Source organism: Oncorhynchus kisutch, unplaced genomic scaffold (assembly GCF_002021735.2).
Source record: "Oncorhynchus kisutch isolate 150728-3 unplaced genomic scaffold, Okis_V2 Okis01b-Okis20b_hom, whole genome shotgun sequence".
Taxonomy (NCBI): domain Eukaryota; kingdom Metazoa; phylum Chordata; class Actinopteri; order Salmoniformes; family Salmonidae; genus Oncorhynchus; species Oncorhynchus kisutch.
Window position 1 is genome coordinate 7,011,178 of NW_022261978.1, and position 132,534 is coordinate 7,143,711.

The 132,534-nt window shown below is 43.3% G+C and overlaps 3 protein-coding genes and 1 long non-coding RNA gene across 8 annotated transcripts in view; all 4 read left to right on the top strand.

Annotated features, from left to right (window-relative positions):
- Nucleotides 1–24,105: 24,105 nt before the first annotated feature.
- LOC116358964 (uncharacterized) lies at nucleotides 24,106–25,947 on the top strand. The gene is made up of 2 exons (XR_004206538.1): nucleotides 24,106–24,328; nucleotides 25,739–25,947. It is a non-coding gene; the product is annotated as an uncharacterized LOC116358964 (long non-coding RNA).
- Nucleotides 25,948–28,078: 2,131 nt separating this feature from the next.
- LOC109878019 (uncharacterized) lies at nucleotides 28,079–67,730 on the top strand. The gene is made up of 12 exons (XM_031811448.1): nucleotides 28,079–28,150; nucleotides 28,602–28,683; nucleotides 60,916–61,170; nucleotides 61,301–61,386; nucleotides 62,320–62,599; nucleotides 64,253–64,504; nucleotides 64,592–64,677; nucleotides 65,676–65,734; nucleotides 66,086–66,300; nucleotides 66,430–66,686; nucleotides 66,820–66,948; nucleotides 67,406–67,730. Exons 1-12 carry the CDS (start codon nucleotides 28,136–28,138, stop codon nucleotides 67,628–67,630), a joined length of 1,941 nt encoding a protein of 646 aa, XP_031667308.1. The 5' UTR covers nucleotides 28,079–28,135; the 3' UTR covers nucleotides 67,631–67,730.
- Nucleotides 67,731–97,050: 29,320 nt separating this feature from the next.
- LOC109878003 (protein GPR108) lies at nucleotides 97,051–119,979 on the top strand. 5 transcript variants are annotated; one of them, XM_031811455.1, is made up of 20 exons: nucleotides 97,260–97,417; nucleotides 97,560–97,663; nucleotides 101,303–101,413; nucleotides 101,503–101,553; nucleotides 103,491–103,576; nucleotides 103,680–103,759; nucleotides 107,078–107,562; nucleotides 107,735–107,797; nucleotides 108,012–108,113; nucleotides 108,198–108,331; nucleotides 111,595–111,670; nucleotides 111,846–111,919; nucleotides 113,114–113,231; nucleotides 116,251–116,403; nucleotides 116,467–116,633; nucleotides 116,831–116,874; nucleotides 117,079–117,128; nucleotides 117,899–117,982; nucleotides 118,117–118,238; nucleotides 118,350–119,979. In XM_031811455.1, exons 2-20 carry the CDS (start codon nucleotides 97,577–97,579, stop codon nucleotides 118,435–118,437), a joined length of 2,175 nt encoding a protein of 724 aa, XP_031667315.1. In that variant the 5' UTR covers nucleotides 97,260–97,417; nucleotides 97,560–97,576; the 3' UTR covers nucleotides 118,438–119,979. The 5 variants fall into 5 exon arrangements, with proteins under 5 accessions (XP_031667319.1, XP_031667315.1, XP_031667318.1 ...); XM_031811457.1 differs by lacking the exon at nucleotides 97,260–97,417 and having other exon boundaries at nucleotides 97,424–97,663; nucleotides 107,078–107,155; nucleotides 107,198–107,562; XM_031811459.1 differs by lacking the exon at nucleotides 116,467–116,633 and having other exon boundaries at nucleotides 97,051–97,417; nucleotides 107,078–107,556; nucleotides 116,251–116,381.
- Nucleotides 119,980–130,958: 10,979 nt separating this feature from the next.
- The window catches only part of LOC109879951 (heme-binding protein 1), a 10,638-nt gene continuing 9,062 nt past the window's right edge, over nucleotides 130,959–132,534 (top strand). The window contains exons 1-2 of the mRNA XM_031811460.1: nucleotides 130,959–131,085; nucleotides 132,234–132,302. Coding sequence (XP_031667320.1) covers nucleotides 131,084–131,085; nucleotides 132,234–132,302 — 71 coding nt within the window. The 5' untranslated portion in view covers nucleotides 130,959–131,083. The remainder of the gene's footprint in view (nucleotides 131,086–132,233; nucleotides 132,303–132,534) is intronic.

Here is a 132,534-nt window from a genome sequence, read left to right on the forward strand (position 1 = left end):
CGGTTCCCCTCGATACGGCCCCCCTAACTCCATAGGTATTGGAGCGGGAGGGCCGGGAGGTGGAGCTAACAGGGCCCGTTCTGGACGCCCGCAAGCAGCTAGCAGGTTGTACAGTCGGATCGACATGTCTATGAGCTCATCGAGGGAGAGGGTGGCGTCCCGACAAGCTAGCTCCCTGCGGACATCCTCCCGGAGGCTACACCGGTAGTGGACCATCAAAGACCTGTCGTTCCATCCCGCTCCAAGGGCCAAGGTTCGAAACTCCAGCGCGAAGTCCTGCTCGCAACTCGTCTCCTGCCTAAGGTGGAACAGCCATTCACCCACCGCTCGGCCCTCTGGAGGGTGGTCGAACACAGCCCGGAACCGGCGGGTGAACTCTGGGTAGTGGTCCCGTGCAGAGTCTGGGCTATTCCAAACCGCGTTGGCCCACTCCAGGGCTCTGCCCGTCAGACAGGAGACGAGGACCCTCATGCTCTCCTCACCAGAGGGAGTCGGGCGAACAGTAGCCAGGTATAGCTCGAGCTGGAGCAAGAATCCCTTGCACCCAGCCACCGCTCCATCGTACTCCCTTGGGGGCGCGAGACGAAGAGCACTGGATGCGGACGCCTCTCCTATCGGTCCATTCTCTCCATCATCTGGTCCATCGCTGACCCGATTCTATGGAGGATGGCCGTGTGATGGAGGACACGCTCCTCCATAGATGGGAGAGGGGTTGCAGCTGCTCCTGCTGACTCCATGTTATGGTGCGGGCTTCTGTTACGTAGCTAGGAGTGGTGGGTGCGGAGTCAGGCGCAGAGAGCAGAGGTTTAGGGAACTTTGTATTTATTCCGGTAAGAAAGGTCATGCCAAAAACAACAGGCGCAATAATGACCGTAAGTCAAAAAATAAAATCCACAATAATATTTATACATTAAAAACAAAAAGTGTGTACACTATTTTAAAAGCCAAACTTGTGTTTACAGCAGACAGCCCCACAACAAGAATCCATGATGTGTTATGGCCTCTGAACGACTTCGGAGGAGCAGATGAAACTGACGCTATTCTGCCGTTCTGTACGAACGGCTTTACCAAACAACTTTACTCCAAACAAACAGCCGCTCTGTAAGTACACACCCCCGGGAAACGCAAGTCAAGGGCATCACAATCCTTCCCGGCTCCACAGAACTGTTGCTCAAGTGCAGAATCATCATGGCCCGAGAAGGGCGCCTGGTCTGAAAATGCTTGGATTCAAGAACAGTCTCTCTATGGATACGGTATGACCCCATTATGCATATGTTATTAGCTATAAAAAAATATATATATATTAGTTATACATTTTGGGGGGATAGAATGTGTTAAAACAATGTCAAGTAATGTTTTTTTCAGACTCCAAAGATATAAACCCTGCAGAATCTACAAAGCCAGCGGGATCCACGATTCTTCAGAACAGCCGGCATAAAAGAACAGAGGTAATTTAACTATATATATATATATATATATAATGTTAATATATTATTATATCTGAAATGTATTTGACATTTTTATATAATATATATTTTATTTTAAATGCCCTATTTTGTGTAAATGTTTTCTTTCAGACCCCTCCCAGGCGTATACAGACACAGAAGGCACAACACGTCGATCGGAAGAGTTCGAGGAGGAAGGGGGCACCCAGGACATACACAGTAAAACATTGAAGTCTGATCATTTCAACGCTTTAAATGACAATTCTGAGGTAGATGATTTGCTGTTGTATGAGGCTGCCAGACAACTTGATATTATTGCCAATTCTGAGATTGAGACTATCTTGATTGAATATTGTTTCTATCAGGACCCAGAACCTGAAATAGATCAGGATAGGTTTCTCACAGCCTTTTACAGGGCTCTTAAAGCCAGAAAGGCTCAGCTACACAAACATATGTTTGTTTTACTAAGACATCAATACAGTCAAGATCTATCCTTCTGACATAGAACAATGCCCCACTTGTTAAACAACAATCTGATTAAAAAACGCAAAAAACAAGCACCAAAAACTGTACCTAACATGGATGAGACGGGGGTAACAACGCCCATAATTCAACACACGGTGATAACAGATCCCAGCCGAACTCATAGCCTTAATTAACCAAATGAATTAGACAAGGGCAACATCTTGAACACACACACACCTCCTTTAACTCCCATGTCCGAAGAGTCTGAGCAACAATACAATGTTTTTGAGGAATTGGAAAATTGTGTAATAAAATCAGAACGGCGATGGTATTGATAGAAGTGTTCGTGTTGTGTACCGAAATTGTCACGTTTCTTCAAAATCGAACCCAGAAGCAGACCAGGACAAGGAGAGTAGGAAGAAGGTGAGTATTTATTTACAAGTGAATGTGAGTGGGTAGATACATCCAGGTGGCGTAGCGGGCAGCGGTGGTGAGTTGATGGGAGTAAATAGGTGGATCCAATGGGGAAGCGGAATCCTCCGATGACCAGGCGGGAATGGGGTAAATGATCCGGGTGAGTAACTGAAGACAGAACAAACGGAGGTAAGTTGAAGGCAAGCAAGACGTACAAAACAACAAAACAAATTCTATCCAACTTGAGGCTGATACTATGGCACAACATACTGTTCATGGCTAACGATCCGGCAGGGAATGGATGTCAGGTCAGAGCTTTTGAAGGGGAGAGGTGATGATCAGGACAGGTGTGCAGATTACTGATGGGATACAGGTGCGGGTGAACATCGATCTCCCAACAAGCTAATCTGCCCGGCAACCAGACAGGGTGCGTTCCAGGACACCGGAAACACACTCCAGGACAGAAACACAGGCAAACACAGACTCAGGAAGCGGGGTTCGTGACAGAAATAAATTCAGCAATACAGAGATTCGACCGTTTTTTTATTTCACATGGATGAATCAGAACCTTGATCATACTGTTTTTTATGTGATGATATTGGATACTCTGAGCAAACTGTTAGAGAGGGCAACAGTTTATGCCGAACCACGTGATGTCTTACAGCTTGAAATTTGTGGAGATAGTATGCAAAAACACTGTATCTCTTGTTTTACCCAATGGCGCAGCAGATCTTGAACAATTTATAGCCCTGCTTGAACGACTTGTTCAATCTAATTTATCCATCATAGCTGATAGGACCCTAGAGCTTGTAGTACAAATCGTATGTCAACCCCGAGGCGGAGGGGGTCAGAGAAGGAAACTTGATAGTCTCATGCAATCAGAAATCATAAACAATAAAAGTGCATATCTCATAAACGTTCACAATCCTGGTAATCAGTTATGCTTTGCAATAGGCCTAGCACATTTACTCAACCCTGGATGTACTGATCTAGAGGCTTTACAAAAGGCTAGGGAGCTCCAAAATGCCGTGAGTCTAGGTATACAGGATGCTGTGACTTTCTCTGACATGGTCAAATTTGCACATTTTCTGAACAACAAGATTGTGGTTTTGTACCACAGTATGGCTAATTCAGCTCTCTTGGAATTCCAGAACAACCCACTACCTCATCTTCAGATTCTGTACTTTTATGTGCAAAACAACCATTATTATACTGTTGCCAACATCACAGAGTTTTTAGGAGCACCATATGTGTGTCTATCATGTCATACTCGACAGCCTTGGTTTCTCAAATGATTGCCTCGCCTGGTTCACCAACTACTTCTCTGATAGAGTTCAGTGTGTCAAATCGGAGGGTCTACGCAGACGACACCATTCTGTATACTTCCGGCCCTTCTTTGGACACTGTGTTAACAACCCTCCAGGCAAGCTTCAATGCCATACAACTCTCCTTCCGTGGCCTCCAATTGCTCTTAAATACAAGTAAAACTAAATGCATGCTCTTCAACCGATCGCTACCTGCACCTACCCGCCTGTCCAACATCACTACTCTGGACGGCTCTGACTTAGAATACGTGGACAACTACAAATACTTAGGTGTCTGGTTAGACTGTAAACTCTCCTTCCAGACCCATATCAAACATCTCCAATCCAAAGTTAAATCTAGAATTGGCTTCCTATTTCGCAACAAAGCATCCTTCACTCATGCTGCCAAACATACCCTTGTAAAACTGACCATCCTACCAATCCTCGACTTTGGCGATGTCATTTACAAAATAGCCTCCAATACCCTACTCAACAAATTGGATGCAGTCTATCACAGTGCAATCCGTTTTATCACCAAAGCCCCATACACTACCCACCATTGCGACCTGTATGCTCTTGTTGGCTGGCCCTCGCTTCATACTCGTCGCCAAACCCACTGGCTCCATGTCATCTACAAGACCCTGCTAGGTAAAGTCCCCCCTTATCTCAGCTCGCTGGTCACCATAGCATCTCCCACCTGTAGCACGCGCTCCAGCAGGTATATCTCTCTAGTCACCCCCAAAACCAATTCTTTCTTTGGCCGCCTCTCCTTCCAGTTCTCTGCTGCCAATGACTGGAACGAACTACAAAAATCTCTGAAACTGGAAACACTTATCTCCCTCACTAGCTTTAAGCACCAACTGTCAGAGCAGCTCACAGATTACTGCACCTGTACATAGCCCACCTATAATTTAGCCCAAACAACTACCTCTTTCCCAACTGTATTTAATTTTTATTTATTTATTTATTTTGCTCCTTTGCACCCCATTATTTTTATTTCTACTTTGCACATTCTTCCACTGCAAATCTACCATTCCAGTATTTTACTTGCTATATTGTATTTACTTTGCCATCATGGCCTTTTTTGCCTTTACCTCCCTTCTCACCTCATTTGCTCACATTGTATATAGACTTGTTTATACTGCATTATTGACTGTATGTTTGTTTTACTCCATGTGTAACTCTGTGTCGTTGTATCTGTCGAACTGCTTTGCTTTATCTTGGCCAGGTCGCAATTGTAAATGAGAACTTGTTCTCAACTTGCCTACCTGGTTAAATAAAGGTAAAATAAATAAAATAAATAAATACAGGCTACACCCGCAAGGGCACTCAAATCAAATCAAATCAAATTTATTTATATAGCCCTTCGTACATCAGCTGATATCTCAAAGTGCTGTACAGAAACCCAGCCTAAAACCCCAAACAGCAAGCAGTGCAGGTGTAGAAGCACTCTCTTATAACTGTTCAGTATGTCTGGATGAAAATTGTCCGATGCAACCCTTAAACCTAACACCCTGTGCGGATTGTCAACGCACATGTCCTTCGGCCTACTGCTACGAAAAACACAAGGCATGTAAATCTGTAAGCAGTTGTGACATTAACAAGAAATGTCCAAAATGCCATTGCAATTACAACCTTAAAATAGGCAGCCCTAAACCTCATGTGTGTGGACTCATTGTCCAATCTGTAAAGGGCCTTTGAAAAGCAGAGATGTTGAAGTGGTTCAAGAAGTGCCACACAAGTGTTATATTCAGCCCTTGGCTGAAGATGAACATTCAGAGAAATATGTGTTTTATGATTTTGAGACTAATCAGCAATTAGGGGTTCATTTGCCTATTTTTGTATCTACCATGACTTTCAAGGGTGAAAAGTGGTCGGCAGAGGGACCCAATTGTGCACTACTCTTTCTAAAACACTTCAGAAAACCCAAGTACAGAAACTTCACATTTATAGCTCACAATTCTAGAGCCTATGATTCCTATCTTCTTTTGAACTCCTTGATACAACGAGGCGTAGCACCCAGTGTCATAGCACAAGGTAGTAAAATCTTGCGTTTTGTAGACCCCGCCTTCAACCAGAGATACGTTGACAGTTTAAGTTTCTTACCCATGAGATTGGCTCAAATGCCAGAGGCCTTGGGTTTTGAAAACTCTGTGAATGGTTGGTTTCCTCATTTCTTCACATCTGAGGAGAATCTACATTATATTGGATCTTATCCCACCTCCGAAATGTACAGGTGTGATCAAATGTCTCCCAAAGAGCGAGAGAGATTCATGACATGGTACGAGACAGTATGTCATAATAACTTTGATTTCCATAAAGAGATAGAGTCATACTGTGACAATGATGTGGTTATACTTCGTGAAGGATGCCTCAGATTCAGAGAAGAGGTAATCAAAGATGCAGGCATTGACCCCTGGAGTTGTACAATTATTGCATCGGCATGCATGAAAACCTATCGTACACACTTTCTGCCTACATCATCTATAGCAATTCCCTCGCCTGACAACTACCGACGACAATTCAAGTCATACTCTAGCGGGTCCATTCAATGGTTGGAGTACTTGGCCCAGGATAAAAACATGTATATTCAACATGCTTTGAATAGTGGGGAGAAGGCGTTTGGGCCGTATCGCGTGGATGGATACACACAGATTGACGGGGTTGAGACAGTGTTTGAGTACAATGGGTGTTTCTTCCACGGTTGTAAATCTTGCTTTGTGCCCAAGCCATGTGTGTCCTAACCCAAAATACTTTTGGGGAAATGTACCAGGAGGTTGAGAGTGAATGTGATGTGGGACCGAACTCAAAAAGAGTAGAGAGGATATTAGAGAGAGCATACTTAAATTCAAACAGGACACCGGATAAGACAGGAGAAATACTCCTGATAAAACAGACTGACCCTAGCCCCCCGACACAAACTATTGCAGCATAAATACCATGTAGTAGTGATGACAAGGGATGTTCTCTTGATAAGTGCGTGATTTGGACCATGTTCTTTTTCTACAAGAAGAGAGGGATGAATGAACTCTGGACATGCTGAGAGATGAGTTCGGATTCGTCTGCCATGTAGCCTGCTTCTGTCTATAACATGAGCTGCTCAGTATTTGTGGGTAATCATTTCTAACACGGCTTTTTTAACGATATCAAAAATAACTGCAGAAAACACTTGTCTCCGGATTACATCTTCAAACTGAGTGCAACTCTGGCATCTGTGACAGAGAGGGAGAAACGTTCATCCATGTTTAAGGGTAAGAGAGTCTAGCTACCTACATTTTCAGATATCATATGTTTCTAATGTTGTCAGAAAGTGGATTTCATTGCAAGTTAATGTGCACTGTTAGATAGCTAACGTTCGCTGGCAGGCTGGCTCTAACTAGCTCTACTACCTATTGTATCTACGGTTGTGACCAAAAACTGCTGCCTCAGTTTGTATGATGGCAATTTGCATATACTCCAGAATGTTATGAAGAGTGATCAGATGAATTGCAATTAATTGCAAAGTCCCTCTTTGTCATGCAAATGAACTGAATCCCCCAAAAACATTTCCACTGCATTTCTGCAGAAGGCTTCAGGGCGCCCAAGTCCAGCAAGCTCCAGGACCGTCTCCTAAAGTTGATTCAGCTGCGAGATCGGGGCACCACCAGTATAGAGCTTGCTCAGGAATGGCAGCAGGCAGGTGTGAGTGCATCTGCACGCACAGTGAGGCGAAGAATTTTGGAGGATGGCCTGGTGTCAAGAAGGGCAGCAAAAAAGCCACTTCTCTCCAGGAAAAACATCAGGGATAGAACGATATTCTGTAAAAGGTACAGGGTACAGTCCTTTTCTCTGACGAATCCCCTTTCTGATTGTTAGGGGCATCTGGAAAAAAGCTTGTCCGGAGAAGACAAGGTGAGCGCAACCATCAGTCCTGTGTCATGCCAACAGTAAAGCATCCTGAGACCATTCATGTGTGGTGTTGCTTCTCAGCTAAGGGAGTGGGCTCAACTCACAATTTTGCCTAAAAACACAGCAATGAATAAAGAATGGTACCAATACATCCTCCGAAAGCAACTTCTCCCAACCATCCAGGAACAGTTTGGTGACGAACAATGCCTTTTCCAGCACGATGGAGCACCTTGCCATAAGGCAAAAGTGATAACTAAGTGGCTCGGGGAACAAAACATTGATATTTTGGGTCCACGGCCAGGAAACTCCCCAGACCTTAATCCCATTGAGAACTTGTGGTCAATCTTCAAAAGGCGGGTGGACAAACAAAATTCCACCAATTCTTACAAACTCCAAGCATTGATTATGCAAGAATGGGCAGCCATCAGTCAGGATGTGGCCCAGAAGTTAATTGACAGCATGCCAGGGCGGATTGAAGAGGTCTTGAAAAAGAAGGGTCAACACTGCAAATATTGACTCACCCCCATGTGAGTGATACAGTACAGTAGCACCCCCATGATGACGTGCCATTTCTAGAGCTGTCTTCCTATGTAGAGCAGGATAGAGGCATTTCATATTAATCAGACGGCTGAATGTGTTTTCATTTTCGTACAGGGTGTTTGTGAATGACAATAGAAGTTTTAAAAATGCATGTTCCCGTGCTGTAATTCTGATCGTTCCCCATTAAACATAGTTCTCTAGTTGCCTGCCACTTCTGTCATAATGAACAGAATTATGTATGGGGTTATAATTAAACCTCGGACGGAAGACAATGGAGAAGGTAGAGTGTGTGTGTGTGTGTGTGTGTGTGTGTGTGTGTGTGTGTGTGTGTAGTGGAGGTGGGGGGGCGGGGTAGATGTGTTTGCGTGTGTGGGTAGGTGTATTTGAGCAGATATGAGTCAATTACAATTTCATGTAATTGTCAATAAAAGCGTTTGACACTTATGAAATGCTTGTAATTATACTTCAGTATTCCCGTAGTAACATCTGACAAAAATATCTAAAGACACTGAAGCGGCAAACTTTGTGGAAATTAATATTTGTGTCATTCTCAAAACATTTGGCCACGACTGTACTCTCTACTCTCTGATTCTATATCTCCTCTTTATCTATAACTAGCTCTACTACCTATTATATCTACTCTCTACTCTCTGATCCTCTAACTCCACTTTATCTCTAACTAGCTCTACTACTTATTTGCCATCTCTTTAATCGAAGTTACAGGAAAGTGTGTGCCCTCAGACCTGGAGGGAAGCAAAAGTCATGAATCTGCCCGAGAATAGCAAAGCACCCGTTGATGGCTCAAACAGCCGACCAATCAGCCTACAACCAACACTCCGTAAACTTTTGGAAAATAATGGTGTTTGACCAGATACAATGATATTTCAGAGTAAACTAATTAACAACTGACTTTCAGTGTGCTAATAGGGAGGGACACTCAACATGTACAGCACTTACACTGATGACTGATGATTGGCTGAAATAAATTGTTATGAAGAAGCCTGTGGGAGTGGTTTTGTTAGACTTCAGGATCGAAAGTAACCCGTCTAACAGAACACAGAGGGTGTTCTTTAATGGAAGCCTCTCCAACATAATCCAGGCAGAGTCGGGCGTTTCCCAGGGCAGTTGTTTAGGCCCATTGTTTTTTTCACTTTACTAATGACCTGCCACTGGCGTTGAGTAAAGCCTGTGTATCTATTTATGGTGATGACTCAACATTATACACGTCAGCTACCATAGGAAGTGAAATCTCTGCAACACTTAACAAAGAGCTGCAGACAGTTTTAGAATGGGTGGCAAGTAATCAGCTAGAACACGTCAGCTAGACTACACCTATTGAATAGAAGAGGCATTTTCATTTCACAGAATTCAATTGTATTTGCTTTAGTTCCAATTCAAACTGAAAATCTGTATGCTGTTTACTACTTTAATTAAAATGTATTTCAAATTAAATTATTTAATAGGATTATTTTTGCCATTTTCAATTCAATTCTAAAATTACTACAACCCTGTTATACACTAATCTAACATATTTCCCTGAGAGTGAAATGAGTCCCTGACAAAAACAATAACAAAGGTGGTGGGGAGGTGGTGCTTCCCCATCTGCTGATTCCAATATGGCCGAAACATCATAGTTACCTTAAAATATTTTTTGTAATCTCAATTGAATTGAATTGAGAGAGAGAGAGGTTAAATTGATTAATGCAATTACAAAACACTATACCAGATATTTATACAATACAAAATATAACATTTCTCTGAGAGTTAAATGAGTCCCAGAGATTCAGCCTGATTAAGGCCAATATGGCAGAAACGTCATACCTTATAATTCATTTTGGGATAAAGGATATATTTTTAATCTCAAGAGCGAGAGTTGCATCTATTGTCAAGTCTACTCTTACTCCTCCCCTCCAGTGTTTGACATCGCCAAAATAGCAACCACCGGTCCTGGGATTCATCATTACGCACACCTGGCAATCATCATTACGCACACCTGGCAATCATCATTACGCACACCTGGCACTCATCATTACGGACACCTGGCACTCATCATTACGCACACCTGGCAATATTCATTATGATTCCCACCTGGACTACATTATCATCCTCATTACCTCCCCTTTGTCCACCCCTCCCTTACTGTAACGGCTTTCTGTGGAAGAAGGTGAGGACCAAAGTGCAGCGTGGTAAGTGTTCATGAATATTCTGAACACTGAATAATAAAAACAACAAAGGAACGAACAAAACCGAAACAGTTCTGTCTGGTGCAGACACAAAACAGAAGACAACATCCCACAACCTAAGGTGGCAAATCAGGCTGCCTAAGTATGATTCCCAATCAGAGACGATAGACAGCTGTCCCTGATTGAGAACCATACCCGGCCAAAACATAGAAACACAAAACCTAGAAATAAAGAACATAGAGAACAATAAAGAACAAATCACACCCTGACCAAACCAAAACTAGAGACATAAAAAGCTCTCTACGGTCAGGGCATGACACTTACGTTCATTCCTCAGTCGGTATTGTTCCTGTGTTCGTGCTATATCGCCACTGTTACTGTTTCTGTTACTGTTACTGTTACTGTTACTGTTACTGTTTCTGTTACTGTTACTGTTACTGTTACTGTTACTGTTTCTGTTACTGTTACTGTTACTGTTTCTGTTACTGTTTCTGTTACTGTTTCTGTTTCTGTTACTGTTTCTGTTACTGTTTCTGTTTCTGTTACTGTTTCTGTTACTGTTACTGTTACTGTTACTGTTACTGTTTCTGTTTCTGTTACTGTTACTGTTACTGTTACTGTTACTGTTACTCTCTCTGCTCGTTTCATGTTTGTTGTTTTATTTAACGTTTCACCTGCTTCTCGACTCACAACATCGTTACACCTATTTATATACATATATATACATCTATTATCTATTATATACATATATATACATCTATTATCTATTATATACATATATATACATCTATTATCTATTATATACATATATATACATCTATTATCTATTATATACATATATATACATCTATTATCTATTATATACATCTATTATCTATTATATACATATATATACATCTATTATCTATTATATACATATATATACATCTATTATCTATTATATACATATATATACATCTATTATCTATTATATACATATATATACATCTATTATCTATTATATACATATATACATATATATACATCTATTATCTATTATATACATATATACATATATATACATCTATTATCTATTATATACATATATACATATATATACATCTATTATCTATTATATACATATATACATATATATACATCTATTATCTATTATATACATATATATACATCTATTATCTATTATATACATATATATACATCTATTATCTATTATATACATCTATTATCTATTATATACATATATATACATCTATTATCTATTATATACATATATATACATCTATTATCTATTATATACATATATACATATATATACATCTATTATCTATTATATACATATATATACATCTATTATCTATTATATACATATATATACATCTATTATCTATTATATACATATATATGCATCTATTATCTATTATATACATCTATTATCTATTATATACATATATATACATCTATTATCTATTATATACATATATATACATCTATTATCTATTATATACATATATATGTTACATCTATATACATCTATTATCTATTATATACATCTATTATCTATTATATACATCTATTATCTATTATATACATCTATTATCTATTATATACATCTATTATCTATTATATACATCTATTATCTATTATATACATATCGACTCATAGCATCATCGTCTGTTTCTCCTTATCAATCACAAAAGGAACAAGTCCCTCTTGATGGAAAATGATGATGCTACATTTTAAAAGATGCTCTTAAAAATACCATTATGTAAACACATACACTACATCTAAACAGAGATATATCTGGATCTGGTGTTCAGTACAAGTCAGTTGTCTGGTAGATGTTAAGTCTCACATGTTGTTGTTTCCTGAGACCTGTCCAAGATGATTCAACATTCACCATGTTCCAGATTGAAATTCAATCATCTTGTAGTCTGTAGCCAGTGTATCAGAGTAACACAGGTAGGTTGTCTGGTAGACAGTAGCCCTGACCTTGTAGTCTGTAGCCAGTGTATCAGAGTAACATAGGTAGGTTGTCTGGTAGACAGTAGCCCTGATCTTGTAGTCTGTAGCCAGGATACCAGAGTAACATAGGTAGGTTGTCTGGTAGACAGTAGCCCTGATCTTGTAGTCTGTAGCCAGTGTATCAGAGTAACATAGGTAGGTTGTCTGGTAGACAGTAGCCCTGATCTTGTAGTCTGTAGCCAGGATACCAGAGTAACACAGGTAGGTTGTCTGGTAGACAGTAGCCCTGATCTTGTAGTCTGTAGCCAGTGTACCAGAGTAACACAAGTAGGTTGTCCCCCTCACACAGAACACCAGTAGCCTACTCCCGCTCAGAGAACACCAGTAGCCTACCCCCACACAGAGAACACCAGTAGCCTACCCCCACACAGAGAACACCATTAGCCTACTTCCGCACACAGAACACCATTAGCCTACTTCCGCACACAGAACACCAGTAGCCTACTCCCGCTCAGAGAACACCAGTAGCCTACCCTCTCACAGAGAACACCAGTAGCCTACCACATACCCACTCACTCAGAACACCAGTAGCCTACCCTCTCACAGAGAACACCAGTAGCCTACTCCTTACCCCCTCACACAGAGAACACCAGTAGCCTACTTCCGCACAGAGAACACCAGTAGCCTACTTCCGCACAGAGAACACCAGTAGCCTACCCCCGCACAGAGAACACCAGTAGCCTACCACATACCCACTCACTCAGAACACCAGTAGCCTACCCTCTCACAGAGAACACCAGTAGCCTACCCCCGCACAGAGAACACCAGTAGGCCACCCCCTACCCCCTCACACAGAGAACACCAGTAGCCTACCACATACCCACTCACTCAGAACACCAGTAGCCTACCCTCTCACAGAGAACACCAGTAGCCTACTCCTTACCCCCTCACCGAGAGGGTTAAGGGGTAGGCTACTTTTATCTGTTTTTTTTTCATCTAATTTTACTGCTTGCATCAGTGACTTGATGTTGACTAGAGTTGCTCTATGTGGTACTGTGGGCCTCCCATAGTCTGTTCTGGACTTGGGGACTGTGAAGAGACCTCTGGTGGCATGTCTTGTGGGGTATGCATGGGTGTCTGAGCTGTGTGCATGTCATTTGAACAGACCGCTTGGTGCTATCAACATGCCAACTCTTCTCACAAATACAAATAGTGATGACGTCAATCGCTCCTCTACTTTGAGCCAGGAGAGATTGACATGAATATTATTAGTGTTAGCTCTCTGTGTACATCCCAGGACCATCCATGCTGCCCTGTTCTGAGCCAATTGTCCCTCTTTGTGGCACCTGACCACACGCCTGAACAGTAGTCCAGGTGCGACAAAACTAGGGCCTGTAGGACCTGCCTTGTTGATAGTGCTGTTAAGAAGGTAGAGCAGCGCATTATTATGGACAGACTTCTTCCCATCTTAGCTACTGCTGTATCATTATGTTTTTACCATGACAGTTTACAATCCAGGGTCACTCCAAGCAGTTTAGTCACCTCAACTTACTCAATTTCCACATGATTTATTATAATATTTAGTTGAGGTTGAGGGTTTAGGGTTCAGTGAACTTATTCCTTGCCACCCACTCTGAAACTAAGTGCAGCTCTTTGTTAAGTGTTGCAGTCATTTCAGTCACTGTAGTAGCTGATGTGTATAGTGTTATCCGCATACATAGACATACTGGCTTTACTCAAAGTCAGTGGCATTTCATTAGTAAATATTGAAAAAAGTAAGGGACCTAGACAGCTGCCCTGGGGAATTCCTGATTCTACCTGGATTATGTTAGAGAGACTTCCCATAAAGAACACCCTCTATGTTCTGTTAGACTCTTTATCCACAATATAACGGGGTCTGTAAAGCCATAACACCTACATTTTTTCAGCAGAAGACTATAATTGATAATGTTAAAAGCCACACTGAAGTCTAAAAAAACAGCCCCCACATTCTTTTTATCATCAATTTGTGTACGTGCTGTCATTTGTCATTTGTGTAGGTGCTGTGCTTGTTGTATGTCCTTCCTTGTAAGCGTGCTGAAATTCTGTTGTCAATTTGTTTACTGTAAAATAGCATTGTATCTGGTCAAACACAATTATTTCCAAAAGTTTACTAAGGGTTGGTAACAGGCTGATTGGTCGGCTGTTTGAGCCAGTAAAGGGGGCTTTACTATTCTTAGTTAGCATAATTACTTTTGCTTCCCTCCAGGCCTGAGGGAACACACTTTCTAGTAGGCTTAAATTGAAAATATGGCAAATAGGAGTGGCAATATCGTCCGCTATTATCCTCAGTCATTTTCCATCCAAGTTGTCAGACCCCGGTGGCTTGTCATTGTTGATAGACAGCAATCAATTTTTCACCTCTTCCACATTCCCTTTACGGAATTCAAAATTACAATGCTTGTCTTTCATAATTTGATCAGATATACTTAGATGTGTAGTGTCAGCGTTTGTTGCTGGAATGTCATGCCTAAGTTGGCTACTCTTGCCAATGAAAAAATCATTAAAGTAGTTGGCAATGTCAGTTGGTTTTGTGATAAATCTGATTCAATGAATGATGGAGCTGTTTGCCTTTTTTCCCAAAATGTCACTTAAGGTGCTCCATAGCTTTTTACTATCATTCTTTATGTAATTTATCTTTGTTTCAGTGTAGTATCTTCTTCTTTTTATTCAGTTTAGTCATGTGATTTCTCCATTTGCAATACGTTTACCAATCGGTTGCACAGCCAGACTTATTTGCCATTCCTTTTGCCTCAACCCTCATCATTTGTGACGCATCCTGCATGTGCCGATGCCTTTCATCTTTAGATACATATCTTATCTTTTACCACATGTCCATTACTATCCAATGGAACGATGATGAACTAGTTTTGCATGTTTCCAACCAGGGAAAGAGAAACCATAGATAACTGCCATGATTAAAACAGTCATGAGATGTTCAGGGGTTATTTCAGGTCAGACTCACTAGATGGTGACTACAGTAGCTGCTGTTATTTGTCCTGTTTCACACTTGTCCAGGTGTTTCTCACATATCCCAACACCCACAGAGAGCTGGGGTCTTTAGACAGGGTCAGACATTATCAACACCCACAGAGAGCTGGGGTCTTTAGACAGGGTCAGACATTATCAACGACATGCCTGGAGCCATTGAATTGAATTTCCTTTGTTCGAGGGCACAATGACAAATGTTTTAAAAAATAAATGCAAGTATGAAGGTAGTTTGGTGCCTACCCAAAAAGGGGTTAATATGTGTAGAAAATATCCATCTATATCTATTTATCTATATATTTCCTCAGTGTTATTATATATCCTACTGTAAATATCGGTCAGACACTTCAAACCCTTGTTTTTTATGATTTATTTATTTATTTATTTTTTGCGATTGATGAATGTGTTATTCAGTGCATTTTTATGGGCTATAGTAGTAAAGGCTAAATTCAATATTTTATCAAATTATTTTTTTATATTTCTTTGGGAAACCTAAAGGAGTCCTAAAATTCTAAATCAAATAGCTAATTGATCCATAGTATGACGTCTTAAAACAATTCCATATGTCAGCTTAGAGAGATGATGAAAGTAGAGATAAGAAGTAAGAAACTAGCAGAAATGTTTCATTTGATCAACCAACTAATAAGACACAGCATTGTAGATAACAACTAGACCATATACAAGTTCAACAGGGTAGAGACACTGTCACAAAGTCAGCTCCTCTCCTTGTTCGGGCGGCTTTCAGCGGTCGACGTCACCGGCTTTCTAGCCATCGCCGCTCAACTTCTCATTGATCCATTTGTTTTGTCTTGTTCCCTGCACACCTGCATTTCATCCCCCAATCACACTGCATGTATTTATTCCTCTGTTCCCCCTCATGTCTTTGTGTGATATTGTTTGTTGTTACGTGTGTGTCGCATGAGGCTGGTTTGCACCGGGTATGTGTTTATTTTTGTTTATTGTACCGGTGGTGAACTGTGGGCTTTATCGCTTTTCCTGTGGGAGAGAATAAAGTGCGCCTGTTACAACCCATCTCTACTCTCCTGCACCTGACTTCTTTTTACCAGTTGCACGCCCTTACAGGCACAGCATTGTAGATAACCACTATACCATATACAAGTTGAACAGGGCAGAGACACAGCTTTGTAGATAACATCTAGACCATATAAAAGTTGAACAGGGCAGAGACACAGCTTTGTAGATAACATCTAGACCATATAAAAGTTGAACAGGGCAGAGACACAGCTTTATCTCTTCCCGGATTTGACTACAGGTGTGACCTGGAGTAGACTAAACACTGTAGCTGGTGTTGATGGAATGACTCCCTCTAGACTCACAGTCCTTCTCCTCAGGAGGTGCATTTCCAGTATGGTTGATCAATGTAGGCTGTGTAGCTGGATTCTATTTACCTGTGTACCAGTCAGGTTAACTTACAAAACATTTGCTTAGCAACCGGACACCAACGTGATCCGTTGAACAAAAAGGTGAAGTTTATGCTAAATGCTTCACTCTCTTGCCTTTAAGAAGGATGTTTGTGTTGTGGGGGTACATGTGGGTTTTTACAAAATGGCAGCCTATTCCCTTTATAGTGCACTAGGGTCCTGGTAGAAAGTAGTGCACTATTAAGGGAATTGGGTGCTATATGTGACGCATCCTACATGTGCCGATGTCTCTTTAGATACGTGTCTTATCTTTTACCACATGACCATTATTATGCAATGGAACGATGATGAACTAGTTCTGTATGTTTCTAAACAGGCAAAGAGAAACTGTACATACAGTGGGGCAAAAAAGTATTTAGTCAGCCACCAATTGTGCAAGTTTTCCCACTTAAAAAGATGAGAGGCCTGTAATTTTCATCATAGGTACACTTCAACTATGACAGACAAAATTAGAAAAAAATCCATAAATTTTTTATGAATTTATTTGCAAATTATGGTGGAAAATAAGTATTTGGTCAATAACAAAAGTTTCTCAATACTTTGTTATATAACCTTTGTTGGCAATGACAGAGGACAAACGTTTTCTGAATTTTTACCCCTTTTTCTCCCCAATTTCGTGGTGTCCAATTGTCTTTAGTAGCTACTATCTTGTCTCATCGCTACAACTCCCGTGCGGCTCGGGAGAGACGAAGGTCGAAAGGTATGCGTCCTCCGATACACAACCCAGCCAGCTGTACTGCTTCTTAACACAGGGCGCATCCAACCCGGAAGCCAGCCGCACCAATGTGTCGGAGGAAACACCGTGCACCTGGCAACCTTGGTTAGCGCGCACTGCACCCGGCCCGCCACAGGAGTCGCTGGTGCACGATGAGACAAGGACATCCCTACCGACCAAGCCCTCCCTAACCCGGATGACGCTAGGCCAATTGTGCGTCGCCCCATGGACCTCCCGGTCGCGGCCGGTTACGACAGAGCCTGGACGCTAACCCAGAGTCTCTGATGGCACAGCTGGCGCTGCAGTACAGCGCCCTTAACCACTGCGCCACCCGGGAGGCCCCGTTTTCTGTAAGTCTTCACAAGGTTTTCACACACTGTTGCTAGTATTTTGGCCCATTTCTCCATGCAGATCTCCTCTAGAGCAGTGATGTTTTGGGGCTGTTGCTGGGCAACACGGACTTTCAACTCCCTCCAAAGATTTTCTATGGGGTTGAGATCTGAAGACTGGCTAGGCCACTCCAGGACCTTGAAATGCTTCTTCCGAAGCCACTCCTTCGTTGCCCGGGTGGTGTGTTTGGGATCATTGTCATGCTGAAAGACCCAGCCATGTTTCATCTTCAATACCCTTGCTGATGAAAGGAGGTTTTCACTCAAAATCTCACGATACATGGCCCCATTCATTCTTTCCTTTACACGGATCAGTCGTCCTGGTCCCTTTGCAGAAAAACAGCCACAAAGCATGATGTTTCCACCCCCATGCTTCACAGTAGGTATGGTGTTCTTTGGATGCAACTCAGCATTCTTTGTCCTCCAAACACGACGAGTTGAGTTTTTACCAAAAAGTTATATTTTGGTTTCATCTGACCGTATGACATTCTCCCAATCTTCTTCTGGATCATCCAAATGCTCTCTAGCAAACTTCAGACGGGTCTGGACATGTACTGGCTTAAGCCAGGCGGCATAGTGTGTTACTGATGGAAGGCTTTGTTACTTTGGTCCCAGCTCTCTGCAGGTCATTCACTAGGTCCCCCCGTGTGGTTCTGGGATTTTTGCTCACCGTTCTTGTGATCATTTTGACCCCACGGGGTGAGATCTTGCGTGGAGCCCCAGATCGAGGGAGATTATCAGTGGTCTTGTATGACTTCTATTTCCTAATAATTGCTCCCACAGTTGATTTCTTCAAACCAAGCTGCTTACCTATTGCAGATTCAGTCTTCCCAGCCTGGTGCAGGCCTACAATTTTGTTTCTGGTGTCCTTTGACAGCTCTTTGGTCTTGACCATAGTGGAGTTTGGAGTGTGACTGTTTGAGGTTGTGGACAGGTGTCTTTTATACTGATAACAAGTTCAAACAGGTGCCATTAATACAGGTAACGAGTGGAGGACAGAGGAGCCTCTTAAAGAAGAAGTTACAGGTCTGTGAGAGCCAGAAATCTTGCTTGTTTGTAGGTGGCCAAATACTTATTTTCCACCATAATTTGCAAATTAATTAATTAAAAATCCTACAATGTGACTTTCTGGATGTTCTTTTCTCATTTTGTCTGTCATAGTTGAAGTGTACCTATGATGAAAATTACAGACCTCTCCCATCTTTTTAAGTGGGAGAACTTGCACAATTGGTGGCTGACTAAATACTTTTTTGCCCCACTGTAACTGCCATGATTAAAAACAGTCATGAGGGTTATTTCAGGTCAGGTTCACTAGCATGGTGACTATAGTAGCTGCTGTAATTTGTCCTATTTCACACTTGTACATGTCTGAGTTGGACAAGTGTTTCTTGCAAATGTTTCACCTTGTCTGCTCCTGGAGTTGAACTAGTGACCTTTCGGTTTCTGGCCCAATGCTCTGACCTCAGGTAGCAGTACAGAACAACACTAAGGTGTGTTATAGTGCACTAGACAGCTGACGATGCCCCCAAGGCAATTTCCCCATTCACAGAGATCTCATTTATAGTAAATACATACGAATGTCTGCTGAAGTTGCATTGTCAGCTGTCTAGTGCACTATACCACGTCTTGTATTGAAACCCAGCCTGTGTGTGTCTGTACAGTATTGGATTGAATCCCAGTCTGTGTGTCTGTACAGTATTGGATTGAATCCCAGTCTGTGTGTCTATACAGTATTGGATTGAATCCCAGCCTGTGTGTGTCTGTACAGTATTGGATTGAATCCCAGCCTATGTGTGTCTGTACAGTATTAGATTGAATCCCAGTCTGTGTGTCTATACAGTATTGGATTGAATCCCAGTCTGTGTGTCTGTACAGTATTGGATTGAATCGCAGCCTGTGTGTGTCTGTACAGTATTGGATTGAATCCCAGTCTGTGTGTCTGTACAGTATTAGATTGAATCCCAGTCTGTGTGTCTATACAGTATTGGATTGAATCCCAGTCTGTGTGTCTGTACAGTATTGGATTGAATCACAGCCTGTGTGTGTCTGTACAGTATTGGATTGAATCACAGCCTGTGTGTGTCTGTACAGTATTGGATTGAATCCCAGCCTATGTGTGTCTATACAGTTGACCATCATTTATCATGTTGATAGTGGAGTCTCTTCTAGTTCTAAAGTACAGTTGCGTTCTAATACAGTATAATGGAACCCTTCTACTTTACAATGGGAGTGTAACAATGGAGCAGAATGTTCTGTTTTCTCTTTTCCAAACTGGTTGAATGACTATTTTACCCTGTAACCCAGCAACAAGTCTGGCTGATACTAACTCACAGTCCTGCTGACTTCAGTCTGGAAAGGATATTTTGATGTTGGCGACATGATGCATTGATAATGAAGAGGGCTGTGTTTTTACTGGTTGTCTCTCCTCCCTGTCTCATTCCTATGTTTAGACACTGCTGACGCCTGACAGATCTTATGACGCCTGGATAGGTATTTTAAGTATCAGCTAACCACATCATATGTTACAGCAATATTCCAGGCGATGACACAGTCGATTACACAGTCGATGACTTGGCACGCAACCTTCGGTTGTTGCCTCACACAGCCTCACACGGCCTCATGCGCCGCCACCTTCCATTACAACTGTTGTATTTTCAAATCCAAACAATAAGAGGTCTCAACCTCAGAGAAAAAAAAACATGAGACAGAATCAATCAATGCATCCACTAAGTATCGGAGAGAATATTGCAAAGGCTTCTTGTCCAGACCAGTGAGTTACCGCTCTTCCTCGTTGTACAGTATACCACGGGGTTCGTGTCAGCCAGGCTACCTGCAATTTACAACAGGGGAGATAAATTGCACAGTAAACAAATGTAATTTGACTCCAACCAAATTTGACTCCATTTGGAAGACCCATTTGCGACCAAGGTTTAACTGATGTGTTGAGATGTTGCTTCAAAATATCCACATAATTTCCCCTCCTCATGGTGCCATCTATTTTGTGAAGTGCACCAGTCCCTCCTGCAGCAAAGCACCCCCACAACATGATGATGCCACCCCGGTTCTTCATGGTTGGGATGGTGTTCTTCGGCTTGCAAGCCTCCCCCTTTTTCCTCCAAACATAACGATGGTCATTATGGCCAAACAGTTCTATTTTTGTTTCATCAGACCAGAGGACATTTCTCCAAAAAGTATGATCTTTGTCCCCACGTGCAGTTGCAAACCGTAGTCTGGCTTTTCTATGGTGGTTTTGGAGCAGTGTCTTCTTCCTTGCTGAGCGGCCTTTCAGTTTATGTCGATTTAGGACTCATTTACTGTGGATATAGATACTTTTGTACCTGTTTCCTCCAGTATCTTTACAAGGTCCTTTGCTGTTTCTGGGATTGATTTGCACTTTTCGCACCAAAGTACATTCATCTGAGCCGTATGATGGCTGCATGGTCCCATGGTGTTTATACTTGTGTACTATTGTTTGTACAGATGAACGTGGTACCTGGTCTTTATTTAACTAGGCAAGTCAGTTAAGAACAAATTCTTATTTTCAATGACAGCCTAGGAACAGTGGGTTGAACTTGCAACCTTCTGGTTACTAGTCCAACGCTCTAACCACTAGGCTACCCTGCCGCTCACTTGTGGAGGTCTACAACTTTTTTCTGAGGTCTTGGCTGATTTCTTTTGATTTTCCCATGATGTCAAGCAAAGAAGCACTGAGTTTGTAGGTAGGCCTTGAAATACATCCACAGGTACACCTCCAATTGACTCAAATTATGTCAATTAGCCTATCAGAAGCTTCTAAAGCCATGACATCATTTTCTGGAATTTTCCAAGCTGTTTAAAGGCACAGTCAACTTAGTGTATGTAAACTTCTGACTCACTGGAATTGTGATACAGTGAATTATAAGTGAAATAATCTGTTTGTAAACAATTGTTGGAAAAATTACTTGTGTCATGGCACAAAGTAGATGTCCTAACCGACTAGTTTGTTAACAAGAAATTTGTGAAGTGGTTGAAAAATGAGTTTTAATGACTCCAACCTAAGTGTATGTAAACTTACAACTTCAACTGTATCTGCACATATGTGATGTATTCCGACACTTTTGGGAACAGCTTTTGGCCCTGGGGCCCACTGTCAGATCTACTGGCTAAAACGTAATCACTTTAACTGTCTTGAATGAGCCTCATGTCTCAGGTGAAGTCACTGCTCAGGGAAAGTTTGGGGACTTTACTTTTTAAAGGTCAAATAAGGGACATATTTTTTACATCTTCGTAGATAGAAACTTACAAGCATTTCCCTGTGTCATTTACACCCGCTGTATCCTGTGCACGTGATGAATAAACATTTGATTTGATTTATAGTAGACTACACTGCATATGTTTAAGCGTTTAACATTTCAACGTCATTGTCCCTACATAAACACATGTATCTGATCCATTCATTCATCAAATCCTTCATTTCATTGAATTAAGAAAAACTGTTATCATGAGATTATTGTGGTCACAGGTCCCAAAGTACAGTCATCATCATCATCCTCATCAACCTCATCATCATATTGTACTGATTTATTTTAGTCTAAACTTGACTGATGCATTGAGAACAAGCATTTCCAACATAGTAATTATTTCTCTAGAAAATACATTCAGTCTTTGGAGAAGACTGTATAAACCTTAGCTACAGTGGCGGTTTTAGCTCATTTTAGTTAATTTAATAAAAAAATGCAATTGTGGGATGCATGCCAGCAAAGCCACTACACAACACAACACTAAACAATACATGAATTGCACTATAACGGTGACAAACGACGCCTACAATCTGTTAGGGCCTCCATAAAGCTGTCCCAACAGCACCACTGCTACACCTGGCTATCAGCGGAGCCTTGTCTGGCAGTGAAACAGTTAATTCAGCCTTATTTACTGCCTTTAAAAAAAACATGGCTGACTTGATATAACAAATGTGTTTTCTAAAGACAAATGAGACGTACAAACTATGGCATAAGGGGACGAGAAGCGGATAAGAGGCCATCCGTAATTCTGATTCAGACATTAATGAGCTATTTGTTCCGCACTTTTGTAATGTACAACGACAGAATTCAGAACATGGGCCATTCTTACAGTGTTCTCCCTGTAAACCAAGTCAGTACCGTAGGATAAATAAAGGGGGCATGTAAGCAGACAATGAAAGCTCTTTTACAATATTCAATTATTACATTTCTCAAAAACAGGTTATAGGCTACATGTGCACCACCAAGTCAGAACACTAGGCGAAATTAAGAGGTAAACATATACCTAATTATTAGGGTGAGGCACATGGGCTACTACAAGCTTACTACACAACATGCATTTAGTATTACCTTCTTACCAACAGAATACACATCTCCCTGGCATATTACATCATTTATGCAGCAGCATACAAGACAATTTTGGATTCACCTTATTGTGCTGTGCCCACTTGAACAGGAAGGTGGCGCGGCGGTCCTTCATGAGCAAATTTTGTCATCAAAGTCTGGTATTCTCTGGATGTATGGTGCTTTCAGGACAACTGGGAACTCTGGAAAAATGTAATCATGATGACGTCAGTGATCTTCAGGTCGTAGCTCTAGGATGAGGTCCGAGTTCCCGATTTACAATTCCGAGTTGGACGAAAGATCAAAACCTATTTGCTCAGCTGTAGCTCTTTTTTCTTGAGATCCCAGTTGTCACGAACTCACTAAAGTCAGATTTTGCAATTCTGAGTTAACATTTGTTTTCAGTTCGGCAAAAATAATGCTTCATTGACAGCATAGCAAATGTTGAATGTTTATAATTTTAAACTAGGAAAAGAGACCCTTAATCTTAGACTTGGGACCCCACAGCCAATCCACTGAATAGCAGGCTAATGATTGCTTTGCAATGCTTGCAGTTATCCACTTATTCCTTCCAAACCACTCATTGTTGAATTTCCAACGTATTGTGTAATGTTTATGTCCAATGGCAGATGAGGACAGATACGTTTTAGCTATAACTTCTCTTCATTATTTATCTTCATATGACATGAATTAAAAAGGATTTGCCAGTAGATTGTCAACTTGATTCATGATGATGACTGCAAGATAAGACTCTGAAAGTAAGATGTTGACATGATCAGTCCAATCAAAGCTACTGTAGATATAACGTGATTTGACTTCAGTTATCTGTGTCCAATGACCTTGACCCAACACCACAGAAAGCACTGAGCTAGGCTGAAACACCTGCATTTTGGAGCTGCCTTGCTCAAGAATACATGTTTTTGCAAAACATGTGGGGCTCAAAACAGGCGGGGCTCAAAACAGGCGGGGCCTCTGCCTAGTGTTTTCTCTTGTCCTACACCCTCCCTCCTCCTGGGAGAACGAACCGTAGCAGAGTGGTCACCAGATCGAGTTCTCTCATCTCACCTGTGACGCAACATATTGGATGCCAACCGCCGTTAAACCACAACGAAGAAGAAGGATGGGCTGGGCGGTTGGAAACGAAAGTAAACTGTAGCGCTCTTCTTCGGCTTGCTCGCTCGTCTGGAGTGTCTGAAAACGGACCCGTCCATGGTAAGAAATTGAGTTGAAGGAAAACTGAGTATGCTGTTATTTCATGGATAAATATATTATATCTGTAATAGGGTTGCCAACTGTCCCGAATTAGCCGGGATGTCCTTTATATTGGGCTAAATAGGTTTGTCCCGTGCGGGACCTCCCTTGTCCCGTATATTCATGCCACCAAACATCCTAGTCAGATGCAAAATTGCGCAATTATGATCTCCTCTGCAAAAACTTGTAAATGAATGACAGATTTCTTGAGTTATCTTAGATTAATTATACTTTCAGTAAGTGTATACTGGCTACATCGTCTCAAAATGGAGTTGATGAGGGAAGTGAGGAATGGGAGAATGTCTCCAGACATCGTCTGGAGACGGGAGGATGGGATATGGTCAAGTGGCCAGGTTCTCGGGCGGCCGGACATCACTAGTCGCAAGATTTCATCTGGAGAGAGAGGGAAGAAAGAGGTCAAGGTGTAGGGTCTGAGTAGGACCAGTGGACTCAGTGGGCTGAGTGAAAGAGGAGCGGATATCATCAACTTTTTTTACAAAGTGATTGACAAAGTCATCCGCAGAGAGGGAGGAGAGAGCAGGAGGAGATGGGGGATTAAGGAGGGAGGAGAAAGTGGGAGAAGAGTTTCCCAGGGTTCGAGGCAGAAGCTTGACATTTATAGTGATAGAATGGCTTTAGCAGTGTATACAGAAGAAGAGAAGGTAGAGAGGAGAGAGGAAGGATAAGATAGGGAGATAGAGGAGAGAGGAAGGATAAGATAGGGAGATAGAGGAGAGATAATAATAATGTTACTTTATCTTGATCTCTTTCTTATTGTTATTATTATAATTATTATTGTTATCATCATTATAATAATAGGTAATGTCATTATCATTAGAAGGCTTAGTATAGCAGTCTTGTATAACCGCCATCGAGCTGTAGGCCTAAGAGCGCATCCTGTTTAGTCTTAATACCACAACTTACCTATATTTCAATACTTATATGTATCAATCAATTCGCTCATGTCATCACACAGCATACAAGTCATTTATGACTTCAATTAATCATTTAAAGTTTTAAAATAAAATAAAGCAAACATCGAATAATTAGGTCAAAAATAAATCAAGTTCATTTTCGGAAATTGCATTCACGAATGAATGCGACTGTCTTTAGTCTTGGCTGCAATAAAAACGTAACAGCAGACTCTCTGGTATCCTGACACTTTATTTAGTGAGGTTTACATTGTTCCAAATGGTCAGCACAATTAAAGATGTGAGATGTGTGAGTTATGGCAGTGAAAACAGGGTGTCGGTGAGAAAGAACCCTGCAGAGGAGTGTAAGAGATAAGAGACTAGGCAGACAGTCCACTATAAATCAACTTGGGGACATTTACTGCTGAGCCTTTAGTACTAATTCTGTCTCTATGTTCAGGCCACCCGCTGTCCAGCTGAGATCCTGAAAATGGCAGAAATATGCAGAGAAGAAGAAGGAAAAGAGGAAGATGAAGAAGAAAACAACAGAGAAGCGGGTATGTAATCAGTCCAAAGGATTGTGATATTGTCTACTGAAGTATCACCAGCTTTATTCATTTTAATATACTCCTCCACGTCATATTTTGCAAATAAATTCATTCAAAATCCTACAATGTGATTTTCTGGATTTCTTTTTCTCATTTTGTCTGTTATAGTTGAAGTGTACCTATGATGAAAATTACAGGCCTCTCTCATCTTTTTAAGTGGGAGAACTTGCACAATTGGTGGCTGACTAAATACTTTTTTTCCCCACTGTATATACTGTGTTTTATATCATCTACTGCACCTTGCCTGTGCCACTCGGCCATTGCTCATCCATATACTTATATGTACATATTCTCAGCCCAGGACCAAGTTTGGGAAATTGTTAGTGGAATTCTAAATTCCTCTGTATTATTTCCCAATCAGAATTATTACTCTGTCAATGCATTCTAAAGGGATTGTAATACCCAATATTTTTATAAGAAATGGACAGAGTCCCGGTCTTAAAAGTCAGGTAACAGCGTTTATTGCAAGAGAGTACTGCCACATACACATTTTTCCACAAGTTATAAACTGAAAATGACGTCAGCGTTTTCTAAATGTTCTCTCTCTTAGAGGCCCTATAGTTTCTCGAGCTTTCGCTCCACGCCTGAAGTCAAGGTCAGTCAGTATAAATCAGCATTCTAGACAGTCTGGAGATAGTCCATTCCTGCCACCTGGAGATTGTACAAATGAATGAACTAAGGAACAGACCTTCATTGTTACTAAACTCCTGACTACATTATATACAATTGGGAATGGGAGCAAGAGAGAAAATTCATATATGTACAGTACATTATAGCATTTGGACTAGTCAGTTCTGATTGGAATGTATACATAATTAGTCACTTCAACCATAATTTCCACCAACAGAAACCCTGGTCTATTATAAGTACTAAGGTTAATAGATTATATGAACATTGTTTCCGGGGAAAAGTTATATATTCTTTGGTAAACTCTCATGTTCTATGACTGAGTGAAATGTCTTTGAATTGCACTGAATTAAATTATACTTCCTGTCACTTAAATTCTTATTCTACATCCTGTGCAGTGTTGCCAATTTAATTATAATTTCAACTCATGAGTTGAATGGGAGTCTATTCTAAAATTCAGATTTGAGCACAACCCTGGTGTATAAAATATCATAGTGTTTTCGATTGCATTATTCTATATTGAACAAAAATATAAACGCAACATGCAACAATTTCAACAAATTTACTGAGTTACAGTTCATATAAGGGAATTGGTCAATTTAAATAAATAAATAAAACTCTAATCTGTGGATTTCACAATTGGGCAGGGATGCAGCCATGGGAGGGCATAGGCCCACCCACTGGGGAGCCAGGCCAAGCCAATCAGAATGAGTTTTTCACCACAAAAGGGCTTTATTACAGACAGAAATACTCCTGAGTTTCATGTGCTGTCCGGGTGGCTGGTCTCAGATGATCCCGCAGGTGAAAAGCCGGATGTGGAAGTCCTGGGCTGGCGTGGTTACATGTGGTCGGCAGTTGTGAGGCCGGTTGGACGTACTGCCAAATTCTCTAAAACGACTTTGGAGGCGGCTTATTGGTAGAGAAGTTAACATTAAATTATCTGGCAACAGCTCTGGTGAACACACCTGCAGTCAGCATGCCAATTGCATGGTCCCTCAAAACTTGGGACATTTGTGGCATTATGTTTTGTGACAACAACACATTTTAGAGTGGCCTTGTATTGTTCCCAGCACAAGGTGCACCTGTGTAATGATCGTGCTGTTTAATCAGCTTCTTGATATGCCACACCTGTCAGGTGGAGGGATTATCTTGGCAAAGGATAAAGTTTCACTAACAGGGATGTTAACAAATTTGTACACAACATTTGAGAGAAATAAGCTTCTTGTGTGTATGGATCATTTCTGGGATCTTTTATTTCAGTTCATGAAACATGGAGGCAACACTTTACATGTTGCATTTATATTTTTGTTCAGTGTATTTTCACGTCAAAATCCATATCCACCCCAGAAACATGGTCATCAACTCACTTCATGCTACAAATGCATCATTCATACTATCATCAATTTCTACAATTGACCTGTCTGATGATAATAATATTAATGACAACAGATATGAATTGACCTGTCTGATGATAACACGACAACAGGTATGAATATATAGAGACCTTTGGTAGGATGTGTCATGGGATGAGCTGGGCTGCTCAAAACGAAAGGAAACTGTAGCGCTCTGCCATCGGGCTTCATTATTTTCCAGTCGGCTGGCTGCGCCTGGAGTTTCTGAAAATGGACTCATCAAAAGTAAGACAATATAGTTCGGAAATTGTTGATTTTACAGCAACATGGAAGTGCGAGATTGACTCGATCAAAGTAACGGAAATAGTGATTTACATGATGCAATAACATGTGATGTAATAGACATTAATGTAGGCCTACTATATATTCTAATCTTGCTATCAATTCATAACGCAGTAATATCATATTAATTCATAGCTAGTACTTGGCACGTCATTCGAACGAGTGAAGAAAGCAGAACTCGTTTATAATTTACTTTGTAACGTTAATTAACTGGTAAACTGTTGCGATTTACAATCAAGTGATGTTGTCAAGAGAACTAGTGTTCTCAACAATGACTATCTCATCCATGAAGTTTTATTACACGCCTAGACCCTAACCTGGTGTGGTCCTCAGTAAAAAATACTTCAGACAAGACAGACTGTGTGTGTGTCTGTGTGTGTGTGTGCGTGTGTAGCTGCCTCTGAGAAGGAACAGAAGCCAGCAGGGAAGGAGAGTGAAGAGACGTCCAGCGAACCGTCCAGCACCTCTTATGGAATGTGAGTGAACATAGAGGATATTAGTCCAGGGTGCGAATTATGGGTTGGCTCAAATAAACCGTCAGGGTTGGGAAGGTTACTTTCTAAATGTGATCCGTTACAGTTACAAGTTATCTGTCGGTAACTTAACTTTTGGATTACCCCCAAACTCAGTAATGTAATTACATTTCATTACTTTTAGATGACTTTCCCCTGAAGAGCCATTAGAAGAAGACAATAATGCATGTTAACATTTGAACAACATCTATTGCAGGATAAATCAATGTTAATGTTTCCATAGCTGGCCATATATGGATGTTACATTTTACTTTGTGGTGGTTATGTAGGCTTCTTCTGACCCATCGCTTTCTACTACATATAATAATACGATTAAATTATATCTTTACATTAAAAACCAAAGTCTATCAGATTTCCAGTCATTCCAATAATGTTGATCCAATAATGTTGATCCCTTGATCTTCAAGAACAGGACTTGGAAATATGGAAGTATAGATTAGCCAAAGTGTTTAACCTGAGCATGACCCCAAAACTACGGACTTAGCCAGCCTTACTCTGTTTATGATTTTGTTCTCATGGAGGACTGATTCGCCTCATTGATTCCAGTTGAAAAATAAATGCTGTTCTCATGGAAAGTTATGCTTTGCCAAGAGTGTGCAATGCTGTCATCAAGGCAAAGGGTCGCTACTTTGAAGAATGTCAAATACAAAATATATTTTAATTTGTTCAACACTTTGTTTGGTTACTACATGATTCCTTATGTGTTATTTCATAGTTTTGATGTCTTCACTATTATTCGACAATGTAGAAAATAGTCCAAATAAAGAAAAACCCTTGAATGAGTAGTACCCAAACTGTTGACTGGTACTGTATTTATAATTTATAAGTCCAAAAATGGAGGTAGCAACTACAGATTGGCCCTTTAAGCCTATCAAAGGTTTTAGGAAAAAAAGCCCCACTTTTATTCCATAGGCTGGGATCCACACTATGCAGCTGTTATTCTATAGGTTGGGATCCACACTATGCAGCTGTTATTCTATAGGCTGGGATCCACACTATGCAGCTGTTATTCTATAGGCTGGGATCCACACTATGCAGCTGTTATTCTATAGGCTGGGATCCGCACTATGTAGCTGTTATTCTATAGGCTGGGATCCACACTATGCAGCTGTTATTCTATAGGCTGGGATCCGCACTATGCAGCTGTTATTCTATAGGCTGGGATCCGCACTATGCAGCTGTTATTCTATAGGCTGGGATCCACACTATGCAGCTGTTATTCTATAGGCTGGGATCCACACTATGCAGCTGTTATTCTATAGGCTGGGATCCACACTATGCAGCTGTTATTCTATAGGCTGGGATCCGCACTATGCAGCTGTTATTCTATAGGCTGGGATCCGCACTATGCAGCTGTTATTCTATAGGCTGGGATCCGCACTATGCAGCTGTTATTCTATAGGCTGGGATCCGCACTATGCAGCTGTTATTCTATAGGCTGGGATCCGCACTATGCAGCTGTTATTCTATAGGCTGGGATCCACACTATGCAGCTGTTATTCTATAGGCTGGGATCCGCACTATGCAGCTGTTATTCTATAGGCTGGGATCCACACTATGCAGCTGTTATTCTATAGGCTGGGATCCGCACTATGCAGCTGTTATTCTATAGGCTGGGATCCGCACTATGCAGCTGTTATTCTATAGGCTGGGATCCGCACTATGCAGCTGTTATTCCACAGGCTGGGATCCACACTATGCAGCTGTTATTCTATAGGCTGGGATCCACACTATGCAGCTGTTATTCTATAGGCTGGGATCCACACTATGCAGCTGTTATTCTATAGGCTGGGATCCACACTATGCAGCTGTTATTCTATAGGCTGGGATCCGCACTATGTAGCTGTTATTCCATAGGCTGGGATCCACACTATGCAGCTGTTATTCTATAGGCTGGGATCGACACTATGCAGCTGTTATTCTATAGGCTGGGATCCACACTATGCAGCTGTTGCAAGAGCGCATTTTTTCAGCTTAAACTTCTTGAATTCAACCATTATTGGGTTCAAATACACATTTAGATTTGTGATCAGCCATCCACAACCACCACAATCCATAAGCTAAATGAGAGAGCAGCAGTGTGTTTCACATCAATGAGCTATGTAGATCAATATTAAGTGATATCCGTATCGCCGTCATCCTTACCTCAAAGCGTTTCTTCAAGTTTGATACCGACTGCAGTCGCACCATTGGAAGACATAGATTGTAGTCTGCCTATTCCTGGTGTTGTTGTTGTTGTAGTAGTGGTAGTAGTAGTAGTAGTAGTAGTAGTAGTAGTAGTAGTAGTAGTAGTAGTAGTAGTAGTAGTAGTAGCAGTAGCAGTAGCAGTAGTAGTAGTAGTAGTAGTAGTAGTAGTAGTAGTAGTAGTAGTAGTAGTAGTAGTAAGTAGTAGTAGTAGTAAGTAGTAGTAGTAGTAAGTAGTAGTCTGCCTATTCCTGCTCTTTCCCCGCCATCCATCAAACACATTTGGTGATGACAAATAAAACAGTCATAAATGTAATGAATGTAAGGAAAGAAAGGGAGTGTTTTATGTCACATGATCTGTAAAGACCCTAAACATTCATGAATTATGGACAACTCATGAACTAGGATGTAAAACATGTTTTGATTCAACTCATGAACTAGGATGTAAAACATGTTTTGATTCAACTCATGAACTAGTATGTAAAACATGTTTTGATTCAACTTATGTATTATATTGAATGTAGGCTTCCTGTTCTGCGTGTGTTCATGTGTGTAAAATTGCCTCGTCTGAGAGTGTAGGCCACCAGCAGTGGTGTAGGTCTAGTGGAGGGTAAACACAAGTAAACGCAATTGACCCACTTTTTTCAGACAAATGCATTGAAGTATTGGGAGCGTTACTTTTTTCACCGCGACTGGCTATCAGAGTTTACCCACCAATATTTTTGACCACTACATCACTGGTTACTGGTTCAGCCTATCAGAGTTTACCCACCAATATTTTGACCACTACGTCACTGGTTACTGGTTCGGCCTATCAGAGTTTACCCACCAATATTTTGACCACTACGTCACTGGCTACTGGTTCGGCCTATCAGATTTTACCCACCAATATTTTGACCACTACGTCACTGGCTACTGGTTCGGCCTATCAGAGTTTACCCACCAATATTTTGACCACTACGTCACTGGCTACTGGTTCAGCCTATCAGAGTTTACCCACCAATATTTTGACCACTACATCACTGGCTACTGGTGTCAGTGTACATATTTTGACCACTACGTCACTGGCTACTGGTTCAGCCTATCAGAGTTTACCCACCAATATTTTGACCACTACGTCACTGGCTACTGGTTCAGCCTATCAGAGTTTACCCACCAATATTTTGACCACTACGTCACTGGCTACTGGTGTCAGTGTACATATTTTGACCACTACGTCACTGGCTACTGGTTCAGCCTATCAGAGTTTACCCACCAATATTTTGACCACTACGTCACTGGTTACTGGTTCGGCCTATCAGAGTTTACCCACCAATATTTTGACCACTACGTCACTGGCTACTGGTTCGGCCTATCAGAGTTTACCCACCAATATTTTGACCACTACGTCACTGGCTACTGGTTCGGCCTATCAGAGTTTACCCACCAATAATTTGACCACTACGTCACTGGCTACTGGTTCGGCCTATCAGAGTTTACCCACCAATAATTTGACCACTACGTCACTGTCTACTGATTCAGCCTATCAGAGTTTACCCACCAATATTTTGACCACTACGTCACTGGCTACTGGTTCAGCCTATCAGAGTTTACCCACCAATATTTTGACCACTACATCACTGGCTACTGGTTCGGCCTATCAGAGTTTACCCACCAATATTTTGACCACTACGTCACTGGCTACTGGTTCGGCCTATCAGAGTTTACCCACCAATAATTTGACCACTACGTCACTGGCTACTGGTTCGGCCTATCAGAGTTTACCCACCAATATTTTGACCACTACATCACTGGCTACTGGTGTCAGTGTACATATTTTGACCACTACGTCACTGGCTACTGGTTCGGCCTATCAGAGTTTACCCACCAATATTTTGACCACTACGTCACTGGCTACTGGTTCGGCCTATCAGAGTTTACCCACCAATATTTTGACCACTACGTCACTGGCTACTGGTTCGGCCTATCAGAGTTTACCCACCAATAATTTGACCACTACGTCACTGGCTACTGGTTCGGCCTATCAGAGTTTACCCACCAATATTTTGACCACTACATCACTGGCTACTGGTTCGGCCTATCAGATTTTACCCACCAATATTTTGACCACTACGTCACTGGCTACTGGTTCGGCCTATCAGATTTTACCCACCAATATTTTGACCACTACGTCACTGGCTACTGGTTCGGCCTATCAGAGTTTACCCACCAATATTTTGACCACTACGTCACTGGCTACTGGTTCAGCCTATCAGAGTTTACCCACCAATATTTTGACCACTACATCACTGGCTACTGGTTCGGCCTATCAGAGTTTACCCACCAATATTTTGACCACTACGTCACTGGCTACTGGTTCGGCCTATCAGAGTTTACCCACCAATAATTTGACCACTACGTCACTGGCTACTGGTTCGGCCTATCAGAGTTTACCCACCAATATTTTGACCACTACATCACTGGCTACTGGTGTCAGTGTACATATTTTGACCACTACGTCACTGGCTACTGGTTCGGCCTATCAGAGTTTACCCACCAATATTTTGACCACTACGTCACTGGCTACTGGTTCGGCCTATCAGAGTTTACCCACCAATATTTTGACCACTACGTCACTGGCTACTGGTTCGGCCTATCAGAGTTTACCCACCAATAATTTGACCACTACGTCACTGGCTACTGGTTCGGCCTATCAGAGTTTACCCACCAATATTTTGACCACTACATCACTGGCTACTGGTTCGGCCTATCAGATTTTACCCACCAATATTTTGACCACTACGTCACTGGCTACTGGTTCGGCCTATCAGATTTTACCCACCAATATTTTGACCACTACGTCACTGGCTACTGGTTCGGCCTATCAGAGTTTACCCACCAATATTTTGACCACTACGTCACTGGCTACTGGTTCAGCCTATCAGAGTTTACCCACCAATATTTTGACCACTACATCACTGGCTACTGGTGTCAGTGTACATATTTTGACCACTACGTCACTGGCTACTGGTTCAGCCTATCAGAGTTTACCCACCAATATTTTGACCACTACGTCACTGGCTACTGGTTCAGCCTATCAGAGTTTACCCACCAATATTTTGACCACTACGTCACTGGCTACTGGTGTCAGTGTACATATTTTGACCACTACGTCACTGGCTACTGGTTCAGCCTATCAGAGTTTACCCACCAATATTTTGACCACTACGTCACTGGTTACTGGTTCGGCCTATCAGAGTTTACCCACCAATATTTTGACCACTACGTCACTGGCTACTGGTTCGGCCTATCAGAGTTTACCCACCAATATTTTGACCACTACGTCACTGGCTACTGGTTCAGCCTATCAGAGTTTACCCACCAATATTTTGACCACTACGTCACTGGCTACTGGTTCGGCCTATCAGAGTTTACCCACCAATAATTTGACCACTACGTCACTGTCTACTGGTTCAGCCTATCAGAGTTTACCCACCAATATTTTGACCACTACATCACTGGCTACTGGTTCGGCCTATCAGAGTTTACCCACCAATATTTTGACCACTACATCACTGGCTACTGGTTCTGCCTATCAGAGTTTACCCACCAATAATTTGACCACTACGTCACTGTCTACTGATTCAGCCTATCAGAGTTTACCCACCAATATTTTGACCACTACGTCACTGGCTACTGGTTCAGCCTATCAGAGTTTACCCACCAATATTTTGACCACTACATCACTGGCTACTGGTTCGGCCTATCAGAGTTTACCCACCAATAATTTGACCACTACGTCACTGGCTACTGGTTCGGCCTATCAGAGTTTACCCACCAATATTTTGACCACTACATCACTGGCTACTGGTGTCAGTGTACATATTTTGACCACTACGTCACTGGCTACTGGTTCGGCCTATCAGAGTTTACCCACCAATATTTTGACCACTACGTCACTGGCTACTGGTTCGGCCTATCAGAGTTTACCCACCAATATTTTGACCACTACGTCACTGGCTACTGGTTCGGCCTATCAGAGTTTACCCACCAATAATTTGACCACTACGTCACTGGCTACTGGTTCGGCCTATCAGAGTTTACCCACCAATATTTTGACCACTACGTCACTGGCTACTGGTTCGGCCTATCAGATTTTACCCACCAATATTTTGACCACTACGTCACTGGCTACTGGTTCGGCCTATCAGATTTTACCCACCAATATTTTGACCACTACGTCACTGGCTACTGGTTCGGCCTATCAGAGTTTACCCACCAATATTTTGACCACTACGTCACTGGCTACTGGTTCAGCCTATCAGAGTTTACCCACCAATATTTTGACCACTACATCACTGGCTACTGGTGTCAGTGTACATATTTTGACCACTACGTCACTGGCTACTGGTTCAGCCTATCAGAGTTTACCCACCAATATTTTGACCACTACGTCACTGGCTACTGGTTCAGCCTATCAGAGTTTACCCACCAATATTTTGACCACTACGTCACTGGCTACTGGTGTCAGTGTACATATTTTGACCACTACGTCACTGGCTACTGGTTCAGCCTATCAGAGTTTACCCACCAATATTTTGACCACTACGTCACTGGTTACTGGTTCGGCCTATCAGAGTTTACCCACCAATATTTTGACCACTACGTCACTGGCTACTGGTTCGGCCTATCAGAGTTTACCCACCAATATTTTGACCACTACGTCACTGGCTACTGGTTCAGCCTATCAGAGTTTACCCACCAATATTTTGACCACTACGTCACTGGCTACTGGTTCGGCCTATCAGAGTTTACCCACCAATAATTTGACCACTACGTCACTGTCTACTGGTTCAGCCTATCAGAGTTTACCCACCAATATTTTGACCACTACATCACTGGCTACTGGTTCTGCCTATCAGAGTTTACCCACCATTAATTTGACCACTACGTCACTGGTTACTGGTTCAGCCTATCAGAGTTTACCCACCAATATTTTGACCACTACGTCACTGGCTACTGGTTCGGCCTATCAGAGTTTACCCACCAATATTTTGACCACTACGTCACTGGCTACTGGTTCGGCCTATCAGAGCTTACCCACCAATATTTTGACCACTACGTCACTGGCTACTGGTTCGGCCTATCAGATTTTACCCACCAATATTTTGACCACTACGTCACTGGCTACTGGTTCGGCCTATCAGAGTTTACCCACCAATATTTTGACCACTACGTCACTGGCTACTGGTTCGCCTATCAGAGTTTACCCACCAATATTTTGACCACTACGTCACTGGCTACTGGTTCAGCCTATCAGAGTTTACCCACCAATATTTTGACCACTACGTCACTGGCTACTGGTTCAGCCTATCAGAAGTTCATGGCAATACACATTGTAGTTTAGTCTAGTAAATTGATCGTGTGTGTTAGGGTGACCATCCAGATGTTCCTGGGACAGTTTCAGTCTCATCTCAGATGTCAATTTGTCATCAAGAAGCATCAACTAATGTAGCTCTAATCAATGGCAGTCGCTGCATGTCATTATTCAGTCTTTATGGTGTTTTGTAACAGATGTCTATTTATATTCATCACATGGTGTCAGTGTACATGCAGTCCACTGTTTAGATGGTGTCAGTATACATGCAGTCCACTGTTTAGATGGTGTCAGTATACATGCAGTCCACTGTTTAGATGGTGTCGGTATACATGTAGTCCACTGTTTAGATGGTGGCAGTGTACATGCTGTCCACTGTTTAGATGGTGTCAGTATACATGCAGTCCACTGTTTAGATGGTGTCAGTATACATGCAGTCCACTGTTTAGATGGTGGCAGTATACATGCAGTCCACTGTTTAGATGGTGGCAGTGTACATGCTGTCCACTGTTTAGATGGTGTCAGTATACATGCAGTCCACTGTTTAGATGGTGTCAGTATACATGCAGTCCACTGTTTAGATGGTGGCAGTATACATGCAGTCCACTGTTTAGATGGTGGCAGTGTACATGCTGTCCACTGTTTAGATGGTGTCAGTATACATGCAGTCCACTGTTTAGATGGTGGCAGTATACATGCAGTCCACTGTTTAGATGGTGTCAGTATACATGCAGTCCACTGTTTCGATGGTGTCAGTGTACATGCAGTCTACTGTTTCGATGGTGTCAGTATACATGCAGTCCACTGTTTAGATGGTGTCAGTATACATGCAGTCCACTGTTTAGATGGTGCCAGTATACATGCAGTCCACTGTTTAGATGGTCTCAGTATACATGCAGTCCACTGTTTAGATGGTGTCAGTATACATGCAGTCCACTGTTTCGATGGTGTCAGTGTACATGCAGTCTACTGTTTCGATGGTGTCAGTATACATGCAGTACACTGTTTAGATGGTGTCAGTATACATGCAATCCACTGTTTAGATGGTGTCAGTATACATGCTGTCCACTGTTTAGATGGTGTCACTATACATGCAGTCCACTGTTTAGATGGTGTCAGTATACATGCAGTCCACTGTTTAGATGGTGTCAGTATACATGCAGTCCACTGTTTAGATGGTGTCAGTGTACATGCAGTCCACTGTTTAGATGGTGCCAGTATACATGCAGTCCACTGTTTAGATGGTGCCAGTATACATGCAGTCCACTTTTTAGATGGGAACAGAACAGTGTAGTGACCACAGTATGTGGTGGTGGTGTAGGGGAACAGAACAGTGTAGTGACCACAGCATGTGATAGTGCTGTAGGGGAACAGAACAGTGTAGTGACCACAGCATGTGGTGGTGGTGTAGGGGAACAGAACAGGGTAGTGACCACAGCATGTAGTGGTGGTGTAGGGAGCAGAACAGTGTAGTGACCACAGCATGTGATGGTGGTGTAGGGAACAGAACAGTGTAGTGACCACAGCATGTGATGGTGTAGGGGAACAGAACAGTGTAGTGACCACAGCATGTGATGGTGGTGTAGGGAACAGAACAGTGTAGTGACCACAGCATGTGATGGTGTAGGGGAACAGAACAGTGTAGTGACCACAGCATGGGGTGGTGTAGTATACATGCTGTCCACTGTTTAGATGGTGTCAGTGTACATGCAGTCCACTGTTTAGATGGTGTCCGTATACATGCAGTCCACTGTTTAGATGGTGTCAGTATACATGCAGTCCACTGTTTAGATGGTGCCAGTATACATGCAGTCCACTGTTTAGATGGTGTCAGTATACATGCAGTCCACTGTTTAGATGGTGTCAGTGTACATGCAGTCCACTGTTTAGATGTTGTCAGTATACATGCAGTCCACTGTTTAGATGGTGTCAGTGTACATGCAGTCCACTGTTTAGATGGTGCCAGTATACATGCAGTCCACTGTTTAGATGGTGTCAGTATACATGCAATCCACTGTTTAGATGGTGTCAGTATACATGCAGTCCCCTGTTAAGATGGTGTCAGTATACATGCAGTCCACTGTTTAGATGGTGTCAGTATACATGCAGTCCACTGTTTAGATGTTGTCAGTATACATACAGTCCACTGTTTAGATGGTGTCAGTATACATGCAGTCCACTGTTTAGATGGTGTCAGTATACATGCAGTCCACTGTTTAGATGGTGTCAGTGTACATGCAGTCCACTGTTTAGATGGTGCCAGTATACATGCAGTCCACTGTTTAGATGGTGCCAGTATACATGCAGTCCACTTTTTAGATGGGAACAGAACAGTGTAGTGACCACAGTATGTGGTGGTGGTGTAGGGGAACAGAACAGTGTAGTGACCACAGCATGTGATAGTGGTGTAGGGGAACAGAACAGTGTAGTGACCACAGCATGTGGTGGTGGTGTAGGGGAACAGAACAGGGTAGTGACCACAGCATGTAGTGGTGGTGTAGGGAACAGAACAGTGTAGTGACCACAGCATGTGATGGTGGTGTAGGGAACAGAACAGTGTAGTGACCACAGCATGTGATGGTGTAGGGGAACAAAACAGTGTAGTGACCACAGCATGTGATGGTGTAGGGGCTCAGAACAGTGTAGTGACCACATCATGGGGTGGTGTAGTATACATGCTGTCCACTGTTTAGATGGTGTCAGTATACATGCTGTCCACTGTTTAGATGGTGTCAGTGTACATGCAGTCCACTGTTTAGATGGTGTCGGTATACATGCAGTCCACTGTTTAGATGGTGTCAGTATACATGCAGTCCACTGTTTAGATGGTGTCAGTATACATGCAGTCCACTGTTTAGATGGTGTCAGTATACATGCAGTCCACTGTTTAGATGGTGTCCGTGTACAAGCAGTCCACTGTTTAGATGGTGTCAGTATACATGCAGTCCACTGTTTAGATGGTTTCAGTGTACATGCAGTCCACTGTTTAGATGGTGCCTGTATACATGCAGTCCACTGTTTAGATGGTGTCAGTATACATGCAATCCACTGTTTAGATGGTGTCCGTATACATGCAGTCCCCTGTTAAGATGGTGTCAGTATACATGCAGTCCACTGTTTAGATGGTGTCAGTATACATGCAGTCCACTGTTTAGATGGTGTCAGTGTACATGCAGTCCACTGTTTAGATGGTGCCAGTATACATGCAGTCCACTGTTTAGATGGTGCCAGTATACATGCAGTCCACTTTTTAGATGGGAACAGAACAGTGTAGTGACCACAGTGTGTGGTGGTGGTGTAGGGGAACAGAACAGTGTAGTGACCACAGCATGTGATAGTGGTGTAGGGGAACAGAACAGTGTAGTGACCACAGCATGTGGTGGTGGTGTAGGGGAACAGAACAGGGTAGTGACCACAGCATGTAGTGGTGGTGTAGGGAACAGAACAGTGTAGTGACCACAGCATGGGATGGTGGTGTAGGGAACAGAACAGTGTAGTGACCACAGCATGTGATGGTGTAGGGGAACAGAACAGTGTAGTGACCACAGCATGTGATGGTGGTGTAGGGAACAGAACAGTGTAGTGACCACAGCATGTGATGGTGTAGGGGAACAGAACAGTGTAGTGTCCACAGCATGGGGTGGTGTAGTATACATGCTGTCCACTGTTTAGATGGTGTCAGTGTACATGCAGTCCACTGTTTAGATGGTGTCAGTATACATGCAGTCCACTGTTTAGATGGTGTCAGTATACATGCAGTCCACTGTTTAGATGGTGTCAGTATACATGCAGTCACCTGTTAAGATGGTGTCAGTATACATGCAGTCCACTGTTTAGATGGTGTCAGTATACATGCTGTCCACTGTTTAGATGGTGTCAGTGTACATGCAGTCCACTGTTTAGATGGTGTCAGTATACATGCAGTCCACTGTTTAGATGGTGTCCGTGTACATGCAGTCCACTGCTTAGATGTTGTCAGTGTACATGCAGTCCACTGTTTAGATGGTGTCAGTGTACATGCAGTCCACTGTTTAGATGGTGCCAGTATACATGCAGTCCACTGTTTAGATGGTGTCAGTATACATGCAATCCACTGTTTAGATGGTGTCAGTATACATGCAGTCCCCTGTTAAGATGGTGTCAGTATACATGCAGTCCACTGTTTAGATGGTGTCAGTATACATGCAGTCCACTGTTTAGATGGTGTCAGTATACATGCTGTCCACTGTTTAGATGGTGTCAGTATACATGCAGTCCACTGTTTAGATGGTGTCAGTATACATGCAGTCCACTGTTTAGATGGTGTCAGTATACATGCAGTCCACCGTTTAGATGGTGTCAGTGTACATGCAGTCCACTGTTTAGATGGTGCCAGTATACATGCCGTCCACTGTTTAGATGGTGCCAGTATACATGCAGTCCACTTTTTAGATGGGAACAGAACAGTGTAGTGACCACAGTATGTGGTGGTGGTGTAGGGGAACAGAACAGTGTAGTGACCACAGCATGTGATAGTGGTGTAGGGGAACAGAACAGTGTAGTGACCACAGCATGTGGTGGTGGTGTAGGGGAACAGAACAGGGTAGTGACCACAGCATGTAGTGGTGGTGTAGGGAACAGAACAGTGTAGTGACCACAGCATGTGATGGTGGTGTAGGGAACAGAACAGTGTAGTGACCACAGCATGTGATGGTGTAGGGGAACAAAACAGTGTAGTGACCACAGCATGTGATGGTGGTGTAGGGAACAGAACAGTGTAGTGACCACAGCATGTGATGGTGTAGGGGAACAGAACAGTGTAGTGACCACATCATGGGGTGGTGTAGTATACATGCTGTCCACTGTTTAGATGGTGTCAGTATACATGCTGTCCACTGTTTAGATGGTGTCAGTGTACATGCAGTCCACTGTTTAGATGGTGTCAGTATACATGCAGTCCACTGTTTAGATGGTGTCAGTATACATGCAGTCCACTGTTTAGATGGTGCCAGTATACATGCAGTCCACTGTTTAGATGGTGTCAGTATACATGCAGTCCACTGTTTAGATGGTGTCAGTGTACATGCAGTCTACTGTTTAGATGGTGTCAGTATACATGCAGTCCACTGTTTAGATGGTGTCCGTGTACATGCAGTCCACTGTTTAGATGGTGCCGGTATACATGCAGTCCACTGTTTAGATGGTGTCAGTATACATGCAATCCACTGTTTAGATGGTGTCAGTATACATGCAGTCCCCTGTTAAGATGGTGTCAGTATACATGCAGTCCACTGTTTAGATGGTGTCAGTATACATGCAGTCCACTGTTTAGATGGTGTCAGTATACATGCAGTCCACTGTTTAGATGGTGTCAGTATACATGCAGTCCACTGTTTAGATGGTGTCAGTATACATGCAGTCCACTGTTTAGATGGTGTCAGTGTACATGCAGTCCACTGTTTAGATGGTGCCAGTATACATGCAGTCCACTGTTTAGATGGTGCCAGTATACATGCAGTCCACTTTTTAGATGGGAACAGAGCAGTGTAGTGACCACAGTATGTGGTGGTGGTGTAGGGGAACAGAACAGTGTAGTGACCACAGCATGTGATAGTGGTGTAGGGGAACAGAACAGTGTAGTGACCACAGCATGTGGTGGTGGTGTAGGGGAACAGAACAGGGTAGTGACCACAGCATGTAGTGGTGGTGTAGGGAACAGAACAGTGTAGTGACCACAGCATGTGATGGTGTAGGGGAACAGAACAATGTAGTGACCACAGCATGTGATGGTGGTGTAGGGAACAGAACAGTGTAGTGACCACAGCATGTAATGGTGTAGGGGAACAGAACAGTGTAGTGACCACAGCATGGGGTGGTGTAGTATACATGCAGTCCACTGTTTAGATGGTGTCAGTATACATGCAGTCCACTGTTTAGATGGTGTCAGTATACATGCAGTCCACTGTTTAGATGGTGCCAGTATACATGCAGTCCACTGTTTAGATGGTGTCAGTATACATGCAGTCCACTGTTTAGATGGTGTCAGTGTACATGCAGTCTACTGTTTAGATGGTGTCAGTATACATGCAGTCCACTGTTTAGATGGTGTCCGTGTACATGCAGTCCACTGTTTAGATGGTGCCGGTATACATGCAGTCCACTGTTTAGATGGTGTCAGTATACATGCAATCCACTGTTTAGATGGTGTCAGTATACATGCAGTCCCCTGTTAAGATGGTGTCAGTATACATGCAGTCCACTGTTTAGATGGTGTCAGTATACATGCAGTCCACTGTTTAGATGGTGTCAGTATACATGCAGTCCACTGTTTAGATGGTGTCAGTATACATGCAGTCCACTGTTTAGATGGTGTCAGTATACATGCAGTCCACTGTTTAGATGGTGTCAGTGTACATGCAGTCCACTGTTTAGATGGTGCCAGTATACATGCAGTCCACTGTTTAGATGGTGCCAGTATACATGCAGTCCACTTTTTAGATGGGAACAGAGCAGTGTAGTGACCACAGTATGTGGTGGTGGTGTAGGGGAACAGAACAGTGTAGTGACCACAGCATGTGATAGTGGTGTAGGGGAACAGAACAGTGTAGTGACCACAGCATGTGGTGGTGGTGTAGGGGAACAGAACAGGGTAGTGACCACAGCATGTAGTGGTGGTGTAGGGAACAGAACAGTGTAGTGACCACAGCATGTGATGGTGTAGGGGAACAGAACAATGTAGTGACCACAGCATGTGATGGTGGTGTAGGGAACAGAACAGTGTAGTGACCACAGCATGTAATGGTGTAGGGGAACAGAACAGTGTAGTGACCACAGCATGGGGTGGTGTAGTATACATGCTGTCCACTGTTTAGATGGTGTCAGTGTACATGCAGTCCACTGTTTAGATGGTGTCAGTATACATGCAGTCCACTGTTTAGATGGTGTCAGTATACATGCAGTCCACTGTTTAGATGGTGTCAGTATACATGCAGTCCCCTGTTAAGATGGTGTCAGTATACATGCAGTCCACTGTTTAGATGGTGTCAGTATACATGCAGTCCACTGTTTAGATGGTGTCATTATACATGCAGTCCACTGTTTAGATGGTGTCAGTATACATGCAGTACACTGTTTAGATGGTGTCAGTGTACATGCAGTCCACTGTTTAGATGGTGCCAGTATACATGCAGTCCACTGTTTAGATGGTGCCAGTATACATGCAGTCCACTTTTTAGATGGGAACAGAACAGTGTAGTGACCACAGTATGTGGTGGTGGTGTAGGGGAACAGAACAGTGTAGTGACCACAGCATGTGATAGTGGTGTAGGGGAACAGAACAGTGTAGTGACCACAGCATGTGGTGGTGGTGTAGGGGAACAGAACAGGGTAGTGACCACAGCATGTAGTGGTGGTGTAGGGAACAGAACAGTGTAGTGACCACAGCATGTGATGGTGGTGTAGGGAACAGAACAGTGTAGTGACCACAGCATGTGATGGTGTAGGGGAACAGAACAGTGTAGTGACCACAGCATGTGATGGTGGTGTAGGGAACAGAACAGTGTAGTGACCACAGCATGTGATGGTGTAGGGGAACAGAACAGTGTAGTGACCACAGCATGGGGTGGTGTAGTATACATGCTGTCCACTGTTTAGATGGTGTCAGTGTACATGCAGTCCACTGTTTAGATGGTGTCAGTATACATGCAGTCCACTGTTTAGATGGTGTCAGTATACATGCAGTCCACTGTTTAGATGGTGTCAGTATACATGCAGTCCCCTGTTAAGATGGTGTCAGTATACATGCAGTCCACTGTTTAGATGGTGTCAGTATACATGCTGTCCACTGTTTAGATGGTGTCCGTGTACATGCAGTCCACTGTTTAGATGGTGTCAGTATACATGCAGTCCACTGTTTAGATGGTGTCCGTGTACATGCAGTCCACTGCTTAGATGTTGTCAGTGTACATGCAGTCCACTGTTTAGATGGTGTCAGTGTACATGCAGTCCACTGTTTAGATGGTGCCAGTATACATGCAGTCCACTGTTTAGATGGTGTCAGTATACATGCAATCCACTGTTTAGATGGTGTCAGTATACATGCAGTCCCCTGTTAAGATGGTGTCAGTATACATGCAGTCCACTGTTTAGATGGTGTCAGTATACATGCAGTCCACTGTTTAGATGGTGTCAGTATACATGCTGTCCACTGTTTAGATGGTGTCAGTATACATGCAGTCCACTGTTTAGGTGGTGTCAGTATACATGCAGTCCACTGTTTAGATGGTGTCAGTATACATGCAGTCCACCGTTTAGATGGTGTCAGTGTACATGCAGTCCACTGTTTAGATGGTGCCAGTATACATGCCGTCCACTGTTTAGATGGTGCCAGTATACATGCAGTCCACTTTTTAGATGGGAACAGAACAGTGTAGTGACCACAGTATGTGGTGGTGGTGTAGGGGAACAGAACAGTGTAGTGACCACAGCATGTGATAGTGGTGTAGGGGAACAGAACAGTGTAGTGACCACAGCATGTGGTGGTGGTGTAGGGGAACAGAACAGGGTAGTGACCACAGCATGTAGTGGTGGTGTAGGGAACAGAACAGTGTAGTGACCACAGCATGTGATGGTGGTGTAGGGAACAGAACAGTGTAGTGACCACAGCATGTGATGGTGTAGGGGAACAAAACAGTGTAGTGACCACAGCATGTGATGGTGGTGTAGGGAACAGAACAGTGTAGTGACCACAGCATGTGATGGTGTAGGGGAACAGAACAGTGTAGTGACCACATCATGGGGTGGTGTAGTATACATGCTGTCCACTGTTTAGATGGTGTCAGTATACATGCTGTCCACTGTTTAGATGGTGTCAGTGTACATGCAGTCCACTGTTTAGATGGTGTCAGTATACATGCAGTCCACTGTTTAGATGGTGTCAGTATACATGCAGTCCACTGTTTAGATGGTGCCAGTATACATGCAGTCCACTGTTTAGATGGTGTCAGTATACATGCAGTCCACTGTTTAGATGGTGTCAGTGTACATGCAGTCTACTGTTTAGATGGTGTCCGTATACATGCAGTCCACTGTTTAGATGGTGTCCGTGTACATGCAGTCCACTGTTTAGATGGTGCCAGTATACATGCAGTCCACTGTTTAGATGGTGTCAGTATACATGCAATCCACTGTTTAGATGGTGTCAGTATACATGCAGTCCCCTGTTAAGATGGTGTCAGTATACATGCAGTCCACTGTTTAGATGGTGTCAGTATACATGCAGTCCACTGTTTAGATGGTGTCAGTATACATGCAGTCCACTGTTTAGATGGTGTCAGTATACATGCAGTCCACTGTTTAGATGGTGTCAGTATACATGCAGTCCACTGTTTAGATGGTGTCAGTGTACATGCAGTCCACTGTTTAGATGGTGCCAGTATACATGCAGTCCACTGTTTAGATGGTGCCAGTATACATGCAGTCCACTTTTAGATGGGAACAGAACAGTGTAGTGACCACAGTATGTGGTGGTGGTGTAGGGGAACAGAACAGTGTAGTGACCACAGCATGTGATAGTGGTGTAGGGGAACAGAACAGTGTAGTGACCACAGCATGTGGTGGTGGTGTAGGGGAACAGAACAGGGTAGTGACCACAGCATGTAGTGGTGGTGTAGGGAACAGAACAGTGTAGTGACCACAGCATGTGATGGTGTAGGGGAACAGAACAATGTAGTGACCACAGCATGTGATGGTGGTGTAGGGAACAGAACAGTGTAGTGACCACAGCATGTAATGGTGTAGGGGAACAGAACAGTGTAGTGACCACAGCATGGGGTGGTGTAGTATACATGCTGTCCACTGTTTAGATGGTGTCAGTGTACATGCAGTCCACTGTTTAGATGGTGTCAGTATACATGCAGTCCACTGTTTAGATGGTGTCAGTATACATGCAGTCCACTGTTTAGATGGTGTCAGTATACATGCAGTCCCCTGTTAAGATGGTGTCAGTATACATGCAGTCCACTGTTTAGATGGTGTCAGTATACATGCAGTCCACTGTTTAGATGGTGTCATTATACATGCAGTCCACTGTTTAGATGGTGTCAGTATACATGCAGTACACTGTTTAGATGGTGTCCGTGTACATGCAGTCCACTGTTTAGATGGTGCCAGTATACATGCAGTCCACTGTTTAGATGGTGCCAGTATACATGCAGTCCACTTTTTAGATGGGAACAGAACAGTGTAGTGACCACAGTATGTGGTGGTGGTGTAGGGGAACAGAACAGTGTAGTGACCACAGCATGTGATAGTGCTGTAGGGGAACAGAACAGTGTAGTGACCACAGCATGTGATGGTGTAGGGGAACAGAACAGTGTAGTGACCACAGCATGTGATGGTGGTGTAGGGGAACAGAACAGGGTAGTGACCACAGCATGTGATGGTGTAGGGGAACAGAACAGTGTAGTGACCACAGCATGTGATGGTGGTGTAGGGAACAGAACAGTGTAGTGACCACAGCATGTGATGGTGTAGGGGAACAGAACAGTGTAGTGACCACAGCATGGGGTGGTGTAGTATACATGCTGTCCACTGTTTAGATGGTGTCAGTGTACATGCAGTCCACTGTTTAGATGGTGTCAGTATACATGCAGTCCACTGTTTAGATGGTGTCAGTATACATGCAGTCCACTGTTTAGATGGTGTCAGTATACATGCAGTCCCCTGTTAAGATGGTGTCAGTATACATGCAGTCCACTGTTTAGATGGTGTCAGTACACATGCAGTCCACTGTTTAGATGGTGTCAGTATACATGCAGTACACTGTTTAGATGGTGTCAGTGTACATGCAGTCCACTGTTTAGATGGTGCCAGTATACATGCAGTCCACTGTTTAGATGGTGCCAGTATACATGCAGTCCACTTTTTAGATGGGAACAGAACAGTGTAGTGACCACAGTATGTGGTGGTGGTGTAGGGGACAGAACAGTGTAGTGACCACAGCATGTGATAGTGCTGTAGGGGAACAGAACAGTGTAGTGACCACAGCATGTGATGGTGTAGGGGAACAGAACAGTGTAGTGACCACAGCATGTGATGGTGGTGTAGGGGAACAGAACAGGGTAGTGACCACAGCATGTAGTGGTGGTGTAGGGAACAGAACAGTGTAGTGACCACAGCATGGGGTGGTGTAGTATACATGCTGTCCACTGTTTAGATGGTGTCAGTGTACATGCAGTCCACTGTTTAGATGGTGTCAGTATACATGCAGTCCACTGTTTAGATGGTGTCAGTATACATGCAGTCCACTGTTTAGATGGTGTCAGTATACATGCAGTCCCCTGTTAAGATGGTGTCAGTATACATGCAGTCCACTGTTTAGATGGTGTCAGTATACATGCTGTCCACTGTTTAGATGGTGTCCGTGTACATGCAGTCCACTGTTTAGATGGTGTCAGTATACATGCAGTCCACTGTTTAGATGGTGTCCGTGTACATGCAGTCCACTGCTTAGATGTTGTCAGTGTACATGCAGTCCACTGTTTAGATGGTGTCAGTGTACATGCAGTCCACTGTTTAGATGGTGCCGGTATACATGCAGTCCACTGTTTAGATGGTGTCAGTATACATGCAATCCACTGTTTAGATGGTGTCAGTATACATGCAGTCCCCTGTTAAGATGGTGTCAGTATACATGCAGTCCACTGTTTAGATGGTGTCAGTATACATGCAGTCCACTGTTTAGATGGTGTCAGTATACATGCTGTCCACTGTTTAGATGGTGTCAGTATACATGCAGTCCACTGTTTAGGTGGTGTCAGTATACATGCAGTCCACTGTTTAGATGGTGTCAGTATACATGCAGTCCACCGTTTAGATGGTGTCAGTGTACATGCAGTCCACTGTTTAGATGGTGCCAGTATACATGCCGTCCACTGTTTAGATGGTGCCAGTATACATGCAGTCCACTTTTTAGATGGGAACAGAACAGTGTAGTGACCACAGTATGTGGTGGTGGTGTAGGGGAACAGAACAGTGTAGTGACCACAGCATGTGATAGTGGTGTAGGGGAACAGAACAGTGTAGTGACCACAGCATGTGGTGGTGGTGTAGGGGAACAGAACAGGGTAGTGACCACAGCATGTAGTGGTGGTGTAGGGAACAGAACAGTGTAGTGACCACAGCATGTGATGGTGGTGTAGGGAACAGAACAGTGTAGTGACCACAGCATGTGATGGTGTAGGGGAACAAAACAGTGTAGTGACCACAGCATGTGATGGTGGTGTAGGGAACAGAACAGTGTAGTGACCACAGCATGTGATGGTGTAGGGGAACAGAACAGTGTAGTGACCACATCATGGGGTGGTGTAGTATACATGCTGTCCACTGTTTAGATGGTGTCAGTATACATGCTGTCCACTGTTTAGATGGTGTCAGTGTACATGCAGTCCACTGTTTAGATGGTGTCAGTATACATGCAGTCCACTGTTTAGATGGTGTCAGTATACATGCAGTCCACTGTTTAGATGGTGTCAGTATACATGCAGTCCACTGTTTAGATGGTGCCAGTATACATGCAGTCCACTGTTTAGATGGTGTCAGTATACATGCAGTCCACTGTTTAGATGGTGTCAGTGTACATGCAGTCTACTGTTTAGATGGTGTCAGTATACATGCAGTCCACTGTTTAGATGGTGTCCGTGTACATGCAGTCCACTGTTTAGATGGTGCCAGTATACATGCAGTCCACTGTTTAGATGGTGTCAGTATACATGCAATCCACTGTTTAGATGGTGTCAGTATACATGCAGTCCCCTGTTAAGATGGTGTCAGTATACATGCAGTCCACTGTTTAGATGGTGTCAGTATACATGCAGTCCACTGTTTAGATGGTGTCAGTATACATGCAGTCCACTGTTTAGATGGTGTCAGTATACATGCAGTCCACTGTTTAGATGGTGTCAGTATACATGCAGTCCACTGTTTAGATGGTGTCAGTGTACATGCAGTCCACTGTTTAGATGGTGCCAGTATACATGCAGTCCACTGTTTAGATGGTGCCAGTATACATGCAGTCCACTTTTTAGATGGGAACAGAACAGTGTAGTGACCACAGTATGTGGTGGTGGTGTAGGGGAACAGAACAGTGTAGTGACCACAGCATGTGATAGTGGTGTAGGGGAACAGAACAGTGTAGTGACCACAGCATGTGGTGGTGGTGTAGGGGAACAGAACAGGGTAGTGACCACAGCATGTAGTGGTGGTGTAGGGAACAGAACAGTGTAGTGACCACAGCATGTGATGGTGTAGGGGAACAGAACAATGTAGTGACCACAGCATGTGATGGTGGTGTAGGGAACAGAACAGTGTAGTGACCACAGCATGTAATGGTGTAGGGGAACAGAACAGTGTAGTGACCACAGCATGGGGTGGTGTAGTATACATGCTGTCCACTGTTTAGATGGTGTCAGTGTACATGCAGTCCACTGTTTAGATGGTGTCAGTATACATGCAGTCCACTGTTTAGATGGTGTCAGTATACATGCAGTCCACTGTTTAGATGGTGTCAGTATACATGCAGTCCCCTGTTAAGATGGTGTCAGTATACATGCAGTCCACTGTTTAGATGGTGTCAGTATACATGCAGTCCACTGTTTAGATGGTGTCATTATACATGCAGTCCACTGTTTAGATGGTGTCAGTATACATGCAGTACACTGTTTAGATGGTGTCAGTGTACATGCAGTCCACTGTTTAGATGGTGCCAGTATACATGCAGTCCACTGTTTAGATGGTGCCAGTATACATGCAGTCCACTTTTTAGATGGGAACAGAACAGTGTAGTGACCACAGTATGTGGTGGTGGTGTAGGGGAACAGAACAGTGTAGTGACCACAGCATGTGATAGTGCTGTAGGGGAACAGAACAGTGTAGTGACCACAGCATGTGATGGTGTAGGGGAACAGAACAGTGTAGTGACCACAGCATGTGATGGTGGTGTAGGGGAACAGAACAGGGTAGTGACCACAGCATGTGATGGTGTAGGGGAACAGAACAGTGTAGTGACCACAGCATGTGATGGTGGTGTAGGGAACAGAACAGTGTAGTGACCACAGCATGTGATGGTGTAGGGGAACAGAACAGTGTAGTGACCACAGCATGGGGTGGTGTAGTATACATGCTGTCCACTGTTTAGATGGTGTCAGTGTACATGCAGTCCACTGTTTAGATGGTGTCAGTATACATGCAGTCCACTGTTTAGATGGTGTCAGTATACATGCAGTCCACTGTTTAGATGGTGTCAGTATACATGCAGTCCCCTGTTAAGATGGTGTCAGTATACATGCAGTCCACTGTTTAGATGGTGTCAGTACACATGCAGTCCACTGTTTAGATGGTGTCAGTATACATGCAGTACACTGTTTAGATGGTGTCAGTGTACATGCAGTCCACTGTTTAGATGGTGCCAGTATACATGCAGTCCACTGTTTAGATGGTGCCAGTATACATGCAGTCCACTTTTTAGATGGGAACAGAACAGTGTAGTGACCACAGTATGTGGTGGTGGTGTAGGGGACAGAACAGTGTAGTGACCACAGCATGTGATAGTGCTGTAGGGGAACAGAACAGTGTAGTGACCACAGCATGTGATGGTGTAGGGGAACAGAACAGTGTAGTGACCACAGCATGTGATGGTGGTGTAGGGGAACAGAACAGGGTAGTGACCACAGCATGTAGTGGTGGTGTAGGGAACAGAACAGTGTAGTGACCACAGCATGTGATGGTAGTGTAGGGAACAGAACAGTGTAGTGACCACAGCATGTGATGGTGTAGGGGAACAGAACAGTGTAGTGACCACAGCATGTGATGGTGGTGTAGGGAACAGAACAGTGTAGTGACCACAGCATGTGATGGTGTAGGGGAACAGAACAGTGTAGTGACCACAGCATGGGGTGGTGTAGTATACATGCTGTCCACTGTTTAGATGGTGTCAGTATACATGCAGTCCACTGTTTAGATGGTGTCCGTATACATGCAGTCCACTGTTTAGATGGTGTCAGTATACATGCAGTCCACTGTTTAGATGGTGCCAGTATACATGCAGTCCACTGTTTAGATGGTGCCAGTATACATGCAGTCCACTGTTTAGATGGTGTCAGTATACATGCAGTCCACTGTTTAGATGTTGTCAGTATACATGCAGTCCACTGTTTAGATGGTGTCAGTGTACATGCAGTCCACTGTTTAGATGGTGTCAGTATACATGCAGTCCACTGTTAAGATGGTGTCAGTATACATGCAGTCCACTGTTTAGATGGTGTCATTATACATGCAGTCCACTGTTTAGATGGTGTCAGTATACATGCAGTCCACTGTTTAGATGGTGTCAGTATACATGCAGTCCACTGTTTAGATGGTGTCAGTATACATGCAGTCCACTGTTTAGATGGTGTCAGTGTACATGCAGTCCACTGTTTAGATGGTGCCAGTATACATGCAGTCCACTGTTTAGATGGTGTCAGTATACATGCAGTCCACTGTTTAGATGGTGTCAGTATACATGCAGTCCACTGTTTAGATGGTGTCAGTATACATGCAGTCCACTGTTTAGATGGTGTCAGTATACATGCAGTCCACTGTTTAGATGGTGTCAGTATACATGCAGTCCACTGTTTAGATGGTGTCAGTATACATGCAGTCCACTGTTTAGATGGTGTCAGTATACATGCAGTCCACTGTTTAGATGGTGTCAGTATACATGCAGTCCACTGTTTAGATGGTGCCAGTATACATGCAGTCCACTGTTTAGATGGTGTCAGTATACATGCAGTCCACTGTTTAGATGGTGTCAGTGTACATGCAGTCCACTGTTTAGATGGTGCCAGTATACATGCAGTCCACTTTTTAGATGGGAACAGAACAGTGTAGTGACCACAGTATGTGGTGGTGGTGTAGGGGAACAGAACAGTGTAGTGACCACAGCATGTGGTGGTGGTGTAGGGAACAGAACAGTGTAGTGACCACAGCATGTGATGGTGGTGTAGGGAACAGAACAGTGTAGTGACCACAGCATGTGATGGTGTAGGGGAACAAAACAGTGTAGTGACTACAGCATGTGATGGTGGTGTAGGGAACAGAACAGTGTAGTGACCACAGCATGTGATGGTGTAGGGGTGTGTAGTGACCACATCATGGGGTGGTGTAGTCACTACACTGTTGTCAGTATACATGCTGTCCACTGTTTAGATGGTGTCAGTGTACATGCAGTCCACTGTTTAGATGGTGTCAGTATACATGCAGTCCACTGTTTAGATGGTGTCAGTGTACATGCAGTCCACTGTTTAGATGTTGTCAGTATACATGCAGTCCACTGTTTAGATGCTGTCAGTGTACATGCAGTCCACTGTTTAGATGGTGCCAGTATCAAATCAAATCAAATCAAGTTTATTTATATAGCCCTTCGTACATCAGCCGATATCTCAAAGTGCTGTACAGAAACCCAGCCTAAAACCCCAAACAGCAAGCAATGCAGGTGTAGAAGCACGGTGGCTAGGAAAATCTCCCTAGAAAGGCCAATACCTAGGAAGAAACCTAGAGAGGAACCAGGCTATGTGGGGTGGGCCAGTCCTCTTCTGGCTGTGCCAGGTGGAGATTATAACAGAACATGGCCAAGATGTTCAAATGTTCATAAATGACCAGCAGGGTCGAATAATAATAAGGCAGAACAGTTGAAACTGGAGCAGCAGCACAGTCAGGTGGAAGTTGAAACTGGAGCAGCAGCATGGCCAGGTGGACTGGGGACAGCAAGGAGTCATCATGTCAGGTAGTCCTGGGGCATGGTCCTAGGGCTCAGGTCAGTTGAAACTGGAACAGCAGCATGGCCAGGTGGACTGGGGACAGCAAGGAGTCATCATGTCAGGTAGTCCTGGGGCATGGTCCTAGGGCTCAGGTCCTCCGAGAGAGAGAAAGAAAGAGAGAAGGAGAGAATTAGAGAACGCACACTTAGATTCACACAGGACACCGAATAGGACAGGAGAAGTACTCCAGATATAACAAACTGACCCCAGCCCCCCGACACATAAACTACTGCAGCATAAATACTGGAGGCTGAGACAGGAGGGGTCAGGAGACACTGTGGCCCCATCCGAGGACACCCCCGGACAGGGCCAAACAGGAAGGATAAAACCCCACCCACTTTGCCAAAGCACAGCCCCCACACCACTAGAGGGATATCTTCAACCACCAACTTACCATCCTGAGACAAGGCTGAGTATAGCCCACAAAGATCTCCGCCACGGCACAACCCAAGGGGGGGGGCGCCAACCCAGACAGGATGACCACAACAGTGAATCAACCCACTCAGGTGACGCACCCCCTCCAGGGACGGCATGAGAGAGCCCCAGCAAGCCAGTGACTCAGCCCCTGTAATAGGGTTAGAGGCAGAGAATCCCAGTGGAAAGAGGGGAACCGGCCAGGCAGAGACAGCAAGGGCGGTTCGTTGCTCCAGAGCCTTTCCGTTCACCTTCCCACTCCTGGGCCAGACTACACTCAATCATATGACCCACTGAAGAGATGAGTCTTCAGTAAAGACTTAAAGGTTGAGACCGAGTTTGCGTCTCTGACATGGGTAGGCAGACCGTTCCATAAAAATGGAGCTCTATAGGAGAGAACCCTGCCTCCAGCTGTTTGCTTAGAAATTCTAGGGACAATTAGGAGGCCTGCGTCTTGTGACCGTAGCGTACGTGTAGGTATGTACGGCAGGACCAAATCAGAGAGATAGGTAGGAGCAAGCCCATGTAATGCTTTGTAGGTTAGCAGTAAAACCTTGAAATCAGCCCTTGCTTTGACAGGAAGCCAGTGTAGAGAGGCTAGCACTGGAGTAATATGATCAAATATTTTGGTTCTAGTCAGGATTCTAGCAGCCGTATTTAGCACTAACTGAAGTTTATTTAGTGCTTTATCCGGGTAGCCGGAAAATAGAGCATTGCAGTAGTCTAACCTAGAAGTGACAAAAGCATGGATTAATTTTTCTGCATCATTTTTGGACAGAAAGTTTCTGATTTTTGCAATGTTACGTAGATGGAAAAAAGCTGTCCTAGAAATGGTCTTGATATGTTCTTCAAAAGAGAGATCAGGGTCCAGAGTAACGCCGAGGTCCTTCACAGTTTTATTTGAGACGACTGTACAACCATTAAGATTAATTGTCAGATTCAACAGAAGATCTCTTTGTTTCTTGGGACCTAGAACAAGCATCTCTGTTTTGTCCGAGTTTAATAGTAGAAAGTTTGCAGCCATCCACTTCCTTATGTCTGAAACACATGCTTCTAGCGAGGTCAATTTTGGGGCTTCACCATGTTTCATTTCAGTATACATGCAGTCCACTGTTTAGATGGTGTCAGTATACATGCAATCCACTGTTTAGATGGTGTCAGTATACATGCAGTCCACTTTTTAGATGGGAACAGAACAGTGTAGTGACCACAGTATGTGGTGGTGGTGTAGGGAAACAGAACAGTGTAGTGACCACAGCATGTGATAGTGGTGTAGGGGCACAGAACAGTGTAGTGACCACAGCATGTGATGGTGGTGTAGGGAACAGAACAGTGTAGTGACCACAGCATGTGATGGTGTAGGGGAACAGAACAGTGTAGTGACCACATCATGGGGTGGTGTAGTATACATGCTGTCCACTGTTTAGATGGTGTCAGTATACATGCTGTCCACTGTTTAGATGGTGTCAGTGTACATGCAGTCCACTGTTTAGATGGTGTCAGTATACATGCAGTCCACTGTTTAGATGGTGTCAGTATACATGCAGTCCACTGTTTAGATGGTGTCAGTGTACATGCAGTCCACTGTTTAGATGGTGTCAGTATACATGCAGTCCACTGTTTAGATGGTGTCAGTGTACATGCAGTCCACTGTTTAGATGGTGCCAGTATACATGCAGTCCACTGTTTAGATGGTGTCAGTATACATGCAATCCACTGTTTAGATGGTGTCAGTATACATGCAGTCCACTGTTTAGATGGTGTCAGTGTACATGCAGTCCACTGTTTAGATGGTGTCAGTATACATGCAGTCCACTGTTTAGATGGTGTCAGTGTACATGCAGTCCACTGTTTAGATGGTATCAGTATACATGCAGTCCACTGTTTAGATGGTGTCAGTGTACATGCAGTCCACTGTTTAGATGGTGTCAGTATACATGCAGTCCACTGTTTAGATGGTGTCAGTGTACATGCAGTCCACTGTTTAGATGGTGTCAGTATACATGCAGTCCACTGTTTAGATGGTGTCAGTGTACATGCAGTCCACTGTTTAGATGGTGCCAGTATACATGCAGTCCACTGTTTAGATGGTGTCGGTATACATGCAATCCACTGTTTAGATGGTGTCAGTATACATGCTGTCCACTGTTTAGATGGTGTCAGTGTACATGCAGTCCACTGTTTAGTTGGTGTCAGTATACATGCAGTCCACTGTTTAGATGGTGCCAGTATACATGCAGTCCACTGTTTAGATGGTGTCAGTATACATGCAATCCACTGTTAAGATGGTGTCAGTATACATGGAGTCCCCTGTTAAGATGGTGTCAGTATACATGCAGTCCACTGTTTAGATGGTGTCAGTATACATGCAGTCCACTGTTTAGATGGTGTCAGTATACATGCAGTCCACTGTTTAGATGGTGTCAGTATACATGCAGTCCACTGTTTAGATGGTGTCAGTGTACATGCAGTCCACTGTTTAGATGGTGCCAGTATACATGCAGTCCACTGTTTAGATGGTGCCAGTATACATGCAGTCCACTGTTTAGATGGTGTCAGTGTACATGCAGTCCACTGTTTAGATGGTGCCAGTATACATGCAGTCCACTGTTTAGATGGTGCCAGTATACATGCAGTCCACTTTTTAGATGGGAACAGAACAGTGTAGTGACCACAGTATGTGGTGGTGGTGTAGGGGAACAGAACAGTGTAGTGACCACAGCATGTGATAGTGGTGTAGGGGAACAGAACAGTGTAGTGACCACAGCATGTGGTGGTGGTGTAGGGGAACAGAACAGGGTAGTGACCACAGCGTGTAGTGGTGGTGTAGGGAACAGAACAGTGTAGTGACCACAGCATGTGGTGGTGGTGTAGGGAACAGAACAGTGTAGTGACCACAGCATGTGATGGTGTAGGGGAACAGAACAGTGTAGTGACCACAGCATGTGATGGTGGTGTAGGGAACAGAACAGTGTAGTGACCACAGCATGTGATGGTGTAGGGGAACAGAACAGTGTAGTGACCACAGCATGGGGTGGTGTAGTATACATGCTGTCCACTGTTTAGATGGTGTCAGTATACATGCAGTCCACTGTTTAGATGGTGTCAGTATACATGCAGTCCACTGTTTAGATGGTGTCAGTATACATGCAGTCCACTGTTTAGATGGTGTCAGTGTACATGCAGTCCACTGTTTAGATGGTGCCAGTATACATGCAGTCCACTTTTTAGATGGGAACAGAACAGTGTAGTGACCACAGTATGTGGTGGTGGTGTAGGGGAACAGAACAGTGTAGTGACCACAGCATGTGATAGTGGTGTAGGGGAACAGAACAGTGTAGTGACCACAGCATGTGGTGGTGGTATAGGGGAACAGAACAGGGTAGTGACCACAGCATGTAGTGGTGGTGTAGGGAACAGAACAGTGTAGTGACCACAGCATGTGATGGTGTAGTATACATGCTGTCCACTGTTTAGATGGTGTCAGTATACATGCAGTCCACTGTTTAGATGGTGTCAGTATACATGCTCTTTTATAATGTTTATTCATGATGTATCCAGGTGACCCCTCTTTTATAATGTTTATTCATGATGTATCCAGGTGACCCCATGATGATTAAACAACAATCCAACATTCATTACATTCCATACATACAGTCACCAATAGAGTAGGGAAGATTTCACAAAATCAAATCAAATGTATTTATATAGCCCTTCGTACATCAGCTGATATCTCAAAGTGCTGTACAGAAACCCAACCTAAAACCCCAAACAGCAAGCAATGCAGGTGTAGAAGCACGGTGGCTAGGAAAAACTCCCTAGAAAGGCCGAAACCTAGGAAGAAACCTAGAGAGGAACCAGGCTATGTGGGGTGGCCAGTCCTCTTCTGGCTGTGCCGGGTGGAGATTATAACAGAACATGGCCAAGATGTTCAAATGTTCATAAATGACCAGCATGTTCGAATAATAAGAAGGCAGAACAGTTGAAACTGGAGCAGCAGCACAGTCAGGTGGACTGGGGACAGCAAGGAGTCATCATGTCAGGTAATCCTGGGGCATGGTCCTAGGGCTCAGGTCAGTTGAAACTGGAGCAGCAGCACGGCCAGGTGGACTGGGGACAGCAAGGAGTCATCATGTCAGGTAATCCTGGGGCATGGTCCTAGGGCTCAGGTCAGTTGAAACTGGAGCAGCAGCACGGCCAGGTGGACTGGGGACAGCAAGGAGTCATCATGTCAGGTAATCCTGGGGCATGGTCCTAGGGCTCAGGTCCTCCGAGAGAGAGAAAGAAAGAGAGAAGGAGAGAATTAGAGAACGCACACTTAGATTCACACAGGACACCGAATAGGACAGTAGAAGTACTCCAGATATAGCAAACTGACCCTAGCCCCCCGACACATAAACCACTGCAGCATAAATACTGGAGGCTGAGACAGGAGGGGTCAGGAGACACTGTGGAACCATCTGAGGACACCCCCGGACAGGGCCAAACGGGAAGGATATAACCCCACCCACTTTGCCAAAGCACAGCCCCCACACCACTAGAGGGATATCTTCAACCACCAACTTACCATCCTGAGACAGGGCCGAGTATAGCCCACAAAGATCTCCGCCATGGCACAACCCAAGGGGGGGGCGCCAACCCAGACAGGATGACCACATCAGTGAATCAACCCAATCAGGTGACGCACCCCTTCCAGGGACGGCATGAGAGAGCTCCAGTAAGCCAGTGACTCAGCCCCTGTAATAGGGTTAGAGGCAGAGAATCCCAGTGGAAAGAGGGGAACCGGCCAGGCAGAGACAGCAAGGACGGTTCGTTGCTCCAGAGCCTTTCCGTTCACCTTCACACTCCTGGGCCAGACTACACTCAATCATATGACCTACTGAAGAGATGAGTCTTCAGTAAAGACTTACTGGGTTGAGACCGAGTTTGCGTCTCTGACATGGGTAGGAAGACCGTTCCATAAAAATGGAGCTCTATAGGAGAAAGCCCTGCCTCCAGCTGTTTGCTTAGAAATTCTAGGGACAATTAGGAGGCCTGCGTCTTGTGACCGTAGCGTACGTGTAGGTATGTACTGCAGGACCAAATCAGAGAGATAGGTAGGAGCAAGCCCATGTAATGCTTTGTAGGTTAGCAGTAAAACCTTGTAATCAGCCCTTGCTTTGACAGGAAGCCAGTGTAGAGAGGCTAGCACTGGAGTAATATGATCACATTTTTGGGTTCTAGTCAGGATTCTAGCAGCCGTATTTAGCACTAACTGAAGTTTATTTAGTGCTTTATCCGGGTAGCCGGAAAGTAGAGCATTGCAGTAGTCTAACCTAGAAGTGACAAAAGCATGGATGAATTTTTCTGCATCATTTTTGGACAGAAAGTTTCTGATTTTTGCAATGTTACGTACATGGAAAAAAGCTGTCCTTGAAATGGTCTTGAGATGTTCTTCAAAAGAGAGATCAGGGTCCAGAGTAACGCCGAGGTCCTTCACAGTTTTATTTGAGACGACTGGACAACCATTAAGATTAATTGTCAGATTCAACAGAAGATCTCTTTGTTTCTTGGGACCTAGAACAAGCATCTCTGTTTTGTCCGAGTTTAAATCATGACTATACAGTGCCTTGCTAAAGTATTCGGCCCCCTTGAACTTTGCGACCTTTTGCCACATTTCAGGCTTCAAACATAAAGATATAAAACTGTATTTTTTTGTGAAGAATCAACAACAAGTGGGACACAATCATGAAGTGGAACGACATTTATTGGATATTTCAAACTTTTTTAACAAATCAAAAACTGAAAATTGGGCGTGCAAAATTATTCAGCCCCCTTAAGTTAATACTTTGTAGCGCCACCTTTTGCTGCGATTACAGCTGTAAGTCGCTTGGGGTATGTCTCTATCAGTTTTGCACATCGAGAGACTGACATTCTTTCCCATTCCTCCTTGCGAAACAGCTCGAGCTCAGTGAGGTTGGATGGAGAGCATTTGTGAACAGCAGTTTTCAGTTCTTTCCACAGATTCTCGATTGGATTCAGGTCTGGACTTTGACTTGGCCATTCTAACACCTGGATATGTTTATTTTTGAACCATTCCATTGTAGATTTTGCTTTATGTTTTGGATCATTGTCTTGTTGGAAGACAAATCTCCGTCCCAGTCTCAGGTCTTTTGCAGACTCCATCAGGTTTTCTTCCAGAATGGTCCTGTATTTGGCTCCATCCATCTTCCCATCAATTTTAACCATCTTTCCTGTCCCTGCTGAAGAAAAGCAGGCCCAAACCATGATGCTGCCACCACCATGTTTGACAGTGGGGATAGTGTGATCAGGGTGATGAGCTGTGTTGCTTTTACGCCAAACATAACGTTTTGTATTGTTGCCAAAAAGTTCAATTTTGGTTTCATCTGACCAGAGCACCTTCTTCCACATGTTTGGTGTGTCTCCCAGGTGGCTTGTGGCAAACTTTAAACAACACTTTTTATGGATATCTTTAAGAAATGGCTGTCTTCTTGCCACTCTTCCATAAAGGCCAGATTTGTGCAATATACGACTGATTGTTGTCCTATGGACAGAGTCTCCCACCTCAGCTGTAGATCTCTGCAGTTCATCCAGAGTGATCATGGGCCTCTTGGCTGCATCTCTGATCAGTCTTCTCCTTGTATGAGCTGAAAGTTTAGAGGGACGACCAGGTCTTGGTAGATTTGCAGTGGTCTGATACTCCTTCCATTTCAATATTATCGCTTGCACAGTGCTCCTTGGGATGTTTAAAGCTTGGGAAATATTTTTGTATCCAAATCCGGCTTTAAACTTCTTCACAACAGTATCTCGGACCTGCCTGGTGTGTTCCTTGTTCTTCATGATGCTCTCTGCGCTTTTAACGGACCTCTGAGACTATCACAGTGTAGGTGCATTTATACGGAGACTTGATTACACACAGGTGGATTGTATTTATCATCATTAGTCATTTAGGTCAACATTAGATCATTCAGAGATCCTCACTGAACTTCTGGAGAGAGTTTGTTGCACTGAAAGTAAAGGGGCTGAATAATTTTGCACGCCCAATTTTTCTGTTTTTGATTTGTTAAAAAGTTTGAAATATCCAATAAATGTTGTTCCACTTCATGATTGTGTCCCACTTGTTGTTGATTCTTCACAAAAAAATACAGTTTTATATCTTTATGTTTGAAGCCTGAAATGTGGCAAAAGGTAGCAAAGTTCAAGGGGGCCGAATACTTTCGCAAGGCACTGTATATCTCTTCCTGAGCTTCCTAATCTGGAAGATGAACCAGAATAATCTGGCAGAGAAGTTAGAGATCAGAGAAGTAGGACTGTAGACAAGGACCCTAACTGACTCTCTATCCCCCTCCTGTCTTCCCCTCTGTTTCCCTGTTTCTCTCTTTCCAGTTCTACTGCTGACCAGTCTGCAAGAGCTCACTGAAGATCAGCTGAAGAAATTTCAGTCTTACCTGACTAGTGGCAGGATATTTGGCTTTCCTCTCATCCCAGAGAGACAGCTGGAGAACACTGACAGACAGGACACAGTGGATCAGATGGTGGAGAGTTACGGCCTTGAGGGAGCTGTGAGGAACACGGGGAGGATCCTGAGGGAGATGGACCGAGATGATCTGGCAGAGAAGTTAGAGAGAGATCACACTAGAGGTAACACTGTTAAGAAAATGTGTCAAACGTTCCTTCAAACAAAAGACAACATGATTTAAATTAATAATTGATAATGTAATAAAACAAACACCATTACCTCTCTTCACTTCTATACCTGTATCTACCACAGCAACAACATGGTGGAGAGACTCATCAGACAGTGATAAATGGAGAAGGAGGAAGGAGCATAAGGCAATGAGAAAAAGAAAAGAAAAAGTCAGTTCTACCCTCATATGTTACATCACCTGTACTCACTGTCATAGTCAGTTCTACAGTTCTACCCTCATATGTTACATCACCTGTACTCACTGTCATAGTCAGTTCTACAGTTCTACCCTCATATGTTACATCACCTGTACTCACAGTCATAGTCAGTTCTACAGTTCTAACCTCATATGTTACATCACCTGTACTCACTGTCATAGTCAGTTCTACCCTCATATGTTATATCACCTGTACTCACTGTCATAGTCAGTTCTACAGTTCTACCCTCATATGTTACATCACCTGTACGCACTGTCATAGTCAGTTCTACAATTCTACCCTCAAATGTTACATCACCTGTACTCACTGTCATAGTCAGTTCTACCCTCATATGTTACATCACCTGTACTCACTGTCATAGTCAGTTCTACAGTTCTACCCTCATATGTTACATCACCTGTACTCACTGTCATAGTCAGTTAATTTCAACACACCAAAACATCGGAGAATATTCCTGTACCACGTTGTGTGTGGTGATGTTCATGTTCTTTATATCAGTAGTCAGTATTTCTATTCTCTTATCATCTTTGTTATTTTAGAGACCCTCCATGTTGGATGAGTATATTCCTGTACCACGTTGTGTGTGGTAATGTTCATGTTCTTTATATCAGTAGTCAGTATTTCTATTCTCTTATATCTTATCATCTTTGTTATTTTAGAGATCCTCCATGTTGGATGAGTATATTCCTGTACCACGTTGTGTGTGGTGATGTTCATGTTCTTTAAATCAGTAGTCAGTATTTCTATTCTCTTATCATCTTTGTTATTTTAGAGACCCTCCATGTTGGATGAGTATATTCCTGTACCACGTTGTGTGTGGTGATGTTCATGTTCTTTAAATCAGTAGTCAGTATTTCTATTCTCTTATCATCTTTGTTATTTTAGAGATCCTCCATGTTGGATGTTCCAGCTCTGCTGCTGACCGGTCTGAAGGAGCTCACTGAAGAACAGCTGACGACATTTCAGTTTTACCTGACTACAGACCAGCTGCTTGGCTTTCCTTCCATCCCAGAGAGTCAGCTGGAGAACACTGACAGACAGGTCACAGTGGATCAGATGGTGAAGAGATACAACCCTGAGGGAGCTGTGAGGATCACACTGGGGATCCTGAGGCAGATGGATCTGGATGATCTGGCAGAGAAGTTACAGAGAGATCACACTAGAGGTAACATGTACATTCTGGCTATCAATCTATACATCACCATCACAGTTCAGTGTAGGTCTAACCAGAAAGAACATTCAACTGACTTCATAATAACATTCAGCAGACCCCTCTTATTTATTGTGTGTATCCAGGTGATCTCATTGAGATTAAACAGAAAGCAATCATTCATTCCATATAATACATCAAATCAACAGTACAATGGCTCAGTAGGTAAGATACATAGGTAAGATATTACAAGATATTACAGATTGCACTGTCTAATCATGTCACGCCTGCTCCCGCTCCCCCTCTCTGGCCCTCGAAGGCACCAGGCTCCCCAGCATTACGCACTTCTTCCACCATCATTACACACGCCTGCTCCCCCTCTCTGGCCCTCGAAGGCACCAGGCTGCCCAGCATTATGCACTTCTGCCACCATCATTACACACGCCTGCTCCCCCTCTCTGGTCTTCGAAGGCACCAGGCTGCTCAGCATTATGCACTTCTGCCACCATCATTACACACACCTGCCTTCCCCCGTCACGCGCATCAGCGATTATTGGACTCACCTGGACTCCATCACCTGTGCCATATCCTCCCCTATATCTGTCTGTTCCAAATATCTGTTCCCTGCTTCAGGAATAACGTTAGTTTGTCGTTGCATACCGGGTTCTGAGGGCGTCTGTTCCTTATTTAATGTTCAACTCCCCGTACCTGCTTCTGTTCTCCAGCGTTGGTTCTTACAAATCATGGCTATACATCTTTTCTTGAGCTACCTAAATTCTAACCAATCAACAGAAGAGTCAGTTAGTAAGAGTAATGTTTGTAGGGGACAAGCTTATTGACAGTACATACAATACTGATATAAGAAAAAGAAGCCTGGAGGCTAAACAATACATTAATATATCTGACATGTAGGACATCTCTCTCTCTCTCTCTCTCTATCTGACATGTAGGACATCTCTCTCTCTCTCTCTCTCTCTCTCTATCTGACATGTAGGACATCTCTCTCTCTCTCTCTCTCTCTCTCTATCTGACATGTAGGACATCTCTCTCTCTATCTGACATGTAGGACATCTATCTCTCTCTCTCTCTCTATCTGACATGTAGGACATCTCTCTCTCTCTCTCTCTCTCTCTATCTGACATGTAGGACATCTCTCTCTCTCTCTCTCTCTCTCTCTATCTGACATGTAGGACATCTCTCTCTCTCTCTATCTGACATGTAGGACATCTCTCTCTCTCTATCTGACATGTAGGACATCTCTCTCTCTCTATCTGACATGTAGGACATCTCTCTCTCTCTCTGACATGTAGGACATCTCTCTCTCTCTCTCTGACATGTAGGACATCTCTCTCTCTCTATCTGACATGTAGGACATCTCTCTCTCTCTCTCTGACATGTAGGACATCTCTCTCTCTCTCTCTCTCTGACATGTAGGACATCTCTCTCTCTCTCTCTCTCTGACATGTAGGACATCTCTCTCTCTCTATCTGACATGTAGGACATCTCTCTCTCTCTATCTGACATGTAGGACATCTCTCTCTCTCTATCTGACATGTAGGACATCTCTCTCTCTATCTGACATGTAGGACATCTCTCTCTCTATCTGACATGTAGGACATCTCTCTCTCTATCTGACATGTAGGACATCTCTCTCTCTATCTTTTCCAGCTTGGCTGCTGAACTCTCTGGAGGAGCTGAACATAAACGAGCTGAAGACATTTCAAAACTACCTGAATAGTGGCAAGTTGCTTGGCTTTCCTCCCATGCCAAAGAGCCAGCTGGAGAACACTGACAGACAGGTCACAGTGGATCTGATGATGAAGATATACGACCCTGAGAGAGCTGTGAAGATCACACTGAGGATCCTGAGGTGCATGAATGACCATGATCTCACTGAGAAGTTACAGAGTGATCACACAGGTAAAACAACATGAATCTGTTCTTTAAAAGTTCCATTAGTTGTTTATAGCTACATTGATTGAGTGCATCTTTACTTCACACAATGAGAACCCTCCGGCCCTGAGGAAGCTGTGGAGATCACACCGGAGATCCTGAAGAATATGAACTGGGATGATCTGTCAGAGGAGAGAGAGGTGAGGAAGAGAGGGGATGTTTGGGTTCACAACAACAATACCTGCTAAAAGACATGGAGACAAGCTGACGAACAATGACCAACAGAAAGAGAGTCACCAAATGAAATCCTCTTCTAGTTGGCTTTCATCTAGCAAGGGTTCAATTGGAGTGAGGAACAAGTCAGAGTACTGACAGCTTGCTTAATTCCCATGGAGAAGTGAAACATCACAGAGTTTATAAAGCTGACCTAATGCCATGGAGAAGTGAAACATCACAGAGATTATAAGGCTGACCTAATGTCATGGTGAAGTTAAACATCACAGAGATTATAAGGATTACCTAATGTCATGGTGAAGTTAAACATCACAGAGATTATAAGGCTGACCTAATGTCATGGTGAAGTTAAACATCACAGAGATTATAAGGCTGACCTAATGTCATGGTGAAGTTAAACATCACAGAGTTTATAAGGATTACCTAATGTCATGGTGAAGTTAAACATCACAGAGTTTATGAGGTTTACCTAATGCCATGGAGAAGTGAAACATCACAGAGATTATAAAGGTGACCTAATGAACCAGAGTTGATGAGGTTTACCTAATGCCATGGAGAAGTTAAACATCACAGAATGTAGAACAGTGGACCAGGGCCTGTGTACTACTGACCCTCTTCTGGTAAGATCTTTACTGGAAAGACAGACAGAATGACCGACTGACCAGTTGACTATATAAGGCCCGAAGGGATGTGGTATATGGCCAATATACCATGGCTAAGGGCTGTTCTTAGGCACGATACAAAGTAAACAGCCTGCATACAACCCTTAGCTGTGGTATATTGGCCATATACCACAAACCCCAGAGGTGCCTTACTGCTATTATACACTGGTTACCAATATAATTAGAGAAGTAAAAATACATGTTTTGTCATACCACGGCTGTCAGCCAATCAGCATTCAGGGCTCAAACCACCCAGTTTATAATAACAGATTTGTTCAGTATATATTGTTTCTACATTTTAGAGGTTTCCTGAGGACTTTGAACCAGAGGACTATGATCAGGAGGACAATAGAACATACCGGTAACTTGGTCTTCTCTTACTTGTTTTTACAGTTATAGTTTTCCATTTATGAAAGGATAATAGATACTTAACTTATTTAACTTTAAGAATATGAAGTCTTAAAGAACAGTTTATGCCATTTGTCATTTTAAAAGAAACACCAACACTGCTCTTGCCAGAATCAATTATTTAAGATCTAATTAAACAACTTCCATACACAACGTGATACTGACAGTGTGCAGGTATTTATTTAGCTTTTAAGATATTGAATTATTCCCACACACCAACAACAAGCAAACTCAGATGTGCTTTTCCTATTTGAAATGCATTGTATGTCATACATTTGTTATACACTACAGGTTTGTTCTACAGGTTCCAGTGCCCCAGTGCAGGTCTGTTCCAGTGCAGTATAACAGGCCTGGTGTTTAAGATGGAGGGAGAAGTAGAGGTTCTCTATAGGACAGTCCCCTGGGGCAGGAGGCTTCTAGCCCAGAGTGTCAAGAGGCCTGCAGGACCCCTGTTCAAGTTTAGATGCCTTAAGGGGTCTGTCTGTCAACTACACCTCCCCCACTGTGAGATCTGCCCTGGTAACTACACCTCAAACATACTGTAAGATCTGCCCTGGAAACTACACAGTTAATAAGAAAAGTGATTGTAGTGTTTTCTATCTCTTGTTACTTTCTAACCAACAATGCTGTTTTATTTTTCTTTCCCAGGTGGTGGATGTGACTTCCTGTCTGTAGCCCATGTGACTGATGACATCATTGAGTTAATCCCTCCTCATAAGATAACAGAAACACACGTCATAATAAACATCTATGGATTCTGTGATTATGGCCTCATCAAGGATAAGGATTCTCCTGTCTTCCCTATCAAAGCCCAGGTGTTGTTGTTCTACCATCCATCAGATGACCCTGAACTGGAACCTGTACTGCATGTGTTGTTGCTGCCGCGGAACGTTGTCCTAATGAAGGTGACAACTGTAATGCCATAACGGACATTTGACTTATTGTCCTATCGGGGATTTGAAATTAATTCTGAATCCTAGTTATTGTTATTGTGAAGATATTTTGCTCTCATCAAGATAATCTACTACTCTACTCTAGGTGCAAGAGGAGAGGGCGAGGAGGAATGGCATGAGAGAAACCTTCATTGAAACAACCTCTGACTGTGAACTGACCCCTGATCAGATTTACAGCCTCTCCACTGATGGGTATCATAAGGTGACACCTAAGGTAGTGATGGTTAATAGTTCAACATCCACTGAATAACAGGAAAAACAGCTGGACTCAATCAGATCCACCTTAACTCCTGATAACCAACAACTGCATAGCAGATTCATCGTTTTGATTTAGATGATGTCAGAAAGGTAAAACCAATCAGATGCACTGAGTGACATTAGTAATAATCCCATACAGCCTCTTGTTACAAGTTGGAACAGTGGAACATGTTGTAATATACACCTTGATTAGGATGATACAGGTGTGGTTTTGTGACAATGACAAGAGCAGCCGCTCAGCGATGTGAACTCCAACACGGTTCCACCTCCGACACCTAAATAAAACCAATGATCTGCCGTGCAGGTGTCAGGTAGCCTGGGTTAGTGCTGGATCTGACTGAATCAAAGACTTCAAGAGGAAGTTAATGTTGTTCAACTGACACTGTCTTATGTTTGTCCATTTTTTGATCCAGAACAAAAAGTTTGATAATGATAAAGACTACGAAAACTACACCACAACGTTTGCGGTATTCTTACCTGCCAAAGTTCAAAAAGCTGAACTGACATTGAAGAAGAAGAAGAATATAGCCTGGTCCATATTAGACCTACTGTCCAGTCTATTTGTGAATCATGAATATCCGTGGAAGGGTTTCTACAGATACCATGGTAACAGTTCAGATAAAACAGTCCATGTTTGATAAAGCACTAATCAGTGTAATGTAAACTCCTAACTCCCAAGGAGAGACAGGCCCACCGCTGGGCAGAGGAGCATAATTAATGACTGAGATTATTACTCATGTCCTGTATTGTAAGATCAATACAACTGAATTATACATTTTTCTGATATAAGTTGATCACACTTTTAAAATTTGTAATACATACACTTGAGGTTATAGACCCTTTTTCTCCTCTGTCTGTCCAAGCCCCTGTCCCTGCAGCCACTCCTGCCAAACCCTATACTTTCCCAGGACGAGACTTCATTCCAAAACACAGGATGGCTCTAGAGACTCGCATGGGACTGTTACAGCCCATATTCCCTCGTCTCCAGGATCATGGAGTTCTGATTCACGAGGAGAGGGAGGAGGTGGACAGCAAATCCACCAAGACCCTACAGAACCAAGCCCTGCTGGACATGGTGGTAAGGAAGGGGGCTCGCGCCCAGGAACACTTGTACCAGGTCCTGAAGGAAGTAGATCCCTGCCTGGTCGAAGACCTGGAAGAGCAGGCAGTCTGAGAGGGAACCGTGGATACAACAGCATCAGGATATATATCACCACAATACTAATACATGCTCTGAAAGAGACAGACAGACAGACTGAGAGGTCACCATGGATACAACAGCATCAAGATATATAATATCACAATACTAATACATGCTCTGAAAGAGACAGACAGACAGAGGTCACCATGGATACAACCTCAGAAGATATCAAAACATCAGAAACAGAGAGCAGCACTTCGAGGAGCTACTGTCTACCAGACAACCTACCTGTGTTACTCTGATACACTGGCTACAGACTACAAGATCAGGGCTACTGTTTACCAGACAACCTACCTGTGTTACTCTGGTACACTGGCTACAGACTACAAGATCAGGGCTACTGTCTACCAGACAACCTACCTGTGTTACTCTGATACACTGGCTGCAGACTACAAGATCAGGGCTACTGTCTACCAGACAACCTACATGTGTTACTCTGGTACACTGGCTACAGACTACAAGATCAGGGCTACTGTCTACCAGACAACCTACCTGTGTTACTCTGGTACACTGGCTACAGACTACAAGATCAGGGCTACTGTCTACCAGACAACCTACCTGTGTTACTCTGATACACTGGCTGCAGACTACAAGATCAGGGCTACTGTCTACCAGACAACCTACCTGTGTTACTCTGGTACACTGGCTACAGACTACAAGATCAGGGCTACTGTCTACCAGACAACCTACCTGTGTTACTCTGGTACACTGGCTACAGACTACAAGATCAGGGCTACTGTCTACCAGACAACCTACCTGTGTTACTCTGGTACACTGGCTACAGACTACAAGATCAGGGCTACTGTCTACCAGACAACCTACCTGTGTTACTCTGGTACACTGGCTACAGACTACAAGATCAGGGCTACTGTCTACCAGACAACCTACCTGTGTTACTCTGGTACACTGGCTACAGACTACAAGATCAGGGCTACTGTCTACCAGACAACCTACCTGTGTTACTCTGATACACTGGCTACAGACTACAAGATCAGGGCTACTGTCTACCAGACAACCTACCTGTGTTACTCTGATACACTGACTGCAGACTACAAGATCAGGGCTACTGTCTACCAGACAACCTACCTGTGTTACTCTGATACACTGGCTACAGACTACAAGATCAGGGCTACTGTCTACCAGACAACCTACCTGTGTTACTCTGGTACACTGGCTACAGACTACAAGATCAGGGCTACTGTCTACCAGACAACCTACCTGTGTTACTCTGGTACACTGGCTACAGACTACAAGATCAGGGCTACTGTCTACCAGACAACCTACCTGTGTTACTCTGGTACACTGGCTACAGACTACAAGATCAGGGCTACTGTCTACCAGACAACCTACCTGTGTTACTCTGGTACACTGGCTACAGACTACAAGATGATTGAATTTCTATCTGTAACATGGTGAATGTTGAATCATCTTGGACAGGACTCAGACAACATGTGAGACTTAACATCTACTGACTTGTACTGGACAGCTGTACTGGCTGAACACCAGATATATCTCTGTTTAGATATAGAGTATATGTTTATATAATGGTATTTTTAAGAGCATCTTTTAAAATGAATGACATTTTCCAACAATAGGGACTAGTCTCGTTTTGTGATTGATCAGGAGAAATAGGAGCAACTCTTGAGATAAGGACTGTGTCCTTTATGTTTGACTTCTCTTCAGACTTAATCAGGCTGAATCTCAGGGACTCATTTAACTCTCAGGGAAAGATGTCATATTGTGTAGTGTTTAAATATCTGGTATAGTGTTTTGTAATTGCATGAATCTATTTCATCTCCCTCAATTCAATTGAGATTACAAATACTGTGTATCAGCAGTAGGGGGAAGCAGCCCCACTGTCCGCCCCACCAGTTGTTTTTGTTGCCTAGCAACAGAGCGTCGCGTAGCATAGGAGCGTCGCGTAAGCATAGGAGCGTCGCGTAGCATGGTAAAAATAGTTAAAGTGAATATTGTGCTCCTCTATTGTGCATAAAAGGACGTTCAAGGGGAAAACAGTGTTGTTGTTTACAGCTTCTTTGTAATATTGCAAATGGACGTGGCTGTTTAACCATTAAGGATTCCAGCTTTAATCAGCCTGAATGTCAGGGAGTCATTTCACTCAGGGAAATATGTACTGTAGTGTATAACAGAGTTGTGGTCAATTCAGAATTGAATTTAGAATGGCTCATAAATTCAATTCATGAATTTGAATTAATAAGCAGGATACCGAATTGCATTTCAAGGAAATAGAGTTGAATTCAGTAATATTCAAATGCCTATTCGATTCTATAGTTGTAGTCTATACAAATATACATCTTGTAAATAAAATACCAAACATGTTATATACATGCATATAAAATATTGATGAAACAATTGATTTTCAGGACAAACTCTTAAAATGAATGAAAACAAGGAAAACAAAACCTGTAGTTATATTTCATTAATCACTTAAATGTTGTTCAATATGGGGAAAATACATTTCCCACAATGCATTAGTCTAATGCACAAATTTACCTTATAGCCTTCAAGACAAAGCCAAACAAATGAAATGGTTGGTGGAAATATAATGGTCTATTCTAAGTACTAAGGTTAATAGAGTATAATGAACATTGTTTCCAGAGAAAAGTGATATTCTTTGGTTTCTGGAAGTGTGACCTGTCAGATTCAATGAAACTCATGTTCTGTGACTGAGTGAAATTTATTTGAATTACACTGAATTAAATTATACTTCCACGTTTTTTGGCCTGGTGGTAGATCGGTCAACATGCCCTTGAGCAGGGTATTGACCCTGGATGCTTCTGTGTGTCGCTCTGAATGGGAATCTGTTGGACTGTAGTTATTGAGCAGCTTCACATATTGTACGTTTCAAATATTCAATAAATAAAATTTCAAAAAAATTATACTTCCTGTCACTCATTCAGATTCTACATCCTGTGGTGTGGCCAATTGAAATTTAATCTCATGGGTGGAATGGGAGTCAATTCCCAAATTCTTTATTGAGCACAAACCTGGTGTATAAAATATCTGATATCATATTAGGAAATCAGTCAATTGATATGAATTATTTAGGCTCTAATTTATGGATTTCACTATTGGGCAGGGGCACAGCCATGGGTGGGCATAGGCCTACCCACTGGGGAGCCATGCCCAGCCAATCAGAATGAGTTTTTCCCTACAAAAAGGCTTGATTACAGACAAAAATGCTCATCAGTTTCCTCAGCTGTCCGGATGGCTGGTCTCAGACGATGAAACCGGATGTGGAGGCCCTGGGCTGGTGTGGTTACACTTCGTCAGCGATTGTGAGGCTGGTTGGATGTACTGCCAAATTCTCTAAAACGACGTTGGAGTTTGGGGGAGGGGAGAGGGAGAGAGGGGGGGGGGGGGACTGTCCACTGGGACACGAGGCTTCTAGCCAAGAGTGGCAAGAGGCCTGCAGGACCCCTGTTCATGTTTACATGCCTTAAGGGGTCTGTCTGTCAACTACACCTTCCACACTGTGAGATTCATTCTGGTAAGTAATACATTTCCAGGGAGGTTATAGACTATGTATTCTTAATCACCATCAGTAGCATCACTACTCCACTACTGGGTTGTCATTGTCATCTGAACAGAAGACTAATGTTCTCTTTCTCTCCTAGAGGGTGGATGTGACTTCCTGTCTGTAGCCCATGTGACTGATGATGACAGTATGGAGTTTCTCCTTCCCCTTGAGGCAACAGAAACTCATGTCATTTTAAACATCACTGGATTCGGCAAATATGGCATCACCAAGGAGCAGGAAGCTCCTGTCTCTCCTATCCGTGCTCTGGTGCTACTATTTTACCAACTCCCAGATGATAATAATAGTTCCACCCTAAATGTGTTGTTGCTGCCCAGAAATGTTGACATTGATGAGGTAAGTAGATCAGAGTTGTCAAACTCCTCTTTGGTTGGAATTCTATCAAATTTGCACTGTTGAACTCACCTTTTGCCACAGAACAATATTTTGGGTTGTAATGTAATTGGGCTGGGTTCATCCAGACAGATATATTTTGGGGTGTAATGTGATTGGGCTGGGTTCATCCAGACAGATATATTTTGGGGTGTAATGTGATTGGGCTGGGTTCATCCAGACAGATATATTTTGGGGTGTAATGTGATTGTAAATGGTGAATCCAGACCTGGGGGTCTCTCACTCACCAACCCAACATCTTAACCATTACATCAAGATGATACCCTCAAGATCCGAGGGCAACATTTGGGCTTCCATGTTTCAGGTATTGCTACTAAATCATGACAGTGTGTTCCAAACCATTTCTGATCCTCTGAAGGTGTGTAAGACCAGGAGGACAAGGACTGGAGACAGAGAAATCTACATTGAAATAAATCCTAACTGTAGACTAACCCCGGACCAAGAATACACCCTCTCCACCGATCTAACAGATGAACATCACATAGATCCAAAGGTAGGCTAATAAATATGAGCTAAGACTTAAATCATTTTTGTGATGCTACCTTGATAAGATATAGAAATCACATACAATTCTGTTTGGCTTGATACTTGTGCTTTTTTTTCTCTCCAGGAAGCAGAGTTTGTGGATTATGATTCCTATACAAACTACATGCCAACATTTCAGTTGTGTTTACAAACTGTTATTAAAAGAGTGAATCTTCTTCTGGAAGAACATGGCGGTCCTGAAAATGAACGTGTATGGGACCGCCTTGTTTCACTACCAGGTAACTGAAACTCAGAGAGAGTAGGAGTTACAATATAACTAGTTGTAATTAGTAGTAGTAGTAAATTAAAGTATATGGAACCGCCTTGTTTCACTACCAGGTAACTGAAACTCAGAGAGAGTAGGAGTTACAATAGAACTAGTTGTAATTAGTAGTAGTAGTAAATTAAAGTATATGGGACCGCCTTGTTTCACTACCAGGTAACTTAAATTCAGAGAGAGTAGGAGTTACAATAGAACTAGTAGCATTTTACATTACATTAGTAACAGTCATTGTAGTAGTAGTAGTGATAACAGTAGTAGTAGTAGTAATATTAGTAGTAGTAGTGATTGTAGTAGTAATATTAGTAGTAGTGATAACAGTAGTAATATTAGTAGTAGTGATAACAGTAGTAGTAGTAGTGATAACAGTAGTAGTAGTGATTGCAGTAGTGATAACAGTAGTAGTGGTGATAACCGTAGTAGTAGTAGTGATAACAGTAGTAGTAGTAGTGATAACAGTAGTAGTAGTAGTGATAACAGTAGTAGTAGTAATATTAGTAGTAGTAGTGATAACAGTAGTAGTGATTGTAGTAGTAATATTAGTAGTAGTGATAACAGTAGTAGTAGTAGTGATTGCAGTAGTAGTAGTGATTGCAGTAGTAATAACAGTAGTAGTAGTAGTGATAACAGTAGTAGTAGTAGTGATAACAGTAGTAGTAGTAGTAATAGTGATAACAGTAGTAGTAGTAGTGATAACAGTAGTAGTAGTAGTGATAACAGTAGTAGTAGTGATAACAGTAGTAGTAATAGTGATAACAGTAGTAGTAGTGATAACAGTAGTAGTAGTAGTAGTAGTAGTAGTAGTGATAACAGTAGTAGTAGTAGTAGTAGTAGTGATAACAGTAGTAGTAGTAGTAGTAGTAGTGATAACAGTAGTAGTAGTAGTGATAACAGTAGTAGTAGTAGTAGTAGTGATTGTAGTAGTAATAACAGTAGTAGTAGTAGTGATTGCAGTAGTAATAACAGTAGTAGTAGTAGTGATAACAGTAGTAGTAGTAGTAGTGATAACAGTAGTAGTAGTGATAACAGTAGTAGTGATAACAGTAGTAGTAGTGATAGCAGTAGTAGTAGTAGTAGTAGTGATAACAGTAGTAGTAGTAGTGATAACAGTAGTAGTGATAACAGTAGTAGTGATAACAGTAGTAGTGATAACAGTAGTAGTAGTGATAACAGTAGTAGTAGTAGTAGTAGTGATAACAGTAGTAGTAGTAGTAGTAGTAGTGATAACAGTAGTAGTAGTGATAACAGTAGTAGTAGTAGTAGTAGTGATAACAGTAGTAGTAGTAGTAGTAGTGATAACAGTAGTAGTAGTAGTAGTAGTGATAACAGTGGTAGTAGTAGTGATAACAGTAGTAGTAGTAGTAGTGATAACAGTAGTAGTAGTAGCAGTAGTGATAACAGTAGTAGTAGTAGTAGTGATAACAGTAGTAGTAGTAGTAGTGATAACAGTAGTAGTAGTAGTAGTGATAACAGTAGTAGTAGTAGTAGTGATAACAGTAGTAGTAGTAGTGATAACAGTAGTAGTAGTAGTAGTGATAACAGTAGTAGTAGTAGTGATAACCGTAGTAGTAGTAATATTAGTAGTAGTAGTGATAACAGTAGTAGTAGTAATATTAGTAGTAGTAGCAATATGAGTAGTGATAACAGTAGTAGTAGTAGTGATTGTAGTAGTAGTAGTAATATTAGTAGTAGTAGTGATAACAGTAGTAGTAGTAATATTAGTAGTAGTAGTGATTGCGGTAGTAGTAGTAATATTAGTAGTAGTAGTAGCGATAACAGTAGTAGTAGTAGTGATAACAGTAGTAGTAGTAGTGATAACAGTAGTAGTAGTAGTGATAACAGTAGTAGTAGTGATAACAGTAGTAGTAGTAGTAGTGATAACAGTAGTAGTAGTGATAGCAGTAGTAGTAGTAGTAGTAGTGATAACAGTAGTAGTAGTAGTAGTAGTAGTAGTGATAACAGTAGTAGTAGTAGTAGTAGTAGTAGTGATAACAGTAGTAGTAGTAGTAGTGATAACAGTAGTAGTAGTAGTAGTGATAACAGTAGTAGTAGTAGTAGTAGTGATAACAGTAGTAGTAGTAGTAGTGATAACAGTAGTAGTAGTAGTAGTGATAACAGTAGTAGTAGTAGTAGTAGTAGTGATAACAGTAGTAGTAGTAGTAGTGATAACAGTAGTAGTAGTAGTAGTAGTAGTGATAACAGTAGTAGTAGTGAAAACAGTAGTAGTAGTAGTAGTAGTAGTGATAACATTAGTAGTAGTAGTGATATTAGTAGTAGTAGTAGTGATTGTAGTAGTAATATTAGTAGTAGTGATAACAGTAGTAGTAGTGATAACAGTAGTACTAGTGATTGCAGTAGTAGTAGTAATATTAGTAGTAGTAGTGATAACAGTAGTAGTAGTAGTAATATTAGTAGTAGTAATATTAGTAGTGATAACAGTAGTAGTAGTAGTGATAACAGTAGTAGTAGTAGTAGTGATAACAGTAGTAGTACTGATAACAGTAGTAGTAGTAGTGATAACAGTAGTAGTAGTAATATTAGTAGTAGTAGTGATAACAGTAGTAGTAATATTAGTAGTAGTGATAACAGTAGTAGTAGTAGTGATAACAGTAGTAGTAGTAGTGATAACAGTAGTAGTAGTAGTGATAACAGTAGTAGTAGTAGTAGTAGTGATAACAGTAGTAGTAGTGATAACAGTAGTAGTAGTAATATTAGTAGTAGTAGTAATATTAGTAGTAGTAGTAGTAGCAATATTAGTAGTGATAACAGTAGTAGTAGTAGTGATTGCAGTAGTAGTAGTAATATTAGTAGTAGTAGTGATAACAGTAGTAGTAGTAATATTAGTAGTAGTAGTGATTGCGGTAGTAGTAGTAATATTAGTAGTAGTAGTAATATTAGTAGTAGTAGCGATGACAGTAGTAGTAGTAGTGATAACAGTAGTAGTAGTAGTGATAACAGTAGTAGTAGTAGTGATAACAGTAGTAGTAGTAGTAATTGCAGTAGTAATATTAGTAGTAGTAGTGATAATAATAGTAGTAGTGATAACAGTAGTAGTAGTGATTGCAGTAGTAGTAGTAGTGATTGCAGTAGTAGTGATAACAGTAGTAGTAGTAGTGATTGCAGTAGTAGTAGTAATATTAGTAGTAGTAGTGATAACAGTAGTAGTGATAACAGTAGTAGTAGTGATAACAGTAGTAGTAGTAGTAGTAGTGATAACAGTAGTAGTAGTAGTGATTGCAGTAGTAGTAGTGATAACAGTAGTAGTGTAGTAGTGATAACAGTAGTAGTAGTAGTGATTGCAGTAGTAGTAGTAATATTAGTAGTAGTAGTAGTGATTGCAGTAGTAGTAGTAATATTAGTAGTAGTAGTTATAATAGAACTAGTTGTAATTAGTAGTAGTAGTAAATTAAAGTATATGGGACCGCCTTGTTTCACTACCAGGTAACTTAAATTCAGAGAGAGTAGGAGTTACAATAGAACTAGTTGTAATTAGTAGTAGTAGTAAATTAAAGTATATGGGACCGCCTTGTTTCACTACCAGGTAACTTAAATTCAGAGAGAGTAGGAGTTACAATAGAACTAGTAGCATTTTACATTACATTAGTAACAGTCATTGTAGTAGTAGTAGTGATAACAGTAGTAGTAGTAGTAATATTAGTAGTAGTAGTAATATTAGTAGTAGTGATAACAGTAGTAGTAGTAGTGATAACAGTAGTAGTAGTGATAACAGTAGTAGTAGTAGTAATATTAGTAGTAGTAGTAGTGATTGTAGTAGTAATATTAGTAGTAATGATAACAGTAGTAGTAGTAGTGATTGTAGTAGTAATATTAGTAGTAGTGATAACAGTAGTAGTAGTAGTGATAACAGTAGTAGTAGTGATTGCAGTAGTGATAACAGTAGTAGTGGTGATAACAGTAGTAGTAGTGGTGATAACAGTAGTAGTAGTGGTGATAACAGTAGTAGTGATAACAGTAGTAGTAGTAGTGATAACAGTAGTAGTGATAACAGTAGTAGTAGTAGTGATAACAGTAGTAGTAGTAGTAGTAGTGATAGCAGTAGTAGTGATAACAGTAGTAGTAGTAATATTAGTAGTAGTAGTGATAACAGTAGTAGTGATTGTAGTAGTAATATTAGTAGTAGTGATAACAGTAGTAGTAGTAGTGATAACAGTAGTAGTAGTAGTGATTGCAGTAGTAATAACAGTAGTAGTAGTAGTGATAACAGTAGTAGTAGTAGTAGTAGTAGTAGTGATAACAGTAGTAGTAGTAGTAGTGATAACAGTAGTAGTAGTAGTAGTGATAACAGTAGTAGTAGTAGTGATAACAGTAGTAGTAGTAGTGATAACAGTAGTAATATTAGTAGTAGTGATAACAGTAGTAGTAGTAGTGATTGTAGTAGTAATATTAGTAGTAGTGATAACAGTAGTAGTAGTAGTGATAACAGTAGTAGTAGTGATTGCAGTAGTGATAACAGTAGTAGTGGTGATAACAGTAGTAGTAGTGGTGATAACAGTAGTAGTAGTGGTGATAACAGTAGTAGTAGTAGTGATAACAGTAGTAGTAGTAGTGATAACAGTAGTAGTAGTAGTAGTAGTAGTAGTAGTAGTGATAGCAGTAGTAGTGATAACAGTAGTAGTGATAACAGTAGTAGTAATATTAGTAGTAGTAGTGATAACTGTAGTAGTGATTGTAGTAGTAGTGATAACAGTAGTAGTAGTAGTGATAACAGTAGTAGTAGTAGTGATTGCAGTAGTAGTAGTGATTGCAGTAGTAATAACAGTAGTAGTAGTAGTAGTAGTAGTGATAACAGTAGTAGTAGTAGTAGTAGTAGTGATAACAGTAGTAGTAGTAGTGATAACAGTAGTAGTAGTAGTGTTAACAGTGGTAGTAGTAGTAGTAGTAGTGATAACAGTAGTAGTAGTAGTGATAACAGTAGTAGCAGTAGTGATAACAGTAGTAGTAGTAGTAGTGATTGTAGTAGTAATATTAGTAGTAGTGATAACAGTAGTAGTAGTAGTAGTAGTGATAACAGTAGTAGTAGTGATTGCAGTAGTAGTAGTAATATTAGTAGTAGTAGTGATTGCAGTAGTAGTAGTAATATTAGTAGTAGTAGTAATAACAGTAGTAGTAGTGATACCAGTAGTAGTAGTAGTGATACCAGTAGTAGTAGTAGTGATAACAGTAGTAGTAGTAGTAGTAGTAGTAGTAGTAGTGATAACAGTAGTAGTAGTAGTAATATTAGTAGTAGTAGTGATAACAGTAGTAGTAGTAGTGATAACAGTAGTAGTAGTAGTGATAACAGTAGTAGTAGTAATATTAGTAGTAGTAGTGATAACAGTAGTATTAGTAGTGATAACAGTAGTAGTGATAACAGTAGTAGTAGTAGTGATTGCAGTAGTAGTAGTAATATTAGTAGTGATAACAGTAGTAGTAGTGATAACAGTAGTAGTAGTGATTGCAGTAGTAGTAGTAATATTAGTAGTAGTAGTGATAACAGTAGTAGTAGTAGTGATTGCAGTAGTAGTAGTAGCAATATTAGTAGTGATAACAGTAGTAGTAGTGATTGCAGTAGTAGTAGTAATATTAGTAGTAGTAGTGATAACAGTAGTAGTAGTGATAACAGTAGTAATATTAGTAGTAGTAGTGATTGCGGTAGTAGTAGTAATATTAGTAGTAGTAGTAATATTAGTAGTAGTAGCGATAACAGTAGTAGTAGTAGTGATAACAGTAGTAGTAGTAGTGATAACAGTAGTAATATTAGTAGTAGTGATAACAGTAGTAGTAGTAGTGATTGTAGTAGTAATATTAGTAGTAGTGATAACAGTAGTAGTAGTAGTGATAACAGTAGTAGTAGTAGTGATAACAGTAGTAGTAGTGATTGCAGTAGTGATAACAGTAGTAGTGGTGATAACAGTAGTAGTAGTGGTGATAACAGTAGTAGTAGTGGTGATAACAGTAGTAGTAGTAGTGATAACAGTAGTAGTAGTAGTGATAACAGTAGTAGTAGTAGTAGTAGTAGTAGTAGTAGTAGTGATAGCAGTAGTAGTGATAACAGTAGTAGTGATAACAGTAGTAGTAATATTAGTAGTAGTAGTGATAACTGTAGTAGTGATTGTAGTAGTAGTGATAACAGTAGTAGTAGTAGTGATAACAGTAGTAGTAGTAGTGATTGCAGTAGTAGTAGTGATTGCAGTAGTAATAACAGTAGTAGTAGTAGTAGTAGTAGTGATAACAGTAGTAGTAGTAGTAGTAGTAGTGATAACAGTAGTAGTAGTAGTGATAACAGTAGTAGTAGTAGTGTTAACAGTGGTAGTAGTAGTAGTAGTAGTGATAACAGTAGTAGTAGTAGTGATAACAGTAGTAGCAGTAGTGATAACAGTAGTAGTAGTAGTAGTGATTGTAGTAGTAATATTAGTAGTAGTGATAACAGTAGTAGTAGTAGTAGTAGTGATAACAGTAGTAGTAGTGATTGCAGTAGTAGTAGTAATATTAGTAGTAGTAGTGATTGCAGTAGTAGTAGTAATATTAGTAGTAGTAGTAATAACAGTAGTAGTAGTAATAACAGTAGTAGTAGTAGTGATACCAGTAGTAGTAGTAGTGATAACAGTAGTAGTAGTAGTAGTAGTAGTAGTAGTAGTAGTGATAACAGTAGTAGTAGTAGTAATATTAGTAGTAGTAGTGATAACAGTAGTAGTAGTAGTGATAACAGTAGTAGTAGTAGTGATAACAGTAGTAGTAGTAATATTAGTAGTAGTAGTGATAACATAGTAGTAGTAGTGATAACAGTAGTAGTGATAACAGTAGTAGTAGTAGTGATTGCAGTAGTAGTAGTAATATTAGTAGTGATAACAGTAGTAGTAGTGATAACAGTAGTAGTAGTGATTGCAGTAGTAGTAGTAATATTAGTAGTAGTAGTGATAACAGTAGTAGTAGTAGTGATTGCAGTAGTAGTAGTAGCAATATTAGTAGTGATAACAGTAGTAGTAGTGATTGCAGTAGTAGTAGTAATATTAGTAGTAGTAGTGATAACAGTAGTAGTAGTGATAACAGTAGTAATATTAGTAGTAGTAGTGATTGCGGTAGTAGTAGTAATATTAGTAGTAGTAGCGATAACAGTAGTAGTAGTAGTGATAACAGTAGTAGTAGTAGTGATAACAGTAGTAATATTAGTAGTAGTGATAACAGTAGTAGTAGTAGTGATTGTAGTAGTAATATTAGTAGTAGTGATAACAGTAGTAGTAGTAGTGATAACAGTAGTAGTAGTAGTGATAACAGTAGTAGTAGTGATTGCAGTAGTGATAACAGTAGTAGTGGTGATAACAGTAGTAGTAGTGGTGATAACAGTAGTAGTAGTGGTGATAACAGTAGTAGTAGTAGTGATAACAGTAGTAGTAGTAGTGATAACAGTAGTAGTAGTAGTAGTAGTAGTAGTAGTAGTAGTGATAGCAGTAGTAGTGATAACAGTAGTAGTGATAACAGTAGTAGTAATATTAGTAGTAGTAGTGATAACTGTAGTAGTGATTGTAGTAGTAGTGATAACAGTAGTAGTAGTAGTGATAACAGTAGTAGTAGTAGTGATTGCAGTAGTAGTAGTGATTGCAGTAGTAATAACAGTAGTAGTAGTAGTGATAACAGTAGTAGTAGTAGTAGTAGTAGTGATAACAGTAGTAGTAGTAGTAGTAGTAGTGATAACAGTAGTAGTAGTAGTGATAACAGTAGTAGTAGTAGTGTTAACAGTGGTAGTAGTAGTAGTAGTAGTGATAACAGTAGTAGTAGTAGTGATAACAGTAGTAGCAGTAGTGATAACAGTAGTAGTAGTAGTAGTGATTGTAGTAGTAATATTAGTAGTAGTGATAACAGTAGTAGTAGTAGTAGTGATAACAGTAGTAGTAGTGATATTAGTAGTAGTAGTAGTGATTGTAGTAGTAATATTAGTAGTAGTGATAACAGTAGTAGTAGTGATAACAGTAGTACTAGTGATTGCAGTAGTAGTAGTAATATTAGTAGTAGTAGTGATAACAGTAGTAGTAGTAGTAATATTAGTAGTAGTAATATTAGTAGTGATAACAGTAGTAGTAGTAGTGATAACAGTAGTAGTAGTAGTAGTGATAACAGTAGTAGTACTGATAACAGTAGTAGTAGTAGTGATAACAGTAGTAGTAGTAATATTAGTAGTAGTAGTGATAACAGTAGTAGTAATATTAGTAGTAGTGATAACAGTAGTAGTAGTAGTGATAACAGTAGTAGTAGTAGTGATAACAGTAGTAGTAGTAGTGATAACAGTAGTAGTAGTAGTAGTAGTGATAACAGTAGTAGTAGTGATAACAGTAGTAGTAGTAATATTAGTAGTAGTAGTAATATTAGTAGTAGTAGTAGTAGCAATATTAGTAGTGATAACAGTAGTAGTAGTAGTGATTGCAGTAGTAGTAGTAATATTAGTAGTAGTAGTGATAACAGTAGTAGTAGTAATATTAGTAGTAGTAGTGATTGCGGTAGTAGTAGTAATATTAGTAGTAGTAGTAATATTAGTAGTAGTAGCGATGACAGTAGTAGTAGTAGTGATAACAGTAGTAGTAGTAGTGATAACAGTAGTAGTAGTAGTGATAACAGTAGTAGTAGTAGTAATTGCAGTAGTAATATTAGTAGTAGTAGTGATAATAATAGTAGTAGTGATAACAGTAGTAGTAGTGATTGCAGTAGTAGTAGTAGTGATTGCAGTAGTAGTGATAACAGTAGTAGTAGTAGTGATTGCAGTAGTAGTAGTAATATTAGTAGTAGTAGTGATAACAGTAGTAGTGATAACAGTAGTAGTAGTGATAACAGTAGTAGTAGTAGTAGTGATAACAGTAGTAGTAGTAGTGATTGCAGTAGTAGTAGTGATAACAGTAGTAGTAGTAGTAGTGATAACAGTAGTAGTAGTAGTGATTGCAGTAGTAGTAGTAATATTAGTAGTAGTAGTAGTGATTGCAGTAGTAGTAGTAATATTAGTAGTAGTAGTTATAATAGAACTAGTTGTAATTAGTAGTAGTAGTAAATTAAAGTATATGGGACCGCCTTGTTTCACTACCAGGTAACTTAAATTCAGAGAGAGTAGGAGTTACAATAGAACTAGTTGTAATTAGTAGTAGTAGTAAATTAAAGTATATGGGACCGCCTTGTTTCACTACCAGGTAACTTAAATTCAGAGAGAGTAGGAGTTACAATAGAACTAGTAGCATTTTACATTACATTAGTAACAGTCATTGTAGTAGTAGTAGTGATAACAGTAGTAGTAGTAGTAATATTAGTAGTAGTAGTAATATTAGTAGTAGTGATAACAGTAGTAGTAGTAGTGATAACAGTAGTAGTAGTGATAACAGTAGTAGTAGTAGTAATATTAGTAGTAGTAGTAGTGATTGTAGTAGTAATATTAGTAGTAATGATAACAGTAGTAGTAGTAGTGATTGTAGTAGTAATATTAGTAGTAGTGATAACAGTAGTAGTAGTAGTGATAACAGTAGTAGTAGTGATTGCAGTAGTGATAACAGTAGTAGTGGTGATAACAGTAGTAGTAGTGGTGATAACAGTAGTAGTAGTGGTGATAACAGTAGTAGTGATAACAGTAGTAGTAGTAGTGATAACAGTAGTAGTGATAACAGTAGTAGTAGTAGTGATAACAGTAGTAGTAGTAGTAGTAGTGATAGCAGTAGTAGTGATAACAGTAGTAGTAGTAATATTAGTAGTAGTAGTGATAACAGTAGTAGTGATTGTAGTAGTAATATTAGTAGTAGTGATAACAGTAGTAGTAGTAGTGATAACAGTAGTAGTGATAACAGTAGTAGTAGTAGTGATTGCAGTAGTAATAACAGTAGTAGTAGTAGTGATAACAGTAGTAGTAGTAGTAGTAGTAGTAGTGATAACAGTAGTAGTAGTAGTAGTGATAACAGTAGTAGTAGTAGTAGTGATAACAGTAGTAGTAGTAGTGATAACAGTAGTAGTAGTAGTGATAACAGTAGTAATATTAGTAGTAGTGATAACAGTAGTAGTAGTAGTGATTGTAGTAGTAATATTAGTAGTAGTGATAACAGTAGTAGTAGTAGTGATAACAGTAGTAGTAGTGATTGCAGTAGTGATAACAGTAGTAGTGGTGATAACAGTAGTAGTAGTGGTGATAACAGTAGTAGTAGTGGTGATAACAGTAGTAGTAGTAGTGATAACAGTAGTAGTAGTAGTGATAACAGTAGTAGTAGTAGTAGTAGTAGTAGTAGTAGTGATAGCAGTAGTAGTGATAACAGTAGTAGTGATAACAGTAGTAGTAATATTAGTAGTAGTAGTGATAACTGTAGTAGTGATTGTAGTAGTAGTGATAACAGTAGTAGTAGTAGTGATAACAGTAGTAGTAGTAGTGATTGCAGTAGTAGTAGTGATTGCAGTAGTAATAACAGTAGTAGTAGTAGTAGTAGTAGTGATAACAGTAGTAGTAGTAGTAGTAGTAGTAGTGATAACAGTAGTAGTAGTAGTGATAACAGTAGTAGTAGTAGTGTTAACAGTGGTAGTAGTAGTAGTAGTAGTGATAACAGTAGTAGTAGTAGTGATAACAGTAGTAGCAGTAGTGATAACAGTAGTAGTAGTAGTAGTGATTGTAGTAGTAATATTAGTAGTAGTGATAACAGTAGTAGTAGTAGTAGTAGTGATAACAGTAGTAGTAGTGATTGCAGTAGTAGTAGTAATATTAGTAGTAGTAGTGATTGCAGTAGTAGTAGTAATATTAGTAGTAGTAGTAATAACAGTAGTAGTAGTGATACCAGTAGTAGTAGTAGTGATACCAGTAGTAGTAGTAGTGATAACAGTAGTAGTAGTAGTAGTAGTAGTAGTAGTAGTGATAACAGTAGTAGTAGTAGTAATATTAGTAGTAGTAGTGATAACAGTAGTAGTAGTAGTGATAACAGTAGTAGTAGTAGTGATAACAGTAGTAGTAGTAATATTAGTAGTAGTAGTGATAACAGTAGTATTAGTAGTGATAACAGTAGTAGTGATAACAGTAGTAGTAGTAGTGATTGCAGTAGTAGTAGTAATATTAGTAGTGATAACAGTAGTAGTAGTGATAACAGTAGTAGTAGTGATTGCAGTAGTAGTAGTAATATTAGTAGTAGTAGTGATAACAGTAGTAGTAGTAGTGATTGCAGTAGTAGTAGTAGCAATATTAGTAGTGATAACAGTAGTAGTAGTGATTGCAGTAGTAGTAGTAATATTAGTAGTAGTAGTGATAACAGTAGTAGTAGTGATAACAGTAGTAATATTAGTAGTAGTAGTGATTGCGGTAGTAGTAGTAATATTAGTAGTAGTAGTAATATTAGTAGTAGTAGCGATAACAGTAGTAGTAGTAGTGATAACAGTAGTAGTAGTAGTGATAACAGTAGTAATATTAGTAGTAGTGATAACAGTAGTAGTAGTAGTGATTGTAGTAGTAATATTAGTAGTAGTGATAACAGTAGTAGTAGTAGTGATAACAGTAGTAGTAGTAGTGATAACAGTAGTAGTAGTGATTGCAGTAGTGATAACAGTAGTAGTGGTGATAACAGTAGTAGTAGTGGTGATAACAGTAGTAGTAGTGGTGATAACAGTAGTAGTAGTAGTGATAACAGTAGTAGTAGTAGTGATAACAGTAGTAGTAGTAGTAGTAGTAGTAGTAGTAGTGATAGCAGTAGTAGTGATAACAGTAGTAGTGATAACAGTAGTAGTAATATTAGTAGTAGTAGTGATAACTGTAGTAGTGATTGTAGTAGTAGTGATAACAGTAGTAGTAGTAGTGATAACAGTAGTAGTAGTAGTGATTGCAGTAGTAGTAGTGATTGCAGTAGTAATAACAGTAGTAGTAGTAGTAAGTAGTAGTGATAACAGTAGTAGTAGTAGTAGTAGTAGTGATAACAGTAGTAGTAGTAGTGATAACAGTAGTAGTAGTAGTGTTAACAGTGGTAGTAGTAGTAGTAGTAGTGATAACAGTAGTAGTAGTAGTGATAACAGTAGTAGCAGTAGTGATAACAGTAGTAGTAGTAGTAGTGATTGTAGTAGTAATATTAGTAGTAGTGATAACAGTAGTAGTAGTAGTAGTAGTGATAACAGTAGTAGTAGTGATTGCAGTAGTAGTAGTAATATTAGTAGTAGTAGTGATTGCAGTAGTAGTAGTAATATTAGTAGTAGTAGTAATAACAGTAGTAGTAGTAATAACAGTAGTAGTAGTAGTGATACCAGTAGTAGTAGTAGTGATAACAGTAGTAGTAGTAGTAGTAGTAGTAGTAGTAGTGATAACAGTAGTAGTAGTAGTAATATTAGTAGTAGTAGTGATAACAGTAGTAGTAGTAGTGATAACAGTAGTAGTAGTAGTGATAACAGTAGTAGTAGTAATATTAGTAGTAGTAGTGATAACAGTAGTAGTAGTAGTGATAACAGTAGTAGTGATAACAGTAGTAGTAGTAGTGATTGCAGTAGTAGTAGTAATATTAGTAGTGATAACAGTAGTAGTAGTGATAACAGTAGTAGTAGTGATTGCAGTAGTAGTAGTAATATTAGTAGTAGTAGTGATAACAGTAGTAGTAGTAGTGATTGCAGTAGTAGTAGTAGCAATATTAGTAGTGATAACAGTAGTAGTAGTGATTGCAGTAGTAGTAGTAATATTAGTAGTAGTAGTGATAACAGTAGTAGTAGTGATAACAGTAGTAATATTAGTAGTAGTAGTGATTGCGGTAGTAGTAGTAATATTAGTAGTAGTAGTAATATTAGTAGTAGTAGCGATAACAGTAGTAGTAGTAGTGATAACAGTAGTAGTAGTAGTGATAACAGTAGTAATATTAGTAGTAGTGATAACAGTAGTAGTAGTAGTGATTGTAGTAGTAATATTAGTAGTAGTGATAACAGTAGTAGTAGTAGTGATAACAGTAGTAGTAGTAGTGATAACAGTAGTAGTAGTGATTGCAGTAGTGATAACAGTAGTAGTGGTGATAACAGTAGTAGTAGTGGTGATAACAGTAGTAGTAGTGGTGATAACAGTAGTAGTAGTAGTGATAACAGTAGTAGTAGTAGTGATAACAGTAGTAGTAGTAGTAGTAGTAGTAGTAGTAGTAGTGATAGCAGTAGTAGTGATAACAGTAGTAGTGATAACAGTAGTAGTAATATTAGTAGTAGTAGTGATAACTGTAGTAGTGATTGTAGTAGTAGTGATAACAGTAGTAGTAGTAGTGATAACAGTAGTAGTAGTAGTGATTGCAGTAGTAGTAGTGATTGCAGTAGTAATAACAGTAGTAGTAGTAGTGATAACAGTAGTAGTAGTAGTAGTAGTAGTGATAACAGTAGTAGTAGTAGTAGTAGTAGTGATAACAGTAGTAGTAGTAGTGATAACAGTAGTAGTAGTAGTGTTAACAGTGGTAGTAGTAGTAGTAGTAGTGATAACAGTAGTAGTAGTAGTGATAACAGTAGTAGCAGTAGTGATAACAGTAGTAGTAGTAGTAGTGATTGTAGTAGTAATATTAGTAGTAGTGATAACAGTAGTAGTAGTAGTAGTGATAACAGTAGTAGTAGTGATTGCAGTAGTAGTAGTAATATTAGTAGTAGTAGTGATTGCAGTAGTAGTAGTAATATTAGTAGTAGTAGTAATAACAGTAGTAGTAGTAATAACAGTAGTAGTAGTAGTGATACCAGTAGTAGTAGTAGTGATAACAGTAGTAGTAGTAGTAGTAGTAGTAGTAGTAGTGATAACAGTAGTAGTAGTAGTAATATTAGTAGTAGTAGTGATAACAGTAGTAGTAGTAATATTAGTAGTAGTAGTGATAACAGTAGTAGTAGTAGTGATAACAGTAGTAGTAGTAGTGATAACAGTAGTAGTAGTAGTAATATTAGTAGTAGTAGTGATAACAGTAGTAGTAGTAGTGATAACAGTAGTAGTGATAACAGTAGTAGTAGTAGTGATTGCAGTAGTAGTAGTAATATTAGTAGTGATAACAGTAGTAGTAGTGATAACAGTAGTAGTAGTGATTGCAGTAGTAGTAGTAATATTAGTAGTAGTAGTGATAACAGTAGTAGTAGTAGTGATTGCAGTAGTAGTAGTAGCAATATTAGTAGTGATAACAGTAGTAGTAGTGATTGCAGTAGTAGTAGTGATAACAGTAGTAGTAGTGATAACAGTAGTAATATTAGTAGTAGTAGTGATTGCGGTAGTAGTAGTAATATTAGTAGTAGTAGTAATATTAGTAGTAGTAGCGATAACAGTAGTAGTAGTAGTGATAACAGTAGTAGTAGTAGTGATAACAGTAGTAGTAGTAGTGATAACAGTAGTAGTAGTAGTGATAACAGTAGTAGTAGTAGTGATAACAGTAGTAGTAGTAGTGATAACAGTAGTAGTAGTAGTGATAACATGTAGTAGTAGTAGTAGTGATTGCAGTAGTAATATTAGTAGTTGTAGTAGTGATAATAATAGTAGTAGTGATAACAGTAGTAGTAGTGATTGCAGTAGTAGTGATTGCAGTAGTAGTAGTGATAACAGTAGTAGTGATAACAGTAGTAATATTAGTAGTAGTAGTGATAACAGTAGTAGTAGTAATATTAGTAGTAGTATTGATATTAGTAGTAGTAGTGATAACAGTAGTAGTAGTAGTAGTGATAACAGTAGTAGTAGTAGTAGTGATAACAGTAGTAGTAGTAGTGATTGCAGTAGTAGTAATATTAGTAGTAGTAATATTAGTAGTAGTAGTGATAACAGTAGTAGTAGTAGTAGTAGTAGTAGTAGTGATAACAGTAGTTAGTAGTAATATTAGTAGTAGTAGTGATAACAGTAGTAGTAGTAATATTAGTAGTAGTAGTGATAACAGTAGTAGTAGTAGTAGTGATAACAGTAGTAGTAGTAATATTAGTAGTAGTAGTGATAACAGTAGTAGTAGTAGTGATTGCAGTAGTAATATTAGTAGTAGTAGTGATAACAGTAGTAGTAGTAGTGATTGCAGTAGTAGTAGTAATATTAGTAGTAGTAGTAGTGATAACAGTAGTAGTAGTCATATCGTTGTTGTTGATTCAATTAGATGAATTATGATCCATCGTCATTTTACTACATAGTACAACACCTTCTCTTTCTCATCCACAGTCTCCCCAAAAGAAGTTCCCTCTTCAGGTAACGGTTCTCATCAAACCTTCTACTTGTCTTAGTCTCATCACCGATGGTTTCCTCATCATAAACAATGATACTATGAGGAAATCAAATGTGAAGAACTCTAATTATCCTCGTGGTTCTGAGTAGTAAAATGAATGATGGTGTACAGAGACATTGGATCTTGCCTTCGTTGTAACCTAGCTCACGTTTAATACTATATACCCGCTTGTTAATGATATGGATGGGCTGTCAAATGAAATAATGTCTTGAGGAGCCCTTGTAATTAGTTTATTTTTATCCACAGTTACACCACCAGGAGGCGCTACAGCAGGTACATATAATTTAATGTCTTCCCCAAGAGATTTAATTGTGTTCCTTAATATCACATTTTTGCAGCAAACACAATAACGCAGCTTTTTAGAATCCCAAAGATAAAAGGTAGAAAACATGAGTTACTAATTAGTTACTTAATGTTTAGTGAGTGTTACACCTTTTCCTTTTAAATATGATTTAATAGTTTGGTCGCACCTCGACTCCTGTGGTTAAGTGCATTCCACTTCATTACAATAATTAAAGGTAGACTCAGTACACAATAGGGAACCTGTTGTTTACATACATCAACATACAAGCAGAATTCTGATCCGTCAGGACTGTTTATTTTAGTTATGTTTCATATTTTTATTTCTGTGTCAAGGTTCAATTTCTGCTGTTGGACACTATGGAAGAGCTGAGTCGAAGCAACCTGAAGAAATGTCAGTGGTACCTGATTAAGGGTGTGGAGGGCTTCCCTTCCATCTCAAAGTGCCAGCTGGAGAAAGCTACCAGACCCACCACAGTGGATAGGATGGTACAGAGCTACTGTGATGAGGGAGCTGTGAAGATCACACTGGAGATCCTGAGGAAGATGGACCAGAACAAACTGGCTGATGAGATAGAGAAGAAGTTCCCAAATAATGTCTGAACTGTATACAGTAGTGTGTATGACTGGGTGTGGTTGTTTGTGGGGGAAGTGTGGGTAGTGTGTGTGACTGTGGGTGTGGTTGTTTGTGGGGGAAGGGTGGGTAGTGTGTGTGACTGTGTGTGTGGTTGTTTGTGGGGGAAGTGTGGGTAGTGTGTGTGACTGTGGTTGTTTGTGGGGGAAGGGTGGGTAGTGTGTGTGACTGTGGGTGTGGTTGTTTGTGGGGAAGTGTGGGTAGTGTGTGTGACTGTGGGTGTGGTTGTTTGTGGGGGAAGGGTGGGTAGTGTGTGTGACTGTGGGTGTGGTTGTTTGTGGGGGAAGGGTGGGTAGTGTGTGTGACTGTGGGTGTGGTTGTTTGTGGGGGAAGGGTGGGTAGTGTGTGTGACTGTGGGTGTGGTTGTTTGTGGGGGAAGGGTGGGTAGTGTGTGTGACTGTGGGTGTGGTTGTTTGTGGGGGAAGGGTGGGTAGTGTGTGTGACTGTGGGTGTGGTTGTTTGTGGGGGAAGGGTGGGTAGTGTGTGTGACTGTGGGTGTGGTTGTTTGTGGGGGAGGGTGGGGTAGTGTGTGTGACTGTGGGTGTGGTTTGTTTGTGGGGGAAGGGTGGGTAGTGTGTGTGACTGTGGGTGTGGTTGTTTGTGGGGGAAGGGTGGGTAGTGTGTGTGACTGTGGGTGTGGTTGTTTGTGGGGGAAGGGTGGGTAGTGTGTGTGACTGTGGGTGTGGTTGTTTGTGGGGGAAGGGTGGGTAGTGTGTGTGACTGTGGGTGTGGTTGTTTGTGGGGGAAGGGTGGGTAGTGTGTGTGACTGTGGGTGTGGTTGTTTGTGGGGGAAGGGTGGGTAGTGTGTGTGACTGTGGGTGTGGTTGTTTGTGGGGGAAGGGTGGGTAGTGTGTGTGACTGTGGGTGTGGTTGTTTGTGGGGGAAGGGTGGGTAGTGTGTGTGACTGTGGGTGTGGTTGTTTGTGGGGGAAGGGTGGGTAGTGTGTGTGACTGTGGGTGTGGTTGTTTGTGGGGGAAGGGTGGGTAGTGTGTGTGACTGTGGGTGTGGTTGTTTGTGGGGGAAGGGTGGGTAGTGTGTGTGACTGTGGGTATGTGTACGTATCCCACATCTGTTGCTAAGGGGTAATGGTGTTAGGGACAATATAGGATGAATCACAATAATTATTTGCCAAAAATGTGAGAATAGAAATGTTCAGAACTTTTGTGAAACATTACAGCACAGTTGAAAAATATATGGCAAATGGAAATGGTGGTGTTCAGAGATAGATGGGAGGGTTTGAGTGGAGCTGAAGGATGGGAGGGGTTGAGTGGAGCTGAAGGATGGGAGGGGTTGAGTGGAGCTGAAGGATGGGAGGGGTTGAGTGGAGCTGAAGGATGGGAGGGGTTGAGTGGAGCTGAAGGATGGGAGGGGTTGAGTGGAGCTGAAGGATGGGAGGGTTTGAGTGGAGCTGAAGGATGGGAGGGGTTGAGTGGAGCTGAAGGATGGGAGGGATTGAGTGGAGCTGAAGGATGGGAGGGATTGAGTGGAGCTGAAGGATGGGAGGGGTTGAGTGGAGCTGAAGGATGGGAGGGGTTGAGTGGAGCTGAAGGATGGGAGGGTTTGAGTGGAGCTGAAGGATGGGAGGGGTTGAGTGGAGCTGAAGGATGGGAGGGGTTGAGTGGAGCTGAAGAATGGGAGGGGTTTGAGTGGAGCTGAAGGATGGAGGGGTTGAGTGGAGCTGAAGGATGGGAGGGGTTGAGTGGAGCTGAAGGATGGGAGGGGTTGAGTGGAGCTGAAGGATGGGAGGGGTTGAGTGGAGCTGAAGGATGGGAGGGGTTGAGTGGAGCTGAAGGATGGGAGGGGGTGAGTGGAGCTGAAGAATGGGAGGGTTTGAGTGGAGCTGAAGGATGGAGGGGTTGAGTGGAGCTGAAGGATGGGAGGGGTTGAGTGGAGCTGAAGGATGGGAGGGGTTGAGTGGAGCTGAAGGATGGGAGGGGTTGAGTGGAGCTGAAGGATGGGAGGGGTTGAGTGGAGCTGAAGGATGGGAGGGGTTGAGTGGAGCTGAAGGATGGGAGGGTTTGAGTGGAGCTGAAGGATGGGAGGGTTTGAGTGGAGCTGAAGGATGGGAGGGTTTTGAGTGGAGCTGAAGGATGGGAGGGTTTGAGTGGAGCTGAAGGATGGGAGGGTTTGAGTGGAGCTGAAGGATGGGAGGGGTTGAGTGGAGCTGAAGGATGGGAGGTTTGAGTGGAGCTGAAGGATGGGAGGGTTTGAGTGGAGCTGAAGGATGGGAGGGTTTGAGTGGAGCTGAAGGATGGGAGGGGTTGAGTGGAGCTGAAGGATGGGAGGGGTTGAGTGGAGCTGAAGGATGGGAGGGGTTGAGTGGAGCTGAAGGATGGGAGGGGTTGAGTGGAGCTGAAGGATGGGAGGGTTTGAGTGGAGCTGAAGGATGGGAGGGTTTGAGTGGAGCTGAAGGATGGGAGGGTTTGAGTGGAGCTGAAGGATGGGAGGGGTTGAGTGGAGCTGAAGGATGGGAGGGGTTGAGTGGAGCTGAAGGATGGGAGGGTTTGAGTGGAGCTGAAGGATGGGAGGGTTTGAGTGGAGCTGAAGGATGGGAGGGTTTGAGTGGAGCTGAAGGATGGGAGGGTTTGGGGAAAATATATTTAAAAAATATACAGATTTTATATATATATGTATATTTACAAAAAATAAATATGGTGGATTGGAAATTATGCAGACAATTACATTGATGGAAGCGACAATCTATCTGCAATATGAAAGCTGATCTAAAGGTCTGAATGCGCAGCCTCAACAACAGTTCACTCAGGGGGTTTTGTGCCAAAGAACAAAGAGCTTTTCAAATGCACATCGTGTAGCGTTTACAAAAGACATCACTGTGACTGTAATGTGTAATATCTGTAATGTTACCTCAGTTGACATCACTGTGACTGTAATGTGTAGTATCTAATGTATGTTACTCTGGATGTCACTCTGGATAATAGCGTCTGCTAAACAACTAAAAATGTCCAATGTAAATGAAGAATGTATTATCATAAACGAGAGGCTATCGAACTGCAACATTATGAATGTTTAAAGACATTCTTCAGTACTTTGGGAACTAGTTAGTATTTCTTAAACCTCCCGCTTTGGGCTGGGTGTGTCAACGTGTGAAATGCCTGCTTTGGGCTGGGTGTGTCAACGTGTGAAATGCCTGCTTTGAAAGCCAATGTTTTCTGGAAGCTGTGTTGTGCCATTTCCATACATTTCCCCCCACGTGGGCCAACCTCTAGCAATTTGAGTTCCAGACAATGAGATTCAGCCTCACCATTTGACTGACAACTAGAAAGAATCACACACAGCAGAGCGAGAGAGAGAGAGAGTAATGACGTGGTGAACATATCTGCACATATGAGGTATTATGACACTTTTGAGGACCACTTTTGGCACTGGGCCTACTTTCAGAATTACTGGCTGAAAAGTATACAGAAGTACCAGATATTCCCTTTAACTGTCTTGAATTAGCTTCATGTCTCAGGTGGTCACTGCTCAGGGACTTTGCTTTTTAAATGGTTGAATAAGATGAGAGAGAAAAAATAAAGAACCCGCGCACTGCTCTTGATAGTATCACTGCTCTTGATAGTATCACTGCTCTTGAGTAAGCTTTACATTTCGGCCTCACGGCCTTCCTCAGAGCTTTAAGGGAGATATGTTTTGTGTATAGGAGGTTGCATTTCACTGTGCCATTTACACCCGCTGTATTCTGTGCATGTGATTAATAAACGTTTGATTTGATTTATAGTAGACTAAAAGACTACAAGTATGTAAAGGTATTTGTTACGGTTTTCGTCGGGTGAAAGAGAGTCGGACCAAAATGCAGCGTGGTTCATTCGATACATCTTAAATAAATGAAACGAACAATACAAAAACAATAAACGTAACGTGAAACCGAAACTGGTGCAAACTAAACACAGAGACAGGAACAATCACCCACGAAACACTCAAAGAATATGGCTGCCTAAATATGGTTCCCAATCAGAGACAACGAGAATCACCTGCCTCTGATTGAGAACCGCCTCAGGCAACCATAGACTTTGCTAGAACACCCCACTAAGCCACAATCCCAAAACCTACGAAAAACCCCCATACATAAACACAAAATAAACCCATGTCACACCCTGGGGCCTGTTGCACAAAACTAGGATAAGGGATTAAGCCAGGATATCTTGGTGATCCTGGCTCAATTGATCCGTAATCCGGTTGCACTAAAGATGGATAGGGGGCAGGAGGATATGTTATGGTATAAATTACCATGGAGATTTATTCTGTGGAGCTAGCCTGCTCCAGACCAGGCTAAATTCCAGGATCTATTTAATCTCATCCCTAATGTCAGTCAGCAGTCACCACAAATGGAAACCAATAGTTATTTCACTGCTCACTATACATTGTTATCACATATAACTAGACCCACTGTTATTATTTAAAACGTTTGTGATCATTAATTTCAATGATTTTGGATAAAAAATGATTTTTAGATGATGTTGCTATCATTAGATAATTTACAGTTTCCCATAGACTATAAGGCTATATATAAAATGATAGAATATTAGGGCCACAGAGGGGAAAAAAACACAAGTCATAATATTGTAACCAGTTGTTTTAAAGGAGGACAGTTGTTAAAATGACAGATGTGGGGCATTTCGTGAAATTGTACTTCAGTATGTTTTCATAAACAAAGACATGCTGATGTGCCAGAATATTAAGTATCACATTGTCATAAGTATCAAAACTGTAAAAACAATATGTAGCTTTTCTGCAGAAAGAACCAGCCTCATAAATTTATGACTTTATCCTTTTTCTTCAGTGTGGCCCTAGTACTCTGTCATATAAACAAATACACATTCCATATGAATATAAAAACAATGTGTAACATTATGTTCCTTTATTGAATAAGGACAAAACAAAGCAGGTAAACCATCAGCTCCTTTCGAAACTGAAGTCACAGTGACTCTACAAGATGGAAAGCACAGAATCCAAGCATATTATACAAAATGATACATACACATTCAAAGGTCTGTATATAACACACCCTGCATGTCTGCACACTAAAATAAATGCAGGACAAATCCATACACATCAACTGAACAGACAACTGAATGGATGCAGTAGCCTCCCTGCAGCCTTGTATTACACACAGTATACCGCACAATCATAAGAGGCCAAATTCGTCAAAAAAACAAACCCAAAAAAAAACAAATTCCTCTGCCACCGCAGGACATATTTAACCAAAATTGAGAGCACACATACTAACTAAAATAATTCAACACATATTGGTCCCCTCAGCAGCCGACCACTGTCGTCATCAGGGAAGATTGCCGGATTGTCCCAGTCCATGGCTGGTGGCACTCTGGGGGCCCTCTCGTTCCTCAGGCAGGCCACATTGTGGAGGACAGCACAAGCCACAGTAATATGGCTAATATGGCTTGTCACACAAAGTAATGAGTATCCTACTATGTGTTAACAGTTGTCCTGTAATTTGTAGATCCTCTTACCTGCAATCCTATAGAACTCCTCTTTGATGTCACAGAGTCTTCTGTGGCCAGGGAAGGAGATGAAGACATCTGCTAATGCTTTGATAGCCAGACACACACTCCTTATTGTGCGGCAAATTGTGGCCTTGTTCAGCTGTTCTGCATCCCCCACTGAGTACAGGAAGGCTCCACTAGCAAAAAAGCGCAAGGCCACACAAACCATTTGCTCCACACTCAGTGCATGGCTCCGTGCAGTGCGGTGCTTAATCCTGGGACCCAGTAGTCTGCATAGATACCTGATGCCATCTGCAGAAAACCTGTATCTTTCATATAGATGGTCATCAGGGAAGGCCAGTGGGTCCAACCGGTCCCTGAAGACCCTTTCTCGCCTGAAGGCTCTCCTCAGCACAAGTGCTTCTTCATCCACCACATCTCGCACGAATGGGCATGCCATTGTCAGAGCAGAAAGGAACACACAATTTTGGGCCTTCATATAGGCTAGTGGCCACACCTGGTGCTGGGGGGGTGGGCAAAAGAGGGCGATGCCTTATAACGATGACTTGGTTGTACTGATTGCTGGGAAAATAAAAAAAACCTTAGAAAGATGCCACCGTCCTGTGTGCTCACAATAAGAGCTCATATGTCATGGCTCACTTGACTTTACGAGAATATACCGAATTTTATTTTGAGCTGTGTCATCTTCTTGGAGCTGGGGGAGGAAAGAAAAATAATGATTAATACATTTGTGTTACAGTTAGCATACAGTGTACATTGAAGGCATATCTCACCTCCCTCTCAAGTTTTTTTATTTCAAGGTCCAGTTTCCTAATTGTCCTCTTTTTTATTTCGAACTCCAGTGCAAGATTTTCCATCTTTTTCTTCTTGTACTGAATGTCTATGTCTGCCAGTTCTATTTGGCGCCGGAGGTGGTTGCCATACAACTTTCTGATAGCTTGTGAGCTCTGTGAACACAATACAATTAGCGCAGCTGGAATTTGGCAGGATGTGGTGTCCTTTTATTAATACGCACTGTTGCCAGGCTGGTTTTCCCACTGTATAGCATCTGGGTCCTGTAAAAGAAATTAGATTTTTTGATTTTGATGAGGACTCCTCACCATTGTAGAGTAAATAGTACTTTCACAGTCTTAACATGATACCTCATGCCTTCTGGAATCCAGAGAGATGGTCTCCTCCTCATCATCGTCTCCATCATGTGCTGTTGCTGCTGCACTGGGGCCTTCACCCTATCACATTTAATCGGATTCATATTGAAGCTAGTAGACAAGACATGCCAGGCCTACAATATGCCTTTGATGGAGTACTCACTGGATCAGCATCGTCTGGTGCTTGTGCTGGTGGCTCTAACAGGAACACAGTGCTGCCAGACACTGCAAGGCAATAGGTAAACCAAAGTCAGACAGTCCAAATTGATTCAATATGAATGTGGTTGTATCCCATGTAGAGATGGAAGGACATACCTTGAATGAAGCGGGTGGCATCTTGGGAGGAACCTATGCTCGTCTCTTTCCCCCCAGGGATCCCCTCTAAGACGGGCCTGCCTTTATTTAGCTCCAAGGCCATGTCCTCTGCTGGGGTAAGGTCAGCCTTTGGTGACCCACCACCCGTGCCTTGTCTGTGGGTATTCTTTTTCACTGCTAAAACAGTACAGACAATGTGTGAGCAGGCACCTTCTGGGTACAATATATGCTTGTGCTTTGTTAAATATTAGTCAGGGACCATACCATTCTGCAGAATGTTCTTGTATTTGATTTTGACCTGCTGCCATGTCCGTTTTGGCCCGTTCATGTTTAATCTACACACACACACACACACATTTAATGGAGTCACACTGCAAAAAATTACTTGGTATTTTTGTCTTGTTTTCAGTAAAAATATCAAAAAAATTATCATAGCTTTATACAGTGTGATGGAGTTACTTTACACAATTTCACTCATATCTGCAGTGCATTTCAATAAAAAAAATTAACCGTTTCATAATTACAGTACAACTGCATTTTTGGAGATGTGAATTAAATATTTGAATTGTAATTGTGATGTTTCAGCGGAGCGGTGAGTGTGTAATTGTGCACTACTTACGCATTCAGGCGGTCTGCAATACTTTGCCACGCTTTTTCTCTTTGCTTTATCACTGTGGCGGTGTTGCCTTTCTTCTTAATTATATCTTTTACCTCCTCGTATGCCTCCATGAGGATTTGTGCTTCCGACGGGGAAAAGTACGCGGCTCTAGTTGCCATGGTAAATCAGTTAATCTGTGATCTGTGGTGGGGTCTATTTGAGTGAGCCGTGAGCGCGCACCTATCCAGGATTGGTTTCACCTGGCTTAATGAATCCGTGTCTGCTCATCCTGGCTTGGTCTTTGTGCAACCAATTAAGCCTGGACGCACATGTTTTGTCTTCATTGAGCTCAGCTGAGTCATTTATCCCGGATGTCTTAATTCTACTTTTGTGCAACAGGCCCCTGGCCTGACCAAATAAATATAGAAAACACAAAATACTAAGACCAGGGCGTGACAGAATTTTCATATATTTTTTAAGCTTTTAATATTTCTACCTCTACACAAACACATGTATCTGATCCATTCATGAAATCCTTCATTTCATTGAATTAAGAAAAACTGTTATTAGGAGATTATTGTGGTCACAGGTCCCAAAGTACAGTCACCATCATCATCATATTGGACTGACTTATTTTAGTCTAAACCTGACTGATGCATTGAGAACAAACATTTACAACAGTAATTATTTCTCAGGAAACTATATTCAGTCTTTGGAGAAGACTGTTTAAAACCTTAGCTGGTGTTTTCTGTTGTCCTTACACCCTCCCTCCGCCTGGGAGCACCGCAGCAGAGTGGGCACCGGTTACTCTGGTGACGTGTAAGTAGCTATGATACCAGGAAGTGTGAACTAGGGAAGCAAAATAGTTTTGGTAAATTGATTATTTTCACTCGTTATCAAGGAATATAATTTATTCTGTAGTGAATAGGTGTAATACTCTAGTTGTGTAACATATTACCAGCCGTCTAGTGAGCTACCATGGGACGACATGGGGGCGTTGGTTTAGCGGTTTTCGTACTCGTGCTGGTCTTTTGCGAAGCAAGAAGACACAAACTCGCCCTAAAGGTAAAATAACACCAACCTTGCTTTAACGTTACTTCATATACTGTGTGTTTTCAGGTCATGTGTACTTATAGCCAATAATATGCGAACTTGGGATAGTGGTAGCAATGTTTTCCCTTTTCAGCCATAGCTAAGCTAGCTGGCTAACGTGTAGCACTTGTTTAGCACCTACGTCAGGGGATTTCTGCAACTTGTTTGCTAGCTACTACTAATCACTTAACTTAGCCAGCTATTTAGTTGGCTGGCTAACTAGGCAACCTTTTAATGTGTCTGTGATTTTTACACTTGACCGCCAAAGAAACGTTGCAGCTAAACAACTAGAAAATGGTTGGTTAGTTAGCTGGCTAACGTTACATCAGCTGAGATGTTCTCGTGATGGAGAGGCAGGGTAGCCTAGTGGTTAGACTAGTAAACGAAAGGTTCGAATCTCCGAGCTGACAAGGTACAAATCTGTCATCCTGCCCCTGAAAATAAGAAATAGTTCTTAACTGACATGCCTAGTTAAATAAAGGTAAAAAATAAATTGATACATTTTTCACATTGATATTTGTCATACTTGGATAAAAAATGCCACCTCTCACCCTCTTCCTCCTCCCCCCAACTCTCTTCCTCCCCCCCCCCCCCCCCCAACTCTCTTCCTCCCCCCCCCCCCCCCAACTCTCTTCCTCCCCCCCCCCCAACTCTCTTCCTCCTCCCCCCCCCCCAACTCTCTTCCTCCCTCCCCCCCCCCAACTCTCTTCTCCCTCCCCCCCCCAACTCTCTTCCTCCCCCCCCCCCCAACTCTCTTCTCTTCCTCCCCCCCCCCCAACTCTCTTCCTCCCCCCCCCCAACTCTCTTCCTCCCTCCCCCCCAACTCTCTTCCTCCCTCCCCCCCCAACTCTCTTCCTCCCTCCCCCCCCAACTCTCTTCCTCCCAACTCTCTTCCTCCCTCCCCCCCCCAACTCTCTTCCTCCCTCCCCCCCAACTCTCTTCCTCCTCCCCCCAACTCTCTTCCTCCCCTCCCCCCCCAACTCTCTTCCTCCCTCCCCCCCAACTCCTCCTTCCTCCTCCCCCCCAACTCTCTTCTCCCTCCCCCCCCCAACTCTCTTCCTCCCTCCCCCCCCAACTCTCTTCCTCCCTCCCCCCCCAACTCTCTTCCTCCCTCCCCCCCCCCAACTCTCTTCCTCCCTCCCCCCCCAACTCTCCTCCCTCCCCCCCCCCTCTCTTCCTCTCTTCCTCCCTCCCCCCCCCAACTCTCTTCCTCCCTCCCCCCCCAACTCTCTTCTCCCTCCCCCCCCAACTCTCTTCCTCCCTCCCCCCAACTCTCTTCCTCCCTCCCCAACTCTCTTCCTCCTCCTCCCCCCAACTCTCTTCCTCCCTCTCTTCTCCCAACTCTCTTCCTCCCTCCACCTCCCTCTCTTCCTCCCCTCCCACCTCCCTCTCTTCCTCCCCTCCACCTCTCTCTCCCTCCCCTCCACCTCTCTCTCCCTCCCCTCCACCTCTCTCTCCCTCCCCTCCACCTCTCTCTCCCTCCCTCCCCTCCACCTCTCTCTCCCTCCCCTCCACCTCTCTCTCCTCTCTCCCCCCCTCCACCTCTCTCTCCCCTCCCCTCCACCTCTCTCTCCCTCCTCCCCTCCCCACCTCTCTCTCCCCTCCCCTCCACCTCTCTCTCCCTCCCCTCCACCTCTCTCTCCCTCCCTCCACCTCTCTCTCCCTCCCCTCCACCTCTCTCTCCCTCCCCTCCACCTCTCTCTCCTCCCCTCCACCTCTCTCTCTCCTCTCCCTCCACCTCTCTCTCTCTCTCCCTCCCCTCCACCTCTCTCTCTCTCTCCCTCCCCTCCACCTCTCTCTCTCTCTCCCTCCCCCTCCACCTCTCTCTCTCTCCTCCCTCCACCTCTCTCTCCCTCCCCTCCACCTCTCTCTCTCTCCCTCCCCTCCACCTCTCTCTCTCTCCCTCCCCTCCACCTCTCTCTCTCTCCCTCCCCTCCACCTCTCTCTCTCTCCTCCCCTCCACCTCTCTCTCTCTCCCTCCCCTCCACCTCTCTCTCTCTCCCTCCCCTCCACCTCTCTCTCCACTCTCTCGCTCTCCCTCCCCTCCACCTCTCTCTCTCTCCCCTCCCCTCCACTCTCTCTCTCCCTCCCCTCCACCTCTCTCTCTCCCTCCTCTCCCTCCCCTCCTCTCTCTCTCCTCCTCTCCACCCTCCCTCTCTCTTCCTCTCCTCCACCTCTCTCTCCCTCCCCTCCACCTCTCTCTCCCCCCCTCCACCTCTCTCCACTCCCCCTCCACCTATCTCTCCTCCCCTCCACCTCTCTCTCTCCCTCCTCTCTCTCTCTCTCCCTCCACCTCCTCTCTTTCTCGCTCCCCTCCCACCTCTCTCTCCCTCCCCTCCAACTCTCTCTCCCTCCCCTCCAACTCTCTCTCCCGCCCCTCCACCTCTCTCTCCCTCCCCTCCACCTCTCTCTTCCCTCCCCTCCACCTCTCTCTCCCTCCCCTCCACCTCTCTCTCCCTCCCGCCACCCTCTCTCTCCCCTCCACCTCTCTCTCCCTCCCCTCCACCTCTCCTCTCCCTCCCCTCCACCTCTCTCTCTCTCCCTCCCCTCCACCTCTCTCTCTCTCCTCCCCCTCCACCTCTCTCTCTCTCCCTCCCCCCTCCACCTCTCTCTCTCTCCCTCCCCTCCACCTCTCTCTCTCCTCCCTCCCCTCCACCTCTCTCTCTCTCCCTCCCCTCCACCTCTCTCTCTCTCCCTCCCCTCCACCTCTCTCTCTCTCCCTCCCCTCCACCTCTCTCTCTCTCCCTCCCCTCCACCTCTCTCTCTCTCCCTCCCCTCCACCTCTCTCTCTCTCCCTCCCCTCCACCTCCTCTCTCTCTCCCTCCCCTCCACCTCTCTCTCTCTTCCCTCCCCTCCACCTCTCTCTCTCTCCCTCCCCTCCACCTCTCTCTCTCTCCCTCCCCTCCACCTCTCTCTCTCTCCCTCCCCCTCCACCTCTCTCTTCTCCTCCCCTCCCCTCCACCTCTCTCTCTCTCCCTCCCCTCCACCTCTCTCTCTCTCCCTCCCCTCCACCTCTCTCTCTCCCTCCACCTCCCTCTCTTCCTCCCCTCCACCTCTCTCTCTCTCCCTCCACCTCCCTCTCTTCCTCCACCTCCCTCCCCTCTTTCCTCCACCTCCTCTCTCCCTCCCTCCACCTCTCTCTCCCCTCCCCTCCACCTCTCTCTCCCTCCCTCCACCTCTTCTTCCCTCCCCTCCACCTCTCTCTCCCTCCCCTCCACCTCTCTCTCCCTCCCCTCCACCTCTCTCTCCCTCCCCTCCACCTCTCTCTCCCTCCCCTCCACCTCTCTCTCCTCCTCCCGTCCCTCCACCCTCTCTCTCCCTCCCCTCCACCTCTCTCTCTCTCCCTCCCCTCCACCTCTCTCTCTCTCTCCTCCCCTCCACCTCTCTCCTCTCTCTCCCTCCCCTCCACCTCTCTCTCTCTCTCCCTCCCCTCCACCTCTCTCTCTCTCCTCCCCTCCACCTCTCTCTCTCTCCCTCCCCTCCACCTCTCTCTCTCTCTCCCTCCCCTCCACCTCTCTCTCTCTCTCCCTCCCCTCCACCTCTCTCTCTCTCTCCCTCCCCTCCACCTCTCTCTCTCTCTCCCTCCCCTCCACCTCTCTCTCTCTCTTTCAGAATGACTCTAGATTTGTGGTTCATCTCAACACCTTTGGTTTCTTTGCCAACGGAACCCTGGACGTCAACGTTCTCTCCCTGAGACTGCCCGAGGACAACAGCAAGCACCCTGTAAGAACAACTGATGTGTGTGCAGCTTCATCTCTGGCTATATTGTCTCCAGTTAGTGAATTGTATCATTGTTTTCTCTCTCCATATAGGTGGGATTCAGTCTCTACAAGTCTCGTGTTAATGGCATGCTGTCCTACACAGTGAGTAGATCTCATCAAACCAAATCACTTGTGCAACTCTTCCATTATCTGAAATGAATGCACTCTCTAGAACGACCTGCCAGCCAATCAAAATCGACTGTTCAACAATACCATGGTATTGGTTTCACTATCAAGTAGATAAGGTGAGATATAGACTACTATGTGAGACATTTGGTGTTTCTCAAAATGCAATCTACTGCGCTTCGAGCACTGGAGGGTCGAAACATGAGTCCAAATCCAAGTGAAACAGAGCGTGAAGGGCACTTCTCCGATGTGTATTCCATTTGTTCCATATTTTTGTTCGTATTTTGACATATCAAAATATCACGCGTCGATGGAAAGAATGAACAGAAATATGAAATAACCCAAGAAAAAAAAGGATAAAAATGATTTGATCTGAAGCAAATGTTGCCTATTCACATCTCATATGTTCCCTGAATACAATATTTGATCTTGATACGTTTAATAAATACATGTGTTCATTTTCGCATGTTTTTTTTTTTTTTTACCTTTATTTAACCAGGTAGGCAAGTTGACCTTGCCGACCCACTGTAGTGAGCGTAGATCGCAAGCCCATAGTTATTCAATAGGGCTAACATTAGTAGCTACTACTGTTAGCTAGCTAGCTACTACTGTTAGCTAGCTAGCTACTACTGTTAGCTAGCTAGCTACTACTGTTAGCTAGCTAGCTACTACTGTTAGCTAGCTACTGTTAGCTAGCTAGCCACAAAGACTTGAATCTAACTTACTTAACATTAGTCTTAGGTCATTTTTGCCTGTTAAACTATCTGTTTAACTACATTATTACGATTCACATATAGCTAGCTGATAATTATGAAGTAAGACCTTTTCTTTGTGTATATCTTGTTTGGTCTCTATTGTTGCCATTGTCCTGGCTGGGAGAAGGTTCAGTGAACGGTGAAGTGAAGCGCGAGGTAATGCACGGGGGGGAGGAGCAGCGCGAGGTAATGCACGGGGGGGAGGAGCAGCGCGAGGTAATGCACGGGGGGGAGGAGCAGCGCGAGGTAATGCACGAGGGGGAGGAGCAGCGCGAGGTAATGCACGGGGGGGAGGAGCAGCGTGAGGTAATGCACGAGGGGGAGGAGCAGCGCGAGGTAATGCACGAGGGGGAGGAGCAGCGCGAGGTAATGTCTCTTATATCTCTTATAGTCTCTTATATGCGCCGGTCCAACAATGTCCACTTCACTTTCATATCACGTGTGCTGTAATCCGCCGGTCTCATCCCGTACCTGACCTCACTCACCTGCTCCTTTCCGTCAGCTCTTCCTGCTCATCTATTCCTCCATCAGTTTGTAGCCGTGATGGCGAGTGAGGGATGCAGACCCTGATCAGTCTTCTGCTCTTACACTTGATACATTTGATACATTGGAGCAGAGTGAGCAAAGTTGGTTATCATTTAATCCCTGGTATAACCAAGAGCACAACAGGCCACGCCAGTCTGATAGGCTTTGCACGTTTGCTGTCGAGCAGCAATACCAGAGAGAAAACAGCTTTGCGACATTCAAGCAGTTTTACAGCAAAGAAAACTGCTTCTCTGGATGAAACGGTTCAGAAAAGGACTAAATGCCTAAATGACTAAATGACTTCTATTACTGGACCTACCGTATTTCTTCCTGTGTGACTTTTGCTCACATTTGATAAAAATTTCGCAAACCGTGTCACTGGGCGTTTTAAACCTTTCCCCGGGTCGCTTGTTATTGTTTTGATAACAAACAATGTTGTTCAGTCATGTTACCTAGCAACTTGACGATAGGTCTAGGCAAATTTTGATTGGCTCAGGAAGAAAGGAAAAGGGTCTGCTGTTCTTGAGATGTTCTTTCAGGGTAGGGTTCATATAGGCCTAATGTCATGTTTCTCTAAGGTTGTGGTAAGGTTGTACAAGGTTGTGTAGTAATGTTGTATTGTTTGTTCTCCAGGCGGAGGAGACGGCGGTGTGTCCGCTCATCAGACACAGCGGTGTTGAGCCCTTCTTCCTCTTCCTCATTGACACCAACAACCTCAGGTACGGTTGTCTGAGAGAGCTCAAATTAGCTGTGTTTTTGTGTCTAGTGAATACATGTATGTGTGTCAAAAACAAACTGTTTGTGTCCTCCTCTCTTCTGTAGAGTCAATGTGAGGTCTTATGGAGACCAGGACAGCATCTTGACCCAGCTGAAGACAGACAAGACACTCACTAAAGACTCAGGTCAGCAGTATTTACCTCCCTTCAATACAACGCAGTGGCGTAGTGCAGTCCCCCGGGAGGGGGGGTTGTTGCCATGGTGCAGAAAGAACTGTCGTTTTATATGCTATAGTCTCATGGCTATTTTACACATTTTGCCATGAGGCTGAGATAAACATTTTGCTGTTTTAGAGCTCAGAGTTTCTTGAAAGATGGGACAATGTCAACTTTTTCCCCCACAAATATTTGTCTGAATATTCATTTGAAATATATATATATATATATATACACAGTGCCTTGCGAAAGTATTCGGCCCCCTTGAGTTAATACTTTGTAGCGCCACCTTTTGCTGCGATTACAGCTGTAAGTCGCTTGGGGTATGTCTCTATCAGTTTTGCACATCGAGAGACTGACATTTTTTCCCATTCCTCCTTGCAAAACAGCTCGAGCTCAGTGAGGTTGGATGGAGAGCATTTGTGAACAGCAGTTTTCAGTTCTTTCCACAGATTCTCGATTGGATTCAGGTCTGGACTTTGACTTGGCCATTCTAACACCTGGATATGTTTATTTTTGAACCATTCCATTGTAGATTTTGCTTTATGTTTTGGATCATTGTCTTGTTGGAAGACAAATCTCCGTCCCAGTCTCAGGTCTTTTGCAGACTCCATCAGGTTTTCTTCCAGAATGGTCCTGTATTTGGCTCCATCCATCTTCCCATCAATTTTAACCATCTTCCCTGTCCCTGCTGAAGAAAAGCAGGCCCAAACCATGATGCTGCCACCACCATGTTTGACAGTGGGGATGGTATGTTCCGGGTGATGAGCTGTGTTGCTTTTACGCCAAACATAACGTTTTGCATTGTTGCCAAAAAGTTTAATTTTGGTTTCATCTGACCAGAGCACCTTCTTCCACATGTTTGGTGTGTCTCCCAGGTGGCTTGTGGCAAACTTTAACGGCACTTTTTATGGATATCTTTAAGAAATGGCTTTCTTCTTGCCACTCTTCCGTAAAGGCCAGATTTGTGCAATATACGACTGATTGTTGTCCTATGGACAGAGTCTCCCACCTCAGCTGTAGATCTCTGCAGTTCATCCAGAGTGAACATGGGCCTCTTGGCTGCATCTCTGATCAGTCTTCTCCTTGTATGAGCTGAAAGTTTAGAGGGACGACCAGGTCTTGGTAGATTTGCAGTGGTCTGATACTCCTTCCATTTAAATATTATCGCTTGCACAGTGCTCCTTGGGATGTTTAAAGCTTGGGAAATCTTTTTGTATCCAAATCCGGCTTTAAACTTCTTCACAACAGTATCTCGGACCTGCCTGGTGTGTTCCTTGTTCTTCATGATGCTCTCTGCGCTTTTAACGGACCTCTGAGACTATCACAGTGCAGGTGCATTTATACGGAGACTTGATTACACACAGGTGGATTGTATTTATCATTAGTCATTTAGGTCAACATTGGATCATTCAAAGATCCTCACTGAACTTCTGGAGAGAGTTTGCTGCACTGAAAGTAAAGGGGCTGAATAATTTTGCACGCCCAATTTTTCCGTTTTTGATTTGTTAAATATTTTTGAAATATCCAATAAATGTCGTTCCACTTGATGATTGTGTCCCACTTGTTGTTGATTCTTCACAAAAAAATACAGTTTTATATCTTTATGTTTGAAGCCTGAAATGTGGCAAAAGGTCGCAAAGTTCAAGGGGGCCGAATACTTTCGCAAGGCACTGTATATACACACTGAGTGTACAGAACATGATGAACTTTACAGACCATGAGTGGTCTTGCTGCTCTGCATGTACTGAGGTCATTAAAAACAGGGTCCCTATAGTATAGCTGCCCCTGCGTATTCCTGACTCATTTTTCGATTTTAGAATAATCTGACAGAGTTTAGGAATCAGTTTTAAGATATTTTTTTGTAGGGCTATTGCAAGAAACTACATACAATATTTTATCTGTTAATATTCATTATTGCCCGTTTTTTTAAAAATTTTAAACATTTTATTGGGAGCATTTGAAATTGAGATCCTTTGCACCAAAAAAGAGAATTTCCAGGAATAAGAACCAAAATGGAAATGAATAATATTGAAAGGAAATAGGAAAATTCTCAAAGCAAATGTTTTCCCTTTATAAGATTTCACACATTTTCAGTCTCAACTTTCAAGAATTCATGAGTTAATTTCATGCTGTTCTACACATTTTGCCATGAGGCTGAGTAGCTACTGATTCTTGTCATAAATAATGATTGAAGGAAAGACGTATGTGTTCGTGTGTCTGAGGGGCCTGAACTACAGGGAGAACCCAGCCCAAAAAGCACTACAGAGTAGGGTTGTCTGGGGGGCCTGAACTACAGGGAGAACCCAGCCCAAAAAGCACTACAGAGTAGGGTTGTCTGGGGGGCCTGAACTACAGGGAGAACCCAGCCCAAAAAGCACTACAGAGTAGGGTTGTCTGGGGGGCCTGAACTACAGGGAGAACCCAGCCCAAAAAGCACTACAGAGTAGGGTTGTCTGGGGGGCCTGAACTACAGGGAGAACCCAGCCCAAAAAGCACTACAGAGTAGGGTTGTCTGGGGGGCCTGAACTACAGGGAGAACCCAGCCCAAAAAGCACTACAGAGTAGGGTTGTCTGGGGGGCCTGAACTACAGGGAGAACCCAGCCCAAAAAGCACTACAGAGTAGGGTTGTCTTTATATATAATGACTACAGAGTAGGGTTGTCTATATATAACCTGACTACAGAGTAGGGTTGTCTATATATAACCTGACTACAGAGTAGGGTTGTCTATATATAACCTGACTACAGAGTAGGGTTGTCTATATATAACCTGACTACAGAGTAGGGTTGTCTATATATAACCTGACTACAGAGTAGGGTTGTCTATATATAACCTGACTACAGAGTAGGGTTGTCTATATATAACCTGACTACAGAGTAGGGTTGTCTTTATATAACCTGACTACAGAGTAGGGTTGTCTATATATAACCTGACTACAGAGTAGGGTTGTCTATATATAACCTGACTACAGAGTAGGGTTGTCTATATATAACCTGACTACAGAGTAGGGTTGTCTATATATAACCTGACTACAGAGTAGGGTTGTCTATATATAACCTGACTACAGAGTAGGGTTGTCTATATATAACCTGACTACAGAGTAGGGTTGTCTTTATATATAACCTGACTACAGAGTAGGGTTGTCTTTATATATAACCTGACTACAGAGTAGGGTTGTCTTTATATATAACCTGACTACAGAGTATCAAGGTTAGAGTTTATTCACGTTGCATCCATCATTATCATCATCATTATGTGCTGTCTTCTGATTGGCTGTGTGTTCAGGTTCCAGGAGAAGAAGAGCAACTGTCAATGACTTGAAAGTGACAGTACAGAAGAGTAATGTGGAGGAAAAGAAGAAAGATGCAGAGCTGAAAGAGGGGACGAAGGAGGAAAAGAAGAAAGATGCAGAGCTGAAAGAGGGGACGAAGGAGGAAATGAAGAAAGATGCAGAGCTGAAAGAGGGGACGAAGGAGGAAATGAAGAAAGATGCAGAGCTGAAAGAGGGGACGAAGGAGGAAATGAAGAAAGATGCAGAGCTGAAAGAGGGGACGAAGGAGGAAATGAAGAAAGATGCAGTGCTGAATGAGGAGGGGACGAAGGAGGAAATGAAGAAAGATGCAGAGCTGAAAGAGGGGACGAAGGAGGAAAAGGAGAAAGATGCAGAGCTGAAAGAGGAGGGGACGAAGGAGGAAATGAAGAAAGATGCAGAGCTGAAAGAGGGGACGAAGGAGGAAAAGAAGCCAGAACCCAAAGAGGAAAAAGTAAAGGTGGCATGGACAAAATGGAGACTAAAAAATCTACCAAGCTTGTGTGTGTGTGTCTCTTTCTCTCTCTTTGTGTGTCGCTCTCTCTGTGTGTGTGTTTCTCTCTCTCTCTGTGTGTGTGTGTCTCTCTCTGTGTCTTTGTGTGTGTGTGTAACTTCTGACTATGTTTCGCCAGATGGGGCGGATCAACAGGCTGACTCTGGATGTGCAGAAAATCAATGGCTCCTACAGCTTCAGCGTGAGTCCACTAACCTTTACACAACGTTTACACAACGTTTAAATACCTTCAAAACATCTTCCGCAAAACCTTAAAACAACCTTTTTTTTACAGACACTGTCAAATGATTCTCCAACCGTTCCACAGCTTTTAGTCTTCCACACATTGTTCAACTCTCACACTGCTGGGTGTTTTATTTGAGTGACAGCTGACCTTGGCCCCTCCCTCTCCACAGTTCCACATGGTGATTGGCCAGTTGGATGAGGGCCTATACAACCTCGACTTCCACTACTGCGAGAACATTCTGCCAGGCAACAACCGCCCCTACACTCTCAACGTGAGTGGTGTTCTGTATTACCTTGTTAGTGTTTTCATGTCTTAGTGTTTTCTGACTGTGTTTTTTGTGTGCGTGTGTGTCCAGGTGGAGGTGACGGAGAAGAACCCAGGAGGTTACCTGTCAGCAGCAGAGATCCCTCTCCCTCGTCTCTACATCTTCATGGCTGGAGTTTTCTTCATTATAGCCATGGTCTGGGTTTACACACTGCTGAAGCACAGGTACACACACACTGCTGAAGCACAGGTACACACACACTGCTGAAGCACAGGTACACACACACTGCTGAAGCACAGGTGTACACACACACTGCTGAAGCACAGGTGTACACACACACTGCTGAAGCACAGGTGTACACACACACTGCTGAAGCACAGGTGTACACACACACTGCTGAAGCACAGGTGTACACACACACTGCTGAAGCACAGGTGTACACACACACTGCTGAAGCACAGGTGTACACACACACTGCTGAAGCACAGGTGTACACACACACACACACACACGTACACACACACTGCTGAAGCACAGGTACACACACACACACACACACGTACACACACACACTCTGCTGAAGCACAGGTACACACACACACGGTGGCATGCTATGACACCGACATGCATTTCTTTATCCTTGTCAGATAGGCTACTGTGTCTGCTAAACGGCAGGTAGCTTCAAGGTTAGAGCGTTTTGACCACTTACCGAAAGGTTGCTTGTTTGAATCCTGCAATCGACAACGTTAAAAATCTGTCGCTATGCCCTTGAGCAAGGCACTTAACCCCATTTGATCCAGGGGTGCTGGACAATGGTCTCCGTGGCTGTGACCCCACTCTTAGCGCGAGAGGCCTCCCGCGCCGCCTTCAGGTCGCGGGCCCCCAGTATAGGAGGCTAGTAGCCACAACAAACCTTTTTCAAAAGTGGTAAACTTTATCAGGGTAATATCAAAAGTCAAGCCGTTGTTTTTATATGGAAAATACGAACAGGATTATTATATTGTGGAAAACACACCATTAGTTGCAACTTAAGTTGGCCAAAGAACAGAATGAAACAAAACGCTTGCGAAAATGGTTTGAACCTTCACAAAAGTTTGGAACAGGCTACATTGCAACAATTACCAAGAAAGGCTAGTTGGTGCCTACTGTATTCAACAAATGGGAGCAATAGGCTACTGATATTTATTTACAACCTAAATAATAATAAATGTATAATAAATAGGCCCACCGTAGTAGCCATGATATACAGTAACACTAATTATAAAACAAATTATTATAAATGGGAATCAAATAAATACATTTTAAGTTCAAAGATTACATCCTACCTGAATAGCGAGTTGCACAGTAAACTTATTCACATGGAGGTCATTACCCTCCTAGGCTGTTCTCTAGACCTACTCTACTCCTAGGCTGTTCTCTATAGACCTACTCTTCTCCTAGGCTGTTCTCTATAGACCTACTCTACTCCTAGGCTGTTCTCTATAGACCTACTCTACTCCTAGGCTGTTCTCTAGACCTACTCTACTCCTAGGCTGTTCTCTATAGACCTACTCTACTCCTAGGCTGTTCTCTAGACCTACTCTACTCCTGGGCTGTTCTCTAGACCTACTCTACTCCTAGGCTGTTCTCTAGACCTACTCTACTCCTAGGCTGTTCTCTAGACCTACTCTACTCCTAGGCTGTTCTCTAGACCTACTCTACTCCTAGGCTGTTCTCTAGACCTACTCTACTCCTAGGTTGTTCTCTATAGACCTACTCTTCTCCTAGGCTGTTCTCTATAGACCTACTCTACTCCTAGGCTGTTCTCTAGACCTACTCTACTCCTAGGCTGTTCTCTATAGACCTACTCTACTCCTAGGCTGTTCTCTATAGACCTACTCTACTCCTAGGCTGTTCTCTATAGACCTACTCTACTCCTAGGCTGTTCTCTATAGACCTACTCTACTCCTAGGCTGTTCTCTATAGACCTACTCTTCTCCTAGGCTGTTCTCTCTAGACCTACTCTACTCCTAGGCTGTTCTCTCTAGACCTACTCTACTCCTAGGCTGTTCTCTAGACCTACTCTTCTCCTAGGCTGTTCTCTAGACCTACTCTTCTCCTAGGCTGTTCTCTATAGACCTACTCTACTCCTAGGCTGTTCTCTAGACCTACTCTACTCCTAGGCTGTTCTCTAGACCTACTCTACTCCTAGGCTGTTCTCTATAGACCTACTCTTCTCCTAGGCTGTTCTCTATAGACCTACTCTACTCCTAGGCTGTTCTCTATAGACCTACTCTACTCCTAGGCTGTTCTATAGACCTACTCTACTCCTAGGCTGTTCTCTATAGACCTACTCTTCTCCTAGGCTGTTCTCTATAGACCTACTCTACTCCTAGGCTGTTCTCTAGACCTACTCTACTCCTAGGCTGTTCTCTAGACCTACTCTACTCCTAGGCTGTTCTCTAGACCTACTCTACTCCTAGGCTGTTCTCTAGACCTACTCTACTCCTAGGCTGTTCTCTAGACCTACTCTACTCCTAGGCTGTTCTCTATAGACCTACTCTTCTACTAGGCTGTTCTCTAGACCTACTCTACTCCTAGGCTGTTCTCTATAGACCTACTCTTCTCCTAGGCTGTTCTCTAGACCTACTCTACTCCTAGGCTGTTCTCTAGACCTACTCTACTCCTAGGCTGTTCTCTATAGACCTACTCTTCTCCTAGGCTGTTCTCTATAGACCTACTCTTCTCCTAGGCTGTTCTCTATAGACCTACTCTTCTCCTAGGCTGTTCTCTAGACCTACTCTACTCCTAGGCTGTTCTCTATAGACTTACTCTTCTCCTAGGCTGTTCTCTATAGACCTACTCTCTACTCTTCTCCTAGGCTGTTCTTTATAGACCTACTCTCTACTCTTCTCCTAGGCTGTTCTTTATAGACCTACTCTCTACTCTTCTCCTAGGCTGTTCTTTATAGACCTACTCTCTACCCTTCTTGTAGGCTGTTCTCTATAGACCTACTCTCTACTGATCATTTTACTGCAATGAAAGAGGTCTCTTATCTTCACAATCAACAGTAGCCTATGCTCTCTCTCTGTCTGTCTCTCAGCAGCTCATAAGGCAGTGAGAGAAGAGTATGGTGCTGCAGGGTGTATGATGGGCAGCCCTGGACAATCTGACCGGCTACAGTTTTATTTTGATGGGATATTCATTAATCTTATCAGCCGGAAGCCCTGTGGCAGACATTGTTCTGGGTCTACACACTGATGAAGCACCGGAACACATAGGAACGCACACAGTGAACCGTTTATAACCCTTCTTATCCTCTCTTCTCTCTTCCTCTGCTATCCTCCTCTCTCTCTCTCTATCTCGCTCTCTCTTCCTCCCTCCTCTCGCTCTCTCTTCCTCCCTCCTCTCGCTTCCTCCCTCCTCTCGCTCTCTCTTCCTCCCTCCTCTCGCTCTCTCTTCCTCCCTCCTCTCGCTCTCTCTTTCTCTGCTATGTCCTCTCCTGTAGGTACAGTGTGTTTAAGATCCACTGGCTGATGGCAGCTCTGGCCTTCACCAAGTCCATCTCCCTGGTCTTCCACAGCGTGAGTACAGCAGACACACATGTAGACACACACACATACATACTGACCTCCACACCCACTGAGCAACCCACTGAGCAACCCACACACACGGACCTCCACCTAACTGACCCCACTAAATTACAATTGCCTGTGATGTACAATGGAATATCCTATAACATGTTGGTCTTCCTCTCAGATCAACTACCACTTCATCAACACGGAGGGACACCCCATAGAAGGATGGGCTGTCATGTACTACATCACCCACCTGTTAGTCTGACTTCTATTTCAGCCTGGGTGATATTTCTGGAGGGGGGGTTTACATCTGTGGTTTATATAAAATGGGTGTGTGTCATAGTGTATGTATAATATCACATTTATTGGTCACATACACATATTTAACAGATGTGATTGGTCACATACACATGGTTAGCAGATGTTATTGGCCACATACACATGGTTAGCAGATGTTATTGGTCACGTACACATGGTTAGCAGATGTGATTGTCACGTACACGTGGTTAGCAGATGTTATTGGTCAACTGGTTAGCAGATGTGATTGGTCACGTACACGTGGTTAGCAGATGTTATTGGCCACATACACATGGTTAGCAGATGTTATTGGTCACGTACACATGGTTAGCAGATGTTAATGGCCACATACACGTGGTTAGCAGATGTTATTGGTCACATGGTTAGCAGATGTTATTGGTCACGTACACGTGGTTAGCAGATGTTATTGGTCACGTACACGGGGTTAGCAGATGTTATTGGTCACGTACACGTGGTTAGCAGATGTGATTGGTCACGTACACGTGGTTAGCAGATGTGATTGGTCACGTGGTTAGCAGATGTGATTGGTCACATGGTTAGCAGATGTGATTGGTCACGTGGTTAGCGGATGTGATTGGTCACGTGGTTAGCGGATGTGATTGGTCACGTGGTTAGCAGATGTGATTGGTCACATGGTTAGCAGATGTGATTGGTCACATGGTTAGCAGATGTGATTGGTCACGTGGTTAGCAGATGTGATTGGTCACGTGGTTAGCAGATGTGATTGGTCACGTGGTTAGCAGATGTGATTGGTCACGTGGTTAGCAGATGTGATTGGTCACGTGGTTAGCAGATGTGATTGGGCACATATTTAGCAGATGTGATTGCGGGTGTAGTGAAATGCTTGTGTTCCTAGCTTCAACAGTGCAGTAATATCAAACAATACACATAAATCTAAAAGTAAAAGATTGGAATTTATAAATATATAAATATTAGGACGAACAATGTCGGAGTGGCATTGACTACAATAGTGTATTAACATATGAAATGAGTACAGCGTGTTTCTGATCAGTGTGACGGTTTGATACGTGTGTCTGTTACGTTTGTGTTGCATAATAACGTGTGTGTGGTGTGTGATAATGTGTTGTGTGATAATGTGTTGTGTGGTGTGTGATAATGTGGTGTGTGCAGGTTGAAGGGGGCTCTGCTGTTCATCACTCTGGCGTTGATTGGTACTGGCTGGGCCTTCGTTAAATACATCCTGTCAGACAAGGAGAAGAAGATCTTCATGATCGTCATCCCTCTACAGGTACACCTGGGGGGGGTTATATCGTCGTCCCTCTACAGGTACACCTGGGGGGGTTATATCGTCGTCCCTCTACAGGTACACCTGGGGGGGTTATATCGTCGTCCCTCTACAGGTACACCTGGGGGGGGTTATATCGTCGTCCCTCTACAGGTACACCTGGGGGGGTTATATCGTCGTCCCTCTACAGGTACACCTGGGGGGGGTTATATCGTCATCCCTCTACAGGTACACCTGGGGGGGGTTATATCGTCATCCCTCTACAGGTACACCTGGGGGGGGTTATATCGTCATCCCTCTACAGGTACACCTGGGGGGGGTTATATCGTCATCCCTCTACAGGTACACCTGGGGGGGGTTATATCGTCATCCCTCTACAGGTACACCGGGGGGGTTATATCGTCATCCCTCTACAGGTACACCTGGGGGGGTTATATCGTCATCCCTCTACAGGTACACCTGGGGGGGGTTATATCGTCATCCCTCTACAGGTACACCTGGGGGGGGTTATATCGTCATCCCTCTACAGGTACACCTGGGGGGGTTATATCGTCATCCCTCTACAGGTACACCTGGGGGGGGTTATATCGTCGTCCCTCTACAGGTACACCTGGGGGGGGTTATATCGTCGTCCCTCTACAGGTACACCTGGGGGGGGTTATATCGTCGTCCCTCTACAGGTACACCTGGGGGGGGGTTATATCGTCGTCCCTCTACAGGTACACCTGGGGGGGTTATATCGTCGTCCCTCTACAGGTACACCTGGGGGGGTTATATCGTCGTCCCTCTACAGGTACACCTGGGGGGGGGTTATATCGTCGTCCCTCTACAGGTACACCTGGGGGGGGTTATATCGTCGTCCCTCTACAGGTACACCTGGGGGGGGTTATATCGTCATCCCTCTACAGGTACACCTGGGGGGGGTTATATCGTCGTCCCTCTACAGGTACACCTGGGGGGGGTTATATCGTCGTCCCTCTACAGGTACACCTGGGGGGGGGTTATATCGTCGTCCCTCTACAGGTACACCTGGGGGGGGGTTATATCGTCGTCCCTCTACAGGTACACCTGGGGGGGTTATATCGTCGTCCCTCTACAGGTACACCTGGGGGGGGTTATATCGTCGTCCCTCTACAGGTACACCTGGGGGGGGTTATATCGTCGTCCCTCTACAGGTACACCTGGGGGGGGTTATATCGTCGTCCCTCTACAGGTACACCTGGGGGGGTTATATCGTCATCCCTCTACAGGTACACCTGGGGGGGTTATATCGTCATCCCTCTACAGGTACACCTGGGGGGGGGGGGGGATATCGTCATCCCTCTACAGGTACACCTGGGAGGAGGGGGGGGGGGGTATATCATTAGGATCCCCATTAGTTGCTGTAAAGGCAGCAGTTACTCTTAACCTCTCCGGGATATTTGGGACGGTAGCGTCCCACCTCGCCAACAGCAGGGCGCCAAATTTAAAACAACAGAAATCCCAGAATTACAATTCCTCAAACATACAAGTATTTTACACCATTTTAAAGACAAACTTGTTGTAAATCCAGCCACAGGGTCCGATTTCAATAAAGCTCTACGACGAAAGCACACCAAATGATTATGTTAGGTCAGAACCAAGACACAGAAAAACACAGCCATTTTTCCAGCCAAAGAGAGAAGTCACAAAATGCAGAAATAGAGAGAAAATGAATCATTAACCTTTGATCTTCATCAGATGACACTCATAGGACTTCGTTACACAATACATGTATGTTTTGTTCGATAAAGTTCATATTTATATCCAAAAATCTTGAGTTAACGCGCCAATGTAATGTTCAGTGGTTCCAAAACATCCGGTGATTTTGAGCCACATCAATTTACAGAAATACTCATAAAAAACATTGCTAAAGATACAAGTGTTATGCATGGAATTTTAGATCCACTTCTCCTTAATGCAACCGCTGTGTCAGATTTTTTTTAAACTAGTACAGCGCTCAGACACACAAACAAGCCATTCAGATACCCTCCATGTTGTGGAGTCAACCGAAGTCAGAAATAGCATTATAAATATTCACTTACCTTTTGATCTTCATCAGAATGCACTCCCAGGAATCACAGTGCCACAATAAATGTTTGTTTTGTTCGATAAAATCAATTTATTTCCAAATACCTCCTTTTTGTTTGTGCGTTTTAGTACACAAAACCATATTCATGAAGCTCGAGCACTAGGTCCAGACAAAGTCAAAAAGTTCTGTTACAGTTCGTAGAAACATGTCTTAACGATGTATAGAATCAACCTTTAGGATGTTTTTATCATAAATCTTCAATAATGTTTCAACCGGAAAATTCCTTTGTCTACAGAAATCCAATGGAACGCAGGTCGCTCTCACAGGAGGGCGCGTGATCAGCTCATGGCAGACACCTGATTGAAAGAGCTCTCATTCTCTCCCACTTCGTAGTAGAAGCCTCAAACAAGGTTCTAAAGACTGTTGACATCTAGTGGAAGCCTTAGGAAGTGCAATATGACCCCATAGAAACTGTATATTCGATAGGCAATGACTTAAAAAACTACAAACCTCAGATTTCCCACTTCCTGGTTGGATTTTTTTCTCAGGTTATTGCCTGCCATATGAGTTCTGTTATACTCACAGACATCATTCAAACAGTTTTAGAAACTTCAGAGTGTTTTCTATCCAAATCGACTAATTATATGCATATTCTAGTTTTTAGGCCTGAGTAGCAGGCAGTTTACTCCAGCCATCTTTTTATCCAAGCTACTCAATAGTGCCCCCCCCAGTCCCAAAGAAGTTTTAATGGGGTCCACACACAACTTGAAACATGATGCAGAAAATCTTTAGACAAGAACATCTCATCATCCCTCTACATGTACACCTGGGGGTGGGGTGTGCGGAAGTGACGGTCAACGCGTTAACCAATGATCTGACAGAGATGGATTTAGTGATGTATTCTTCTTAATCTCTGGCAAACTTCCACCAGTTTGACACTCACTCACTCTCTCTTCCCACCCCCTCTCCCAGGTTCTGGCCAACGTAGCCTACATCATAATAGAGTCTACAGAGGAGGGCTCTAGTGAGTACGCCCTGTGGAAGGAGGTTCTGTTCCTGGTTGACCTCATCTGCTGTGGAGCTATCCTCTTCCCTGTTATATGGTCAGTATTCTGTCAGGAGGAGGTGTTGTTCCTGGTTGACCTCATCCTCTTCCCTGTTATATGGTCAGTATACTGTCAGGGGGAGGTGTTGTTCCTGGTTGACCTCATCCTCTTCCCTGTTATATGGTCAGTATACTGTCAGGAGGAGGTGTTGTTCCTGGTTGACCTCATCCTCTTCCCTGTTATATGGTCAGTATACTGTCAGGAGGAGGTATTGTTCCTGGTTGACCTCATCCTCTTCCCTGTTATATGGTCAGTATACTGTCAGGGGGAGGTGTTGTTCCTGGTTGACCTCATCCTCTTCCTTGTTGTATGGTCAGTATACTGTTAGGAGGATTGTTCCTGGTTGACCTCATGGTTGACCTGGTTGACTTATTACTGTTGGGTTTGAGAAGGGGGCTCTTTCCTCCCTGACGGCCATCAGAGGATAATGTGGTGTGTGTTTGCAGGTCTATTCGTCACCTACAAGAGGCTTCCAGCACTGATGGGAAAGGTGAGCCATCTACAGGGAGGGAAACATTTCATGGACAGTTAGCAGTGTTAATAACTATAGCTGAGTAACATGTAGTTTGAACCTTGTAGTTGGTGCTGTGTTCCCCTGTAGCTGTCTGTAGTAATACTGCCTGTCTCTGTGTTCCCCTGTTAGTTCCCCTGTAGCTGTCTGTAGTAATACTGTCTGTCTCCTTGTTTCCCTCAGCTGCCATGAACCTGGAGAAACTCAAACTATTCAGACATTACTACGTCATGGTGAGGAGACATCTGTCTCTCTGTCTGTCTCTCTTCCTCACAGTTATTTTGAATTTTAACTTATGTTTCTGTGAAAGTTCTGAAAGATGTCAGGATGGGTAATCTCTCTCTCCTCCCTCCCTCCCTCCCTCCCTCCCTCCCTCCCTCCCTCCCTCCCTCCCTCCCTCCCTCCCTCCCTCCCTCCCTCCCTCCCTCCCTCCCTCCCTCCCTCCCTCCCTCCCTCCCTCCCTCCCTCCCTCCCTCCCTCCCTCCCTCCCTCCCTCCCTCCCTCCCTCCCTCCCTCCCTCCCTCCCTCCCTCCAAACCTCCCTCCCTCCCTCCAAACCTCCCTCCAAACCTCCCTCCAAACCTCCCTCCCTCCAAACCTCCCTCCAAACCTCCCTCCAAACCTCCCTCCCTCCCTCCAAACCTCTCTCCCCTCTCTCTCCTCTCTCTCCTCTCTCTCCTCCCTCTCTCTCCGTCCTCCCTCCTCTCTCCTCCCTCCTCTCTCCTCTCTCCTCCCTCCTCTCTCCTCTCTCCTCTCTCCTCTCTCCTCCCTCTCTCCTCCTCCTCTCTCCTCCCTCTCTCCTCCCTCTCTCCTCCCTCTCTCCTCCCTCTCTCCTCCCTCTCTCCTCCCTCTCTCCTCCCTCTCTCCTCCCTCTCTCCTCCCTCTCTCCTCCCTCTCTCCTCCCTCTCTCCTCCCTCTCTCCTCCCTCCCTCCTCTCCTCTCTCCTCCCTCCCTCTCTCTCCGTCCTCCCTCCCTCCATCATCCCTCCCTCCCTCCATCTGTAGATAGTGTGTTATATCTACTTCACGAGGATCATCGCCATCCTGCTGAAGGTGACGGTGCCTTTCCAGTGGCAGTGGTGTTACGAGGTGAGACGCCGTCCACTTCTGATGACGTCACACAGTGAAACTATTTGACACCGATGATATCCATTTCTTCGTTGTTTTTAGAGAGATGGTCTGAATTGTTTTATTTTCCCTCTCTACCCCGTCCCTCCCTGTAGTTCCTAGTGGAGGTGTCGACTCTGATCTTCTTTGTGTTGACGGGGTATAAGTTCCGGCCGGCTTCCAACAACCCCTACCTCCAGCTGCCCCTGGATGAGGAGGACGTGGAGATGGACGAAGTGTAAGAGACTTGTTGTTCTTTTGTGAGGTCGCACCTGGGATGTTTAAACATGTAATGTATTCGACTCACCCTCTCTCTCTCTCTCTCTCTCCCCCTCTCTTCTCTCTACAGGGTGACGGAGTCAGGTATGTTGGAGGGCATCTCTAAAGTCAAGAAGACATCTAATGGTCGCGAGCGCCAGAAAGAGTCTACCTTGTGAGAGTGTTTGTGAAGAGGGGGGGTGTTCTAAACACCCAAAACCCTCAGCGTTGGAGAGAAACGAGGACTGAAATGGACCAAGACACACCCTTTACCCCTCTCCTAAAACACTCCCGCTCGATCTGAAACTGGGTGGCTGTTACTAAAGCAACCACCGCCTCGCTATGCAACAAGACGAACGATGAGACTTTAGTTGTCGTTGGACCTTCTCTCTCTCGTTTATCTGGAGACTTTCTGGAGGCTCTGCACCCCTGCCTGGTGTCATAATGGTTCATTCCAGGGAGAGAACTCTTCCACCCCCCCCCCCCCCTCGTCGATGGACGAATAGAACGGTCTGGTCTGGGGTAGAATGGACCTCTAATGACCTCTCTCTCACTCCCTTTCCCTCTCTCCTTTTCTTCTCTCTGGAGAACGGAGGAAGCGACACTCCAAAGATTGTTTTCCAGATGTGTGATCGGTATATTTTATATCCAGAGTATCCTGTTCTGTTTTAATGTGTCCCAGCTGGAACCCTGTTCCTGGTGTAGTGCACTACACAGGGTGTGGTTTGGAACCCTGTTCCTGGTGTAGTGCTCTACACTACACAGGGTGTGGTTTGGAACCCTGTTCCTGATGTAGTGCTCTACACTACACAGGGTGTGGTTTGGAACCCTGTTCCTGATGTAGTGCTCTACACTACACAGGGTGTGGTTTGGAACCCTGTTCCTGATGTAGTGCTCTACACTACACAGGGTGTGGTTTGGAACCCTGTTCCTGCTGTAGTGCACTACACAGGGTGTGGTTTGGAACCCTGTTCCTGATGTAGTGCACTACACAGGGTGTGGTTTGGAACCCTGTTCCTGATGTAGTGCACTACACAGGGTGTGGTTTGGAACCCTGTTCCTGGTGTAGTGCACTACGCAGGGTGTGGTTTGGAACCCTGTTCCTGGTGTAGTGCACTACACAGGGTGTGGTTTGGAACCCTGTTCCTGGTGTAGTGCACTACACAGGGTGTGGTTTGGAACCCTGTTCCTGGTGTAGTGCACTACGCAGGGTGTGGTTTGGAACCCTGTTCCTGGTGTAGTGCACTACACAGGGTGTGGTTTGGAACCCTGTTCCTGGTGTAGTGCACTACGCAGGGTGTGGTTTGGAACCCTGTTCCTGGTGTAGTGCTCTACACTACACAGGGTGTGGTTTGGAACCCTGTTCCTGATGTAGTGCTCTACACTACACAGGGTGTGGTTTGGAACCCTGTTCCTGGTGTAGTGCACTACACTACACAGCCTCTGTTTATTTAAGTGGTACTTCTGTTCTGTTGGACAACAGGCTGTATTTTGCTGTGTGTTTTGGCTGTTGTGTGTTTCTTCCATTGGGAGGTGCAGGTTGACACGTCTGCCTGTCCAACAGGGGTTATCCAACCTTCCTCTGTGGAAGCTGGTATGGGTGCAGGCTTTAGCTCCCGCCCTGCAGTAAAACCTGTTTCAACTAATCATTTTTTTAACGTTGATTTAATTATAGTTAAGTCAAATTCTAGTTATCAATAAAGAACAGCTGATTCAACTGATCCAATTAGTCATCAATAAAGACTTTATTAGTGGAGTCTGTGTTGCACCCACTGTGGTTCTGACAGGTTCTGACCCCTGGAGCAGAGAACAGACACCCACCGTGGTTCTGACAGGTTCTGACCCCTGGACCAGAGAACAGACACCCACCGTGGTTCTGACAGGTTCTGACCCCTGGACCAGAGAACAGACGCCCACCGTGGCCCTGACAGGTTCTGACCCCTGGAGCAGAGAACAGAGACACCCACTGTGGTTCTGACAGGTTCTGACCCCTGGAGCAGAGAACAGAGACACCCACCGTGGCCCTGAAAGGTTCTGACCCCTGGACCAGAGAACAGAGACACCCACCGTGGCCCTGACAGGTTCTGACCCCTGGGCCAGAGAACAGACAGGTTCTGACCCCTGGACCAGAGAACAGAGACACCCACCGTGGTTCTGACAGGTTCTGACCCCTGGACCAGAGAACAGAGACACCCACCGTGGTTCTGACAGGTTCTGACCCCTGGACCAGAGAACAGAGACACCCACCGTGGCCCTGACAGGTTCTGACCTCTGGACCAGAGAACAGACACTCACTGTGGCCCTGACAGGTTCTGACCCCTGGACCAGAGAACAGACACCCACTGTGGCCCTGACAGGTTCTGACCCCTGGACCAGAGAACAGAGACACCCACCGTGGCTCTGACAGGTTCTGACCCCTGGACCAGAGAACAGAGACACCCACCGTGGCCCTGACAGGTTCTGACCCCTGGAGCAGAGAACAGACACCCACCGTGGCCCTGACAGGTTCTGACCCCTGGACCAGAGAACAGAGACACCCACTGTGGCCCTGACAGGTTCTGACCCCTGGACCAGAGAACAGAGACACCCACCGTGGCCCTGACAGGTTCTGACCCCTGGAGCAGAGAACAGAGACACCCACTGTGGCCCTGACAGGTTCTGACCCCTGGACCAGAGAACAGAGACACCCACTGTGGCTCTGACAGGTTCTGACCCCTGGACCAGAGAACAGAGACACCCACCGTGGCCCTGACAGGTTCTGACCCCTGGAGCAGAGAACAGACACCCACCGTGGCCCTGACAGGTTCTGACCCCTGGACCAGAGAACAGAGACCCACCGTGGCCCTGACAGGTTCTGACCCCTGGACCAGAGGACAGAGACCTACCGTAGCCCTGACAGGTTCTGACCAGAGAACAGACACCCACCGTGGCCCTGACAGGTTCTGACCCCTGGAGCAGAGAACAGACACCCACCGTGGCCCTGACAGGTTCTGACCCCTGGACCAGAGAACAGAGACACCCACCGTGGCCCTGACAGGTTCTGACCACTGGACCAGAGAACAGAGACCCACCGTAGCCCTGACAGGTTCTGACCAGAGAACAGACACCCACCGTGGCCCTGACAGGTTCTGACCCCTGGAGCAGAGAACAGAGACACCCACCGTGGCCCTGACAGGTTCTGACCCCTGGAGCAGAGAACAGAGACACCCACCGTGGCCCTGACAGGTTCTGACCCCTGGACCAGAGAACAGACACCCACCGTGGCCCTGACAGGTTCTGACCCCTGGAGCAGAGAACAGAGACACCCACCGTGGCCCTGACAGGTTCTGACCCCTGGACCAGAGAACAGAGACACCCCCAGTGAAAGCAGCATCTATGTGGGGGAAGTGATCTGAACCCTGGTCAGGATAGTGAACGGTGGACCAGTCAATCATCATTTGCATCTCCATATCCCTTCTCTTCTCATCAATAGAGAGGATTCATATGTTGACATGTACATCAAGATATTGTTTATTTCACTTTTCTTTAATCCTGGTTCCATCTCAGCACACCTGATTCCATCAATCGTCCAATCATCAAGCTCTTTTGATAAGTTGATTGAGGTGCGTTAGGCTGGCACAAAACCCTGCACACCCTGTGGTTTTCCAGGACTGGGATTGTAGGACACTGATGTGTTTGTCAGAATCAGACTGGGGATGAATTTTAATTTAGTTTCTCAGATTTTTACGAAGTGCTTTTTTTACTGAGCGGCTGATGTTTTGAATTTAGTCTGTGTTTGGTTTTACTGTGTTGTTGTTATTGACATTATTTAACAGATCACGAGTTTGTAAATATTGATGAAAGACTGAGGATGATGTTATTATCGTTGGTGGTAATTAAGCAGTATATAGCACCTTCATAAGCAGTGTATAGCACCTTCATAAGCAGTATATAGCACCTTTATAAGCAGTATATAGCACCTTCATAAGCAGTGTATAGCACCTTCCTAAGCAGTGTATAGCACCTTCATAAGCAGTGTATAGCACCTTCATAAGCAGTGTATAGCACCATCATAAGCAGTTTATAGCACCTTCATAAGCAGTGTATAGCACCTTCCTAAGCAGTATATAGCACCTTCATAAGCAGTGTATAGCACCTTCATAAGCAGTGTATAGCACCTTCATAAGCAGTGTATAGCACCTTCCTAAGCAGTGTATAGCACCTTCATAAGCAGTATATAGCACCTTCATAAGCAGTGTATAGCACCTTCCTAAGCAGTGTATAGCACCTTCCTAAGCAGTGTATAGCACCTTCATAAGCAGTGTATAGCACCTTCATAAGCAGTATATAGCACCTTCATAAGCAGTTTATAGCACCTTCATAAGCAGTGCATAGCACCTTCATAAGCAGTACATAGCACCTTCATAAGCAGTGTATAGCACCTTCATAAGCAGTGTATAGCACCTTCATAAGCAGTGTATAGCTCCTTCATAAGCAGTGTATAGCTCCTTCATAAGCAGTGTATAGCACCTTCATAAGCAGTATATAGCACCTTCATAAGCAGTGTATAGCTCCTTCATAAGCAGTATATAGCACCTTCATAAGCAGTGTATAGCACCTTCATAAGCAGTGTATAGCTCCTTCATAAGCAGTGTATAGCACCTTCATAAGCAGTATATAGCACCTTCATAAGCAGTGCATAGCACCTTCATAAGCAGTATATAGCACCTTCATAAGCAGTATATAGCACCTTCATAAGCAGTGTATAGCACCTTCATAAGCAGTATATAGCACCTTCATAAGCAGTGTATAGCACCTTCATAAGCAGTATATAGCACCTTCATAAGCAGTGCATAGCACCTTCATAAGCAGTGTATAGCACCTTCATAAGCAGTGTATAGCACCTTCATAAGCAGTGTATAGCACCTTCATAAGCAGTGCATAGCACCTTCATAAGCAGTGCATAGCACCTTCATAAGCAGTGTATAGCACCTTCATAAGCAGTGCATGAGGGCTCCATAGGTAAAAGCGTCATCTTGATTCTATTCCAATATGACATGTACTGACCCAATCACAACAACCTCACGCCCTTCCAGCAAGTATTTGAAACTATCCGACCCATACAGACCCGTTAATCTGGGCTTGGGCTATGGATCCTCCACAGGGATGACGTAGGCCAGTTAAGTATTGCTTATGAAGGGGACAAGTAGCCTCTATGTAGGTTTCCTGCTCTAACTCTAAAGATCTGATCATACATGGACTGTACATCAGTGGAGTTGTTGCTAATAGCAACATGTCAGAAGTATACGTAATTGACATCCCAAATGGTACCCTATCCCCTATATAGTGCACTTCATTTGACCAGAGCCCTATGGGTTGAACCCTATATAGTACACTTAATTTGACCAGAGCCCTATATAGTGCACTTCATTTGACCAGAGCCCTATGGGTTGAACCCTATATAGTGCACGTCATTTGACCAGAGCCCTATGGGTTGAACCCTATATAGTGCACTTTGACCAGAGCCCTATATAGTGCACTTCATTTGACCAGAGCCCTATGGGTTGAACCCTATATAGTACACTTCATTTGACCAGAACCCTATATAGTGCACTTCATTTGATCAGAGCCCTATGGGTTGAACCCTATATAGTACACTTCATTTGACCAGAGCCCTATGGGTTGAACCCTATATAGTACACTTCATTTGACCAGAGCCCTATATAGTACACTTCATTTGATCAGAGACCTATGGGTTGAACCCTATATAGTACACTTCATTTGACCAGAGCCCTATGGGTTGAACCCTATATAGTACACTTCATTTGACCAGAGCCCTATGGGTTGAACCCTATATAGTACACTTCATTTGACCAGAGCCCTATGGGTTGAACCCTATATAGTACACTTCATTTGACCAGAACCCTATGGGTTGAACCCTATATAGTACACTTCATTTGACCAGAGCCCTATGGGTTGAACCCTATATAGTACATTCATTTGACCAGAACCCTATGGGTTGAACCCTATCCCTTAAGTAGTGCACTATACAGGGGAAAGGATTCCATTTGTGACACAGAGGGAGGATTTGAATGGATCTGTTCCAGGGTTTGGTGTGTGTGTGTGTGTGTGTGTGTGTAGTGTTTTAAACTAAAACCTGCTAACCAACCATGTAATGTCTAACAGTATGATGGATGTCACATGGTTAAATAAAGCGGATGTTTGGAACATGTGTAGGAGAGACGGAGCCCCTGTAGGCTAATCTACAACCTGCTTTGAATATAGCACATCTATACAGTGAGTGGACAAAACATTAAGAACTCCTGCTCTTTTCATGACAGACTGACCAGGTGATTCCAGGTGAAAGATATGATCCCTTATTGATGTCACCTGTTAAATCCACTTCGACCAGTGTAGATGAAGGGGAGGAGTCATGTTAAAGAAGGATTTTTAAGCCTTGAGACGATTGAGACATGGATTGTGTATGTGTGACGTTCCGAGGGTGAGTGGACAAGACAAAATATTTAAATGCCTTTGAACGAGGTATGGTAGTAGGTACCAGGGGCACTGGTGTCTGTCAAGAACTGCAACGCTGCTGGGTTTTTCATGCTCAACAGTTTCCCCTGTGGATCAAGAATGGACATCCAGCCTACTTCACACGACTGTGGGAAGCAGTGGAGTCAACATGGATCGGCATCCCTGTGGAACGCGTTAGACACCTTTGTCGAGTCCAGACCCCGTAACAAATTGAGGCTGTTCTGGGGGCAGAAGGAGGTGCAACTCAATATTGGGAAGGTTTTCTTAGTGTTTTGTACACTCAGTGTATACTGTCCACTAATACACACACACACACACACACACACACACACCTACCTGTATGTCAACAGATTTAAGAATGTTATGCAAAGCTGTGGGTCAGGGTCAAGACTGGGCTTTGGGCTTTAAGAAGAAGGCCCAATATAGCTCACCCAAGACAATTAAGGCCTGTAGGACAGGCTGTGTCACACAGGGAAAAGTGCAGAAGCAAAGTGGTGGCATTTGATTTAAAACATCCAAAACATATCAAAGAACAGTCTTATTCAAACCGTCACCTTTAGCTTACCACTGAAGAAGACACTGGTAATCTAACTGTCACCTTTAGCTTACCACTGAAGAAGACACTGGTAATCTAACTGTCACCTTTAGCTTACCACAGAAGAAGACACTGGTAATCTAACTGTCACCTTTAGCTTACCACTGAAGAAGACACTGGTAATCTAACTGTCACCTTTAGCTTACCACTGAAGAAGACACTGGTAATCTAACTGTCACCTTTAGCTTACCACTGAAGAAGACACTGGTAATCTAACTGTCACCTTTAGCTTACCACAGAAGAAGACACTGGTAATCTAAACTGTCACCTTTAGCTTACCACTGAAGAAGACACTGGTAATCTAAACTGTCACCTTTAGCTTACCACTGAAGAAGACACTGGTAATCTAACTGTCACCTTTAGCTTACCACTGAAGAAGACACTGGTAATCTAACTGTCACCTTTAGCTTACCACTGAAGAAGACACTGGTAATCTAAACTGTCACCTTTAGCTTACCACTGAAGAAGACACTGGTAATCTAAACTGTCACCTTTAGCTTACCACTGAAGAAGACACTGGTAATCTAAACTGTCACCTTTAGCTTACCACTGAAGAAGACACTGGTAATCTAAACTGTCACCTTTAGCTTACCACTGAAGAAGACACTGGTAATCTAAACTGTCACCTTTAACTTACCACTGAAGAAGACACTGGTAATCTAAACTGTCACCTTTAGTTTACCACTGAAGAAGACACTGGTAATCTAAACTGTCACCTTTAGCTTACCACTGAAGAAGACACTGGTAATCTAACTGTCACCTTTAGTTTACCACTGAAGAAGACACTGGTAATCTAAACTGTCACCTTTAGCTTACCACTGAAGAAGACACTGGTAATCTAACTGTCACCTTTAGCTTACCACTGAAGAAGACACTGGTAATCTAACTGTCACCTTTAGCTTACCACTGAAGAAGACACTGGTAATCTAAACTGTCACCTTTAGCTTACCACTGAAGAAGACACTGGTAATCTAAACTGTCACCTTTAGCTTACCACTGAAGAAGACACTGGTAATCTAAACTGTCACCTTTAGCTTACCACTGAAGAAGACACTGGTAATCTAAACTGTCACCTTCAGCTTACCACTGAAGAAGACACTGGTAATCTAAACTGTCACCTTTTGCTTACCACTGAAGAAGACACTGGTAATCTAAACTGTCACCTTTAGCTTACCACTGAAGAAGACACTGGTAATCTAAACTGTCACCTTCAGCTTACCACTGAAGAAGACACTGGTAATCTAAACTGTCACCTTTTGCTTACCACTGAAGAAGACACTGGTAATCTAAACTGTCACCTTTAGCTTACCACTGAAGAAGACACTGGTAATCTAAACTGTCACCTTTAGCCTACCACTGAAGAAGACACTGGTAATCTAAACTGTCACCTTTAACCTACCACAGAAGAAGTGTCCCTGGTGATCTCAATATTGATATTTGGAGCACTGTCATCTGTTCCTGGGGCACTGTCTGGCTGGGCGTACTGTAACCGGGGCACTGTCTGGCTGGGCGTACTGTAACCGGGGCGCTGTCTGGCTGGGCGTACTGTAACCGGGGCGCTGTCTGGCTGGGCATACTGTAACCGGGGCGCGGGGAGCTGTCTGGGCGTACTGTAACTGGGGCGCTGTCTGGCTGGGCATACTGTAACCAGGGCGCGCGGAGCTGGCTGGCTGGGCGTACTGTAACCGGGGCGCTGTCTGGCTGGGTGTACTGTAACCGGGGCACTGTCTGGCTGGGTGTACTGTAAACGGGGCGCTGTCTGGCTGGGTGTACTGTAACCGGGGAGCTGTCTGGCTGGGTGTACTGTAACCGGGGAGCTGTCTGGCTGGGCGTACTGTAACCGGGGCGCTGTCTGGCTGGGTGTACTGTAACCGGGGTGCTGTCTGGCTGGGCGTACTGTAACCGGGGCGCTGTCTGGCTGGGTGTACAGTAACCGGGGCGCTGTCTGGCTGGGTGTACTGTAACCGGGGGGCTGTCTGGCTGGGTGTACTGTAACCGGGGAGCTGTCTGGCTGGGTGTACTGTAACCGGGGCGCTGTCTGGCTGGGTGTACTGTAACCGGGGCCCTGTCTGGCTGGGTGTACTGTAACCGGGGCGCTGTCTGGCTGGGTGTACTGTAACCGGGGCGCTGTCTGGCTGGGCGTACTGTAACCGGGGCGCTGTCTGGCTGGGTGTACTGTAACCGGGGCGCTGTCTGGCTGGGCGTACTGTAACCGGGGCGCGCGGAGCTGTCTGGCTGGGCGTACTGTAACCGGGGAGCTGTCTGGCTGGGTGTACTGTAACCGGGGCGCTATCTGGCTGGGTGTACTGTAACCGGGGAGCTGTCTGGCTGGGCGTACTGTAACCGGGGAGCTGTCTGGCTGGGTGTACTGTAACCGGGGCGCTGTCTGGCTGGGTGTACTGTAACCGGGGCGCTGTCTGGCTGGGCGTACTGTAACCGGGGCGCTGTCTGGCTGGGTGTACTGTAACCGGGGCGCTGTCTGGCTGGGCGTACTGTAACCGGGGCGCGCGGAGCTGTCTGGCTGGGCGTACTGTAACCGGGGAGCTGTCTGGCTGGGTGTACTGTAACCGGGGCGCTATCTGGCTGGGTGTACTGTAACCGGGGAGCTGTCTGGCTGGGCGTACTGTAACCGGGGAGCTGTCTGGCTGGGTGTACTGTAACCGGGGCGCTGTCTGGCTGGGTGTACTGTAACCAGGGCGCTGTCTGGCTGGGTGTACTGTAACCGGGGAGCTGTCTGGCTGGGTGTACTGTAACCGGGGAGCTGTCTGGCTGGGTGTACTGTAACCGGGGAGCTGTCTGGCTGGGCGTACTGTAACCGGGGAGCTGGGTGTACTGTAACCGGGGAGCTGTCTGGCTGGGTGTACTGTAACCGGGGAGCTGTCTGGCTGGGCGCACTGTAACTGCTTGCCGAAACCAGCATATTTATGCAGCTCTAGGCACCCCTGGCCACGCCCACATCCGCGGGAATTAGGGGTGCTGAGGGGGCTGCGGCACCCCCTGAAAAATCAGAATTATAAATATTAATTAATAGAAAAATATATTATTTTTGGAAAAATATTTTTTCACAAAAGTAGTGCACTGGGCCTTTACTAGTATAAGTGGACTGATATATAGACATCTGTAGCATTAGCAACAAATAATCAGCGTCTTAGCTTTGGCAAAAAAAGGATGTAATTAGGAACAGAATCAGGTTTCAATAGTTGGAATTGTAAGAGTTGTTGCCCTGCCCCTTTCTCTGTGATGTCATTCTAATGGAATCTAGAAAGAACAAAACGCTGTCCTCAAACATTTACATCATCAAATGGTGCAAAGTTATGGACAAAGACACAAAACTTTCAAATTAAATAACATGGAAAACAACCACTTTTTGTACAGTATTAATTTACCATCCTTGCTAAACAGAATGTAAATGTACATGACTGTATTGTACAGAGGCTGGTCATCTAGGTTTGTACCTGTAGACTTTCCATCAGCCTGTAGAAAAACAATGACCGCTACAGTAATGAACTACATTGAGACATCAAGTGGTTTGTGATGTTGTGATGCCATGATATGACTCAGGTGGTAGAGCATGGTGCTTGCAACAAACACTAGGGTTGTGGGTTTGAGTCCTACGTGGGACCAGTATGAAAATGTATTCACTGTTGCTCTGGATAAGCTTGTCTGATAAAATGAAACAGGAATGAAATAACCGTTTCAGTTTTCGCATAGAAATAAATTACATTTGCAAAGTATTTCAAGAAACTGGGAAACATATATTAACCCTTGTCTTAACATTCTGTATACTCGTCTTGTCTTAACATTCTGTATACTCGTCTTGTCTTAACATTCTGTATACTCGTCTTGTCCTAACATTCTGTATACTCGTCTTGTCTTAACATTCTGTATACTCGTCTTGTCTTAACATTCTGTATACTCGTCTTGTCTTAACATTCTGTATACTCGTCTTGTCTTAACATTCTGTATACTCGTCTTGTCCTAACATTCTGTATACTCGTCTTGTCCTAACATTCTGTATACTCGTCTTGTCTTAACATTCTGTATACTCGTCTTGTCTTAACATTCTGTATACTCGTCTTGTCTTAACATTCTGTATACTCGTCTTGTCCTAACATTCTGTATACTCGTCTTGTCCTAACATTCTGTATACTCGTCTTGTCTTAACATTCTGTATACTCGTCTTGTCTTAACATTCTGTATACTCGTCTTGTCCTAACATTCTGTATACTCGTCTTGTCCTAACATTCTGTATACTCGTCTTGTCTTAACATTCTGTATACTCGTCTTGTCTTAACATTCTGTATACTCGTCTTGTCTTAACATTCTGTATACTCGTCTTGTCTTAACATTCTGTATACTCGTCTTGTCCTAACATTCTGTATACTCGTCTTGTCTTAACATTCTGTATACTCGTCTTGTCTTAACATTCTGTATACTCGTCTTGTCTTAACATTCTGTATACTCGTCTTGTCTTAACATTCTGTATACTCGTCTTGTCTTAACATTCTGTATACTCGTCTTGTCCTAACATTCTGTATACTCGTCTTGTCCTAACATTCTGTATACTCGTCTTGTCTTAACATTCTGTATACTCGTCTTGTCTTAACATTCTGTATACTCGTCTTGTCCTAACATTCTGTATACTCGTCTTGTCTTAACATTCTGTATACTCGTCTTGTCTTAACATTCTGTATACTCGTCTTGTCTTAACATTCTGTATACTCGTCTTGTCTTAACATTCTGTATACTCGTCTTGTCCTAACATTCTGTATACTCGTCTTGTCTTAACATTCTGTATACTCGTCTTGTCTTAACATTCTGTATACTCGTCTTGTCTTAACATTCTGTATACTCGTCTTGTCCTAAGGGTCAAAGATGACCCACCTTCACTAAACCCCTCAAATAAAGCAGCTTAAATGAATTTTAAACCCCAAATCTATTTTGCATGAATTAACAACCTGTGGTTCATCACAAACGTTGTGAATATCTGTGAGTATCAGCGGACCTTCACTAGTTCAGTATCAGCGGACTTTCACTAGTTCAGTATCAGCGGACCTTCACTAGTTCAGTATCAGCGGACCTTCACTAGTTCAGTATCAGCGGACTTTCACTAGTTCAGTATCAGCGGACCTTCACTAGTTCAGTATCAGCGGACCTTCACTAGTTCAGTATCAGCGGACCTTCACTAGTTCAGTATCAGCGGACTTTCACTAGTTCAGTATCAGCGGACCTTCACTAGTTCAGTATCAGCGGACCTTCACTAGTTCAGTATCAGCGGACTTTCACTAGTTCAGTATCAGCGGACCTTCACTAGTTCAGTATCAGCGGACCTTCACTAGTTCAGTATCAGCGGACCTTCACTAGTTCAGTATCAGCGGACCAGTATTGATGCCTTCAGTGCAGCCAAAAACCTGCATTAATTCTGCATCCCTTAAACACCCCTTAAACATCCCTTAAACTACTTCCCGCGGTAACCCCACGCCGCTCCATTATTATCACACACAGACACACCTGCGCCCCTCCGGTCGGCCGTTAGTGGGCCAGCCCAGACCTGGCTGTGGTTTCGTAAGCAGCGAGAGCTGCAGTACACTATAAAGCTACTGCTGATCAAACCGGGTGACTGTCGTCATCCTCCAGAGCGCACAAAGCACGCAGTAGCCTAGTCATATTTCACCGGCGCATAACGGACACCGGACAGGACATTCCTCTTCATAATGTGAGTTCTCATACTGCATGTTGCTGCTGTTCAGCGGACTGTTGGGCTAGTATTTATTACTGCAAATTGTTTTCTTAAAGCAAATGGGACAATTTTAGTTGGGTTTATTTGTTTGACTGCAATGTGTGTGGGACGAGAGTATTTCTATGGGTATTGTTTTTGAAGTCATTTTTGTAGTTGTATAACAAAATATGAGAAAGAAAGTGTGAAGTGGGTGTGACATTGACCTGAGCAGCAAAATGACGCATTGCTTGCGCATCTCACCGAGAGAGAGCGATAGAAAGAGCGAGAGAGAGTCTGTTTCTGAGCCACCCCTCTCGTGTTTCGGTCCGCTGCATCAATATTAACCGGGTCCTGGCTGAGGAAAGGCAAGCACGTTGTGTCTACCGCATTGAAACGCCACCGTTGGCTCGCTTCCAGCCGTTAAATAACGGTTGCTAGCTGAGTTGAGTAACGGGATTGTTTCTGCCCTGCAGTAGGTCAGTCAGTGGTTGATAAGGATCTAGTTAAGACCATTGGCATCATTATCTTTTCCACCGTGACCTCAGATCGCCTGTTCTGCTGCTGATGCTGTGGCTGGTGCAGAGAGAGAATGACGATGCAGCAAAATCTCTCTCTCTATTTCTCTTTTTCTCTCTCTCACACACACACACCTCCCGGCTCTCTCTCCCTCTCAGAGGATAATGTGCCTCATTGTACCTCTGCAGACAACACCATCACACACACACACACCATCACACACACACACCATCACAAACACCATCACACACACCATCACACACCGTCACACACACCCTCACACACACACACACCATCACACACACACCATTACACACACAAACCATCACACATACACACCATCACACACACACACACCATCACACACACACCATCGCAAACACCATCACACACACACACACCATCGCAAACACCATCACACACATACCATCTCTCACACACACACACACACACACAAACCATCACACACCATCACACACACACAAACCTTCACACACACACACACCATCACACACACAAACCATCACACGCCATCACATACACCATCACACACACAAACCATCATACACCATCACCCATCACACACACACCAATAGACAGTGGAAATGAACAACTGTGTGTGTCCTCAGGGAGTTGTTCCCAGGGCTGGTGATGCTGGTGGCTCTAATGGTTTCAGTTGGTGCTGAAGGCGGCGTCGGGTAAGACAATCTCTCCTTTTCAATGACACCCCCTTACCACGTGTGTGTGTGTGTGTGTGTGTGTGTGTGTGTGTGTGTGTGTGTGTGTGTGTGTTAGTAGTGTGTTAGTAGTGTGTTAATAGTTTGTGTGTGTGTGTTAGTAGTGTGTTAGTAGTGTGGTAATAGTGTGTTAGTAGTGTGTTAGTAGTGTGTTAGTAGTGTGTTAGTAGTGTCTCATTCTATCTCCTGTCCT

Coding starts and splice junctions, on each gene's coding strand:
- LOC109878003 (XM_031811455.1), top strand. CDS start 97,577: ATGGGACGACATGGGGGCGTTGGTTTAGCGGTTTTCGTACTCGTGCTG. Junction 101,414..101,502: donor AGGACAACAGCAAGCACCCT/GTAAGAACAACT, acceptor CTCTCCATATAG/GTGGGATTCAGTCTCTACAA. Junction 108,114..108,197: donor ACCGCCCCTACACTCTCAAC/GTGAGTGGTGTT, acceptor GTGTGTGTCCAG/GTGGAGGTGACGGAGAAGAA.
- LOC109878019 (XM_031811448.1), top strand. Junction 64,678..65,675: donor ATCTGTCAGAGGAGAGAGAG/GTGAGGAAGAGA, acceptor TCTACATTTTAG/AGGTTTCCTGAGGACTTTGA. Junction 65,735..66,085: donor GAGGACAATAGAACATACCG/GTAACTTGGTCT, acceptor TTTGTTCTACAG/GTTCCAGTGCCCCAGTGCAG.